The sequence below is a fragment of the Rhinolophus ferrumequinum genome, chromosome 3, assembly GCF_004115265.2.
Source record: "Rhinolophus ferrumequinum isolate MPI-CBG mRhiFer1 chromosome 3, mRhiFer1_v1.p, whole genome shotgun sequence".
NCBI lineage: Eukaryota > Metazoa > Chordata > Mammalia > Chiroptera > Rhinolophidae > Rhinolophus > Rhinolophus ferrumequinum.
In genome coordinates, this window is record NC_046286.1 from 68,901,847 (window position 1) to 69,046,025 (window position 144,179).

A 144,179-nucleotide genomic window follows, 5' to 3' on the forward strand; every position below is an offset into this window, starting at 1 on the left:
CTATGTTTTACCATAGTGTCCTCATTCTTGATTACTTCTGCCTGGAAAATTTTCAGACTACCTCTCTCCAGCGTTAAAAAACAACTGGAATATAGCCATAGCAAATGTGGATTCATTTGGCTCATTTTATGAATTACTACATCAAAGTTGAGATCGACAGCAATGTAAGTCTAACAATAATTTACTGCTTGATGACAATAAAACAGCTATTACATTTGAATAGTAAGTTCACAATTTACACGTCACAAAGTGAAGAAGGAGCAGGAAAGGGAATGTACCTCCAGTTCAACCCTTTACATGGGGTTAGGGGTCCACCTGGACTAAAATTCTTGCTATAGGTAACCTCCTCACCCCAGCACACTCACGCCCCAAGCAAAATTAAAAATACATTAGAAAGCATGTCTTTGGTATAGTTTAACTGTCAATTTCTGTTATCCCATTCTGACTACCTCAACAGTCAGTCTTCTCTAGCCTCGTCCCTTCTGTCAATAGATTTTGAATAATTCTGTTGTACTAAAATATTAATAACTTTCAACATGTTACCTTTTCCAGGGGCTTTGTTTTACAAGAGAATTGCAACCCACACATATCTAGTCAACTGATCTTTGACAAAGAGCAAAGGCAATTTAATGGAGAAAGGACAGTCCTTCTAGCAAATGGTGCTGGAACAAAGGGACAATCACATACAAAAAAATGAATCTAGATACAGACCTTAAAGCTTTCACACATTAATTAACTCAAAATGGATCGTAGACCTAAATGTAAAACACAAAACTATACAACTCCTAGAATAGGAGAAAATCTGAGTGACCTTGAGTTTGGTGATGACTTTTTAGATATCCCATTAAAAGCATAATCTATCAAAAAAAAATTGAAAAGTTGGACTTCATTATAATTAAAAACTTCTGTTTTGAGAAAGACACTGTTAAGAGAATGAAAAGATAAGCCACAGACTGGGAGAAAATATTTGCAAAACATATCTGGCAAAGGACTTGCATTCAAAATATACGAAGGACTCTTAAAACTCAACAATAAGAAACCAAACAACCCAATTAAAAAATAGGCAAAAGATACAAACACCTCATCAGAAAAGATATACAGATGGCAAGTACATGAAAAGATGCTCAACCTCATATATCATTATGAAAATGCATGTCAAAACAATGAGATGCTACTCAACACCTATTAGAATGTTTAAAATCCAAAATACTGACAACCCCAAATGCTGATAAGGATGTGGAGAAACAGGAACTCTCATTCACTGCTGGTGGAAATGCAAAATGGTACAGACACCTTGGAAGACAACTTGGCAGTGTTTTATAAAGGCGAATGTGGTCTTACCATCTAATCCAGCCATCACATTCCTTGATATTTACCCAAAGGAGTTGAACACTTATGTCCACACAAAAACCTGTACACGAATTTTTATAGCAGCTTTACTCATAAATGCCAAAAACTTGGAAATAACCAAGTATCCTTCAATAAGTGAATGGATAAACTGTGTTTATACCTATACAATAAAACAGTCAATGACAAGAAGAAATAAAACTATCAAGCCATGGGAAGATGAGCAGAAATCTTCCATACATATTGCTAAGTGACAGAAGCTAACCTGAAAAGGGTACATACTATATGATTCCAACTATATGACATTTGAGAACAGGCAGTACTGTAAAGACAGTAAAAAGATCAGTGGTTACCAAGGATTTGAGGGGAGGGAGGAGGTATAGGCCGGAGACAGAGGATTTTTAGGGCAAACTATTCTGTATAATACTGCAGCGTGAGTACCTGACAAAAACCCATAGAACTGTTCAAACGAAGATGAACCCTAATGTAAACTATGGACTTTAGTGAATGGCAATGTGTCAAGATTACTGCATCAATTGTAAGAAACATACCACACTAATGCAAGATGTTAGCAGGGGAAACTGTCTACAGAGGCAGAGGGAGAGGCCTACTTTGTGTGCCATTTTTCTGTAAACTTAAAAGTGCTCTAAAAACCAACTCTACATATTGAAAGAGAATTGCAGGGTAAGCAAAATGTTTACACAGAAGTGTGACTCACTCGTTGAGGAGTATTGACGGGTGTTTGGAATATGCAATCCCATCACCTCTCGTTCACATCAAAGAGAAGCGAGCATTCCTCCTTTCAGTCATGCAGAGTTCCGGAGTCCTGCACGGGCCTTTTGCTTTATTCTTTCTTCTCCTCCTGATCTGTTCTTCTTGTCCACTCTTGCCCCAGACTGACTGATGGACAAATAATAGCCCTCATTTCGCTGCACCCTTTGCTGTCTGCCTTGTTTCAGCTCAGTGTGACCCATTTTGAACTTCTAACCTCCAGAATTATAAGTAAATTGTGTTGTTATAAACTAGTAAGTCAGACAAACACAATGAGTAAGCAGGTTTGGGAAGTTTAATTATGAACACAAAACAGAAGCAAGTCTAGTGAGTGGTTCAGAGTCCGGCTTTAGAGGCCTGGTCGGTATTACAGCTCTGCCTCTACCAAGCTGTTCCGAACTAGTCAAGACATTAAACCTCTCTGTGCTCCGATCTGCATGAAATGAGGATAATCGCACCTACTTCATAGAGCATTATATAAAGGAAGAAATGGGATAATTTATGCAAGGTCCTTGTACTTAGTGGGCACCTGCTAGTGAAAACAGGTTGGCTAAGATGGAAAGATTTTCTTTTTGTCACATTGAATTTTTGTCAGGGACAGCAATTTTGTTTAAACATTTGAAAAACCTTTTATCATAACTGCAGTCTCCAAAGTGGAATGTCCCCTGAATCAAGGAGAGTATCTGCACAGACAAGTGACAGTGCCCTTCGTGTGTAAAGTGATCCACGCTCTGCCGTTTTGTCCACTAACAACGTATTTCACACTCTTTTTAACCAAGTCCTCTGCATTTCTACATAGAGTGGTTCTGTTTGGGGATTTGGCATAAAAAGCAGCTCAAACTACTGGCAGAATCACTGGGATGTACCCTATCAAAAGCTCTTTGCTGACTCTTCCATCAAAATATTTTTTTTAAACCAGATCAAAAATAATTCTATCGTTCATCCTGCAGAAGAAACCTCTTCACTAATTACTTTAGGATTTGAATCCATTCTGCTTTTATTGCTAAGATACTTACTTTCAACATGAGTCATCTGTGATGCATGATTTTTTTGTTAACTGAATTAGATGCCTCGTTAAAGGCTCTGACAGAGTAATGCCAAGTTAGCTGGACTGGAAGCAAATACTGCTCATCTAACTATTAACCAACTTCCTAGAGACATGGAGGCCATAGCCCGTATGTTAGAACAAGGACCCAGGGTGCCATCCACAGGGCATCTCTGGGCTGAGGATGGCAAACCATCAAAGCCAAGATGGCCAGGTCCTGCATAGCACCTTTTCACAAGGTCACATTTATACATGTTTCAATAAGGTTTCAACTTTTGATTAGAAGGAGGAAAACAAGGATTTGACTTCCCAACCCAACTTTTCAGCAATACGCAAAACTAAAACCAGATTTTGTCTCTTGGAAAGTAGAAAACACTCTTGATATAAATAGGGATTTTAGAAATTCAAAAGGGGGACATAGCACTACTAGCTTAAATGACTTCGTATTTACAGCACCTGTGATCAGAAAACCTCAGCACCCTTCATGGGAAGGCCTTGAGAAAAAGCTTTTCAGTAACCGAAAAGAAATTGTTAAGACAGACTTAAAGCAGAAGTCTTCATGTTCCAGTCAAACATTATCTTGTGTGTTTATACAAAGATTTTACTTAAAAGTCAAGTCAGCATATTCTTATTACTGAGAATTCAGGAGAGCTTGAAAATTTCAAATACATTCTTATATTAACTAGGCACTTGGAAGACATAAATCTTTTTATAAAAAATTTATTTCTCTGTAAATACAAATTCCAACATCAACAAACAATAATAGTCCAGTGGAAAAATACTTAGCCATTAACATTGAAAACTTTTTTTTTAATTTAATAAATAGAACTTTGGCATTCCAAATTCTAGCTGTAAACCCTACTGAAAAAACAAAAGCAAAAAACAACCCCTTTACAAAAAAAGAGGCAAGAATGAGATTAGAAGGCATAAGCCAACCAGTGGCTTCACATTGTTTTTACAATAACTGTATTTCAATTAAGTCATGACCACTGTATTTACACGTGAGGTATTTTGGGTGGTTCAAACTGAACCTAAGTTTACAAACCAGTCCGTCCCAATGACTGATTACACACTCCACTGTGCTTTTCATGGAACCACCTAGCACCTTAGTATTTCCTATCATCACACCAACGTGATGCTGAATTTTATATTTATGTATTTAAATAACTATTTATACATATATGTACACACATATACACACAAATGACATTTCAAAGCAGTTTCCTGTTCACTATACCGGGAAAAGGCTGGGCTCCACAGACATATCTGCTACCTCCTCTCATGTTTACTAAGTTATCTACCTAGTAATGAAAAACTGTTCCTTGCTTTAAAGAAATTCCTTAATCAGTCTATTTACAGAAGAACAAGGTGCAATAATCATCAACATTCTTATAGCACATGTAAAACAGAAATGAATGCTTACTGCAGGCAAAAAGGCACAAAGGTTCTCTCTGTATGCAGCTGCAATAGTGTTGTTAATTACTTAGGGATTTCAAACTACATTCTTCATATACTCAACACTTCTTTAAATAAGAAAAAAATCCAATCATCCAAAATCGCCCCCCCCTTCATGATTAAATGCATAATATTACCATACAGCAAAATACCACGATGGCATTTTGGGGTGAAACTGGAAATTATACTTTTTATAACATAGTTTTTCTTGTTTTGTGAACACTAAGAACTGTTAAAAATGGAAACGAAATTCAATTAACTTTGGCTCTGAGAGCTATAGCTACTGGCAGTTTCAAATGATGCTGTCTGAGTAAGCATGGTTACGAGAACTGCTTATTATCGTGATTACATATCTACAATGACAGAAATCTACATAAGAGAATGCCAATAATCCAAACTAAAGGTATGCCTGACATGAACTATGCTATGTAAAAATACAATCCAAGTTCTCAGCTGCTATGTTATTCACTGAACTATTAATGATAGTGAAAGCATGTTTTCCCAATAAAATACTTCCTTTAAAAACATCCTCTAAGAGACTCCTATTAATAAGTACTGAACTATAACAATATAATTTATAAGTTCATTAATAAGTCAGAAATGTACAATATCCATTTTAACACCACTTTCCAGCCCTTGAGATTATCTCTAATAAGCTACTGAAGAAATCTAAATCAGTTTAATAAACTGTCACAACCAAAATAAATTTCACTAAAATACTGTTAACATTAAATATTGAATCCTATTTATAATATAAAAAGGGGTCATACTTATTAAAAGAAAAATTCAGGCATGACTTACCTAGTCCATATTTAAGCTTTTTAAAATCAGAGGTCACTGAAAAATTTACTAAGTTTAACTAAAGTCATCCTTTTATTCTGACATAAAATGAGAAGATAACCACTGTGCCTTTGATCTGCACAATTTGGATCTTTCATTGAGACACTTGTTACTTTATCCCTGTTTTAATGTTACTGGGGCAGAATAAGCTCAACTTCAAAAACTAGAAGACTAATAATATATGTTAATACTGCATAAGATACTTCTTTAGAAGACAAACAGTTAATTCACAAAAGCATAATTTAAAAGTTTTCATATCTAAGGAAATTTTCAAATAGATTTACTTTAAAATTAGGTTAATTTTCATCTCAGACCTATATACCACTGTAATAACCCAAGAACATCCTAGTTCAAACTAACACAAAAGGTTATTTTGGGAGAGGGGAATTTTCTGAAAAATAAAAAGTAAATACTGATGAATTAGAATACTACTAGTTTAATTTCCCCAAAAAATATCCTCCAAGGCTATCTATTTATTATCTAGGTCCCTTCACAAACTCCAGACTCTTAAAAGTTTACATTTTGTAATTCAAGGTTATCCTTAAACTTTTACATCTAATTCCCTTTTTTATGGAGAGTATACATTTTAGAAACTGAAATACATTAGCAGTAGTTTGTTAATGTCCTACTAAGTTAAAAAAATTTTACCTCAAGATATGTCAAATTCTGTAAGTTTTAGAAAACTTATTTTAATAAACAAAATACTATTTTATCACAATTAAGCTACAAAACAAAAATGTATCTACAGTAGATTGACACACATGACCAAAAGTTTGTTTAAAACAACAATAACCATAAAACCTCAAAACATATACTAAAAACCTAGGAGACATTTAAGAAAGAACTTAGTGACCCAAATCAGTGATTTTTTTTGCCCATTAGTACTATATTTTAGGGAGCCTTTATTTCCAAAATGTGGAGGTTGGGCATCCTATTCAAAAAGAATGTAAAAACATGTGTTGCACTGGTGGCTTACCTCTTTTAGATGCTATTATCTTCTTTATTGTAAAGAGCTATTTTTACAGGCATTTTTACAGGCAGAATTCCTTGTAGCAGATTTTGAGTACAAATTTACTCCTCCCTGAATGTTTTCAAACCACCATAAAAGACAAATGACCACCTCAGAGAGCCAGATGCTTACCAGTGACTAAGTCCCTCCTTACTAGGCTAAGGACCTTGGGGCGCAGAATCACTACAGTGCATTGATTTCTTAGTGCCCAGATCCTAAGAAGTAAGAAGAGCAAGAAAGACTTAGGCACTAAACAGAAGAAAATCTGATGTCCTTACACTATATGGTATAACTGATTGTTGAAATATAACTATAAAATAACTTCTTAGTGCTGTATGCAAGCCAAATTCTGAACTGAATGTCTTCTTGGATAGTTTTCTTGAAGGCCTTACCCATGTTTTCACTGCTGAAAATATTTAAGAAAAACCTTTTCTCGGAGCAATCTTTTTATCAGTATGTAAGCCTGTCAAGAAAACAGATGTTGTTGCCCAAAACAATATTATCCTGTTTGATTCACACCCCTTATTCCTTCTACCTCTTATTTAATCTTGATTTAAATAAGACTTGGTTGCATCAAGAAAACAAACCAATTTGTAAAGGACAATATTTGCCATAATGAAGTATATTCAAAAGAATGTAATGAATGCTCTGAAGGCAGTAAAATATATAGTCCTTCCAAAATACCAATGAAAACAGGGAAATTTTCATTTGGAAGTTTAAATGATTGCATGTCTACTTATAACTTGGTTGCAGTTCATAGTGAAATCCTGTACTCCAGTAAAACTAACCTGCCAAATTTGTGTTCTACAAAAAAGCCCTGTTTTTAATGTAGTTTACCTAATAAAAGAAACTGAAGTATCACCTGATTCAGATTTTGTTTTATGCTAGTGATAATTCAGATATAAAGGAAACAGGTTGATTTTTTCTTAAAGTAGTTTCAACTTTAAAACAGATACAAAACTGTTAAAACGTAAACATTTGAGATTTGGATAAATAAGCTATTGTTCCAGAGTCACTGTTAATCTTTCTTTTACAATAATGAAAGGAGGCCTTAGAAGGTTTGCATTAATTATATATGGCTTTGTTTACATTAATATATATAAGTAAAAAACAGTAAATGATAAGGGACATGTTAAAATTAGTTCAAATTATGTTAACTGCCTTGTAATATATAAATTATATGTTAGTGAAAAAGATCACATCAAAATTTCATACCTTTAAGGCAATCCACAATCACTCCGGAAAAATAGCTGATATACATATATATATATATATATATATATATACACACACACACAGTACTAAAATCGACCCAACCCCACAACCTCATCATCTTAGCACAGTGGTTGTTCAAAATACAATGGTTTTGCCTTCTGTACTATTATTAGAACACTTGCCTGCTTTTGGAACTCTTGTTCAGCCAGCCTTTGAAAACCCTAAAGTACAACACAAGCTTCTACATGAAAGAAAAGAAATACAAGAATAAACAGTGTGTGCCTTTCTCAAAAGCTTTGCTTTGACCCTAGAAATCCTTATAATTTTGTGAATAAACACACAAGTGTATGCGCGCACACGCGCACAGACACACACACACAAAATCACAGAGGATAAAATGAAATCCTACCCCCTGTATCTGAAGGGCACTATTCACAGCTTGGTCCTACAATCAGTAGTTTGAGAATACAGAATTTTTTTTTTCTTATACACTTTATCACATTTTCAAATGGTAATTTGATTTTTGTCCTGATTAGGTTAAGCCCCTTCGAGACTGCCTCACATCTCCTTCCCCCCCAAAAAAAACAAATCCACACACACACACAAAAAAAAATCCTATGTGCAAGTCATGTCACTAGCAACTTTCCAATATGGCTCCTAAAAAGAAATACGAAGAACTATAACACAGCAGCATTTAACAAGGGTCATTATTGCTGTGGGACCAACACTTGATCATTGAGTAATGCAGCTGTCTCCCATGTCCTGAGCATAGCGGTCCGAGATTGTAGTCCTTAATTCATCTATGTCTCTCCGTAACTGGCATACGTCTGACAGTTTTTTAGTGAGTGTTTCTGGGCTGTGGTCATTCTCAGTCTCTTCAGCTGAACAGTTCAGTGCTGTGGAGATAAAATATGGAGAGAAAGTCTCACATTTTTTTGAACATTTTTAGGATTTTCAACTTAATCATCACTGGCAATATAATACTATACACTGAATACCAGGCAGGCTCAGGTTTAAATTATGCATCATCCTACAGGGAGCAAAATGATGGTTGCCTGGTGGGGGGGGGGCCTGAGGAGCTAGGTGAGAAGGTGAAGGGATTAAGAAGGACAGATTGGTAGATACGAAACAGTGAAGGAAATGTAAAGTACAGCACAGGGAAGACAGTCAATAATGTTGTAATAACTATGTACAGTGTCAGGTGGGTAACTAGACAAATTGGGGGGAGCACTTAGTAAAGTACATAAATGTCTAACCACTATGCTGTACACCTGAAACTAATATAAAATAATACTGAATGTCAATTTTAATTGAAAAAAACTTAAAAAAAAATATTGTAATAACTATGTATACTGTCAGATGGGTACTAGATTTATTGGGGTGATCATAAGTTATATAAACGTCTAATCACTATATGTTGTACATCTGAAACTCATATAATATTGTATGTCAACTATAACTGAAAAATAAAAAATATTAAAAAAGGAAAAAATTATGCATCATTTAATATTAAATATATCTTATCTACTTAGTCCTTTTAAATTTTGCTAATTAAAATGCATTAAATTCATACAGTAAAGCACAAATTCAACATATTTAATGGATGACAATATTCCAGAAGAAGAAAAGAGCATCCTTTAACAACTTTATTCAAGTTCAACTAGAACACTCAGTTTTTCCCATTTAACAAAAATCTGAAAATCATTTGTGTAGTGAGGAGTAATACCTTAAATTTTTATAGACTGCAAAGTGGGAGTATTGGCATAAAAATATAATTTTCAAAATATATGGTAAGTGTGTGTGGGACCCTTCAATCCCAAACAATTGAATCAGACTGATAGCTAGGTGCCCAATGGCTGAGTAACTGAGGGTGAGGCCCTGAGTCAGATAACTTTTATTTATATAACATAACTCCAGTTCCTCTCTTTGTCAGCATATTTCAACATAAAACAGGTGGAGCCAGTGATTGTAAAAGAAACCTTTCCTTACACTACAACTTGATTTGCCCTGGTAGCTTACTGGAGCCCTAAGAGTGAGACAACGTATTCGTTATTTTAACAAACACTAACTGAACACACACAATGATCCAAGTATCGTGTTTCCCCGAAATTAAGACCTAGCCGGACAATCAGCTCGAATGCGTCTTTTGGAGCAAAAATTAATATAAGTCCCGGTATTATATTATATTATATTATATTATATTATATTATATTATATCATATATTATACCCAGTCTTATACTATATAAAATAAGACCGGGTCATATATTAATTTTTTCCCCAAAAGACTCATTCAAGCTGATTGTCTGGCTAGGTCTTATTTTTGGGGAAACACGGTACTATGCTAAATGCTAAGGTCAGCAAAAATTATGGATATAGTGGCATATTCTTTCTTTGTATGAAATGTTTCAATTAATTATAAGCCATTGACTATTACAGACTTTAAACCTTAATATTTCTTTCCTATGTACAACCAGATATTAATAATTAGAACAGCTTATCTCAAGTGTGACAGAATATCATAGTATGAATGAGAGTAAGAGTAATTTTGCTTACACACCTGCATGCTTCACTAACAACCAAAGAGAATGCTCCCGATTTCTCAGGTCAACAAAGGAAATTCAATTACACATTTTTTTCTTGCTGAAAGTTTCAGCTGAAATACAACAAACACTACTTTGCCTTTCAATAGCACTTTTCATCCAATTATTTTCCTTACCCTCAATAATCTTGTGAGACAGTGAAGGGAGGGAGTAAGGAATAGTGGCTTAGTCTTAATAATTTACATTTACTTTCATAAACAAGCACAGTGAGGTATTGTTGATGGCCTTCTACTACACACAGGCTACAGAGGCAGAAGGAAGAGACCAAGTGGTTCTTTTTGGGATATATTGGGTCTGTGATGCCTATGATACAGCTGGTTCCAATGCACAGGTCAATATTATCAAGAGCCCAAAAGGGACATTCTAGGCAGAATAAGAGATAAATGTCTGTATGGGTCAAAGTTACAGTGCTAACAGAACACAACAGGACATGGATAACATCACTCAGAGAAAGTATATAAAAAGAGAAACAAAAAAACAACAGCAAAATGTTTCTGGGGGACACCGATATTTAAGTGGCAGAAAAGTCCACAGAAGATTGAGACTGAGCGGTCATAAAGGTAGAAGCAGAACCTAGAGAATGATGTCACGGAAACCATGGTAGCAGAGAGTTTTAAGAAGGAAGTGTGAACAGTGTCGACAGATAATCCATGGAATGATGAGATAAGGATTCAATTATCCAATTATTTTCCTTATCCTCAATAATCTTGTGAGACAGTGAAGGGAGGGAGCAAGGAATAGTGGCTTAGTCTTAATAATTTACATATACTTTCATAAACAGGCACAGTGAGGTATTGTTGATGGCCTTCTACTACACACAGGCTACAGAGGCAGAAGGAAGAGACCAAGTGGTTTTTGACAAATTAGCTGGCTGGCCTAATTCTGACAATGCCAAACCATAAGGTAAGAACTCTGGGATTAAATTTTAAAGACTGGAGTATATATATTGGGCGGTGAATGTGGCAGGGTTCTCAAGTCTCCCTTTTATTCCTATTAGGATAGCACTCTTATCCTATTACTGAAAAAGTTAACAAAATATTATATAAAAGAGTAAAAATGTAAAAGTTTACAAAACAATTGAAAGGATGACCAAAACTGTTGGGGAAAATGGATCTTCTGAGAGTGAGCTTTTGCTTCTTCTTCCAAGAGATCACTGCTAACTAAACCACCTCCTGTTCACCTGTCAAACTTCCCCTCCTCTAAGACTGAAGCCCACAGCACGACTCTGTGGGCCTTCCCAGCCGTGCCAGCTGGACTTCGGGGGCTTTCTTTTCTCTTGTGCTCCCACTGTCCTTGCCCACATCTCAACCACAGTACTTATCACAATGTTCTAATAATTTGGTTAATGTGTAAGCAAGGGCTGTGTTCAAATTACCTTAGTGCCTGGCCTATAAAAAGTATTTAATCAATATGTACTGAGAGAGCTAATATACTTGAAAGTGTTTTTGACATACCCATGCGCATATATGTGAACACACCTCTGAAGTAGAGGGGAAAATTCTGCAGAGATCTCCGAGCACAGTTACGTTTCATTTAACAAGCAATGTATTTTAATCAAGAGTATTACATATTTGGTTTGCCAAAATAACTATGATGATGCAAGATGGTGGGATCTTTTTTAAAAAATTGGAAACAGAACTAGTTCCCACACCAGTCACATTTTACTGTGTTATTAGGTAATTACTCAATACCACATGTTGGTGTATAAACCTTATGGTCTTACTTCATTCATACCTCCTAACTGAAGTCCATTTCTTCTGTATTAAAAAGAGACCAACAAGTCAATAATATAATAATTTAGAACCACATGCACAGATGAGCGTTCCTGCAATAGCAGCACAGAAAGGAAGGGACACTCAGTTATTTCTGTGGCAGCTCTCACAACTATGTGCAGAGAAAGGTAGAAATGAGGCAAAATGGGGGGGTGTCACACTGACAGGGACAAAGCCAGCAGGTATGCATGACAAGAGGGACAGGTCTGTAGGCCATGGAAACAGGCTCATGTGACAGCACTGGCATTTACATTAAGCAATTGCTGTAGAACATACACTACATAGGAAAGCTAGTGAGTATTTTTTTCCCCAATATTTTATCAGTGGACAGATGGCTGGGTCACTAATTTATACAATTGCCACATGAAAGCAAATAAAATTATTGTTTTTAAAAGAGAAAGCAGGAAGTCACACCTAACTAATATCACTCCAGTCACGTATTAACAGGTTCAGAATAGCTCATCCACACAGGCAGATGTGTAAGCATTCTGGCATGTGGCATTCCATATCAATTATGCCCCTGCTCATTTCTGTAAGTATAGTGAAGTAAGTTCTAGCAATGAAGTAATAACAAGTATTCAAAGACCCAGACTGATTCAGATTTATAAATCTAAGGAGGAAAGGAGATTAAAAACAGAGGAAATGCAGTCAGGAGTTCCTGATTCATGACGGCAGGTTTCTAACTGTTAAGCGATACCATAGGGACAAGTCATCACCCACTTACATCTGATTCCCAGTAATAATGAAAGATTAGGCTCCTTGCCCTGAGCACGCTGATTAAGAATACTACACAATGCCTTCAAGTCAAACAAACAGTAGGACATTTCCTTGAACAGCTGATCAATCACACTCAAATCAAACAATGGCCGTTTGGAAAGAACTGCCTGCTGCCTGGATTGGTCTGCTTCATGGCCCTGATCCAATAAAGAGCATGTGTCATCTGTTTGTCTTTGGTTCTGCAATGGATAGAGAAAACAAAAATCTGGTGGTTAGAACACAGGAAAGGTACTCAAAAGCCATGCAGGTTAACATTTTCCTCCAAGTCTATAAACAAAACAGTGGAGTCATATTATATGCATATTAACCAAATTTAATTGCATATATAAAGTAGGAAAAAAAAAGAAAAAATAGTAGATATGGTTCCTCTGTGCCATGGATTCCCTAGGGTAAACCTGAGAGAGGAAACAATCCAAATAGTCTTAGTTTCTAGAAGACTCATTCTCACATAATGAGAATCTCGGCTGTGTATGCATTTTTCTATAACGAGATTTATCCCAAGAACAAAAAGAACTACAAAGAAACTTTAAACCTCATCCTGTAGTTTTTATTGTTAGTAGCAACAGTGATTTAGTTACTGTGTGACCATTTTTTGTATATTGAGAAAAAAGTATATATGATATTATGTTAATAGGAAACAAAATTTTCAATGTAAGAGAAAAACAAATACAAGTAAAAACTCAAAAAAAGGAATTATCTCTGAACATCTCTGAGCTGTTAAATTTGAATTGGAAGTATCAATATGAACTCAAGATTTATTACATCCAAGAAAGTTACCCCACATTATCCCAAAAATTGTCACTACCGTGTTTCCCTGAAAATAAGAACTAGCCGGACAATCAGCTCTAATGTGTCTTTTGGAGCAAAAATTAATATAAGGTTCGGTCTTATTTTACTATAATATAAGACCCGGTCTTATATAATATAATAAAAGACTGGGTCTTATATTAATTTTTGCTCCAAAAGACGCATGAGAGCTGACTGTCTGGCTAGGTCTTATTTTCAGGGAACTAGGGTATCTACTCCTCATCCTGAAAATTGCTAATGAAAGGTAAGTTTAACTATATTTCTATTTAGGAATGCATTTCAGAATAACCAAAAAAGCTTGTATTGATGAGGAAAAGATTTGTTTTTTATAGATGAATGACAGCTAGTAAATATAATTAGAAAAAATACCATTCTTTTAATCATCTTAAGATTCAGACAATGATCACTGTTGGATACTAAAGCCACCAAGGAAAAGGGTGCTGGCAAAGTGCATATTCAACAGTTGCCCAAGTATCACCCACAGATTACGTGCTGTTTGCAGTCTCTCCTGTTAAAATGGAAAAAATCCGTCTGTCACCAGCTTAACCCAGTGAGATCAGTATTTGTGTAACTTACCGTGGGATAACCAAACATATATAATCTGATAATGTAAATACACCTAAAGTATTCATGCCAAAAAAAATGCTTGACCTGAATCTAATGATACCTTTAGCTCTTCTAACTTCTAACTTCTAGCTTGTAAGACATAGAGGGGGTAGAGAACAAGGTAAATGACACCATGAAGAAGCAATTAAAGGAATCTAGAAGATCTGACAATCTACAAGTCTGTAAGACAATAGGCCCAGTTTTCTCAACAAGTCACTAACATGGGAGAAGAAAGGGACCTTAGATTTATAAGACAAAATGAAGTGCAACTCATGGTCCTTACAGAATGTTGTTTTCAAGTCATTATAAAAACATTTGTGAAGTGGGGAAATTTTAATATAGACTAGATATTATCCAATATCAAGGAATGTTTTTCTTACTTGGGTGTGACAATGGTGATGTGGTTATGTAGGAAAATGTCCCTATTTTTGGAGATGCATTCTGAAGTACTTAAGAGGTAAAATGGCATGATGACAGTTAAAAAACTGAGTATTATTTGTATACCATGTCCTTGAATGCAAGCCAAGTATTTCATCTCATAATTAAATGAAAAAAATGTGATCTGCTCCAATGACAGTGTCAACACTGCACCTTCCTTAAATATTTCCAAGGGTAATTTTGTTTATATTCGATTTATGCCTCATTAGATGGCTTTGGGACCTAACCTCTATCTAACATTTGACTTTGCTGTAGTAAAGTCTATGAAATTGTATTCTAAAGACATAAAAAAATAAGTTTGCCTTTTTATTGTTAATTTTAGTAAGAAACCTAATGGATTTAATTAACTGACAAATCAAAATCAAATCTTCAACTAAAAATGTTATATGAATATGTACAAAATGAGCATTGCTTTAACTTAAATAGGTACTGAATCATCCTTTGAAAGTAATCTGAATTTCTTCTACTCACATCAAGTAATGTTTTTGTTAATCTCTGCAGGTTTCTTTCTTTCTTTTCCAGTTCTTCCATCATCTTTTGAGTGGTCAGTTTTTCTTTAGAAAGTTTCCCTTGCATAGACTGGAATACAGAGTTGGAAAGCAAAGCATGTTAACACTGAAAGCAAAATGCTGTCAGTTAGGCAAGCAGGAATACTGGCTCCGAACCCTTTAGATTCATTCTCCCCAGCCCCATGGAAGATGAAGCATTCACTTTTAAATCAACCCACATTACTTCTGGAGTGGATGACTACAAAGGGGGAAAAAAATACCATCCTTACCAAGAAATTTTTAAGCTGGGTAAAACATGTTAAATCTAAAGCTGCTGTATAATGCTATATTACAAGCAGTTCTTATTTTACTAATTCATCTTTGTTCATGTATTTGGAATGTATTAGCAAATCTGCATCTTTTTTTCCCATTTTTTTACATTATCTCAAGATATGAGATAGTAAGATAATAAGATCTTAAAGCTATCTCTATTTTCTATCATTTGAAACACAGCAAAACACCCTTCTCAGTGTATAGTATTCCAAGTGAATATGATGTTGAATTCAGGGCAAAGGACTATTATGGGATTTTGGTAAACTAATCTCTCTCTTAACTCCATTATAAAATTACAAATTAGTCAGACACAACTCTATTGTAAGGAAACCTTGAGTACACCAAAGTAGCATATAGGATATTTTAAGAGTACTTGGATCATTTCAGTTTATAAGTCTGATTTTCAGCTACACATCAAAGAAAAACTTGCCATAAATCTTGTAGTTATCAGTGATTTCTAGGTGTTTCTATCAACATTTTTCTTCTTGTTAAACTACGAGATCAATAAATAAATATATGACCTGAGAAGAGAATTCGTATTTTTGTCCTCAGCACCATACTTAGGTGGAATGCTGACCACCTAAATAGTGAACAATCCACTATGAAGGTTTTTTCCCCCTCACATTATCTCTGGATATCCTAAGAGAGGAGAGGTGTCACCATGGATTGAGACAAGAGTCTATAAATATGAAACAGTTTTCTCAATAACAGATATTCAACCTTGTTGTGTTTTACTTTCATTTGTCTGCTAAACTCAGCATAAAAGATTACATTTTATAACTCAAAAGTTGAATACAAATGAATTAAGCCCTATAGTAAGTACATTTCCTTCTAGAGAAAACCTGTTTTATATTCTACAAAAATGAATCTCACAGAACAAAGACACATGGGCTGAGCATTGTATTTTTGGATACTGAATGAAATTCCTTTGTAACTCCATTTGACTGCATCAAAACCTATTTGATTGAATGATTTATGAGGATTTACCTAGCTAAAGATCAATGCTTACTGGCATGACAAGATTATTGTGCTGGAATTCAAAATTCACCCTAAATTTGCTTAAGATTTGTGACTATTTTATTAGAAATGTAGAGGAAAGGCACCACAGATAAACTACTCTAAATCTCACATTTTAATAATGAAAACTGAACCGAAAAGGTATTTTGATAATGCTGTAATATAATTCTTTAGGAGATTATAATGTTTTATATTTTTACCAATTTAAACTCATGTTGAATGTGACTATTACCTAGTAAATCTGATTAATAATTTCCTATATAAGACTAAATTTAAATCAGTGAAGAAAGAGCCTTCATCAGAATAAATCACAAATGTTAGGCAATAGTGCTGTTTGTCATAAGAAGGAAACTGGATGTAGGAAATGTATTGAGCTCAGGATGTATGTTGGTTAGGTTTAAAGGCACTTATCAAGCAGCCCTTTATGGGGGAAAGAGTTCACAGATATGCTTATCCTAAAAGAAACAAATGCTCTACAATTTCTAGGATAATACTAGGTATGAATGCTATGGCTATCGGACAATAATATTTTACCTAAAAGATTAATTTTTCTCTATCCTACGTTGTATGAAAAAACATGGGGGAAAGGAAAATTTCTATTAAGCTTAGAATGGGATTACTTAAATTAGAAACTTAAATTTTAAAATGTCTACAATTTATCTTTAAATTTCTTAATTTAATAATTTAAAAGAAAAATTCTAAGTTAATAACCTACAGGTATTTATCACAATCATTCTTGAAGTTGAAAATGGTTTTAAACACATTTGTTGTTTTGATGTAAATATCCAGAAATGCTAACCCTTTTTTTGCCCCATATACAAATAAAGGAAAGCCAGATGTGCCTTAGCCAACAGATTCTATATGCTCCACAAACACAATTTAAGAATATTAAAAAAAAAAAATTGTTAACAGTTGTACTATGTAAACACACACACACACACACACACACACACACACAAAATAGTGCATGTGCATACACCCATGCCATGCAAGAGTTTTGCCAAAAAATTCCTTCATGCAGTCATTCATTATGAAAAAAATATAGCCAAGCACTATCTATGCACTGGATAATATATCAGTGAATAAGTCAAAATTCTTGGCCCCTGTGAAACTTTTGCTAGGAGGAAAAAGACCAAAGAAAATAAAACATACTAACTATATAAGTTACATACCACTGTACATTAGAATTTGACTAGTGCTTTGGAGAACAAATAGAGCATGGTGAGAAAGGAGGCTGGAATTTCAAAAGCATAGAGTAAGGGCTCATGAAAAAGGCGACAACTGAGCAAAAGCTTGCAGGAGGTGAAAGTCTGTCTCACAGATACCCAGAGAGTGGGTTTCAGTAAGTGCTAAGGTTCTAAGGCAGAAGGTAACTTCTGTGTTTGAGAAAAGTAAGAGAGTCAGGGTGGCAAAAATTAGTAAAAGATAAATTCAGAGAAGGAAGGCAGTGTGGGGAACAGACTGGGTAAGGCCTTGTAAGCCAGTGTAAGAACTTTGATGTTTTACTCTGGAGAAAATGAGGAACCAATGAAGGGTTCTGTGAAGACATATAACTTGATTTGATTTTTGTTTATAGGTCACTCAGGTTCATGAGACTAGATTGTAGGCAAGCAAGGGTGGATGCAAGAAGAAATAATCTAGATAAAGAATGAAGATAGCGTGGACCAGGGTGGCAACAGTAGATGTTGGGAGAAAGGGCCAGATGCTAGGTATATTTTGAAGGTAAAAGATTTGCTCAAAAATGGGAGGTATGAGAGAAGTCAAGAATAAGTCTAAGCTTTCTGACTGATTAAATGGAAAGGCAGATTTGCCATTTATAGAGACAGAAAATATGGAAGGTGTAACAGTGTTTATTATTTTTTGGTGACAGGGATAAGAAATTCAGTTTGGGACATTTTATGTCTGATATGTCAAGTCGTGATGTTAAGTAGGCAACTGGACATACATGTTGTAAGGTTGGGAGAATTACGAGCTGGAGATAAAAATTAAGGAGAAGTACATGCATTATTATTTAAAGCCATGAGACTGGGTAAGATCACAAGCGAAGCACAGATACAGAATTCAAGGAAAGAAACCCCCTTTTTTGAAATACGATACAATATTTTTGAAAATAATTTACATCTTTAAAATAAACTTTAACATAAAAATCACAATAAAACTAAACTTATCTCTAGGTTGTAAAATGGAAAAATGATTTCTATCTAATAAGGTATTTTGTCCAAAATTTTTATATACTAGTCTACTAACATGTCTATATCTTTAATAGGATTTATATTACAGGTCTTAAATTTATTGTGTCTAGTTAAGTAAATCAGATAACAATAATAACCTTAAAAAGCAAGTTCCTCTGAGATTTTTTTGGTTGAAATTTAGACACACTTCAATTATCTAGAAACAAGGCATAAGTCAATCATTTTAAATTTATTACTGAGAACAGCTGAAAGGTTTCATATTGCTATGATTCTATCAACACAAGCACACTATTTTTGCAATAGTGTATGTAACTATACATAAAAGGTAAGATCACAGTGTTACTATTATAAGAAATACCAATTAATAAGTAGCATGTTTAGTAAGATAATGATGGTATCTAGAAAGCATTAATAAGGAAGATGCATTCTTTGAATAATATTTTCTCACAATGCCTTTAAAAAAACGAATTAAGGGACAGTTCGTCTACTATATGAGGCCATTCCTTTAAGACTGGGAGAGGTGGCTCTTTTTAATCTAACACATAGAAACTAACACAGAGAGTCAAGGAAAATGAAGAAACAATGGAATATGTTCCAAAGAAAGAAACAAGATAAACCTCAAAAAAGACATTAATGAAACAGAGATAAGTGATTTACTTGATAGCGAGTTCAAAATAACAGTCATAAAGATCACCAAAGTCAGGAGAACAATGCATGAACAAAATGACAATTTCAGCAAAGAGAGAGAAAATATAAGAAAGTACCAAATAGAAGTTACAGACCTGAAGAATACAACAGCTGAACTGAAAAATACAATAAAGGCTCAACAGCAAACTAGATGAATCAAAGGAAAGGATAAGTAAACTCAAAGACAGGGCACTAGAATTTATCCAATCAGAGTAGCAAAAAGAAAAAAAGAATGCAAAAGAGTAAAGACAGCTTAAGAGACAATATCAAACAAACCAATATTTGCACAATAGAGGTCCCAGAAGGAGAAGAAAGAAGAGAAAGGGACAGAAAACTTACCTGAGGAAATAATGGCTGAAAACTACCCTTACCTGGGAAAGGAAGCAGATACCCAGATCCAAGAGATTTCCAAAAAAGAGGAACCCAAAGAGACCCACACCAAAGCACACTGGTAAAAGTTAAAGACAAGGAGAGACTCTTAAAATCAGCAAAAGACAAATAACTTGTTATATCCAAGGTAACCCGCATAAGACTATCAGAAAAATTTTAGCAGAAATTTTGCAGGCCAGAAAGGTGTGGCACGATATATTCAAAATGCTGAAAGAACTGCCAACCAAGAATATTCTACCCAGCAAAGCTGTCCTTTCTAATTGAAGAATAAAGTTTTCTAGACAAGCAAAACCTAAAGGAATACTTCAACACTAAACTGATCTTACAAGAAATGTTAAAGAGACTTCTTTAACCTGAAATGAAAGGGCACTCGTTGATAACATGAAAGTATAAATCTCACTGGTAAAGGTAAATATATAGTAAAATTCAAAATAATCTAATGTTGTAAAAGTGGTGGAAAGCTAGTATGAAGGCTAAAAGACAAAAATAGTAGAAATAACTATAACAATACTTTGTTAATGAATACACAAGAAATAAAGTGTGGCATCAAAAATACAAAAGTGGAGGATTGCATTAAATTAAAAAACTGCTACACAGCAAAGGAAACCATCAACAAAGTGAAAAGGCAATCTTCTGATGGGAGAAGATATCTGCAAATCATGTATCTGATAAGGGGTTAATATGCAAAATATATAAAGAACTCATACAGCTCAATAGCAATACAAATAATCTGATGAAAAAAATGGGCAGATGTTATGAATAGACATTTTTCAAAGAAAACATACAGATGGCCAACATATACTCAAAAAAGTGCTCAACATCCTTAATCAGCAGGAAAATGCAAATCAAAACCACACCTGTTAAGATGGCTATTATTAAAAACACAAGAAATACCAAATGTTGGTGAGAGTGTGGAGAAAAGGGAACCCAGGCACACTGTTGGTGGATATGCAAATGGGTGCAGTCCTATGGAAGGAGGTTCCCCAAAAAATTAAAAATAGAACCATCATATGATCCAGTAATTCCCATTCTGAGTATATATCTGAAGGAAAAAAAACCTTTCCCCCAAACAATATATGTACCCCCATGTTCACTGCAGCATTACTTACAATAGCCAAGACATGGAAACAACCTAAGTATCCACTGATGGATGAATGGATAAAGAAAATGTGGTATATATACAATGGAATATTACTCAGCCATAAAGAACATCGTGCCATTTGTGACAACATGGATAGACATTGAGGGCATTATGCAAAGTGAGATACTTATAGTATTACAGACACCTACCAGAGAACAGATTGTGGTTGCCAAAGGTAGGGGGTGGTGTGTAAAATAGGTGAAGGGGGTAAGAGGTATGAATTTCCAGTTATAATTCCTGGGGTTTTAATGTAAAACATGGTGACTGTAATTAATAATACTGTATTGTATATTTGAAAGTTGCTAAGAGTAGATCTTAAAAGTTCTCATCATAAGAAAAAAATCTGTAACTATGTAGTAATGAATGTAAACTAGATTTATTGTGGTGATCATTTTAGAATACATAAAAATAACAAATTATGTTTCACACCTAAAACTATTAATATAACGCCATGTCAATTAAATCTCAATAATAAATAAGTTAACAGTGGGAATAAAAGAGAGAGAAAGGAGAGTTAAACAGCGTAAGATTTTGGAGTCAGCTAAAACTAGGTTCTGGATCCACAGCTTACATGCGTGTGATCACAAGTAAGTTATTCAACCTTTCTAGGCTCCAAATTCATTAGAATTTCCAACCTTGTAAAGTACTGTAAAAATTACGCAGTGTGTATGCAGACAATACCTTAGCTGTCTGCCTATTAACAAAGCCCAAGAGTCATAGGTAGTCATATTTGTACAGCTCAAATTCCTTCAGTAAGTTAACTACCATCTTGCTACCAGATATAACTTTAAAAGCAACCTGACTGAGAGGTCTGCCTCCAGTATGACGGCATGTGGAGCTTCTCAGACTCTCCCTAGTGAAAGTTATTTAAAAAAGAAACACATTTAAAGTTTCTGGAAATGGTCCTAAGGGCATACAGCAAATGAAGAAACACATATATCCAAGAAAATCTACCAAAACTCTGTGAGAACAACTTAAATCTGTGATATCTGAAACAAAATCCACTCCATCCGCACTCTCACAGTTCAGTGAGATGGAAGTTCCACCCAACTTCCGGTTGGAGAACTATCTTCCCAGGAGGGGCAGAACATCAGCATTTCTCATCCTGCCCTCAGTACCTATAGCTGAGGCCAAGTTCCTGGCAAGTACTGCAAAAAGTGGGGGATCCCTCATGGGATGGGGTTTTACCTCAGGTGCAGCACCACTGAGAATCCTAGGGCCCTGACTGCCCTTTTGTTAGCTTTTGGGGCAGGGGTTCCACACTGGAAAGGCAACCCAAGATCCAGAACGACGACTGCTGCCAGGCTATAAGAAAGAACTGCCTAGGGAACTTGCTAAGAATACATATTTCAAGCTTTACACCAGAGATACTGATTCATTAGGTTCATAATGGGGCCCTGAAATTATATTTTAAAAACATCCCAAAGAATTTGAATATCCATACAGGTTTGCTGACCACTCATAACACAGGCTCAAGAATATTCTTTCATGATTCAATGAGCTGACTACCTTCCTGCAACTCCCTACCTTAGACACAAAGAACTGATTTTTCAAAAGTTATTTAAATCTACCTTTTACATATTTTTCTAACATTTTAATTAAGCAACAACTATGACGTGCATGCAACAGGCTTACATGTACATTAAAGATTATTCTCTGTATAAATACAAACTAGAGAAAGCTTATTTTTCAAAAAGCTATTTTTCCTTTGATAGAAGACATTTTTTTGGCTGTCAGGTTTTTCAAAAATTAGTACTAATTTCTGATAAGAATATTTTTAGTTTTTCATGCATTATAAAGCAATTTCATATAGGTAAAAATTTAAAAATTAAAAAAAAACTTTAGGAAGAAAGAAATATTTAGGATCACAAAAACTATTACAGGATAACATAAAAATAGGAGATAAAACATCAAATAATGAGAAGCATTAATCAATATATATTTAGGCTACATAAAAGTTATATTCTACCTGTAAGACATTCTATTGGCTTCTGACCCATATTCCCATCATTTCTATTGAAGAAACTTGCTACATGAAGGCTTTAAGACAGATCAACTAAAAACTGGAATAAAATCTTCTGAGGCTGTGGAAACATCTTCTCTTGAAGTGTTATAAATAGGACAGACTCTCACGGTTTTGAGATTCGTGTTTCCAACCCTTCTTTTAAGAGTGAACAGTCTTAATAAACTTTAAAGCATCATTCTGCCTTTTGTGATATTATGATCATTAATAGCTATCAATTCAGAAAGGCAATTTAAAATGCCTAAGTTCTTTCAATGAGGAAACGTTTTCACTTGTTAGAAAAAACAAGTAAACATAACAAACTTTTTTACTCTGTATTGCCTCTGCCAAAAGATTACAATGGTAACAGCTCACTGGAGACAGACAGGCTTATTACGTAGGTGAAATATGTTTTGAGGAATAAAAAGTAAGCAAATGCCCAAAGAATTCATTCACATTCTGACTGCAGCAACATTTACGGAAATGATGAGAAATGTTGTATGCAAAATGTCTTTTTATATGGTATACTGACAGAAAAACAGCCTATAGAAGAAGCCAGTTTAACTATGCTGGTTTCATGGATGTAAAGTCAGTATTTCTACAGGATCAATGAGAAAACAAGGTTTTCATGCCAGTTAACAATATCATCTTGGCAGTTGAACAAAATAGTAGATAAATCTTATTTTTATAGCGCTGAACTCAATTTCAAAATCAACATATACTTTTACATGAAGTACTCCTTTTTCTATATTCAACAATAAACACAATATAATGAGTAGAAGACTGATTTCTCCCCCATTTTCAAAGTTGTGAATTAATAAACTTTCCACTGACCTAAACCAGACAAGAATTTATTTGACTTTTGGTGCAAGGTCGTAAACTATAGTTGTATTTTAAATATAGCATTTTCACTCCCACTGCCTTATTATCATCTCCTATAAATTGGACATAAAATGAACATAGCAAGGGGTTTCATTTTTCTCTTTCGTGTCCAAATTTAAACTGTAAAAATAACCTGCCTGTACCCAAGGCCATGCAATATTCCAAATCAGCCAAATAAACTTTTAATAAATTTCACCTCCTCAACAGTTTGAAGGGACATAAAGTAGTAGTAAAACTTGAAATTCTGTGTACAATTCTGTAATACATCATCTATATCTCACATTATGTGTTCACCACCCAGAGTCACTTCTCCTTCCATCACCATATATTTGACCCTATTTACCCTCTTCTAGAACCTGAAATCTATGTAATTTTACTAACAACTGTCATCCCAATAAATTTTAATAAAAAAAAATCCCATGAAATTCTATAATACTAAGTTTGTTGGTCTACTAAACACTCTAAAATGAAACAACCACCCAGCACTATGGAGGAACAAAGAACATGCAAACCATAATGGCAGTGAAATTTTACAATAAATGTAATACTATACTGAGAGCTAAAATGCGTAACTCATGTTAAAAAATGGTTGGGAAGCTCTCTGCTATCCTTAAAGTATTTTGTGTTATTTTGGCTATGCAAAGAAATTGGAAGAAATTAAAAAACAGCTATAGCATATGAAAAGGACATCATAATCTATACAGGTTTAAGGTTGGCCATTCTTTATGTAAGCAGACGGGAGAAACATAGGAAGTTTTGAAAAATTAGTAATTGAAGGGAACTGCTCTAATTATATGTACCAACTTGATAATATGCCCATTAACTGTACTACAAAACAACAAGAATACTTTCCAATACAAAGTGTTCTCTTTAGGTTTCTCTCTGCAGTTTCTAATGTTAGGGAAATAATTAGTATTCATTTTTTTCAGAATGGGCAATATTTTCAGGTTTTTACAGGGTACACACACCTTTTATATTCATCACAAAGCACCAAATAACAAACTTATCTTTTTCAACTGTGAGAGGGTAAAAAATAAGTTTAAGCAAGTAATAGTAAGTCAAAAATGTTCACACTATCTGAGGCATATTTGTCTTCATCTATAGTTTTCTGTTCAAATAGTATCTTGATAAATACAAGTTGGATAGCTATCAACATTTGCTGTCTGTCTCTCTCTGCAAACGATATACTAGATCTATAGAACTAGATGGCCAGAATGGCAGAGAGAGAGAGAAAGAGAAAGAGAGAGAGAGGAAGCGCCATTGCTTCACAAAATAATAGAATTAATGAGCATATTGTATTGTCTGGGCCCAAACATTTTTGGAAATAAATGCATCTCATTAACTCTCATTCTCTAATTAGTTTGAAGAAATAAAAGAATGTTTACTCAAACATTTTAAGATCAAACAATGAAAGGGCATATAATTGCACATCCTTCTGTATATATAGTTACCACATACTTAATGTGACTAAAAGACCTGGTTAATGTGTTAAAATTGCATTAAGATGCCTCCGCAAATGGGGAAAATGCACATTTCAAATAATACAAATATATCCTGAACATCTATAATGTGAGAAATAGCATGTGATAAATAAAAATCTTACAAGTCTTATCCACCAAAATGTCAAAGCCAAAGGACAATATTGACTGCCCTTAATTTGGAATGAGATAACTTTTACTAGATTTACTTCTCAGAAAATGTTACCAAGTGAAACAGAAATTCCTTTCATTACGGTCTGTAAGTCAGGTATTAATGGTAAGGAAAGCTAACCATCCTGTGATTTGGTTTGTAGAACAACTGAAGTTAATTAAGTCTGTAGGAATACAAACTAAAGAATAATCTCTGTGAATCAATTCAGCAGACCTACACACTAGTTCAACTGGACTAGTGTTTGATTAAACTGACAAATCATTTAATATGGCCAAAAGACAATCAAAGTAGACTGTCCATAATTCTGACATGCAAACCATTTACCTTTCCCTTTTTAAAGATGAAATACTCCCATTTTACAGATGAAATATTAGAATCACGAGGTACAAAAATATTTATCCAGCAAAATGTGTCCAATAACTTTCCATCATACAAAGACACACACCCCTATTGTGATCTGGTCCCAGGCTGCTTTCCACCATCACCTCTCACCTCTCTACCTCAGTGACTGCTCTCCAGACCAGCAGCCATCTTGCCGGTCCGGAGTACACCAAGCTGTTCTCTCCACCTGGAATGCTTTCTCCCTGATTCTCTTCATTCACATCTCTGTTTAATTCATTTCCTCAGGAAAAACTTCATCACCACTGTATCTAATGCAACACTGTCATTACCTTTTACACTTTTTTTTTAATAGCATGTATCACTGATATATTTCCATTTTCTCCATCTCGCCCCACTAGATTGGCCAGGAACTTGCTTGTTCACTGATAAATCCCCAGTGCCAAGGACAATGCCTGGCACATAAGAAGGTACTCAGTAAATATGGCAACTCAATCAGAGAATGAAAATCTATTTAACCCACAAATTTTGGATTGTGTATTATGGGCCAGACACGCTAAAGTCTGGATATGCAGACAATCTACCATAGTCTCCACTTTCAAGAAACTAAGTAGGAGGTAAAGACACAAATATGTAAATAAAGTGTTAAGCTTTGATAGCACATAATAATACATAGAATTATTAGGAGAGAAAGGGTTCTTGCAGTCATAACGGGCTATAAACAGTCCACTGTCTTTAGTTAGATCATTGATAAGCTTAACCAAATGTGTTCTCAATAGTAGCTATACACTACAATCAATAAAAAAGAGGACAAGTAAGGAATAAAGGAAACCAATCTTTACAATTTTTTGAAGAACTGATTTACTGAATAGCATTTTCGTTCTAAAAAACTGAAAGATTAATATTAAAGAATTTGCAACTTCACCCCAAGTGCTATTAATGTTTTCATACAGATATAGCAAATACAAATGTATTAAAGCAAATACATATATGCTTTAATATTTGTAGGTTATTTAACCATTAAGAGTAAATTGGCATATAGCTAAGTTAAAATAAACACAAACATTCCTTACCTTAATTTCTAACATCATTCTGTCAATCTCATCTTGTTGGCTCTCTATTATCTAAAACACACAAAATATATCAGTCTGAATCAAATCATTTCTCTATTGATTTTTAAAAGTACTACTATTTGAAGAAAACAAGAAAATTGCAGGGAATTATGAATTTATTTTTTTAAAAATCAGGGTGTAATTTTTTTTTTTAAGTATTCACACCAAGTATCCTTTAAAAAGCCGTATGACTTGACTCACATATGCAAAATTGCAAAAGTCTTCCACTTCTTGATAAAAATGTTAAGTAATGCAATTTATAAAAAAAATTTTGAAACAGACTTTGAATAAGTTAGGAAGGAAAAGGTATACTTTTGTTTTTATTAAGTAATATAATTTTCTTAGTTTGGCTTTTATTTAAATTTACTTAAATTACTATTTTCTTGCTAAATAAAACATTTAAACTAAAAATTCCATAAGCTATTACATATTAGCAAAATATAAATAACTATAAATTATATGTTGATACACACATATCCACATAATACAGATTTCACGTTTATTATTAAAGACATGTACTGACCTTATTAGCATTCTCATTCTGTTCTCTCAGGTCATCATTTTCATTCTGAAGCTGTTTTGCATCTAACATTGGAAGGCGGATTCCATCTTCAAGGCATCGTTCTACTTTTTGCTGCAAACTGTTTTGTTTTAAAGACAATTATATGAAGAAAATAAGCTCGTGTGCTGACTTTGGTAGAAGACTTCAACAAAGAATGAAGCCCCTTCTTAGGGGTTATAGTATTTTTTAATCAAACAATAAAAAACCTACAGACAGTATATGAGTAAGTTCGCATACCTATATTTCATACAAATTAAGAAGTATAATGGAGGCTGATCATCTTTTCAGAAATGACAAATTTGACACCAGAGTCAAGAGTTGCTTAGTACGTGACACTCTTAGGCCCTAGTGAAATCCCTGAGCTCTGCAATCTAAGCCCTCTTCTTTCCCTCTCTCCTAAAAGCAGAGTTCCTTGGTTAAGATGATTGTGACAGGGAGCCTAAATACATGAATATACATCTTTGCCCTTCATTCTGAGCTCAGCAAAAGTCTGTTTGTAAAGATAGCTGCCTAAATCAGCAGAATTATATTTCTCTTTCATTAATAAGAGCAGCAATCTACTATATGTATTACTTGACCTAACAATTTCTCATGCTATCCGTGGCACGAAGTTGCATTTTAGAAGAGGAAACAACAAAAGGAAGCCCCTCTGGTACATTAAGATGGTAAAGGGGATCAAATATATGGTGTTGGAAAGAGAACTGACCCTGGGTGGTGAACACACGATGTGATATATAGATGATATATTACAGAATTGTACACCTGAAATATATGTAACTTCACTAACAACTGTCACCCCAATAAACTTTAATTAAAAAAAAAAAGGATAAAAGGATAAAGCAGGGGAAAGGTATTAGCTTGCGAAAGGAAGAATAGTCATGTTTGGGTTAAAAAGAACGGTATATGCCATTTATAATAATAACCAAAACCAAAATGTAACAGCAGGGCACACCTAGGAATAGCTCTGCTTTAGCCTGTGATCATACTCAGGAGTCGCAAAGTACTAAAAGAAAGGGATTCTGCCTTATTTGGGTTTTGATTATTTTCATTATTTTCCTTCTTCCAAGTATTATAGCTAACCTGTCATCCAAAAGAAAAGAAGAAATACAATATCTAGATTGTCGACAAAGAATTGACAGTTCTAAATGATACAATCAGGGCTTCAGATATGTTGATAAATAATGGCACGAGAGAAGTTTTTATATATTACAAATGTAATATACTGCTTTGTAATAAAACATTGTTTGTCATAAAAAAATTTGCTTTTTCAGTCTGAAAGTGAAAAACACATTATTTCTATTTCAGACTAAATTTTTTTCCCAATTCAGTGTCAAGACACTACTATATACCTGTAACATTCTAACAGAAATAAGTTACATTAAAACTATTAAGATTTTTCATATTTAATAAAAAGGAGCCAGCTATGAGGAGGGAAAAATGTACTGTCATAAAAAAATACCAAGTAAGTCTTCTTTCAGGTATCCATTTTCATTTTGTTTATGCTATGAAGCATGCTCATTTAGAAAAGTACAAATCTCTTGAACAGCAATGGTACCAACTATTGCATTATAGGGATCCCATCCATGTATTTACTTACATTTTCATTTCTAACAGAACACTTTTCTTATTTCATTTTTAAATCCCCCAAATTCTTATGTATTCATAAAGCAGGAAAAAAAATAGTATATAAAAACAGAAAACTGTAATACTATAATGCATTATATCGGAAGTTCTTCTGGAGCATAAGGAATACTATGTCGTATAGCTGAGGAAACTGCAATAACACCCCTACCCCCAAAGTCAAGTGACACCATACCCACACAAGTATTAAAGAATTATAGACCTTTGGTCCTTTACATCAATTTGAAATCAAGAGAAGTTTTCTGGGATAATATCCTCTCAGAGCGTGTGGAGACAAAGTTAAGAAGTGGAAAATATGTTCTGAAATGCACTATATTAAATCTTTCCAAATCAAGAATACTAGGCTCAATGTTGTCCAAAAACATAAAAGAGAAAATCTAAATAAAAGGGTAGGTATAAAATATATTAAATATGTAAAAACACAGAACAGAACAAAAACAAACACTCAAATTATTTTCAGGTGTTCCTAATTCTGTATTCATAAAAAAACACATATTGAGTTTATGATCATAATGCCCTATAAAACAGAATAGACACATCAATAAGATTAAAGAAAAAGATACATGGTTGAATTAACGTAGATCAGAAATGTTTTGAGACTAAAGAATACGAGGATATAAGGTGAGTTATAAAAGGGGAAATTAAGGAGCAAGAAAGCAGAAAATAATAAAGGTGGAGTCAAATACAAATTGGGGGGGGCTGACCTTAGAAATACTGAAGACTGAGTTGTCCCAGAAATTAGAATTATCTGCACTAAAATCCAAGGGGAAAAAAAGGGGATAAACCAGGCATATTTAAGACTTTGAAAGTAGTAGTAAAGCAATATTAACATGGAATTATCAGATGATTTTGATTAAACAGCTGAGAATACACTGAGCTATATATAATTGATACAAGTATAAAGAATGCATTTCTTCAATTTAGTTTTTTGGTGCTTTGCTGTCTTATTCTTCAGGATAGTTTGATGTATTTGTGGTTGATAATCTATTAAGTTTTATAAAACAGAGAGTACATGTATATATAACATAGTTCTCCAGGTTTTCTAGGAATCAGAGTAATTTCCTAGCTTACATATTTTAGCTAAATAAACTAAAAAATGATATTCACTATAATTCTAACTATTAATTTACTTCATTTTGACATATCTCATTGAGCAGTGCACTTTGAGTATTTGGGCCCTCTTTTTGTTTTTTAAATTTTTTACTTATATTTTAACAAAGCCATCAGATAGTTTCCAAATTTCTTCTTCTTTTTTTACTATTCTCATCTTAAACCTTTGGCAAGGTGTATGCTACATTGAAATGTGAAACTGAGACAACCTATTTCAATGGCACAATACTTCTGGTTGTTAATTGTACGTCTTTAAGCAGAATAATAGAGTAATAATTACAAATTATCTTAATTGAAATGCTTTAAAAAAAATAACATAAAAGAACTACTGAAGGTTTTCTTACCTTTGAACTGTAGTTACCAACTCCTTTTCTTTCTTTTTCTGGCATATTAACTGTGTCTCTTTCTCTTGACACTGTTTTTTTATCTCTTCAATCTGTTTTTCCATATCTATCAAAGTCTCTTGCAAATTCTTATTTTTTTCTTCTAGAACCTGCAGCTAAAGAAAAATTTTTTAAGGTTCATAAAACATGGACTATTAAATGTGTTTCTACTAGAAATTGTTCCTGTGTTCTCAAGGATTAATAGACTATGGTTAAAATCACACCATCTTAATTTCATCTACTTGATAATACTTTATCTCCTCCTCCGTGTAAAGGGAGGTGGGAGAATGGAATTGTGGAGAAGAGGAGAACGGGGTCAAAAATTTCTAGAAAACAGAGAGAAAGGCAAATGCTCTCAATTTGGGCTATTTTTTAAATTGTGATAAAATATACATAACATAAAATGACAACTTTAACATTTTAAGTGGACATTTCAGTAGTGTTAAGTACATTCACATTGTTGTAACTAATCACCAGAACTCTTTTCATCTTGCAAAACAAACTCCATACCATTAACAATTCCCCCTCCACCTCTTCCCCTCCACCCCTGGCAAACACCCTTTCACTTTTTGTCTCTAGGAATTTGAACTGCTATAGGTACCTCATACAGTATTTATCTGTTTGTGACTGGATTATTTCACTTGCATGTGCCAGAATTTCCTTCCTTTTTAAGACTGAATTGTATGTATAATCGTATGCCACATCATTTGTCAATGGACACTGGGTTGTCTCTACTTTTTCATTATTGCAAATAACGCTGTTGTGAACATGCATCATGCACAAACATCTGTTTGAAACCCTGATTTTAATTCTTTTGTGTATATACCCAGAAGTGGAATTGATAAATCATATGGTAATTCCATTCTTAATTTTTTGATGAACTGTCATATGGTTTCCCATAGTGGCTACACCATTTTACATTCCTACCAAGTGCATAAGGATTCTGATTTCTCCACATCATTTTGCCAACGCTTGTTACTTTCTGCTTTTTTGATATTAGCCATCCTAATGGGCATATGGTGGTATGAATGCATGTTTTTTAATCTATATTCCTTGCTGTTCTTACTCATGCAAACTCCTGTGCTCCTTCTTTAGTTCCTTCGTGATGTTACCCTCTCTTAGTTTTACAATTTATAAATTAAACAGAGAATGCGTTGTAGGTCTAGAGCTGCATAACAATGACACACCATGGATTAGACCAATGATCCTCAATTGGGAGCAGTATCTGCCCCAGGGGACATTTGACATTTGGAAATATCTGTAGACAATTTCTGGGGGGTGATGGGGAAGGGGCAGAGCAGTACGATTGGTATCAAGTAGACAGAGGCTAGAAGTGCTATAAGCATCCTTTAATGTACAGGACAGATTTCCATAACAAAAAATTATCCACCTCCAATGTCAATAGTAGTGCAGAGGCTGAAAATCCCATGACTAGAAAGACTTAGAGAAAAAAACTGAAGAGCAGGTTTAATGGGTTTATAAATAAGACTTCAAGAGGACAGGTCTCCAAGAGTTGGCAGAAAGACTTTGATGACGTTAAGAAAGGAAAATGGTCAGAAAAGAAGACTAAATGGAGGTCATAGAATACAACATAAGAAATGATTTACGGAAAAATTAAGAAGATGTAATATACAGTGTAGGGAATATATAGTCAATAATATTGTGATAGCATGGTACAGTGTCAGATGGTTGTTGAACTTATCATGGTGATCACTTCTTTAGGTATATAAATGTTGAGGAAGTATGGTGTATACCTTAAACTAATACAATATTGTATGTTAGCTATATTTTAATAAAAATCTTAAAAAATAAAGGCATGCCCATTAAACTCTAAAAAAAAAAAATTTCTAAAACATCAACTTAAAATGTTTTCACGTCATTTAAAAATGAGCATTTTGTTTCATGTTACCTGTAGACCCTGACTCTGTACATCATCTAGAGTTGGAAGATCAGCCAGATACTTTTCCAAGGTCTCGATTCTTCTCTGCTTTTCTTTGTTTTGTTCAGATTCCTTCTGGCATCTCTTTTTCAGGCTATTGATGTATCTATCTCTGGTTTTAAGCTTAAAAAAAAAAGGTTATGAATCTTCAATGGTTTTGTGTCATTAAAAACACAATAACAAAACAAACATTCTAATCTTAGGCATCACCAAATTCTCCAACAGTTAGGTCCTGGTCATAGTTAATACCACCACCAACTCAAGTAAGATTTCCCTTACTCCATCAACTCAAATAGTCACAGTTCTTCAAATTTTCATATCACTGAAATCAAGGTTTTGGAATTTTTATTTTCTTTCACAACTGATGGCATCCTATAAACTGCAGTCAGCCAGGTAACAGTACTGATATAGTTTATATTGCCTGCACATGTGTAAACTTGGTCAAGGCTATTCATATTGGTGACATTTCAACAGTGTTAGGTACATATATGTTGAAACTGTGTTGAGTTTAAATGATGTTTAAAATATCTTTTAAAATGTTACACTATAATTTGCACTGAAAAAAGTTACTGCATACCCAGAAAGACCCAGAAACAGAGCTGTGGGGTACAATTTCGAACTTAGTGAAGCAAGTCATTCTCTGGAGGAATGACTCAACTTTTCATTTCTTGCAAAGCTATATGCAATATTTTATGTGAATCAGGAATGCAAGATACGGGGCGCGGCCGGATGGTTCAATTGGTTAGAGCATGAGCTCTGAACAACAGGGTTGCCAGTTTGATTCCCACATGGGCCAGTGAGCTGCACCCTCCACAACTAGATTGAAGACAATGAGCTGCCACTGAGCTTCCAGATGGCTCAGTAGGTTAGAGCGTGAGCTCTCAACAACAAGGTTGCCGGTTCAATTCCCGCATGGGATGGTGGGCTGCGCCCCCTGCAACTAAGATTGAAAACGGTGACTGGACTGGACTTGGAGCCGAGCTGTACCCTCCACAACCAGATTGAAGGACAATGACTTGGAGCTGATGGGCCCTGGAGAAACACACTGTTCCCCAATATTCCCCAATAAAATCAAAAAATAAAAAAACAGAATTATACATATGTATGTAATTGTAAATATATATAGCATGTAGAGAAAAAAGATAAAAAGTCAAATTTTTATTTAAAAACAAAAGAATGGAAGATACCTACAAACAACTCATTTTGTTACTAACAAACTTGCAAAGGAATTGCTTATCATGTACCAAAGCAATGTAATCAAAGCTAGGAGGGCTTACTAAAATTATCAAAAACTTAGGAACTGATAAAGGGACTAGTGAGACCAATCCATACCTCAAGTAGGACTATTGTTAAGACATTGCATCATAATTAATCTTGCACCATTTTTTCTTTCTAAAAATAACGTAAAATTAAGGTGTGCTTTATCATTAATGTCATTTTAGGACTGATAAAATATGCGGAGCACCTATTATACAACACATACAGTGCATGATTCTATTAAATCCCAATTTGTGTAGGCTGAATCTCAGATTTTTATACACTAATTTTTTTCACCTTTCTACCTGTAATTTACTATCTTTAAATTTCATATCTTATATTCAAAGCTCTTCCATATTTAAGATGAATTAAAAACAATATATATACACAAACAGTTGCCAAAAAAGTAAATTACAGACTCATAGTCACCTTAAATTGCCAGTCTTCTACTTTAACATTCTTTTAGAAACTTACAGGGTTCTAAAATATTTTTACAGTCTTTTCCCATATTCACCAGGGAAATATATGCCAGGAATGTGTAGTATAATGGAGCACTCTTTCAAATTTCATTAAAACTAAAACTTGTCCACAATCTCGTTTCTTTCATGCCTTATCTAATTTCTTTCAAGACCAATGTATAACAACTTTTACTAAAACAACTTCAACTGGAAAATTGAATCACATCTCATTTCATCTATTTATTCTATCAATAACATTAGGATCCATTTATTACCTTGGATAAGAAGCAACACTCGTAAAACAGACAAATCCTATTATTTATTGGGGCCTTTTCAGGATTAAAGGCCAATGTGCGGGTGTGACAACTTAACTTGTGATTTATTAGAACTCACAGGCTGTTGGCAGTGGTGGTGACCTGTAAAACTGTAAGATACAATTCCTTTTGAATATGAGGCCCAGAGATCTTTAGTGACTTAACTACAAGTCACAGAGACAGAGTTCAATTTATGTATCGACTGCCTGACTAAACATTAGGGACAATTTTCTTTCAATTCTTCCACACTAATAACCAGATTTCCATAAATTCTCTAGTCACCAGCTGTGCCTGGACTGCCCACCAACAAAGCCTGCTCTTGCCTTAGCAAATGACTCTGTAAGTAAACATAACTAACCAACATATTTTTACTAAATGCTCCCTAATTTACACTTAATTATTAAATGTGACACAATGATGTCCTCAAAAAGCAGCCACTGGAACAGGTCAGGCATGTTGTCTCCTACTACGCAGAGACGTCCTAGTTTTCTTCTTTTCCTTCAATTGGTCAACTGCCTTCTCTGCTATCATGTTAAGCTTGCTGCCCTTGATCACAAATCTCTGCCAACACTCTCCTGTTGGATACCATCTGTTATTTGTTGACTACAAGTTGGTAACAAATAACCTCTGGGTTTTTGTTTTTTCAACCCTGCTCACTGATGAGAGGCTCTTTGTTTTGTTTTGTTTTAACTTCGAAGTTTTGTTTGTTTTAACTTCGAAGTTTTGTTTGTTTCAACTTCGAAGTTTTGTGTTGTTTCAGATTAATAGAGGTTACTGAAGTTTGAACTCCAGGAATTACCGCCAGGTAAATGAAGTATCACTAATAAATATTTCTTATTCTATGTATAAAAAGTTAAGTTTTTTCCTTTTAAAGAGGTATTATGCAAGCTGAGATCATTCCTAGAAGACAATAGGTGGGCCTTGTTTTACAAGAGGTTTACAAACAAATTATTTTTATTTTAAATACAATAATTAGAACAAAATAGATCAACGAGGAAATGTTTTCCTCTAAAGTTTTTATAAATCATTATAATTAGGACCCGAGCATCAATTGTAGAGTTAAACTGTCTAGAATTTCACTCCTAGGTTTTCAGCAATTTCTATCTATATGAGACTGGACAAATTACTCAAACTACTTTTCTCAAAGCTTCAGTCACCTCATTTTTTTAAAATGGGGCAATAGGTATAATATACTTAATAGTGTTTTCTGAAGATTAGGATTAAATAAGAAAACACATTTAATACACGTTAACAACAAGCTGTCTGGCACATACAAGAAAGAGCTCATTAAAGAGCAACTTCTGTTATTATTATTATCATTACATTAGATATTTTTCTTTCATAGAATCAGTCTTAATGAGGATTACAAAGTGCAGATGGAAACAATGCAATCCAATCTCATGTGGGCCCAAACGGCTGTGTAGTTGATGCATTATCAATGAGTTTATTTTCTAGCTTCTACACTCCCTTCAAGAACTTAAGTCATCTCCATGTCCTCTGAAACAAACTCTACCCTCTACATTCACCCACTTCCTTAAGTTTGCCTGGCATAGGCATTTCTATTCTTAATTGCTTCACTCCACAAAAAGGCTATTACTCTTCCTTTCTAAGAGTACCTCTTCCATCTCGATGTCTGTTATCAAACTTTCCCTACTTTTCTTAAGAACTTGATCCATCAGCCCCCTATCTCATATCTTTGACAGCTCTAATTAGTCTTTCCCCAGTACTTTGTTGGTGTTATCTCATTCCCTTTTCTTCTCTTTTGGCAAAAATCACTTGAAAGCATTTTCATTCATTCATTCATTCATTCATGCATTCATTCATTCAATATTCCAGACACCATGGCTGGTGCTACATATGCTATAGTGTGACACATTCAGGTACGTCCCAGCCTTTATGGAGCTTACAGAGAAATATAAAAAAAAAATTGTGTTAAGTACTGGGAAAAAAAGAACAAAATGCTCCAGGCATATAAAAGGAGGGGTTGAAAAGTAAAGATATCTAAGCGGAGACTTGACAACATAAATAGGTAACTGGTGAGTGGGAGGAGAGAGCCAAGCATTTACCAGGTAAAGAACCTGATACCAGAAACAAAGCCTGACTTGTTTAAGCAACTGTAAGACACTGTACCACACAGTGTACCAGAAGGAGATTGGTAGAGCATAGGCTATACAATTAGGAAGGATCTTTCAGGTCATGGGAAGAATTTGATTCTTATTTTGAAGACAATGAGACGGCATTGACGGGTTTTAACCAAGTACGTGAAATGACTGGTTCTTCTTTTAAAACGTTCAGTCTTCCACACTATCGATAATGGATTTGGGAGGCTATGGAGCAACTGGAATTCTCATACATTAATACTGGATGTGTTAAATGCTATAACGCTAAGAAGAACTTAGGGAGTTTCTTGTAAATTAAATATCTACCCTGTGAACTGTATGACCCAGAAATGCCATTCTTAGGAGTTTACCCAAGAGAAATGAAATCATATGTATACAAAGAATCTGGTATAAGAATGTTCACAGCAGCCTTATTTATAATTTCCCCAAACTGCAAACAATCCAGATATCCATGAGAGTAGGAGAGTAGATACACTGTGATCTATCTATATAATGAAATGTAACTCAACAATTGATAAGAACAAACTACCAATACATGCAACAATATAAATAAATCTCTAAAACATTGAGTGAAAGGAAACAGACACAAAAGAATGCATACTCCATTTATACGAAGTTTAATAAGACTCAAAACTATAGTGAGATAAAAAAGTGTTTTAGGGAAGAAAAGGAAACTTACGAGAAAGAAGCACAAGGGAACTTCTTGGTGATTGAAATGTTTTGTGTTTCATTTTAGATAGTAGTTATATGGGTACATACTATTAGCAATACTTGTCAAACTGAACACCCAAAATCTGTACATAAAACTGTATATAAATTATGCTTCAATTTAAAAAAATATAATACATAAAATACACAGAATTACAATACTACAAAAAAAGTGGAGGGAGGGAAACAGCAGATAGGGCAAGAGTAAATTCAGAGACACCAATGAAGAGTCTATTACAAGAGCTTTGCCAAAGTATGATAACTTGAACCACGCTGGTAGTGTTGGACAGAGTCTATAAATATTTAGGAGACAAGCTTGATTAGGCTTAGTAAACTTCCTAGCATGAGTAACTGAATATGTGGTAATGAACACTGAAGAAAATTTTGTTTTGTTTCATTTCAGAACAATAGGGCAGTCAGAGGCAAGCTAAGGATTGCATTTTGGACATGAAAAGTTTGAAATACTTTTGACATCCAAGTCGGAGCTGTCAAATATATAGTTAGTATATAAATCAATTTTATTAAGCACTGGACACCAAAAGTAATAAAAGAAAAAATTTAGATAGAACAAAAATAAATTTTAAAATTGTATCCACTGAATCATAATTTTGACACAATCTTTTAATTAGCAAGTCTTAGGTGAGAAAATATTTTAATCCCTCCTACATCTGTATGACCAATGAATATTTCCTTAGCTCTCCAAATTATGGTATTGTATGAAGCCCCCAAAATATAGAAAATAGGTATTTAAGTAACTTTGAAGTTAGCCAAGATAAATACATCTTACTGCTAGAAAGAGAAAAAATGTAAAATTTTTGTCAGTTTTTGGAAGATAAAAAATTTAACTCATACACACACACAGTGTCTGCTTTTAATTCTCTACTAATAGCTCCAAATCTCCCTGTAGAAATCATGGTGACCTGCTTCAAGATCACTTGAATAAAAGAAGGTTTATAGAATAATGAGCTGAGTATATCAAGAGAGAATCTACACAAGCTTAAGGATCTGTACCTCTTCAGTAAATTAGCGTTAGCAAGTATCCTACATTATCTTTAATAATATTATAAAGGAATGAGATGAAATATGTAAAGATACTTTAACACAGGCAGAAAAATCAAATAAATGCACAGATATATTGAGTATAAATAGGTATTTGGCTTTTAACTACTTATTCTGATTCAGGGCTTCAGCCTAAATAACTTTAAGTCATTTGCTTATGAAAGAAAGACCAACCTTATTTCATCTATCAATCCTTCATGCCCAACATGATAAACAGGGCCCAAAAAGGAAAAAGAGAACAATTTACTGGTATCACATGTCAGTGTAGGCAACTAACTTTTACCAAGTTTTCCCTATTAGTTATCAAAATGTAATTTCCGGTGGTATTTTTATCCCTCAAGAAAATCCCTGGATTTTTGTAGATAGGGTTTCTCAAAGATTACTATAAAACTAATCACTCAATACAAATTTACAGCCTGGTATGACACTTGGCATAGAGTAGATGACAAATAAATTATATGTTAAAGGAATGTTGTTGACCTAATTTAACTTTATTAAAAATACCTACCTTTTCCTCCAATTTCTTCTTCTCTTCAGTAAATTGACTTATTCTTTGCTTGAGAAACTGATTAAGCTGTAAAACCTCTTTCTCGGTAGATGCAAGCTTTTGTTCCAGTTCCTCTTGCTGGGAATTGCACACTGACTGATTTGAATATGGAGTCTGGAGTGAAGTGTTCTCATATTGTGGCTATTGGAAAAGAAAAAAAAAGTTAAGACTTTAAAAGCTTACTTGTTTAGAACACATGGAAAGAAACAGGAAATGAGGTGTAGTACAAAGAGTAAGTACATACAAGTTTTAGCAACAAACAGGCCTTGGCATAAATTCCAACTCAGCACCAGTTTAATAAATTGTCACACAAAAACCACAATGAAACTGGCAAAGTACTAAGATAGTTGAATGTGTAGTAGCTATGGTAAGGCTTTATAGATGTGTGTGTGTGTTTGTGTGTGTGTGTGTGTGTGTGTGTATACACATACACATATATACACATACATATACATGCATATATATCTAGATGCCTCTATATAACTTGAACTAGGTCTTGAAGAACACAGACTTAATCCCACTTCTGGGTATTTATCTGAAGAAATCCAAAATACTACTTTGAAGGGACATGTGCATACATATGTTCACTGCAGCTTTACAATACCGTGTCCCTGAAAATAAGACCTAGTCGGACAATCAGCTCTAATGTGTCTTTTGGAGCAAAAATTAATATAAAACCCGGTCTTATTTTACTATAATAGAAGACCAGGTCTATGGTATGGGTATGGGAATGGGTATGGTATGATATCATATGATATTAGACCAGGTCTCATATTAATTTTTGCTCCAAAAGATGCATTAGAGTTAATTGCCTGGCTAGGTCTTATTTTCGGGGAAACACTGTAGCCAAGATATGGAGGCAACCTGGGTGTCTATTTATGAATGAATGGATAGAGAAGAGGTGGTACATACACACAAGATACTACTACTCAGCCATAAAAAAGAATGAAACCTTGCTATCTGTACCAACATGGATGGACCTAGAGGGTATTATACTGAGTTGAGTAAGCCCAACAAAGAAAGATAGAAACAAACTCATAGATAGAGGTAACATTTTGAGGGTTGCCACATGGAAGGGTGTTGGGGGATGGGTGGAAAAGGGGGGGGATTAAGAAGTACAAATTGGTAGTTACAAAATAGTCATGGGGATGTAAAGTATAGCATAGGGAAGAGAGTCAATAATATTGTAATAAATATGTTATGGTGTCAAATTGGTACTAGATTTATCATGGTGATCAGCTCATAAGTTACATAAATGTCTAATTACTGTGTCGTACACCTGGAACTAATATAATATTGTACAAGGTATGATAAAAAATACAGTGAATATTTAAACTAAAAAAATTTATTACAGTAAAAAACACGCGGCCATTAATCCCCCTCAAAATACTCCCCCTCACTTTGAACACACTTATCCCATCATTCTTGCCCTTTCTGAAGCAGATCTGGAAGTCCTCTTTCGTGAGTGTCTTTAGTTGCACTGTCGTGGCTGCTTTGATGTCAAGTCATTTTCACTTGGGAAGATCTAGAAGTCGCATGGTATCAGACCCGGTGAAAAAGGTGGATGAGGACACACCATAATGTTTTTATTTGACAAAAATTGCCATATACCAGAAACGATGTATGACACAGAGCATTGTCATGATGGAGGATGATTTATGGCACAGTCTAAAACACACCTTCCCTCAACCATAGCTCACACCCAACTGACTGCATCGAACAAGTTGAAACTTGTCACACACTGTTACTAAGGTTTGATGTGCCGTTTCCCATACTGAAGATCCCTGCCTTTCCGTTGGATGGCACTCAGCAGCAGCATTCACCGCATTCTGTGATCACAATGGAAAGACACTGTGTCACACATCGCTTCTGGTACGGCAATTTCAGTCAAACAAAAACATGATGATGTGTCCTCATCCACCTTATTCAATGGATATGGCACGGTGCGACTTCTGGCTCTTTCCCAAAGTCAAAATGATTCAGGACATCAAGGCAGCCACGACAGTGCAACTAAAGACATTCATGAAAGAGGACTTCCAGAACTGCTTCAGAAAGTGGCAAGAATGACGGGATAAGTGTGTTCGAAGTGAGGAGGAGAATTATGAGGGGGATTAATGGCAATGTGTCTTTTACTGTAATAATTTTTTTATTTAAACATTCACTGTATTGTTCAATCACACCTCATGCCAACTGTAACTGAAAAATAAAAAAATGTATTTTTAAAAAGCCCATCTTAAATATAAAGACACATGTAGATTAAAAGGGATGGGAAAGATATATCATCCTAACACCAATCAAAAGAAAGCTGGAATAGCTGTATCAATTTCAGACAAAGCAGACGTTAGAGCAAGGAAAGTTATCAGGGATCAAGAGGAGCGTAACATAATGCTAAAAGGGTCAATACTCCAAGAAGATATAACAACCCTTAATGTGTATGTGCCTAATAATACAGCATCAAAATATGACCTTGGATATAGCAATGACTTTTGAAAGCACTGCCTAAGGCATGACCCATGAAAGAAAACAATTAAGCTGGACTTCATTTAAATTTTCTCCTCTGCCAAAGACAATTATCAGGTCACACAGTGGGGGAAAATATTTGCAAAAGACACATCTGATAAAGGACTTGCATACATACCACTAACAGAAGGGAGTGCACCTGTTAAGAAGGTACAGGGAACTCATAGTTTTCTTAAAATGAAGCTTATAGGGGCTTATGTTGCCAATGCAGTAGGTGAGCCTAGGTCTTTTCTGCAGTCTGCCATAGATTCTAATTTTACTCCCACTATTTTAATTCCCTTGCCTGGCAGAATGGGACCACTTATGAACCAATGAGACTTCAAAACTATACTGACATCATTCCCCTATTTACCATTTGTATATGAGCAAACTTGCACTACAGAAATGAGTTTTGTAGCAAGAAAAGCTGTAGTTGAACCTCTAGGAAAAAATCAAACAAATAAAAAGTCTGAAGCCAGAATGCTTCACTTTCTACATTTAATAAGATTTTTTTCAGCCTTTACCTACTTTGTCTGAGTATCACACAACCTACAAATGTGCATATACAAAATGCTGTGCATTAAAAATAACATTGCTCATAGATCAAAGGTAAAAATTCCCTTGCTAAAGAAACATTTTATTATCATATTTGTTGTTTCTTCTAACTGCTGCCATTTAATCAACTCTCTACAGCTATCTGATGAAAAAAGTTTATTTTATATATTAATCATATCCATTTAATACTTAGGATATTCCCTTTTATCAACTGCCTTTATCTTTTAAAATCAAATTTCTCAACAATATTTTAATTCTCCGCATAATTTAAAATCCTTCTAATATTTTTAGTAGCCCCCTTTTCCATATCCTTCCAGTTATTTCCATTTGTTCTTGCTGACTGACTTGGAGAGCCCTCTACTGGCCTGATGCTGTGTCAAAAAGTATTTTCTTTGCTTTCAGATAAACATTAAATTGTACTTGCTTTGGATAGTAACTGTATAATTCAAGTAACACCTATATTCAAAACAATAAAGTTATAAAGAGAAACTGCATTGTTCTGTTATCCTATTATCAAAATAAACCCTTGCATATGTGGTCAAATGATTCTGACAAGGTGCCAAGACTAGTCAATGAGGATGAGACAGTCTTTTCAACAACTGGTTCTGGGAAAACTGGATTATCCACATGCAAAAAATGAAATTGGACCGTTATCTAACATCACATACAAAAATGAACTTGAAATGGATCAAAAACCTAAACGTAAGATCTAAAAGTATAAAACTCTTAGAAGAAAACATATAGCAAAAGCTTCATGACACTGGAATTGGCAATGATTTCTTGAATATGACAACAAAGGCATAGGCAAAAAAAAAAAAGTAGACAAATTGGACTTATAAAAATGAAGGTATTTTGTACATGAAAAGACACTATCAAAAATTTTTTTCCATTCTGTGAGTTACCTTTTTACTCTTAAAAAGGTAACTCACAGAATGGAAAAAAATTTTTGCAAATCATATATCTGATAAGGGATTAATATCCAAAATACATAGAGAACTTCTAAAACTCAACAACAGTAAAACAAACGATGGGAATCAAAAATGGGCAGAGGACTTGAATAGACATTTCTCCAAAAAAGATACAGGCATATCTCATTTTATTGTGCTTCTCATTATTGTGCTTGGCAGATACTTCATTTTTGACAAATTGAAGGTTTGTGTCAATTCTAACGGCACTATTTTTCAATGAGGCTCAGAAGATGGTTAGTACTTTTTAGCAATGAAGTACTTTTTAATTGGGTTGGTGCACTGGTTTTTAGACATAATGCTATTGCACATTTAACAAAATACAGTAAAGTATAAACATAACTTGTATATGTACTGGGAAACCAAAAACTCATGTAACTTGCTTTATATGTGGTATTCGCTTTACTGCGATGGTCTGAAATGGAACCTGTAATATCTCCAAGGTGTGCCTATATATAAATAGCCAATAAGCACATGAAAAGATGTTCAATATCACTATCATTAGGGAGATGCAAATTAAAACTACAATGAGATACTACCTCATATCCATTGGGATTGCTACTATCAAAAAAACAGAAAATAACAAGTTTTGACAATAACGTAGAAAAATGGAGTACTTGTACACTGTTGGTGGGAATGTAATATGGTGCGGCCACTGTGGAAAACAGGATGGTAGTTCCTCAAAAAAATTAAAACTATAATTACCATATGATCTAGCAATTCCAATTCTGTATATACTCAAAAGAATTCAAAGTAGGGTCTCAAAGAGAGATTTGTACACCAATGTTCAAATAAAAAATACAAAATATGTTCATAGTAACATTATTCACTAAAACTAAAATATGGAAGCAACTCAAGTATCCACTGCCATGAATGGATTAGCAAAATGTGATACACATTATAATTTAGTATTATTCAGCCTTAAAAGTAAGGAAATTCTGACACATGCTTCAATGTGGATGAACTTTGAGAGCATTATGCTAAGTAAAATAATCCAGTCACAAAAACGCAAATACTGTATGATTCCACTTAACATGAGATACTTAAAGCAATCAAAATCATAGAGACAGAAAGTAGAATGGTAAATGTCAGGGGTTGGGTAAGAGAATGAGGGGGTACTGCTTGGTGGGTACAGAGTTTCAGTTTTTATAAAAGGAAAAGAGCCCTAGAGATGGATGGTAGTGCACAACAGAAATAATGTATTTACCACCACTGAACTGTATGCTTAAAAATGGTTAAGATAGTAAATTTTATGTTATATGTATTTTAACACAAAAGAAATGAAAAAAACAACATACAACGGTAACTCTTTCACTCTACCCTTTATATAAACTTACTAGAAGGGCAAAAAACTCAAAGTTTGATAACACACTCAGCCGGCTATGAGTTGAGAGGGGGTTGTCTTATAAACTGCTGGTAGGAACTAAAAATTAGAACAAGCTCTCCTAGATAGCAATTTGACAATATCATTAAAATTACCAACTCATACAATGCCTAGAAATTTCACTTACAAAAATATTTGCAATGAGTAAAAGAATGTTTAAAAAAGATTAATCTTCACAACATTATTTATATAGACTCAAACCAGAAAACTACCAAATTTTGATGAGTAAGAACAGGCTGAATAAATTATGCTATCTCCATAAAATGAGAAATCAAGCAGTTGTAAAAGCAAAAGAAAGGGAAATTGTCTATGTAATGATATGAAAATAATCATTGTATTTTATATAATTTTATATAATATAAAGGAAAAAAAAACACCAAGGTACCAGATAATGTATACATTTTGATGCTTTCTGTGAAAATAGGGGGATAAAATACATTTTTATCTGCTGGTGATATGTATCAACTCTGGAAGAATATACTAGAAATTGCTAACAGTAGTTCCTGTATGTATGTTTGAGGGGGTGTGAACTGGACAGACGAAAGACAGTAGTTGGATACCTTTTACTACACATATAAACATGAACCATGTGAATGTTATTAATTCAAAAAACATCCTAATATTACAAACTAAGTATAAAATTAACACATGCTTTACTAATAAAACAACTGCAAAATCTTCTATAATCTTACCTGCAAACTAGCCATATAAGAATCTTCACAATTTACATAGTGTCCTAACATGGCATGTTGTGCCCGTAATTCATTATCTCTTATCCTCTCGTGTAAGTGGGTAATTTGTTGCTTCTGCCTGCAAATCATAAATTGAGGTTACATTATAAAAAATATACTTTTCTAAGAGATAGTTAAAAGCAACAGTTTCAGTATTCTAATAATTTGACATAAGAGTTAAAAGTATTATTGATCTTAAAATTCATAAGAAACTGAACTTGACTGACTTTGAATTTTTTTTAATTAAATTTACTGGGGTGACCCTGGTCTTCCTTGGTATCCTACAATATGCAAAATTGAAGAATATATATTTCAATAGATTATGTCAATAATTGTCTACTGCCAAAGACTGAATGTGTCTCCCCAAATTTCATACAGTAAATCCTAATGCCCAATGTGATGGTTTTAGGAGGTAGGAACCTTTGGGAGATGATTAGGTCATGAGGGCAGAACCCTCACGTATGCAATTAGTGTCCTTATAAAAGATGCCCCAGGGTGCAGCGAGCAGCCCGCAGTGGCTGCCAGCCTCCGTGATGCTGCGGCTGCGGTCGGTGGGCGGTGATTGTGGCTGCCGCAGTCCGCTGGCGAGTTCACCCGCTTCTGGAGGAAACAGCCTGACTTCTCAGAGGTCAGTCTGTGGAACAAGTGGGACTCCAGGACCTTGTGTATGTTCAGCAAAGAGAGACTGCAGTGACTTCCCCATAGGATGGCTCCATCTCCATTCCAGGTTCTGCTGATTCTACACGTGTCACACTGTGGTGCTGAGGCACACAGGTAATGGGGCTACCTGCTTGACATACTTTGATGGAACCAACACCGAAGTGAGGTCCCCTTGATCACGAACTCCATAAAATCCTTTCCGACCATGCTCAATGTGGAAGGCTGGGAGTACACCTCAAGGGCAGCTTCAATGACAACAGGCAGTTGTCACAAAAACTTACTCATCAACTTCTTAGTGAATTTGACAGACAAGATGACATTCACTTAGTGACATTATATGTGACAGAACTAAATGACCAGGAAGAAAATGAAAACCACTTTCCAATAATTTACAGCACTGCTGTCAACATTAAAACTTATGCCAGAGATTTACAGAGCCTCCTTCTAACATCGAAGTCCAGAGGAGGCGCTGCGTGCTGCATGGGCTTTAACAGGAAGACCGATGATTATTAGTATTTACGACGCAAAGACAGAACAGCTCCGTACAGGACCGTATTCCTGGATGCCGTCTCCACATGGGGATTACTGGTCGCAGCAAGATGGTAAGGAAATACTAGAGAACCCTTCCACTTCACTTCTGGGGGAGTGCCCCGCCCCAGCCTCCACTTTGTTGAACATATTAGATCTACCTTGAAGTTTTTCTTAAAAATACCCATCTCCAACTAACACGCTGTTTCCTGGAAATAAAGCTCTACTCCACAAAATAAACAAACCAAAAATAAGTAGATGGTTTATGGGAAAAGATCTCCTCTCCAGGAAGCTGAAAATAGGAATTACTAAAGAAAGCAACTTTTTGGCACAACAGAGACCACTGGTGAGGGTTAGACAGAATATGAATAAGACTCTACATCCGTTGGATCTTAGGTGTTCTTCCTTACTCAGTGTCTTTCAAATGATTTGCAAAATAAAATCTCATTTTGTAAAAAAAAAAAAAAAGGAAAAAAAGAAAAGAAAGATGCCCCAGAGAGCTCGCTTGCCCCTCTCACCATGTAAGGTAAACGGCCCTCTATGGACCAAGAGGTTGGCTCTCACTGGACACTGAATCTGCGGGTGCCTTATCTTGGACTTCCCAGCCTCCACAACTGGGAGAAATAAAATTCTGTTGTTTATAAGCCACCCAGTCTATGGTATTTTGTTATAGCAGCACAAATGGACTAAGGCACCTACTGTACGTAATAAAATGGTAATTATAATGGTGTTCAAAAAAATAATAAAAGTCAATTCATTCTGACTGCTTGAGGGAAAGTACATTCATATTAACAAAAGTCTGAATTTTGGTCTGTTTAAAAAAAGTATAGTATAGGGAATATAGTCAATATTATAATAACTATGCATGGTGCCAGATGGGTACTCGACTTATTGGGGTAATCACTCTATAAGGTATATAAGCATATAATCACTAAGTTGTACACCTGAAACTAATATGCCACTGTATGTCAACTATAATGGAAAAACAATTTTTTAAAAAATAAAATAAAAAAGTATTAATTTCAAGAACATACAATGAATTAAATTATAAGTGTTCAAAATAAAATCCAGCTGGGTCTGTAATTATTCATATATAAAATTCACATGGATTAGAAATCTCAAATATTTTTAAATAGCTTTTTCATATAGTCAATTAAAACTCTCTTCTATGATCCTCATTCCTTTAAGAAGTATCAAGCATTAAGCATATACTATGTACCAGCCTCTGTTCAAGACAGTAGAGAACATAGTAGTGAATAAGAAAGTCCAGATGCCCATGCTCTAGTTTATGTTCCAGTAGGTCTTGCTTAATACGATACATTTGTAAGCAAAATCTTTTGAAATTTCAACTATTAAGTATACTTAAAGGTTTGAATTTGGTTTAATTTTAAAGCTAAAATGTTTACTACTTTATCCCATATTAGCACATGAAAATAAGTGGTAACCATAGATTAAGAAAAAAAATACCTCCTCAAACTATTTCTCAATTACTATGATACATAACATGTTTAATTATCTCAAAAGTATGTATAAATAATGTGGACCCAATATATAATATAGATAATATAATTAAGTAATATTAAGGTTTATTGCTCAAAATAATCAGGAGACTGTTAAGTACAACAGAATTTTTTTTCAGGGCTTTGGTTTTCAAACATGCAAAATTTTTAGAACGTCCCCCCAAATTTCCAAAATTCTTATCACTAATTCATTTAATTTTAAAGATTCATGATTTTCATAGTTCCTGTGCCTTCATATCTAACATACATTAGTTAAAGGAAATTAAAGTAGACTTGCAATTTGATAGTCCCAAGTGTAAAATACAAAGACACTATCTGGAAGCTTTGACAGTTAATTAGCATTGCAGCTAACTTGATACATACACAAAGAAGAAGAGGAGTTTTCAAATAATGACTCTCATGTAAATGGAAGGATGGTAGAAGACAGACAGACAGACCAACCAACCAACCCTCATTTCTGATAGTGGTTCTTAAAGGGACTGGGATCAGGGAAGCACAGACATGAGACATTAATGTATTTGTAAGGTTCTATTTTTTTAAACTCTACGTAGTGGATACAAAGGTATTTTTTTTCATCTACATTTCTGCATGCCTGAAATATATTTAGTAATTAAAAAATAGACTCACCGGTCAATTACAATTTCTTTCTGCCTTAGGAGTCCTTCTTTTATTTTCAGCATTGATTCCCACTTCGTGAAATCCTGATAGCCAGATGGTGAATAACTTGGACGAGATGATCCAGTCAAAATCTGCACAAATATGTTCATACTGTTAGTATACTGAAAGTGTCTAAAGGAAATATTTATATATTATCTAATATTTTCCCAATGATTTTCATTAGAAAAACAGAGAACTCTTTTGATTTTTTTAAAAAGATTACTTGAAATCACAATTGTGAATACAACATAACTTGAAAATTTTCAAGGAAGTTTCAAAGTAAATGTACAAGTCTAACGAAGAATCAGTGACAACAGAACATTTAATCTGGCTTATTATAATACTACATACAAGATCTTGTTCTCATTATCTTGTGGAAGCTTTCTGGAAATAAGAGATTAATCATTTCCTAAGGAAACAGTACAATAAAATAATGTACCATGGCTAGACTATACAAATATTACTGGGTTTCCACAAGGAAATACAATATCTGTAGCATTCAGACTTCAAACTGTCATTCACCACATCATCGATTAATTACATTGAAATTTCAAAAGTTAAAATATTTTTACAAAGTAGTAAATGTACCCATAGAAAATACGATTAAGCAGATAATCTAGATGATTACTAGTCTCCAGGGTAAATAGTATCATATTTAGAAAAAAAATCTGCTCAGAATTTTTTTTTATTAAAATTTAAGGGGGGTGGGGGGTGGGAGATGAGGGTAAGGGGGATCAAATACATGGTGATGGAAGGAGAACTGACTCCGGGTGGTGAACACCCAATGGGATTTATAGATGATGTAATGCAGAATTGTACACCTGAAATCTATGTAATGTTACTAACCATTGTCACCCCAATAAATTAAAAAAATAAATGAAATAAAAAAATTTATTGGGGTGACAATGGTTAGTAAAATTGCATAGGTTTCAAGTGTACAATTCTGTAATACATCATCTATATATCACATTGTATGTTCACCACCCAGAGTCAGCTATCCTTCCATCGCCATATATTTGACCCCATTTACCTTTATCTACCACCCCCGTCTCCCCTCTGGTAATCTGCTTAGAATTTAAGAAATATTTCAGATATTTAAAAGAAATCAACAACAATAAAAACCAATTTGACAGATATCCTCAAATGTCTATCACTGAAACAAAAACAAAATTTAATACTTGTGTTACGGGTTGGACTGTGTCCCCTCCTCAAAAAGATATGTTAAAGTCCTAACTCCCAATACCTCACTGTAAACTTATTTGGAAATAGGGTCTTTGTAGACATAGTCAAGATGAAGTAATTAGGGTGGGCCCTAATCCAATATGACTGGTGTCCCAGGAAATGGGGAAACCTGAAAATAGACACACACAGTGGGAAGACCATGTAAAGAGACAGAAAGAACATCATGTGAAAATGAAAGCAGAGATTACAGTGACGCATCTGCAAGCCAAGGAACACAAAAGATTGCCAGAAAACCACTAGACAGCCAGCCTGAAACAGAATCTTCTTCACAGCCCTCAGAAAGAACCAACTTCTGCTGACACCTTGATTTAGGACTTCCAGCCTCCAGAACTGTGAGACAATACATTTCTGTTGTTTAAGCTACCCAGTTTGTGTTTGTTATGGCAGCTCTAGGAAACTAATGACATTGGTAAATCAAATAAGAACATAAATTCCTTGGCAATCTAAATGATGCTATCTAAACACCACAAAGCAACTTTAGGAGAATTAAATGTGCAGCGGTATTTTTTTCCTTCGTTTTCCAAAGATGCTACTGACACGACCTAATTCTGAATAAACCACGAATTGTGTAACATCAACAAGTCCTAGATTAACCCTTTAAATTAAGATGATTATCAAGTAATACTAGGATGGGATGTTTCAGGGAGGAGAAAGATAGGACAAGATGAACAAACTAAGAAGAAAAGAAACTAGGTGATAACAGGGTACACAACTGTCAGAAAGGCAGATATTTGCAGTACAAGGGGCAGGTTAATCAGATGTCCTCTCTCGGAATTTCCTTCTTTCCCTTGCCCAGCATATAACCCAGGCTGATATTCAGCCAGTATGTACCAATAAGGATACGTTACGTGTTACAATACTGAAGTACTCTCACTGTGATTGATAACTAGCTGCCGCCCCCCCACCCACCCCGAATGTCCTCTCCACTACCAGGCCACTACTCAGAATTCTCCCCATCATCCAACAAAGTTACTTCCTGGCATAAAAGGGGGCCCTTTTAGGGTCGTGTTCCATCCATAAATGGTATTCTTTCTGGTTGGTTAGTTCCTGCATTAGTCAGCAACCCCCAAATTCTCCCATCTCAGTACTACCTACCAGCTTACATTTAGTTTACAGAGCTGGAATTCAACCCTGGCAGCCCAACCAAAAAGCATGTGCTCTTAGGTACCCCACTGCTACACTGTTACTGCTATGGCCTTCTTAACTAAGAAGGTGTTCCAAATTTCCTATCATCACAAAGGCTGGGGAAAAAAATTGAAACTAAATGCTCTCAGAAGCTAAAAGAATATTAAGCACCACAAATAATATTGTCACTATTAAGAGAAAGTATCTACTTATCGAATTCCATGTTAGTTAATGACTCAATTTACAGGTAAACAATCTCATGAAATTTATTTTATCAAACTGTAGCTCAAACAGGAATTAAAACTAGTAAAAGCTAAGCAAAAGAGCATATCAATAATTCCAAAATCTAACATAAAATTTGGAAATTATCAGAATGATTTGGCAAAAAATTTGCACTATTAATTTGTAGTACTAAATATTTCATTTATTTGGAGACTAAAGGTCAATGACATATTTTATTTATATATATTTTATTTATCCACTGAGTTATATAGTAATTAATATCCTGATACCAGATGACAAATATTTTAAATATTGGTTTTTGTATATTGTTATCATGTCTAACAAAAAACTTCTAAGGTAGCTAGCTTAAGGATCTGTGGTCTTCTCTTCCAAAGATCAAAAGCAGCTCACATCAGGAATGACCTACATCGTAATACCTGAAGCTATGTTTTGCCGTATACATCTTGCACCTATTTCAGTAAGACAAGTGCCAAAGATGATGATCTTCTCAAGGAGATATTAACTATGCTACTCTCACAAGTCATCTGCTAAAAAATTTTCCATGGTTGACAACTTCCCAAGGAAAAGTCTTTTCTTGTTGTGTGCACATCTTGGCATCAAGAGAGGGCATAAACTGAAGGAAAAAGTAGATCTGCAAGAGGAAAGCAAATGACAGTACGACCGTGTTCCCCCGAAAATAAGACCTAACCAGAAAATAAGCCCTCGCATGATTTTTCAGGATGGCATGTAATCCCCTGAACATAAGCCCTAATGCGTCTTTCAGAGCAAAAATGAATATAAGACCCGGTCTTATTTTCGGGGAAACATGGTACTTGGTTACAACACTTGCTCCACTGACAGGATGGACTGCTAAAGGACTTGTCAAATACTTCCATGAATACACATAAAACAAGTATGAGAATTTATTCTTCTGATCTGAGCTCCATTTAAACCCTTTAGAAAACAAACTAAAAATTAACCTATGAAATTGAGCAAATAGGAATAAAGAAAAAGGAACCCTTTCTTTGTAATGAAGATGCAATATACAAAGAATTACCAATCAGCAGTAAGGTAGTCTTCCTCACTAAACTTCACCCTGATTCCTAAAAGTAGTTGAAAAGGAGAACGAAACCTAACAAAAACCAAAAGCTGCAGGTAGACCTGAAAGTAATTTTAAACACCTGTTTATATCTGCCTATCACTAAAAATAACCATTATGGAGACATTTTACCTGCTAAGGCTTTTATAATGAATCCATAGTCTATGTATATTAAATGAAGTTATAGAAAGCAATTTGAAGTACCTAGCAAGATATTTTTCAAAAAAATCATATTATGAAGTCTCAAATAGCAAGACAGCCACGTACCTTTATGATTTGGCATACAATATAAATAATGCTACACTACTAAAAACATATATAAAAGGAACAATTGATGAAAATTTATCATTATAATGTACACCAGTTCAGAACCCAGTCTTGACAAGGCTAACCAAGAATCTGATAGAAACAGCACAGGATTCTTTTGTCTACACATGGGAGAAATCAGTTATCTACGCTGGTACTATTTATCTTTTGTAAGTTCTAACACAAGGGCTGAAGAGTGAAAAGGGAATTAGATTATGTTCAAATTGGTTCTTTCTCACATTTCCACATTACAATCTCACAGAGGTTAATCCAAAACTACCAATTTAATGTTTCATCAATTTAATGTTCCCCCCCTTTATTTATAAAACAGACACTGTCTTCTCTTAATTACACACCTGGCGAGCCGAAGAGAACTTACAGAATCTTATGCGTATCAATTATTTAGTAGGTTCCAATCATTGTACCCAAAAGCCTTTTCCCTGTGACAGTGACACAATAGGAATCGTAAGCACATGTTTAAGTGCACACTTTACACTCTAGATAGCACTATCGTAGATTTGGAACATTAACAAGTGGAGAAAGGAGGGCTGCCAAGTGCATCTGCCTTAACACCGTCACACTAAGTTATTGAAAATCAAGCCCAATATAAAAGTTAATGTTTTCTTCTGTTTTATTGTGGATCAGGAGTTATTATGATTTGCCCACTACACCCTTGCACAATACTGGCTAATATGAACAAAATAGAAGCGGGAATGGCAGTATCATTCTTGGATATCATAAAATTCATCCACCACCCCCCCCAAAAAAAATCATTAAAAAAAAATCAGAAAAGTTTATATTGGTAAAAGGTAAAATTCACCAAGAAGATAAAATAATCATACATGTTTATACATTTAATAATATATTTCATATGAAGAAAAACTATTAAAAACAAATGGAGAAACAAATGAATCCACAATCATAGTTGAAGACCTGAACTTGAGTATGTCTTTCTGAAGTAGAAAAAAATCAGGTGCGAGAGGGGTTGGCAAATCCAGTTCACCATCTATGTTTACATGGCATGCAAACCAAAAATGGATTTTATATTTTTAAATGGCTAAAAATCAAAAGAAAAAATATTTTATGATACATAAAAACTACATGCAATTTTAAAATCACAGTCCATAAATAAGGTTTTATTGGAACATAGCCAAGTTCATTCTTTTACATATCATCTATGGCTGCTTTCCCAACAACGAAGTTGAGAAGTTTGTAAAACAGTCAGTCTCTCACTCTCGCTCTCGCTCTCGCTCTGTATGTGTGAGTGTGTTGTCTTGTGTATGACTTGAAAAAAAGCAAATGCAGAGAGAGGCTTTTCTGAACTCCACTCATCTGCCTAAAGACAGATCGTTCAAAAGGAACTCCTCAACTGTCATAAATGCCCTCCCTGCAAGTTTCATCAATCAGGGAGGATTGACTCTTATCACAGGAGAGGAGACTAGAAGCAGACACCACACCAGACAAACTTTCTCACAGACTATCATATCTCCCATTTATTCTTCCCATTCACCTTTCCTAAAAATCATTTACTCTTCCCTTAGAGGCTCACCCCTTTCCTTATTAAAATGGTTTTTAATCCTGAATTCTAAAGACATCTCTTTGAGTTCCTCATTTCTCCCTGGGCATTTCACATGTGTAGTACATGAGGTATACATGTTAATAAACTTGGTTGTTTTTTCCCTTGTTAATCTGTCTTTTATGACAGGGGTCTCAGCTAAGAACTCAGAAGGGTAGAGGGAACTTATTTTTCCTTCCCTACAACAACCTACAAGCTGGTTCTTAAGACTTGTCAATACTCCAGGAGGACAAAGAAGGCTTCTATTAAGACAGAGGACAATCCTGCTTCCAAATACATAAAAGAGGAAAGTATTTTATATTCAATTTTTTATATACATATTTTTATCCCAAGTAGTTAGAAAACAAGGATTTCTATTAAATAAAATCATAACTGGTCATGAGAGGCATATAATTTTGTGGCAGTTACATATTGGTAGCAAAATATACATTTTGACAATACTCCAAAAAACATAGGCACTGTTTTGATAGAAGCTGAATAAGACACTGAAGAGATTTTTGAATATTTGTAGAAAAAACGTTTCAAAATTCACATATCAATAAAATAGAAAATTACTGTTGTTAATGCTGTTCTGCTCAGAATCTTAAGTAGTTAGTCAGAATCTCAAGTAATCATTTCTACTTGACTGTAGCCAATATAAGTAATCAAGGAGAAAATAATAGCCTAAACTTATGAATACATAATTTATATTTATAGCTTGTCAATAACAGGACATTAACTAGACATGAATATGAAACCTAAAAGATAATTATAAAGGCACGTAACTGGGTGATCTAATTTGAAGTATAGGATATCATAAAAGTAACAAAGACATTTTAAAATCTGTATAGGAGAAACAAAGATACTTTTTACAAGTAAACATTTTTCATATATAATTGTAGTTATCAATCTCAGGGAGGGAAAGAAATTCCTCATTTAAATATTTTACCTAAAAATGCATATAATACATTCTTGCAATGGTGGTTAAAAGAAGAAAACAGTAGTTTACTAGGCAAAGAAGAATCATAACTCTTCTGTATCAAGACCAAACCATCCAGATTCATAGACCCGTAACACATACACAGGCACTTCTCATTGTAAACAGCAAATTCCACTCTCATGATTGACTAGGGGCAGTGGGCATCTACAACAACCCCAATACATGTTACTTAGATGAGACCCAGATGATATGAAAAGTTGCCAAAATACGTCACTTAATGGTCAAACATGCTTCTAAAATAATCTTACTATTTGCAGCCCAAAATAGCTCAAAATTCTTTGCCCTCATCCTGGACAAATACTGTTAAATTTAGATAATCTAGTGCTACCACACTTAACTGGAATACAACCTCTGCAATTCTTCAAGTTTGTTATCTCTCCTTCATTTGCCTTTGTTCCTTAGCTCATTCATCACTCACAACATGTCAAATAACACAGCAAGTCTTCCTCTGTTTCCTGGAATAGTCTATCTGAAGAGTTACTCTACAAGTGCTTTTTGGTAAAAGATCATGATGCCTCACCAAAAATAAATTCACAAAGCTCAATAATAAAAATGAAAATAAACTACAAATTACATAGAATTTAAAGAACTTTTATTCAACAAGAGAAGGAAAAACATGTATTATATGATTCCTAAAAGAACTGCACATTTAATTTAAAAACTGTATTTTAAACTAAGTAATTATTTTGTTTCATTAACAAAATAAAAACAAAAAATTACATAAAAAACACCATTCATAATTTCTTTCTCAGAGGGACCTATTATGAACTGAAATCTACATCTTGATCTTAAAATTTAAATTATAGAAGAAATTGAGTTTTTAATGATATCATTGTCTTTAATTTGTCTTTATTACTAACTCTACACTGCTGTCCTTGCCATCTTAGTATGGTTTACTGAAATAACAATACAAATATATTGAGTTACTTCAAGGGTAAAAGACTCCAGAAAAAATTTTTTTTTAAAATGATGAGAGAAATATATACCTATATTTTATATCTTAAAAAATACATGTGCATGAAAATAAGGAGAACCCTAAAAGTATTACTGATTTTCTCCATGTAAACAACTAATTACTATTAATTTAACTTTTTTTTTTGAAGGAAGGAATCTTTCCTCTCAAAACTCAATCTGGATTGCATTTAATCTGTGTTAGCACTACCATGTTTTGTTGTTTTTAAATGCCAACAAAGGGATAATTCACGCGAGAAACATGATCTCATCACAGTCACAGTGCAAAAGTGAAGGGAGGAAATCGTATATCCGAGATTGAGGAGCAAGTCAATTGGAAGACTCAACAAAAGACAGGAAGGAAAGGAAGGAAAGGAAGGAAAGGAAGGAAAGGAAGGAAAGGAAGGAAAGGAAGGAAAGGAAGGAAAGGAAGGAAAGGAAGGAAAAGGAAGGAAAAGGAAGGAAGGAAAAGAAGGAAAGGAGGAAGGAAAAGGAAAGGAAAGAAAGGAAGGAAAGGAAGGAAAGGAAGGAAAGGAAGGAAAGGAAGGAAAGGAAGGAAAGGAAGGAAAGGAAAAGGAAAGGAAGAGGAAAGGAAGGAAAGGAAGGAAAGGAAAGGAAGGAAGGAAAGGAAGGAAAGGAAGGAAAGGAAGGGAAAGGAAGGAAAGGAAGGAAAGGAAGGAAGGAGGAAGGAGGAAGGAAGGAAGAAAGAAAGGAAGAAAGAAGGAAAAGGGAAAGGAAGAAGAAAGGAAAGAAGAAGAAAAGAAGAAGAAGAAAAAAGAAGAAAGAAGAAAGAAAGAAAGAAAGAAAGAAAGAAAGAAAAAAGAAAGAAAGAAGAAAGAAAGAAAGAAAGAAGAAAAGAAAGAAAGAAAAGCTTATGTCTTCCCATTTAAAATTAATCAGAATTTTACTTATACAACAAGCAGAATGTGAACTTATCCACCACGAACAGTCTACAAAATTAATCTCAGTAAAAATCATGCTTTCTAGCCCGTAAGTCTAGCTTCATTTCTTTCAGACCCAGTAAATCTCTGAGTAATCTACAAAACTTTTAATTTTAATATGCATTTTAGAGATAAATTTGAAAGACAGTCATTGGTGCCCATACTGTGTTCTATTTTGGAATGTGAAGTCTCCAGCACTTTTTGATTCTCTAACATTCGTTACACAGGTTTATAATTATACAAATATTGAATTTTTAGATATTTTATTTTTTCAAGTTTGATTTTCAAAAGTCAATATATTAAGGATGGAGCCAACAATCAACTCTTCAGCTATCCATAGTCCCAACTAAGCAATAAACCTATAAAAATGAATATATTCACAGGAAAACCTAACAAACAACTTTGCCAAAAGTATCATCCTGAGCCCAGTGTTATTTACGGCTGGTTCTCGAACCCATCCACCTCTGACCAACTCAGGGGGCAAATGAAAACAGCAGATGATGATGATATGTTCACATCCTTTTGCTATGCTTTATAAGCTTTTAAATTAGAGATGTGTTAAGGAGAAAGTACTGATTCACTGAGATATATCAAAATGATGTACAACTCTCAGTTCATTAAATTGCTGATAAAAGGTTACAAAGTCCACACATTACAAAATTAGGCTTATTAATCTTTTCCACTAAGACACTTTACATCTGTTGATTTATAAGATAAATATGAATTCTACATATCAAAATCCATTTTACATATCAAATTCTACAAATTCTACATATCAAATTCCAACCTTCTCAAGAATGTATCTATGCTGAAAAGTCAAGGGTCAATTGCACTTTTGTTCTGTAAACTTAAAAGAGGGCTAAATGTGTAACTGAAGGACAAAGCTATTGTGTTTTAGAAGGGCTCACCTGACACAATTTAGAATTTATCTTAATTGTTGATATCATCAGTTTTTATATAAAAGCTCAGACCCAAATTAAGGTAGAGTTATCTCCCCTATCCTTTCTGCATGAGCACAGTTCAAGAGGCCACCGGATCTAAACCACAAGCGTGACTCCTTTAGTTGCTAGGGTGACCCACTCACATCACTCTGAATGTTTACCAGGTTCAGTCTAATACTCCCAAAGAAAAACTCTATTCTTAGATCATCTTCTCAAAGAACTTTATTAATAAAGGAAATGCTGTCAACTAACTACCAAACCTTGGAAAACTATTAAATTGGAATTCAAATACAAATCAAATTATTAGATTGGTGTAAAAGTAATTGCAGTTTTTGCAATTTTTAACCTTTTAATTCGCAATTACTTTTGTACCAACCTAATAATTTAAGAGCTTGATCATCCATGAGTAAATAACAAGTTTACAGAGCCAAGAGACTAAAAAAGACAAAGGGAGATAGAATTATTTACACAAATGTTCATCACAGTGTTATTTTTTATGGTTTATAATGGCAAAAATTATAAATTACCTAATATCCATTAACACTACTTCAATAAATTAAGGCACATTTATATGCTGAAAATAAAGTCATTAAAATTTATAATATATTTTAATATATAAGCACATTAAAAATGACCAAAATATTAATTAGCAAAATTATTCTTCAATGAACATGTATTCATTTCTTGTTTTGTTTTTTTAAAGAGTTTTTAAAAATGTAAGATGCATAAAGCCAAGGACAATACTGTTTTATATTGTATCCCTTATCTAGTAAGGTGTCTGGCAACCAGTGAACCAGTAGGTTTTTTTGAACAATCAAGGTATTCCCCAGGAACAAGACACTAAAATAGATTTTGGTTAAGTTGTCATATCCATTATGGTGGGAACAGATGACAATGTCAGATCAGGAAAGACCTTTGTAGGTAATACTGTAAAGTTTGGGTTTTTAACCTTGAAGGAGATGTAGGTATAAAGAAAAGTCCTCAGCATTTGAGTAACAAATCTGCACTTATGAAAGCAACTTGGATATCAGGGTGAAGACTGAACAGGAGAGGGTCAGGACAGAAGGTAGAAAGACTGGTTAATAGGCTCTGTAAAGTTCAGAGGAGAGCTGCTGAGGCTAGGGGAACACAGACTTATATTTGCTAATCTGTACTTGATTTCTTAGTGAATGGGGAGTCTGGCCGAAGACAGAAACAAAGATGAGTCTCAAATTTCCATTTTGGATGACAAAATAAATGATGGTGCCACTGTAATGACTGGGAATGCCAGAGGCTCGGGTGCTGCCATGCCCAGCACAGAGAAAGGGAATTTAATGTGGGGGAGGACGAAAAATCATTGAACGGAATCAAAATCTTTCTAACAGTGGAATAACATCATGGTCTGCAGAGTTCTGAAGCAAGTATCTGGAGACCTGAGGGTTGTTTTTTGTTGTTGCTAAATTTTGGTGGTGGTATTGGTGATGCTGGGGGCGTGTGTGCATGCGTGTGTGTGTGTGTTATTCCATCTTTTGTGGCTTCAGTTCTGTCAGCTTCCTTTGTATAAAATACGCAGTTGTCTTAGAAATCATATTGCTTTTTACTATATGTGCTAATTTGACTCCCAATCCTGAATTTCCTTGTCTTCCTGTTATCTTGCACTAGTGGTTAACTTCCGAATGTTTCAGGTTTCATTTGCGTACTAGTTGTGCAGTGATAGACAAGTTCCTTGAAGCCACAGAGCATGCTCAGGCATTTCTTTCTATCACTCAGTGTGCTCTGTAAATTTTCCCAACATTGTACAAATCTGTATCAGCCCTTCCCTTAAACTATCTGGCCTCTCCTGATGTCTAACTCTTCCCCGTCGCTAACTGAGATTTTTAATAAGGACAGTCTGTCCAGAGATCAGACATTTGTGAGAAAATAAAACACTTGGGCCTTCAAATATCTGGCAAGTCAATCCTAAAAGTGAATCTCCCTCCCCAATGACCGTAAGTGTCACAGGTTACTTCAGTACCGGCCCCTCACCCCACACCTCCTACTCTCCCTTCTCTATTACCTTAGGCACTTCCCATCCCCTCAGGCTCAGACTACATTCTCATTCTCGCTCTTAGATGTTTTTCCAACTAATCCTTCCTTAGGTAGCTTTAAAAGTGATTCACAAACTTTTAATAATACAGTATCCTTAAGGGTTAGGTACGATCTTCCTCCTGGGTGTCTAGAAGGTCTAATTAAAAAAACTCCTATCTTTGAAGCACTGTGTGCATCACAAAAATTTATTCAAAGCCTGTATTTTACTGTAATATATTTGCCTAAGTATTAAAATGTTTTAATTTCACTACCACTTCAATTAGCTTTTTGTCAAAAAATTTCCAGAAAAACTTATCTATCTTGATGCTTCTTTTGCCTCCGACACAGCTACAAGTTGGAGTTTAAATACTCAGTGTAAAAAATTACATACATCATGATTTTCTTTATATAAAGTAAAATAAAAAATACTTTTAAGGAATACATTTTTTAAATGCCATAAAACTATACAAAAACAAATGGAAAGAAATAAACCCAGGATTCAGAATAATCATTTGCTTGGGTGGGGAGAATAGGACAAACAGGGCAAGAACATGTAGTTCGATATGTTATTACTAACATCCTGGCTTTTATTTTAGGTAATAATCTTAGAGATGCTTATTACTAAAATTTAAGGAAACTACTATTGCAATAAAATAAAAACTAAGTAACTACATAAATGAAGGCAGATAAGAGTAAATAAAGTACTATGAATTATTATGAATCCAATGAGGAAAGAAAAAATGTATTTTTAAGTTTTTAAAAGCTTGGTTTAGGGAATATGAGCTTTTGGTTTGGCCTTCCTCCACTCTTACCCCCCAAGGATATTTAAAATATTTTTAAAGGGCGAGAAATATTTTGACAGAATTTATTCTCATTCCACTTTTATCCCTAACCTCCCAAATTAGATGCACAGAACTAAAAAGAGAATGAATTACACTGAAATACTTATTTTAAAAAACAAATTTGTGATATAATATTTGTGCTTCTTTAATACATTAAATAACAATATTTACAGGCAGGTCTAATTATGGCAACTTCAAAGTAGTGATTAATGTAAACAGTATTTCAAACTATCAAAACAACGACTATATGAAATTATCCTTCCTCACTCCCCCCACAATGATCTTAAAATTGAGAAGGATTTTATAATTGTCCCTAAGACTTAATTCTGCAGGATCACTCATTCACTACCAATTCACTTGCAATCTTTCCTGGTCCCCACTTTATTCACTCATCTAATCATTCATTCAATCAATACTACAAAGAACAAACAGTGATATAAATACGAATTATTGGATCAGCTCTCAAGGAGCTTGCAATCTAGTCTAGGCACATACACTAATAAATACAATAAAAGAGAGATGATACCAAAGGTACATGCAAATTGTTTGATATAAGGCAGGGAGGGCTGCACAGCACATATAAATTGACAGCCCTTTGATGGGCACAAAGGTTGGTAAGAAGGACACTCCTACAAAAAGCAGGGAGGCTGAAAATAGAACAGCAGCCTGTTCAGAGAGTCCCTGGCAGCTAACTGTACAAGGCCAGAGACAGACTACAAAGGAATGTGATAAGAGACGAAGCTGCAAAGACAGGGCCTAAAAAAGCCAACTCAGAAGTCAGGATTTTAGCCTCTTTGGGAGCTCAGTCCTCCTCTTTCAAAAAGGCCGCCACACACAACTAAAAAACATCCTGTAACAAAGGAATTCTTCATTTTTTGTGTGTGCCATGGACTTTTCTGGCAGACTGCTGAAGCTTACTGATCTGTTCTCCAAATTTTTTTATATACATAAAATACACAGGATTCCAAATAATTTTTATAGACATTCTGAAACTCTTACGGTAGTGAAGCCTAAGCGTAGCTGCGCATGTGCCTTTCTTCTGGAGAGCACAGTAAGGAAGGAGTAAGAAAAGAGTAACTTTACATGGAGAAACCTGACGAACATTACACTTCAGCCAGGCGATCAAGGTTAACAACACTGATGTCACAGTGATAGTTTACACTTTGACAGGTGATGAAAACGGCACTTGAACTCTCTCGTCTTCCTTGCAAAAACACATCTAACTATAAGAAAAACATCAGACAAATCCCAACTGGAGGTCATTCCACAAAATATCTGACTAGAACTCTTCAAAATGGTTGGGGTTATCAAAAAAAAAGCAAACTCTGAGGAATGTCACAATCAAGGGGACCAAAGGAAGCATGTCTACTAAAGGCAATCTGGTGTCCTGGATAAGATCCTGGCAAAGAAAAGGAACACTGGGGAAAACTGAGGAAATCTGAATAAAGTATGGGTTTTGGTTAAAATAATCTATTACCATAGGTGTAACTGTTGTAACAAATGTACCATACTAATGCAGGATATTAACAATAGGGGAAACCAGGTGCAGGGTATACAGGAACCCTCTGCACTGTATTTGTAATAATTCTGTAAATTTAGGGTTGTTCCAAAATAAATTTTTTTAAAAAATTAAGATGCACAGAACTAGAAAGAAAATGAATTACACTGAAATACTTATTTTAAAAAACAAATTTGAGATGTAATATTTGGGCTTCTTTAACACAATAAATAATATTTACAGGCAGGTTTAATTATGGTAGTTTCAAACTAGTGATTAAAGTAAACAGTATTTCAAGCTATCTGCAACAACTGTAACATATTAAATTATCTGAAATTGCTACAGTGACAGTCAAATGTGCTACTAACACTTCTGCAGTTTGTGGTGCATAGTCAAAACTGAAGAAATGCTAAATCTCATTTAAAGGTTACTAAAGATGTAATTGTTTTCCTATCCAAGTTCAAAGACCATTGAACTCTACCCATGGACTGCAGGTTAAGAATCATCTTCTAAAGGCAAATAAAAACTAAATACTAACACTAAATGGACACTGTGTTGCAGGACCTCTGATAGTCACTACACATAATTCATCTCATTAAACCCTCACAACAAACCCAGTCCACAGACAAGGCAGCTTAGGGAAGTTGTACATGATCATGTGACCAAAAATTCAAATTCTATAGCTTGATGCAAAATGGAGTCTGACAAAGCACCTCTAAAAACAATTTCCAGCCCCTAGTTGTGGAATTTTGAGGAACACTACTGATTATACTGTAGTTCACCAATGCTCCTACTAAACAACTTTCTGTTTAGGCTAAATCAGGCTGAAACTGAAGTACGTATAACACTTCCTAGAGCTCTACTTGTACTAATAAACAGCAGCAGCTAACCAAAAGGAAAAAGGTAAACACAGAAGCTCCCCACCCTTGTACAAATCTAAAAAGTATATTTTTGTCTCCATTTACCAACTCTGACACACCCAGTTCATTAGTATCCTTCTAAGGTGTGTGTATGCGCGCACGCGCACATGCACACCTATGTAGGTTTTTAAAGCAAATATAGCAACATGTGAGATATCCATAGCATATTTTATTGAGTCTATGGCAGTTTCTTAGTTTATCCAACTGAGTATTACTAATTCTATTTTCTTAGAACTAGAGGTGCTGATACAATGATCTATTTTCAAATGAATGTGTAACTGGCAGACACTTAAAGCAGACTTTCTAAAAATAGTAAAAGTTTTCAATAATTCATTTATCTCCATCAAAATTTCTTAGTTTATGTATGCTACTCTATGAAATCTATATCCAAATTATGATTTCCACCCCCACAACATGCCATTCTATCAGTGAACTGTAACTAAACAGATCCGGATTTGAATCCTCAGTCTCTCTCTTAGCAGATGTGTCATCTTTGACAAATTACTGTAAACCATTTTATGCTTGCATTTCAAGCCTAGGTTTTATATTTCAGTCATCATTGGCAATTGATGATAATAAAAGATTCTTATTATGTAAGGAATGAAACAAAGAATGCTTGTAGAGCACTGAGCAAATGTCAAACATTATTCATGAAATATTTTTAATTTTGAGTTTTACTTTTAAGTTGTAAATTTTCCGTTAGCAATGTTCACAGAGGGTCATCACTGAAATATTTTTTCTGTTAGTTGTAGCTGATTCTTTAAATAATGAGAGATTTGCTCTAGAGAATGATTTTATCTTTCTTTGGAAGAAGCCAAAATCATCTCCATTTAAGGGCACATCAGCAGCTGCTGCACAACACATTTTAGTTACCCATAAGAAAGTGAAGCAGGCTGAGTTCATGTCTAATTATTGTCTTGCTAGAAGCTAACATTATGAAGCTGCAATGTCAAAGCACCTGCAGCAAGAGCAACTCAATACAACTTGTTTGGCTTAAACCAGTATTCTCATTCTATGAAAGTTCCTATTACTGTAACTATTTTAGTTCTTCAACATTATCACCATGAGAATACAATCATTTCTAAGCCCAAAGATGCACAAGTATTTAAAAAGAGCTTTCTACCACCCCAAACAGTTTTTTCATCTCTCTCATATACTTTTAAAAGTTAAAAATGAGGCACAAAGTGTTAATGACCTTTCCAAACCTAAAGTGAGATAAATGACATTCTAAAAAGTTTGGGTGTGGTAAGACTATGGCTAACCAATCACATCTGCAGAATTCCTCTGTGACATCATGAGACCTCCCTAGAACACTTTTTCTCCTCTCCCAACTTCAATTGTTCCCATAAATCTGGTAACAGAGAAAACTTTCCAGCTAAACGCCGATAAAGACTTCATACCACTCACAACACTCTATACATTGTGATCGTCACAACAGCTAAGGTAAGAAATAGATTTCACTGATTTGGGAAATTCTTAGTTTCTGTAATTCAAACTTACTGAACTCTTTAAAAAGAATTAATCATATATTGTAAATTATAGCTCAAAGTTAGACAATAAAATGTCTGATATGACAAAAAGCTTAATTTCTAAATAAATGCTTATAATTCAGTGACTAAGAATAAGACTTAGCTTTGAAATGAAAAGGGTTGCATTCATCTTTGATCTTGGTTATTGGTTTTTTCATTTTAATTTTCACGTTCATTTTGCTTTTCAAAGTGAATTTCTGCCAATTAAAATACCTTTCAAATTTGGTTGGTGATAGTGGTGATTTGATTTCTTCAGGCAAAAACAATGGCTTCATTTTGTTATTTGTTATTCTGCTGAGAAACAGGGTGGGCTGTCTACATCTGGAATACTATGAACAGTCCTGTGATTGTACAACATGCACATCATTGGCATAACTTTTCCAATATTATTATTATGATTCCTTACAGGGAATATTAACAAAGTAGAATTGAAGAATATATAATCAAAACTATTTAAAATGCTTTTGAAGACTTTTTTCCTTTCTATAAAGTCCAGTCAACTTTAACAAACACTGCTAAAAAGAAATCCAAGCTTTTAATAAATTGAGTTACTTACATTAATTTCAATACCATATCATAAATAACAAGTTTGAAAATTCCAAAACACTTGTCAAGAACACATGCAAAATTCTTTCTAAATGCACAGAATACAATGTGGCACTTTAAAAATAGATCTTATTTTAGCAGCACAAACATTCCTAAATATCCCATTTGAATGAATTTGATAAAATGAGTGTATATTCTACCTAGCAATGAAAATACTAAGTTACAATCTTCAGTTTCCTCTCTCACATTTAGAAGGGGGGGGGGAGGAAAAAAGAAAAATAACTTCTGGTTGAATTCTACTCTACTTTTTATGTTATAAATCTCAATTTACTATATGAAATGTGTCTTCATTCTTAAATCTCATAGTATAAAGAATATTACATCGATTTTATTTCATTCTTTTCATTTTCATATATATAGGTCAAAATAAAATTCATCTCTAAAATTCTGAATTCCTATGACAAATGTTAACTCTACTGCTAGTTATAGAAAGAACTCTGTAATTCCACAAGCAGCTTTCCTTAAGGCATGCAAAAACATTCCTGGTTTTTGCCTACCAATGAGGCACCCTCACTGCCTCTCAATATCTTTACATTCATAAAATGTTTTTCCTTTGATATTACAGGGAAGTCACTCAGTGTAGGTAGGTGTCTTATATGCATATTTATTTATTTTTACTCATATACCTATCAAATTACATTCTCACATTTCAACTGTTTGTGAGTCTTTATAGTACCAGACTATCACCACATCACCTATTGCTCCAAAAAATTGACAATATCTAGAAAGAGCAGAAATTCTATTAAAGATATCCTTAGATAATGTGTCCAGAAAAACAAAAATTAGTTACGGTGACTGTTGTTCAAATTTCAAACATTGTGTTAGTGTCAGATATTTTGTACCAACAAGTTCATCTCAAACACAGGGTGAAATTTAAGTATTGTCTTTGTTTATAAAGACGTGTGGTTTAAAATTAAGTGCTAAAAAGGAGTGTCAGATGAAATAAAATGGAAGAAATGTGCAAGATGTTTAAATTATGAAAACTGATTAAATTTTAAAGACACGTGAAAGAGCTAGAGTACCTTGCTTTATTAAAAGAAGTCACATCACTAGCATTTCCTAAGACTCAAATATCAAAAATTATTTTAATAGTATTTTAGTAGACATAAAGAAAAGTAATATTCCAGAAAAAAATTGCATTTGGTTACATACTTATCCATACTGTTTCTTAATTTCACTAATTAGAGATAGAAGAATACTGGTATAGATAAAACAGTTCAAAGAAAGAATGAAAATTTTAATTTACTAAATGTATTAAGCAATATTATTAATTATGTAATAAATTATGTAACATATTAAAATTTTAAGTAAAACTTAAATGTAAAGATTAGATTACCTCTCTAAGCAAGGCTGTTTATTTATTAACAATCCTAGAAATATAAAGTCAATTGAAACTGCTTTCTTTTTCCTTGAACAATTTTCTAAATGCACTAGTGTATATAAAAACTTCACTTGATCCTTTTAGCTCCCGATATGTTTGACACCACATCTCTGTTTTACAATTTAGAAAACAGATGTGAAAACGGTGAGTTGCCCAAGGTCACAGATGGGAAATGGTGGAACCTTGGCAGGGGCCAAGATTTTCTGACTCTAAACCACATGTACATCCCACCCACGGGTCAACATGGCTTAAAAATAAAACATGACATTGGCAAAGCAAAATAAATTGAAAGTCCTCAAATACTGTTAATGGTACTCTAAAAGGCAAAGTTAGAGGACACAAACTTCTATTTTATTTAGAACCTCTCCATTTCATTTCAAGTTAATTTATGTATAAGGCATTATGTCCTTAATAGCCTATGAGTATACTACTATCCTGTTTATTTTCAAAGCCAGGGATGTAAGCATGTTATAGATGATCTTAGTTATTAAGTAATACACCCTGGAAGGTAAAACTGAAAACAATTACCAAGACTTTAAAAAAATAACATGATCAATCAATCAAATTAAAGTTCCTTTTTAATGTGTTTCACTGTTAAACTACTCAATGCTTTTCATCTATTTAGCCTTGATTACCTAAAATCCAGGTTAATTTCTCCTCAAAACTTTTCACAAAGCCACATTTTCACACTTCATTCCAGTATTATATTAAATCTTTTGGCTTTCCTCAATTTCCTTTCTCACCTCCTCACATTCTACCATTTAAAATATTCAACCCCATATGTTCTGAAATGCTTGAACAGAGGAATCTTGTTTTTATGCGGTGGAAATCACTAACCTTCATCTCAACTGTGAATTAACAGTGCTGATCATACCAGCCAAGGAGCAAACCTAAAGGTTAGAAATCTGGGAAATAATCCTTCTAAATTACAGTGACCTAAATCAGAAAATATGTACTCTCTTTGAACATTTCTAGAAATAGTACATCAATGTTCTCACTCTACATAATTCTGAAGCATTTAGTACCAAATAAACACATGAAAATGAGGCCTAAGTATACCCATCTCCACCCCAGTATACTTGTAGGTAACTGAGGACCTCTAGTGCTTTTCAAAATGTACTCCACCTTCAGGTCTTTAAAAAACAACAAAAGCCAATTCACTCACATTAGTGGGGGTATATTTCACTGGCATTCATTTTTCCTTAAAAGTTTCCCTTCACTCCCGCCCCAGCTTATCTTCCCTAAAACAAGAATCTGAAGTCTCAGCTACTACAGGGTTAAAAAGAATATTTTATTTGCAAAGAAATTAATTTTAACATAATAACCATAATGAAGACAAGTCTACAGACAAAATAGCAATAGCAATGTGCCAATTTCAAAGACAAAAATCTCCATATGCTGTTGCTTAAGAAAGTCTGCTCAAGGCACAGCTTTAAAGCAATGGACGCATTTCATTATGAGGTCAATTTAGGGGCTGAGAATGTATTAATTTTTATGTTTACATAATTCTTTTTATAAACAGGCAGAAACAGCTTGAAAATTCTTTCAAATAGATTCTTTCAAATAGTGTGGTCCAACAAAGCTACAGAATGTTGCTGAGATAAAATAACTTCAATTAGAACTTCCAAGTTTAGCATTAGTCAATCTCAAAATAAAAATGGCTCTACCAAAGTAACTTTTGGTTGCTAACAGGTTGATGATAAATCTAATGATGAAATGGCCTGATTTAATTGAACAAGTGAAAAAAAAATGTATACACAATCACCTCTGGATTATCTGCAAAAATGGAAAAAAATAAATCCCCAAATAATTCTAATATAGACAAATCGTGTAAACTCAAATCTATAGAGAATTCGGATCTTGTGAACTAATAAAATGGAAAAAAATTCTAAAAAGTATCTATCTGTCATGCTGTAATCTCTGATGTATATTACTTAAGTTTACTAGCAAAATATGCCCACATTTACTAAAACAAATAGACAAAAAATAAAAGGGAAGCAAAATTCTAAATTCCACAAATACAAAAAAATCTCAGGAATTTATGATTTCAGCAGGAGTACCACCCAAAAACTGAAGTTCAGAAAGTTCTGCAAAGCGCTGAACGTGCCTAAATTATAGGTAGGACGACTCTCAGCATATATAACACCATTATGGTATTACTTGTCCAGCAACTCATAAAGCAGACTACCAAGTTTTAAAAGGCTACTGAGGTTCCTTTTGCACAAGAATGCTTTGCCATTATGTTAGGAAACAGGACTCTCTATTTCCTACCCTTGAGACAATGTGAGGACTCCTACAGAGCCGACATAGCACCTTTCCCCAAAATGTTGCGTAACATGGCACAAATTTGTTGACGGGTTAGAACTGCCAATGATTTGTCTCTCTCCTTCTTCCACTTCAAAGAACAGAAGATTAGCTTGAATTTTATTGCATTTACTTCTCAATTTCACGTGTTTGCAAAAACGATTAACAGTGGCCAACCAAAGGCTTTATAAATCTTACAAAGAATAGTCCGGAGTTAGTTATTCCCCCCACCACCACCAAATTACAATAATCATAGATCCCACTGACATACAAGATACTCTGTGGGCACATTTCTGCCTCTCAAATGCTAACTCGAGTGACAGCGATCTGGCATTTCTACAACCAAACTCCTATCAAAGCATCTTTCGTATTTTCAATATTCTGATTCTAGGGCCTGCATAATAAATTAATTTTTAAAGTGACCTCACTCCTCTTGTCCCAAACACCTAATTTACACATATTGGCATCTTTTAAAAGGGAGTAGAGGGAGGATAAGGGATAATTTCAGTCGCCCTGGCTGTTTAAGCCAAATGCAAATTCAGAACATCCCAACAAGATCTATTTATTTCTGATTATCCTAAAAGAATGCTCTAAAAAAAATCAGATAAAATGAAAAATAAAGTGAAACTATTTTTCTAGGCTCTACCAAATATTACTCTATTAACAGGCTGGCTCTAAGAAAGGAAGGGGGAAAAAACTGCAGGAGTTCTAAACTCATAGGATGGTTATTCAATACAGAGAAAAGAATGATCAATACCTGGTAACTATGCCATTAATTATTACGTTATGAAGGTCACAGACAACTCCAAAAGCAGGACTGTGCTTTTAGGAAGCTTCATCTTGTATGGGTGAATTTTGGTTTATCATCATCATACAGATTTTGGAAATTCATCAGAATTAGGACTCAACACATTTCAGATTATACCACTGTAAAATAAATTGGGCCCAATAAAATTAATGCCAACAGTTAACATTTTAGCATGTAAAGTAGGTTTGGTTTTGGTTTTAGCATAAGATTATAAAGTGACTACAAATCACTTTAGAATTATAACATTTCTAAGTTTGACAAGCAACAAGACACTATCTTTGGTTCTCTTTTATACTCAATTTGTTTCCAGGAACAAACTATCCTTTCTGAATAATAGTTGGATGTTGAAATATTATGAGATCATCTTTAAAGTATATTCATTATACTTCCATCAGGAGAGAACTCATTGCTTTAGGGCACACCACTTTGTATTTCACTAACACTAAATACCCATTTGTATAAATCATTACGAACAACTTATCTAAATTTTAATCCTCTAATGTAAATCCTCTAAAGCCTCATTTTCTTCATCTGTAACAGGAAGAGACTTGAGAAGGATACTGGAGATTACGTGTTCAACTATCATTCTGTTATTCTAATTGGTTAATTTGTTAATCACAGCACTATCTTTGCTCGTTATCAATTTTCTAAAAATATTAAAGTAAATCATAAAACTCCCTTATTCAACTTCATTGATTTAAATAGTACCAATTATGCACTACGTACCAGAATACAAAAATAAACAAACAGGTGCGTCCTTTTACTCAAAAAACTAGAAGTCTAGTTGGGGACACAGACATGTAAATCAAAATCACAATACCGCCCGATAGCTATCCTGACACTCACACGAACACCCTACTGAAAACTAGCAGAGGTGATAATCAATGCAGCCTTGAAGAGTCATGGAAGGTTTTATTAGGAAGTGCTATTTAAACTGGGCCTTAAGGATCAACTGAAGTTTGCCTGGCAAAGAATCAAAGGTGGTGGTGGGGAGACATTCCAGGCAGAGCTAGAACAACATGTGCAAAAGACAGAATCATAAAAGGGAATGAAGTATTTATGGCACGGTGACATGTTTCATGTGAGTGAGGCACTACTCATCAGTGTCAGAATAGAGGATGACTCTTGTAGACTCGTATACGATGTTTCATGATGAACAACTGGCCAGCTTCCTCTTTTTCCATGTTTTGTCTCAAAATAATTTTTAAATTCAGATCTTTTAGGCCATTTTGTGCACAAAAATGTAAGTTCAAATAGGAATTACCAATGCTAACTCTTATTCCTTTTTTAACTGTACTGTTATATATCCTTATATAAAGCAACTAATCAAATATATAAATGAATAAAGGAATTCTTCCCCATAATTAATAGTATATAAATTCACTATATCTACTATAAGCAAATAAAAACAGAAAACAACTTAAAAGATGTATTTTCTTAAAGAAAAAATAAAACCCCTTTATATCTATAGTACTTTATCTGAGGAATCCAGACAGAAATAATTATACCGTGTTTCAGCAAAAATAAGACCTAGCCGATTGTCTGATTAAAAATAAGACAATCAGCTCTATCTAACGCGTCTTTTGGAGCAAAAATTACTTTAAGACCCGGTCTCATATTATATTATATTATATCCAGTCCTATATTATAGTAAAATAATATATCATATAATGTAAGACCGGGTCTTACAGTAATTTTTGCTCCAAAAGACGCATTAGAGCTGATTGTCCGGCTAGGTCTTATTTTCAGGGAAACACGGTATTAAATATACACCAAGTTTAAGCTGCCATTTTTTAAGTAGGGAATGTAATAGATAACTTATGTAATAGCCACTTGTGTTGGACAATGAAGAATCTATGCTAGAGGCATATATACACATATACAGAGGGTGCCAAAAACATGTATACACATTTTAAGAAAGAAAAAATTGTATTAAAATTGTAATAGTCAATATATACCAATAACAAAACGCTGAATACAAGTCACGTTTGACTTCTGTAGTTACAAGAGGTGGTCAAAATGGTTACCATCAGCATAATTTGAACACAGCTTTTCCTTTCTTAAAATGTGTATACACTTTTTCATTTTTTTGGCACCCTTTGTACACACACACACACACACACACATATATGCTAGACAATATACACTAGAGAAACACAGGTTGTTACCAACTCTTTAAGAGAATGAAGTTTGATACAAGCTGGCTGTCGAGATATCCTCACTAAAGACCAACACTACTCGTATGAAGGAGGCCAGAGTCTCCAGCCAAATTCAAGTCCAGTCTAATAACACAGCCATGTGGAAATACTGAAAAGTACAGAATCTAACCACCATATATACCACGTGATTTCTGTGTAAAAAAGAATGCCAAGTTATCACTGATCGTGCCTGATGCATCTCTTCTCCTTTCCCATTCTTTCATTTCTCCCCTCTGCTTTCTTCATCACTAGTCTCTGTCAGAAACAGAGCTGACAGGCTGAGTTGAGTTTTCATGGGATGTATAGAGATGAAAGAAAATTAAATCTGGCAGCTGGGGTAAGGTAGTACTATCTAAACTAACAATGATGTATCAACAACTGTTAACAGCCATTATCTCTGGGCAGTTAGTTATGTTTTTATTCCATTTCTAATTTTTCTTACTTCAAAATTTATAAAGTAGAATCCTGATTGACAACAAAATATGCTAAAATCACAGTAGTTATTATCTCTGGACATTTACTTTACAGTTCATTTTTAATTTATATCTAATTTTTCTATAACAATGTATTGCTTTTTTGTTTGTTTTGTTTATTAATTAGTACAAATAATTAAGAAAGAAAGCAAATGGAAACCACCACTTGTAAGTACAGGTCATTTGTAAACAGGAACTGTTTGTGGTAGACAGTAAGATGATAATTTTATTACTATGACTTCTGAGCCCAACAGTCTTCAGTACTTAATATCAAGTCACGTTAAAAGGTTTTTTAAAATAGCTTATTCTACAAAGCTCTAAAATCATAAAAAGGAATTACATTTGAATCTACACAAGATAGGACAATTAAGTTTGCAAACTCATCCTAGAAAAAGTGCTACATACCTCATGGCTGAATATCACTATGGTCACTTTCGAAGTACTCCCCTTGGGAAGCTATGCACTGACGCCAGCACCTAGTCCACCCTTCAAAGCAATTTTGGAACTCTTTTTCTGGAATGGCCATCAGAGCTGGCGTCGTATTACCCTTGATGTCCTTAATGTCATCAAAATGTCTTCCTTTCAGTATTTCCTTCATCTTTGGGTAAAGAAAGAAGTCATTGGGGACCAGTTCAGGTGAGTAGGGAGGGTGTTCCAATACAGTTACTTACTTACTGGCTAAAAACTCCCTCACAGACAATGTCATGTGAGCTGGTGCATTGCCGTGATGCAAGAGCCATGAATTGTTGGCGAAAAGTTCAGGTCGTCTAACTTTTTCACACAGCCTTTCCAGCACTTCCAAATAGTGAACTTGATTAACTGTTTGTCCAGTTGGTACAAATTCATAATGAATAATCCCTCTGATATCAAAAAAGGTTAACAACATCGTTGCAACAAGTTCGCAAACTTAATTTAATTGTCCGACCTCATATAGTACTGGTAAAACACTTCTCATTTAACCATTTTATTTTGGACTAAAATCAACATCTGAAGAATAGTTCATTGCATGCATTTCCTTTTATGAGATTTGCTCTGGAGATATTAATACACTAATGTTCACAACAATTATGCTCACAGCGAAATAGTCTTAATAAAACTATATGTTCTATGAACAACTGCCCAAAGGAATAGCCCCAAACAAGCTGCACCCTAAATCAAACTATACTTCTAGTCATTTTGAGAGGAGGAGGAAAACACTGAAGTTACTCCACTCCAAACACAAGACAAATGAGTCATCACGGTGACTCTCACCAAAAAAGACAGAAAGGAAAACACTTGTGTGTGCACACACATATATACAGATTATAGAGACACTTATGCCACAAATACAATGTTGAGAAAGATGAATTCATACAAAATTGTGTTTTATCTGTTCAGAGACTAGGTCGTACATATGATCCTAATCTATTTACTATTTTTACGTTCTAGGCTACCTAAGAGAGAGATCTCACATTTGGCTGTCCGCTTTTTACCATTCTCTTGATCGTTTAAAACTTCAGACTGCCTTGCTTTCCTGTGTCATGGAGAAAGTCCAATACCTTACCCGTTCTGCTATAAGAAGAGCTTCAACCATTGAAATGCCTCAACAAGCACGTCAAAATCTCCAGAACCTGTTTATCAATTTCTGTCTCATCTTAATATGTCTCTTGTTGATCTGCATCATCGTGATGCTTCTCTGAAGTTCTGATGCAATCTCTAGTGCTGCAACTTACCACCATCAGCTTAAAATCTGTCATGCCATGAAGAGAGGAGAACACACCACTTCTTCAGCAGAAGAATTTCTTTGTGAAAAGGTCAAGATTCAGAACAAATTGTTAACAAATGTATTCATCTGCTGCATCTTGTAAAAATGTGAAAAGGGCTCTATTTTCAAACTTAACTTTAATATGACTATAAGTGTGCATAATGTAAATGCTGATTTCCACAGCAGAGCTTGTAAGTTTCCTATCCCAAATCATTTCAGAGGATGAACTAGGGATTTAGTTTTGAAACCTCACTGCTAAGAAGTTCACTTCATATATATAAGAATTAGTTTCACTATTTGGGGTAAATATAATTTATATTGTACAATAAAAGCCTCTGGTGTTTATTAGGTATTTTTCACGTCTTCGCCAATTACCAATCATTCAAATCAAATGTCCTCATTTGAAATAGTCCACTGATTCCTCACATCCGTTATCATTATCATAGTCTTTGTAGTAACTATCATAACCTACGTTCTAAATTAGAAATTGTATTCTTTTTCTATACTTAATATTTTTTGAAGTTTATGAGAATCAAGTAGAAAAAGACATGCCATACTCTCACATAAATAAAATTTCTCTTAACTCTATTTTTCAAAGAATTACAGAATTCTATCACATGTAGGTAACCAGAAATCTGTTCTCTGTAGGACATTTTGATCAATAGACGAGACCTATTGGTTAATTTAACAGCTGACATGTGATTAACCATAATTAATAACACACTAATAGAGTCTAACCTTAATTTATTGCACTATAGTTGATTATCTGAGTTACAGTACATAACTTGCCATACTATATCTGTGGAATCATGAAATCTTAACACTTTACAACGATTTGATAGGTTGTCTTCTATTCTACCCTCACACTCAATGTAGGCAAGGAAAATACAAGAAATAAAAGAAAAATGTAATATGTCAAGCATTAAAAAATAAAATTTTGAATTCTTTATCCAAAATAAATTCTTTGATTACATTTTGAAATAAATTTTTGTCCCACAATTGTTTATGACAGGATATAGCTACTTTCTCTAATCTGTCAACCAGGTGGTAAAGATGTATTGGTAGGCCACTAGACTACACTAAATTATACACCCAGAAATGCTAATTTACAATTATTTTCTTGCTGAATACATTTTCAGTTTGCCTTCTGTCATTTAAGAATACCTGCAAACAACACATAAAACAGAAGTCAAAATTGTTGATAGAAAATTCATTCGCCAAAATTGGGTAATTTAAGTTGACTTGGTTTAAAATTAAGTCTAAAATGGCTTACACCTTTACTGCATCATCCAATAATTTTAACCTCAGTTAAAGATACACACGTATTACTAATATAGCAATTATTAAAAGAACAGACAATGTGTAGTTTCCTATACGATTTGTTAAAATACAGTTACTAAAAGAACTTGAAAAGTCAGTATTGATTTTGGTTTGTAACACAAGTGCTGTTAGCAGAATAGTGAGGGGACACACTGCTTTAAAATGTTTCTGAATCTTGAGTGGCACTGGAGATGGGAGGGGGTTCACTAATATCTGAGGACAGAGAGAAAAGAGATCTTCAACTGACAGGGGGATTTCTTGAGCAAAGCCTCATTTATGGGTTGGAGACTCCTAATATCAACTAAAACGCTTATAAATAACAAGAGATACATTCACCTCAATGGTGTCAGTAATTACCCAGGCAAAAAGTAACCAAGTTCTATAATTAGCAGCATGATCTTAAAAAATAAGTGGAAAATTTGAAATAATACATTCTATTCCTTTCATTACATTGTTCATTACAACATTAACTTCAAACTATAAATTATAAAGATATGGGGTTTTTCCTAAATAAAACAGAAATATATTTTTCATTGTGCCTTTAATAGAAATAAAAACCTTATACTTGATTGCATTAACTCAGGTATAATGTAGAACAAAAACTAATTCTTTAAATGGAACTTATTTATTATGTTTATCATGATGTCTAAAAGGAAGTAATAAAACGATGTATTTAAAAATTTTTAAATACCCAATTTTCAAATACTTCCTACTGTAAACTCCAAACTTAATTTACAGTCCTAAAAATGAACTAGTTTTTAAATGTTTAATGTTGCCTTTTATATTTTAATTGGTTAAAAATGGTTATTTAATGTAAATCACCTGCATTAAAATGAACCTTCTTGAACTCAGTGAAACCACTCTTTAATATGCTCATGATTGATATGACCATAAAAAATCTAATATAAGCAGTTTTGATTTTATAGGTTGTGTACGGTGACATTCTCCAAAAAAATAAAATCAAGATTTCCTAGTACAGACACAAGAGGGCACACCTACATAAAATAATGAATTTCCTTCTACCCAGAAATTACTTACCCTGTGATTACTTTTGAGTCTTATGGCAAAGTGGAAAAATGATAAATTTCAAAAAAGGTCTGCTCTTCTAAGTAACAGAACACTTCAAAATGTCTAAAAATTATATGCCAATACTACACAGAAAAGTTAACAGATGAAAAAAGGTCAAATACATTAGTAATTTTATTTATTAAAGCATGTACGAGTGTACAAAAACCATTTACATGCTTTTTAGCTAATTAATGAATGTGTCGTAATTACTATCTATTTGGAGTTTCATAATGTCTACATCTTTGCACAGTTATGTTATCTTAAACATTAACAAATTTTAAGACAAAACAGGGTGCAAAAATAAAAAAAATAAAACTTTCTTTTCAGAGGATGTAACAGAATACATAAAATGCTCTCACGTTAAAACTTTTTCATTCTTATATCATGTTACACAAAAATCCAAGTCATTTAACTTTGTCATGTTTACCAAAATTTATTAATATTTTTTTATTTATATTTCAGTGAAAATTTTCAGTGAAACATGTTGAAATTATTAGGAGGAGCCTATATCTTTGCTGATCAAGCCCCTCCATGACTTAGATAGGTATAAAATTTTATCTTCCACTTTTTAATGACTATAACCCAGAACTTAGAAACTCGTAGAGAATGTAAGAAAAGAGGATAAATACCTTTGTCAACAAAAAGACCACTTCTTCACTACTGTTTGGAAGATCCACTGTAAACTTAGAGAAATCCAATGGATATTGTTGTGTGTGAAAGTACACACCCTCCATTCCTTTCCCATCCACTACCACCTCCCCACCAGAATGAAAGAAATGCAAGAGGGGCATGGAAAGGGATACATTCTTTCCAAAGAGAAAACAACACTTTGTTGTTTTTTTCTCTCTGTCATAGTCCTTGTAGGATCAGACAGCTTTGGGTAGAGTGGGAGGACAGAGGTTATGTATCACAGAGGAAAAGAATCAAAAGACCCTGGTGGACATTGCACATGGAGGCCTATGTCCATAGGAACCAAGGGAACGCAAAGATAGCCTCTCTTCATTCACAAAGGAACATGCTCCAGAGTATTGTATTACCTGCACTGTAGCTGATTTAGCAGGAAACCATAGGAATTGAGGAACACTGAACACATAAGACTGAAGCTGACTCAATACTTATTCTGGACTGAGTCCTAAGAGTAAAACTTTCATGTTACAATACAAACCTTCTGAGGGAGGAGGAGGCTATGAGGATCAAATGAGATGAAATGCTTGAGAGCTACGAAGTTCTGTATAAATCGATGAGGGTGTTAGACTGAGACTCTTGGCCAAATTCCTTTTCTTAGTTGTAAAAGAATTGTTTGTTTCATGGTGCGAGTTTAGCAATTGTGCTTAAAAATCATTCCCATTCACACATGGGAGAGAATGGGTTGATCCTTATTATGCCTCTCTCCTTTGTATTAAAAATTAGACTAAAAGGAAGTCAGTGTTTTAGGAGTCTTTTAAGAAACAACTAAGGTGAGAGCTTTTAAAATAAAGATAAATACTTGGAGACTCCAAGGAGAAGGTATTTAAGGATTTTTTTCTGTAATAGTCCAAGAAGGGAATTAGAAGAGAAGCAGTCATTTAAACACTGCAACTGAAGTGTCTAAGTTTTCTTTACCTAGTTTCATCTTTTTACTCCAAAACTTAAAAGCACTATAAAGAGACCATCCCAAATAGGGCTAATCAAAAAATACGACGCTCCAGGGTACATGCAAATGTTATCCCTCAGTAGCCTTCTTCTATTATATACTGGGAAGATTTATAAATAAGTTTTTCTCCACAAAGCACCTCCAAAATCCCTACCCTCGGCTGCACTGTAAGGTTGGGGGAAACTTTATTTACAGAACAGGTTCCTCTAAGCAGAATCAAAGGAGGAGTGAATTAATACATATTCCTTTAAATTCACCCAATTTTCTGTTACGTTTCTATCACACTTATTTGAGGTTGGAGTACAATACTCAGCCTCCCTGGACAACTCCAATTCTGTGTAAAGACACCAACTGGAAAAATGCCTGATCCCTGCTCTATAATCACTAGTATTTGAGAACTAAAATATAACAGTAGTTTTAAAATTAGGTTTCCTATCTTTCAATCACTTGAACTGATTAAGTCCCAAATAAATCTGGTTAAATTACTCTTTTCTGATTTGTAATTCAGATACTATAATGACGCTGCTGTTTGGTTATGTGCTTTAAATATACATAATCAAGATTATAAGAACCGTTTCCAAAACGAGTAAAGGCGGCACACGGGATGTGTTTAGGGTTCTCCTATGAATGCAGCACATTACGTTGTGTGTGTCTCAGGGTTGTACTCAGATTTGTGAGGTTCCTAGATAAGTGGTCTCCTTACCCTTTCATAAAATATATTCCTTAAATCTTTTTTTAATTGTTTTTTCAATTACAGGCGACATTCAATATTATTTTATATTAATTTCAGGTGTACCGCACAGTGATTAGACACGTATACAATTTATGTAATGATTCCTTTAATCTTTACTATTTTTAATTAGTAGCAACAATAAACAGTAATTTAAAATGTTTACTCTAGGGAAATTTTGCAATTTTTGACAGAATTAATTTGTTTATATGAAAAGGTGCTCAACATCACCAATCATCAGAGAACTGCACATCAAAACCACAATGAGGTATGACCTCACACCCGTGAAAATGGCTATTATCAAAAGGACAAGACATAAGTGTTGACAAGAATGTGGAGAAAAGGGAACCCCTGTGCACTGTTGGTGCAGCCACTATGGTAAACAGTATGGTGATTCCTCAAAAAATTAAAAAGAGAGCTACTGTGTGATCCAGCAATTCCCCTCCTGGGTATCCATCCAAAGGGAACAAAAACACTAACCTGAAAAGATATATACACTCCCATGTTCACTGAAGCATTATTTCAATATCCAAGACATGGAAGCAAACTAAGTTTCCATTAATGGATGAATGGATAAAGAAAATGTGGTATATATACAATGGAATATTATTCAGCCATAAAAAAGAAGAAAATCTTGCCATTTGTGACAACATGGTTGGACCTTGAGGACATTATGCTAAGTGAAATAAATGAGACAAACACAAATACCATATGATCTCACATACGTGGAGTCTTTAAAAAATTACTCATAGATACAGAGACCAGATTGGTGGTAGCTGCCAGAGGCTAGGGCAGGGGGCCTGTATTATTAGGTTGGTGCAAAAGTAATTGCAGTTTAAAAGGTTAAAAATTGCAAAAACCGCAATTACTTTTGCACCAGCCTAATATATGTCTGAAAGTTGCTAACAGTGTAAATCTTAAAAGTTCTCATCACAGGGGGAAAAAAAGAGAAAAAAAAAAAAAACCATTGTAACTATGTATGGTGATGGATATAAACTAGACTTAATACGGTGAACATTTTGCAATATATACATATATCAAATACTTATGTTGTACACCTGAAACTAATGTTATATGTCAATTATATCTCAAAAGAATAAGGAACTGAGGCCCAGAGATACTAAGTAGTAAGTGATAGGTAGAGGATCATCCAGGTTCTGAATTTGATAGAACCAGAAACCAAATCCAAGGCCTCATATTGCCAAGTGAATGTTCTATGATACCATGTCAGCTCCTTTCTTTGTTTCAAATGTCTTTAGAATGAATATGTTTTGTTTTATTTTTACAAATGAGAAGGAAAGTATAAGCCAAGTTAGATACCAAGTTTTTCCCCATGTAACAAATGAGAAGGAAAGTAAAAGCCAAGTTAGATACCAAGTTTTTCATGTTAATCAGCCTCAAATATTTTTTAAGTTTTGTTGAATCAATGCAACACTTTTGGAGTCTATAACACCTAAACAACACACTATATCGCATGCCTACTGCCAAGTGTGCTACTGTACTCATAACATCCACTAGAGGGAAGCAAACACTCGATTTTGGGCCTTACCTGCATTGGTGTTTCACTTTCTTGTCCAAACTCTTCAATTTGCTGCTGTTGCCAAGGAGATAAACTGTAACAGTCCTCTGGAGTTCTACCCTCCAAAGGGTTTGTCCGCAACTGCTCTGTAAGCCACATCTGCGTCCTCACAGAAGGCTGAATGGGAACTGAGCCTACTGCCTGTTGACCAAGCATTAAATATTTCAGAGGTTCAAAAGCCTCTGAGCTTGTCATATTGGGCTTGCTTTCCGGTAAGGCACTGTATGTCATGTCTAAAGTCTGCCTCCTAAGAGTGGAGGAAGAAGCTCTACAGTCCTCTTTGCTACAGCTCTCAAATTTATATTTGCAGTCCAGGGTTGATGATCGTTTTTTATTTATTTCCTTGTCCTCTAGCTTAAGCATCTCCATACTATCATGTAAGCAGCTGGGGCCAATTGTCCTTAATTGTGATGGCAAAGCCTTGCCTATCCCTGCCTTTTCCAAACCACTCCTTGACTCTTCAGTGGGAGCAATGTCACCTGTGCCGCAGTTATCCGGGGCAGTGAGTTTGGATAAAGATGACCATTTCCGGAGGGGCCGGAAGTCCTTCATGTCTAATGAAGAGTCCTGCTCCCCCCTACTGTGGTTTCCCAATGTTTGCAGGAGGCTTGCACTCCATTTTGAGCCATCTGATGTCAATGATTCTCTGTGTTTGGAAACTGAGGCGCTGGAGTTAGACGGCATGACATGGGCAGTAGGGAGAGTAACCAATGACCGACTAGGCTTAAAAGATAATGTGCCACTTGAAGTTGAGTGATCTGGAAAGAGAAAAGATGTCAAATTAGTTGTAATTAACAGGGGAAAAAATAAGGCAAAATGCCAAAACAAAAATTTGAATATGGTTTGCCAGTACAAGTTTTTCAGAGGCACTTTATCAAAATGAGGGAGTTATTATTATAACTATTATTCTTTTATCTGAAACAGATCAAACTTTTAAACATTTTCTGAAAATGTATACACAACAAAATACATGCCCATTTACTATCTACTGAGAGATGAAAAATAACTGGAAACAGGTTTGAATTCACCCTGTTTAAGTGCTGTGCCTTTAAAAGAAAAATACATCCCCCACTGAGAGGTGTTACTCACAACCCAGCATTAAAGACTCAGACACAGCTCTATCAGAAAATGGTATTTTTCAGAGTCTTTCCTAAACGGTGGAAAATCTATGCCAAAAACTGAACATTTTAGCACCTTCCCAAAACTCTATTCAAATCAGAAATATGGATAAAGGTGCTCCTGAAATACTGGAAAATACTCTGAAAAGGTTCTAGCAATATATCTGCAGATACAGAATAGTTCTTATGTTCCCAGTTTTCCTAATGGCATCATCAATGGCTTATTTCCCAAGCTACAATTCTTTTTGGAGTATACTTTGATTCCAGTTTTTCTCTGCACGTTCACTATATCCCCAAGTTGTAAGTTTCCACTTCCAAAATGACTCCACAGCTACTGCCTTAAGTCAGGTCTTCACATAATATTATTCTACACACAGGAACAGTTTTAGCAGGCTCTATGCAAGCCCAAAAGATAAATAAGGGACTCTGTACTCAATTAATGTACTATCATCAAGTGCCAAATTATTATCAAATGTGCCAAATTAAAAAGCAAAGATTATAATTTTTATCAGAGGATATCTAGAAAGGGGATAGCAATTTCAAGTGTGGGAGGAGAGGAGGTGAGTGGTAAAAAGCAACTTTCATAGATTACACACTATCTTTCTATACTGTTTGGCTAATACTAGTATACATTTAAATATTACTACTGGGCTTTTATATTGTTTTAAAGAAATAAAGTAATGGGAAAAGAAACATTGAGAAGGTCATAAGAAAATTCGGATGAGAAAAAAAAACAGGCGGACTAGTTCAAAAAATGGAATTCCAGCAGAACTTTGCAAAGAATTTATTCATTGGGAGATGAAGAGGGAAAAAAATATTACAGATGGAGGAATACAAGCAGAAGTATTATAGTGGACACTTATTATATTCAAGCTTCTCACCAACTTCAGCAGAATCCTTTTTATACTCAGGAAAATTCCCACATTGTAAGTCCAACCTCCCAAAATAAAATTCAGACCTCAAATTAGCAACATATATCCTGCCACTAAGATGCAGACATTCTGAAGCACCTGCACAAGATTTCAGTTTGGAAGTGAGTCCCATGAGGAAATGGACTTCTGTGCGAAGCCCATTTTTGGCTGGCAGAGGTGTCAGCATTCCACAATGGTAGCAGCAGAAGTGGCCAAATCAAGTTCCGGCCAGAGGTGGCAGCAGTGAGGCAGCACTAGTGGGTTCCTCCAGCACTCGGTCGGGCAGGGGAGTGACAGTTCTCAGGGGTGATGTGAGGCATGTTACCCGCAAGCATCGCCTTAAGCGTGGTTCTCCAGCCCTGCCCCAAAATTCTGGGAGGTACCAGACACGCTTAAATAAATTGCTCATCTGCTCAATCAGCCAGCCAGCTTCTTCTGCTGATTAAGAACAATAATTGATCTAAGTTTAAAGTGAGAAAATATGGTTCCAAAAGAAGGAAAACAAATTATATCATTTATCTGCAGTATGAAGTATCAAGAATAATTCTTGAAAGGTAAAAATGGGGCAGAGCTGTACAAGCCTTCAGAGACCCTGCTAAGGAAAGAGCCTGGCCTTCATTCAGCAAGAAATGTGGTATCACAAAGTTTCCAAACAAAGGAGAGAGTGACAGGATCAAAACTGCACTTATGATGATTATTCCGGTAGCACTGTTGAGGATGGATTAAGGCAAAATGATTGGCAACAGGAAGATTAATGGGCTAGTATGAAATCAGTACAAGAAGAAAACAGAGGGGAATATGCTCCTTCAGGTCAATTCTAAATAGAAACAGGGCAAATGTCCCCAAAAGTCTAAGGATTATTTGTGTTACTATATTATGGTATTATATCTATTTACTAGATAAATGTTTGTTAGAATTCCTAAAGGAATATTTGTATTAAAATCATCACAGCCTCTTAAAAATATCTTTAGTTTTTTAAAACAAAAATGAGATTCATTATCAAATTCGAAATTCTCAGTTTTTTACATTAGAAAGAATTGTAAATAAAGATATAGTGTAAAGGTTAGGTGTAATTTTCGAAATCAGCCTTTTTAGCTGCACATCACGACTCTCCTGTTTAGTAGTCATCTGTGTTCAAACCGGTTATTTAACCTCCTTGTATCATAGTCTCCTCATCCACAAAGTGGAGATGACAACAGTGAGGATTAAATGAAATATTACACATAAATGACTCAAAAGAACTCCTGGCACAAAGCAAATGTTAGTTATAATTACACATTGAAAAAGCTAAAAGAAATTGTTATTTTCAATGTAACAGACAAAAGGCTAAATGTCTATACGATACAAAGACTTCAAAATTGAAAAAAAAAAACAGCCTAATTTAAAAATAGGGAAAGGATATCAGCAAGCAAATTACCAAACAAGAAATGCAAAATAAAGACGACGTTAAAAAAAAATGTTCAAACTCACTAATAGTAAAGTGCAGTCCTTACCAGAGTCATAAAATTATTAAAGGCTATAATATCCTTCTATGATGGGAACACAAATTGTTATAGCCTTTGTTTAAAAGAAGAGGTGCAATCTGTTTGCACATATATCAATAATGAAAATATGCTAACATATAAGTGAGTATATGTAAAGACATATATTCATGAGCAGAGAAACGATCTGAAAGAATACACTCAAATCTTAATAAACATAGGTAACCCCTACATAGTAGAAACAGAAGAAAAGGAGAAAGATGCTTTCACATTTTACTTTATACATGTCTTGTTTTATTTTCAAGGAGCACAACTTCAGTATTTGGTCAAACTTCTGCAAAGATGTTTTGTTTTGTGACCTTGAAGAGTTTGAAATATCTCAAAGAACACTGTTACTAAAGTATGAATAATGTATCAGGTGACTGTCTCACTTTCCATGTCACAGCTGAAACCTCTGAGAGCAGAGATCACTTGTCTTGGCTGCTACTTATATCTGATAATGTGCTACTTTCTTGCCTACCTTTGCTAGCTCAGTATTTCCCAACAGCATAGAAAATCAGCAATTGGTGATAAAAACCAATTCCATAACAGACTAGTAGTATCTACTCCCAGAAATCTGAAAACAACTGATATATGGTGTTCATAGAATATTACATAGAGGGTAGAATTTACTCCTAAAAGTCACTTATCTGAAGTTTCAAACTTTAGCATACAAAAGAAGTTACCTGGGATGTGGAGCCCTACTCCAAGAGATTGTGATTCAGTCCAAATAAGAGAAGGGTCAGGAAATAACACTTTTTAGTAAGTGATTCTGTGGTTCTATTCACTAAAGCTTAAATACCCCAAGTTCAACCATCACCGACATCTGAGTTCTAGTGTAAATCTTGATTTCCTGTGACACTCAGAATTCATTACTGTAAAAGCTAAGGATTAAAGCTTAGTCTATTCACATACATATGCACATACATACAAATGCACACACGTGAACTAATGAACAAGGAATTAAATATTTGACAGTATGAATATCTGAAAAAAGGACTATTAGATTTTAGATATTAGTCCAGGAAATATTAATTTTAACAATTTTAACACTTTAAAAATGTCACTTTGTCCTAATGAAATAGCCAATTAGAGGTATATGCAATGCGATTCCTAATGTGTTTTATTATACTATCTAACTGTAGCCACAAATCCCAAATGCAAATTATTACAATGGCATCTAGCACACATCTAAGGTAAAACAATGAAATCTGAAACCAGCAGAGGGCAGTTCTCTTAAAAACCAAAGACAGGGTTTACAGCATTCACAGAGAGCACAGAAGAGCTAATGGTTTCAGACAGATTTCAGCTCATAAGGGAATAATATAAGGGCCCTGCTGTGACCTCATAATGCAAGTCAATTATATTTAAGATAATATACTCTGAATTCTGAACAAAATTCCAACGTTCTGTTTTACTGTCATGTTCTTCTTATCCGGTAATGGATGACTACATTGATTCTATCTTGTCTTATATATGGGGATAGTCTCTCTCTGCTCCTGCTCTACCCTTATTAAAGTAAAAAATAATTAAATTTAAAAAGACCACACCCTCCAAACATATATTATAACAACAAAGCATGAGTCTTTACAGTTAAAAAAAAAAAAAGGTAATCAGGAAGCTATACAAGCCTGTATCAAAATATTCTGATTTTAAATTAACAGCTTAATATACCTATCAGTCAATATTAAATGTTATATTTTACATTTTTAAACAAAAGTGTTAACTGAAATTCAAAGTCAATATTTCAGTTTTATACAACACAATGATACTTTTTCTCTTTGCTGCTAATGCCACAATCATATCATGAGAAAAAAACATTTTTAATGCTACATGTAACCCCATCCTTAAAAAAAAAAAAGAACATTTCTAAGCATTTATTATATTTTTAAATATTCTAAACTACAGTCTGGTAGGGAAAGTGCTATATACAGAATCTCAACAATAGATCAACTAAAGAATCTCCTAGGAATGTATTATGCACAAGGCACTGTGCTAAGTAGAAAAGACAATGCAAACTTATTTGCAATAAAAATATGAATATAGTCCTTCCCTTCGGCGTTTACAGTTTCACTATTACACACACAGCTGTAGAGCAGGACTAAAGTTTATCATAAGGAAACTACAAAATGCCAGCCAGACAATGAGAAGTGAGTCAGAGAAAAGACAGACTACTCATAAAAGAACTCTCAGAATGATAACTAACTTCTCATCACCAATAATGAAATCCAGAACACAGTGAAATAGTAGCTTCAAAAGTTTAAAAGTAAATAATTGGTACCCAAGTACTGTTTGGAAAAGTACACTATTTTTCAAGACTCAGGACAAAATATATTTTCAGCTAAACAAAAACAGAGCTTATTACCAACAGACTCATAAAAAGAACTACTAAAATTCCCTTAGTTTCTTTCAAGAAGAAGGAAAAAAAGCCCTGAATTGTAAAAGGAACAAATTTCTTTAAAAGTAAACTTATGATTAACTCTAAAAAAACAACCATAAGGACAATGATTGCATAAAACAATAAAACAGTATCTAATTTGTAGGTTAAAAAAGGACAAAACCATAATATTTGTCAACTATAACTCAAAACAGAGGTGGATCAGCATTCCAATGTTTAAAGGTCCTTATATTTGTGAAAGGAGGAAAAAGATTCTAACCACTATCACAGTCAAATTAGGGATGCATATTATAATTTATACATCAACAACTAAAAGAATAGGTAGAGCTGGTACAGCTACATTACCACCAGCCAAAGAATAAAATTGGATCCCTACCTTATACCATCCACAAATATTAACTAAAAATTAATCACAAGCCTAAATACAAAACTCTTAGAAGAAATCATAGGTGTAAATCTTCATGTCAGGCAGTGGTTTTTCAGCTATAACACCAAAAGCCCAAGCAACAAGAGAAAATAAAAATAAATTGGACATCATAAAAATTTTTTAAATTTTTGCTGCAAATGAGACTATCAAGAAAGTAAAAAGACAACCCACAAAATGGGAGAAAACATTTGCAAATCTTATATCTAATAGAGACTTGTATTTACATTATATAAAGAACCCTTAACAAATCAATAATAAAAACATAAATGATGCAATTTAAAAATGGGTGCAGAAATTGAACAGACATTTCTCCAAAGAAGATATAAAAATGGCCTTATTAAAGCCTATGAAAAGATGCTTGACATCATTTAGTCATGGGGAAATGCAAATTAAAACCACAAGGAGATACCATTTCATACCCATTCGGATGGCTATCATCAAAATGACAGATAATACGTGTTGGTATGTGGAGAAACTAAATTTCATACAATGCTGGGGGGTATGGTGTCGCTGCTTAGGAAACAATGGCAGTTCCTCAAAAAGGTTAAACACAGAGATACCATATGACCCAGCAATTCCACTCCTAAGTATAAACCCAAGAAAAAGAAAAATATATTCACAGAGGCATTATTCTTAATAATCAAAAGTCAAAACCACCCAAATGTCCATCAATTGATGAGTAAATAAAATGTATTCTAAATAATGTAGTATCATCCAAACAATGGAATAGTATATGGGGATAAAACAAAATGAAGTACTAATACATGCTACACCATGAATAAATCTTGAAAACATGTAAGTGAAAATCATTCACTAAGGTCAAATATTACATGATTCCATCTATATGAAATGTCCAGATCAAAGCAATCTAAAGACATGGAAAGATTAATAGTTACTTAGGGCTGGGAAGATGGGGAGTGACAGACAGCTAATAGATTTATTTGGGGTGGGGGCTAAAAATGTTCTAAAACTGGATTGTGATAATAGTTACACAATTCTGAGAATATATTAAACTGTATACTTTAAATGGGTGAATTGTATGGTATGTAAATTATATCCCAATAAGGCTATATTTTAGAAAGATAGGTAGAATACGTATATAACTCTAACAGACTAGAAAAATGGCATGAAGAGTCAATCAAAAGAAGACAAGAAAGATGGAAAAAAAGTTTGAGAAAGGCAGAAAAAGTATACCGTAGGATTTTTTAAATGCATCAAAATATAACAATTAACACAGTAAGTGAAAATTCTAGACTAGAATTTTCCAAATAATTTTTTTAATCCAAAAAAAGTTTACAAAAGATAAACCTAAAACATAAAAGATAAGCTCTATTTTGGCATTACGGTATCTGCATTGAGTCTGAGAATGATTACAAAAAGAGAATAATCATTCAAAAATAACTGTCAAGAACATTAGGAAAACTGTATGTCAGGTATCAATATCACGAAAAGTATGCTTTCCTGAACTGCTTGCTTTTATTCCTTGTATTTTTAAGGATAGTGAGAAACTTCTGTTTCCCTACAGCCAAATGTATGGGTTATTCTTTTAGCAATTGTACAGACAGCAATAGTACATAATTCTGTGCAAATCTTAGTTCTCGTTTTGTTATTGTCTAATCATTATTACCTATCACATTGTTTTCTATTTTATATTTTTTCTCAATTGTATTTTGTGAAGCCAACTTAAATCCTATTAAAACAGAAAATGAGTGAAAAGTTATAAAATTACTTGTTTAAAATAATTACATAAGTCTAGTATTTACAAATTAGGCAGTTCTCAAGTCTTTTTTGTCCATTCTCTTAGCAACCATTCACAACAAAGAAACTTCTTTCTCTAAGCTTATATAAAACAAGATAAAACCCTGTATTTTTTTTAAAGGGGTATGTCTGATCTCCAGCCAGATTGTTGGCTTGTTGGCAATTTAGTTAAAGGACAATCTGAGGTACAGTTTAAAGAGGTCAACAATTCAAAGCAAAAGCCATTTGAAAAGCTGGTCAGTAAAAACAGATATTTTTTTTAAACACAAAAACTTGAGTATTTTTTTCTTCAGTGCCTTTTAAAATTTAATCAAACTACCATTTTCTGGATGTCTTCCACTAGTTTCAATGTAAATCGCATCAGGCAGGCAGTTTACTTGCAAAGAGCCACATTTCTATAATTTTTTTTTTTACAAATTAAACTATAACTTAATCTCTTAAATTATGGGATGTGATTTTTGAAAATGCAAATTTTCTCAGAAACAAAATTACTACTTTGTGATAGAACAGACAAGACATTAATTTGGTCCTCTATCTATCTGCAAGTCTGGGGAGATGGAGAGTCTTCCCTAAAGCCAAGGCTGTGTGACGAAAGAGCCTTTCCAGGTCAGAAGTATATGGGTTCATCATAGGTCTCTAAAATGGACTCAATTCAGTTCCGCATGGTATTCACATTCTACTAGGACAGGAAGCAAAACGATAGAAAAAAATGAATGAATGAATGAATGAATGAATGAATAGGTGGCTGGATGGATAAATGAATAACACTGAAGGTAAAAATGAGGTCTATTAAAAAACAAAATATAGCTCCAACAATTTTAATTTCTGCAAAATTACTAGAGCTGTTAATGCCATTATATGCCATATTAAATAATTTAAAATTCAAATATTTCATTTTAAGCAATAATGTAAATTAACAAGAAAATTTAAGTAGAGATACAGGGCAAAGGAAAAGGGTTATTTGGTTGGCAAAAAAAAAAATTATTTCATTTCACAAGCAAAAGAGTGTTCTGTACATAACCTCTGACCTACTCCCATATGCAAATGAAGAACTAAAGTCCATAAAGGTTAAATTACTCGACCAAGTACAGATCTCAAAATAGAATCCTAGTCTCCTATTTCTCAGTGTAGTATTACCTAACCTATCCTACACTACACCTCTCAGGGCTTCTTTCCCTCTAGTTTATCCCTTCCAAGTACAGATATCTAACAAACATAGTGGGCCTCAGGGCAGGGTTTTAGAGTTAGACTTGAAGAATCTCAGTTCCAACGCTTGGAAAGCTGTAATCCTGGATATATTACTAGTGTCCTCTGAGTCTTAATTTTCCACCAGTAAAAAGATTATATTTTACCTCAGAAGGATTTCTAAAATTAAAAAAAAGTGTTAAATCAAGTATAAAGTATAAGACCTCATACTGCAAAAATTTATGGCATATTTTTATTAAATTAAAGCCGACTGACCAGTGAATTCATTGTAATGTCTAGAAGTCATGTTATTGGAATATGCATTATCAGAGTCCTGAAAGTTCCAAAGTTATGAAGTTGCAAAAACATAATATTATTCACCAATAAACTGACCACTAATAAAACAAGGATAAATGGTTAGAGAATGGTCTAAATACCACTTACTTTACCGATAAAGTGGGTATATAATTGTACCTAACATCTAATTTTTGAATTTACTGTAACAATCTGTACACCTCTTATCACAGTGCCTTGTACATAGTAAATGTTCAATAAATATTATTATTATTATAATTAAAAAGTTAAGAGGGAACTCTCAATTTACTTAAAAATATTACCAAGGTGTGGGGGTAAGCAGAGAATAACTGAAATGAGATTGTGTATTATAATTTGTAATTGTACAAATCTGATGTTGACTACATGTGTGTTCACCATTTTAGTTTATTTCCACTTTGGTGTATGTTTGAAATTTTCTATTAAAAAAAAGGATGAAGAGTAAGAATGAAAGGATATTTTACATTAAGATGAGGTGTTTTAAAGAAACAATTTGGCAAAGTACGCTAATAAAACCTAATCACTGTAGTAAAATATACAAGCAAAGAAAAGAGAAAGCCTTGGGAAATTTTTAAGACATCCTCCAGAATTAGTGGTTGCCTAGAATTTGGGGTAAAGGGGAGTTGGAGGATGATGGCTAAGGGGAGTGGGGTTTCTTTCCAGGGCAATGAAAATGTCCAAAAACTGACACTGGTAATACAACTATGTGACTACACTAAAAGCCACTGAATTGTACAGTTCAAATGGGTGAATTGTATGGTATGTGAATTCCATCTAAATAAAACTGTTCAAAAGAATGAATGCTAGATGGGCGGGGGGGGGGGGGCGGGTGAAGGGATTGAAGGGCAGTCGGTGACCACAGGATGACCACGGGGTTTGAAAATTAATCTGGGGAACGTAATTTAGTGGTTACCAGAGGGTAAAGGGGTTGGGGGGTGGGGGATGAGGGTGAGGGGGATCAAATATACGGTGATGGAAGGAGAACTGACTCTGGGTGGTGAACACACAATGTAATTTATAGATGATGTGATATAGAATTGCACACCTGAAATCTATGTAATTTTAATAACAATTGTCACCCCAATAAATTTAAATAAAAAAAAAAAGAATGAATGTATGATTTTCATCTCCTAAATATCTCCTGAATGATACCATTTTCTCCTTTCCCACTGTCTCTTTTTATGAACAAGTCACCATCAGCTCCTACTTGCAACTCATGTGGTCTCCTGGCATCGTTCACTCTCCTCTGAGGCAACCTCAGAATGTTCTTTCACCTCTGTCTTTGAGCACGCTGTCCTCAGCCTAGGCTGCTCTCCTGCCCCACCCGTGATGCTCTGCTAGTTCCTACTCACCTTTTGGGGCCTCAGCTTAAAAACCATCACTTCTGCCAGGAGTCCCTCCCCTAATCCAGTGCATTTAGGTATGCATCCCCCCCTACCCCCCCAGTACTTCGTATTTCCCCTATCACACCCTTCCATGCTTTAGGATCAGGCAGACAGGAAGTCGGCCTTCTCTACTAAACTGTATGTATACAGTGAATAGGGGAAATTCTATTTAATTCTAACCTCTAGCATAATAGACACATAATAGACACTCAATAAGCATTAGCTATGTGGATAAATGAATGATTGAACAAGTCTTTAACTTAAAAGGCCTTACTTTCTTCATAAGATAAAGGACAATGCACCAAATGGTAACTTCTGATTTTTTTCCTTTCTGATACATATTTGCAGGATGACCTCAAAATTTATATTATTTAACAGCCCTATTATTTTTAGTAAAAACAACTAACTAATGAAGATATGACTTAAGTCCATTTTTATCAGTCCCTCCTATTTGAAATAAATGAGGTTAATTAGATAAGAAAATTATCTTCAATACAAATTACCAGTTGGGAATTATTTTTTTTTAATTATTTAACTCTATCTGTACCTTTTTAAAGTAAAATATATAAAAATGCGTCAAAATTAGCCCAGACTGTCCTGAGCTATACACTTAAGAACTCAGATTTTAAAAGATAAACTGCCTGTGAGCCAGCCTGCCTCCAGGGCCATGTGACACAAGACGGGAAGACTGCCTGCCTGCAGAAGGTTACATAGCCAAGCCCAGGCAAAGATTAAGTTCTTTTTTTGTCTCAGGGTCCTAGACTCCCAGTTTTCTCTTGCTTCTCCCTTAATCACTCCGCTCTGGCACCACGTCTAGGTTATGTCCTACACAAGTGCTGCATATTTCAAAAACAACTCCCTCTCAAACTAATTTCTGTGGCAACAGCAGCTATTTACACGGACTCCAGGTCTCCGCAAAGAAAACCTAAGAAGAAACTAGTGATCTGCTGGTATGGCTTATGTTACGATTTAGTAATCTTGCAGATGCATCTAGCCTCATGTCACAGATCTATTTCCTACCAGCCGGAATTTGACACCTCATGTACAAATTACCACAGCTAAAAAGTGATGCTGCTAAGGTTAAATTAGTGCCTCAACTTCTTGTTAAATATAAAAATCTCACACCCTCAATTAGCATTATTTTAAATCTCAAAATACCATAGCTAAAAGCAAATCACTCAATGGCAATTTTAGAACACTGTTCTGTACAAGAGGCCCAGCCCTGTTGAGATTCTGATGTAATCCTCTCCTCCATTTTGATCTCTTTCCAATTCTGCAGTTCTTGAAACACAGTAAGTATTCAATAAGTATTTATTAAATGAAAAATGAACGAGCCTCTAAAAGCTGCAGGTTAGAGCGGAAAGAAAGGAAAGGTACCTTTATTTATATAATGGATACTTATAAAACTGGATATATGCCATTCATAGAGCATTTATATTACGTATGCAATATTCATGTATTGATTCTTAAAGAATCATGTATTCATGTACTCTATACTCATGTATTGATTCTTAAAGAATTAAAACACATTAAAATAAAAAAGAATGCAAGTTATTTTTCAATGATTCACAGGAGATTTTGAGGATTCAGCAGTGTCCAAAGAGCATCACTTGGAACATCAGGTAGAACCAAACAATACAAAGAACAGCGAGTAGGGTGGAAGAGTGGGGGGTCAAACCAGACAGTACCATTCCGTTTGTTTAAGGTTTGATACTTCACAGATGTACTTTTTACTTAAAGTCATGTGCCACAGACTTCATGCAAAAACTATTCCATGTACTTTGATCTATACTCCCAAAATTGAATTTACATTTAGTATATAGAGGTACACCTGTATTCAACTGTAACTGTCTTGTATCCAAAGAGAAATAGTTATTAAGGTCAATAAGAACTCATAATTTACTATTACAGATTAAATATTTGAAATATGTAGCATAAGCATAATCTTATTATTTGCAAAGAGCAAATTTTGGAAGCTGGTAGCAAGTAAATGGAAGCCTGATACAATCATACTCTTGGACCTGCTCACCTCCACGTGGGTACCTACTGGCCCAGCAGCAAACTGTGCTCTGAGACTCCAGAGGAATGTTCCCTCCTCCCTCCTAATTAAGTGTGAGGGCCTGCACTCCAGACCCCATAGGAAAATTCAAGCAGGAATTAGTGACATTATTCCTTTTTCCCATCACCAACTGAGCAACAGAACTCTTCAGAATTCCAAGAATTCTCCGATCTAAAATCTTCCCTAACTCAAAACTTGACATCCCACCATACCCACCTTAACTAACTCCCTTTGCCAAAGGAACCAGGGCAATCCCCATGCAGTGAAGCTCTTATCACTGTCAAATGATAATAACAGTTAAAGGCAGATAACTAAACTATTCTGCAGAACAAAGTCAAATTACATTTGGTAACATTGGTCCAAACTTCATATATATTATTTAGAAATTAATATAATTCTATGCCACGGTAATTTTCAGCTGGAGGTTATAGTACAAAGAAGATGAACACTTTTCAGGTTATTCTATAATATTATAATATAAAAGTAGATTTATTTAATTTAAAAATGATAAAAAATATTTTACAGATCTATGGCTAGTAGACGACAAAAAGATTTATATAATCAAGACCAAAGTATATAAAACACATCCACATGAGACTGCCATGAAATACTCGAAATGCATAGCATGTTTTAAATCTAGATTATATTACAAATATCAACCTCTTAGTTCTGTTCTAATGCAAGGCCATTTTCAACATTCAGTAACCTTCTACAAAGGTTATCTTCCTGAGTCCTTTACATGAAGCAAATCCAACAATGAAAAACAAAGATTATAAATTAGAAGACTCAGGACACTTACCAAAGAACAGAGAAGGTAGAAAACAAATGAATAGTTCCCACAAAGTGGATAACATAAGAACTTCTGAAAAGACATAAATTCAGGAGGAAAACTATATACTAATTGGCATCAATTAGTGTTACACAAGCAAAGACATCAAACTTTCCTCCTAAATAGTTTTCAATATTGCTGATAAAACTATTTCCTATATTCAGATAACATTTTTTAAATAGCTGACTTTTTTAACACGAGTATACACACTTCACTTCTCCAGTCAATAATAAATGTAACCAAAATCACTCATCACTACACCAATCACTCAAAACATACTTATGATTCATTTTTCCACAGAAGTCCCAAGTTTCTGTTATTTATTGTCAGTCTTCCAGAGTCCTGCTACTCTATCTTATTTTCATCCGCCCTTTCTTGTAACCCTTATCCTTTCCTAGAAGTCTTGCCCTATCTGTCCTTTGTCTTCAAACTTTGACAGTGCTTTATCCATAGAATAGCCTCTAAATAATACTACCTACTATGGTCATGCCTTCAACTCAATGGATTCTTTGTTCATTAAAATATGCCGTACATAAATTAAAAAAAAAAATATATGCCGTACAGTGCTGTGTGACATACCAGTAAAATCACTTGTTGTTTCACATATTAATAAAAAACTGGCAGGGAAAGGAGTTGGAGTTCAGTTTGGAGGTATTGGCAAGAACTAACGGAAGGCCAAAAAATACAACATTTTCATATCAGCCCACCTCAAGGAGAAAGTGGCATCATGTACTTTATCCCTAAAAGATTACAGGAACTTGTTTTTACTACTTTGTGAATTAGTCCATGAGAAAAGCAGTGATTTTTTGCTACTGTTAACACAAATAAACTCTTTTCAAAATAATTCAAAGAATGAAGAGAAAAGGCAGTTTTCTAAGTAACAACACAAAAGATGTTATACACAGCAAGATTAAAGACTTTCTAGAGATTATGAAAAAGATACTAGCATAGTCATATTCCCAATGGGATATTTTCAGTTCTTCAGCCAGTCATTATTAAAAGGCAGCAACCCAGTCCTGACATAGTGTGGCCCAGTCTGGCTCTCCCTGAACAGACAGGAAGGAAAATTCCCAGCTGGACCCAAATCAGTATCATAATATTCTATGGATGATGAAGTAACTGACTATAAAATAAAAGATTATTAATACTGTGTTTCTAAGTTTCAAAAAGCTAAAGAATTTATCTCTTGATAAATTCTTTTGAGAAGTAGTAAGACAGGAACAAAGTTAAAAAGTACAATTTGCTTAAAACAAACAGCTTTACAATAGCACCAAGAAAATCCCCGAACATCTACTCTGCAACTTTTAAATCCTCCGATCTGTAATCTTTCCCACATTATTCTCTCCTTTAAAAAAGTTATTTTTTTAAGTTCACTGATTAGACCAAATAGCGTATAACACGTTTTTAAAAACTCTCAAAGCAGTTCTCCTGCTTTATTTTCAATTCATTTCGAATTACTCTCCAGCAATTATTTTATGCCTTTCAGTTTACCACAAAGTCTAAAACAAAGAGTGTTGTGGACTGAATTGTGTCCATAAAAATACATAAAAATATTAAACACTGGTACCTGTGAATGTGATTTTATTTGGAAATAGGGTCTTTGCAGATATGATGGAAGTTAAGATAAGGTCATACTGGAATAGGATGGGCCCAAAATCCAATTCCCAGTGTACTTAGAGGGAAAGTGGGGAGTGGGGAGGGGGGAGAGAGACGTAACGAAATCTGAAGAGACAGAGGAGACCCAGAGAAGCAGGCCATGTAAAGAAGGCAGAGATTGAGAGAGTTGTGCGTACAACGCCACAAACCAAGGAATGCCAAGGACTGCCAGTAACCACCAGAAGCTAGAAGAGGCAGGGATGGTAGATTTGTCCCTAGAACCTTTGAAGGGAGCAGGCCCTGTCAACACCTCAATTTTGGACTTGTCGTCTCCAAAATTGTGAGAAAACATATTTCTGTTGTTTTCAGATACTCAGTTTGTGGTAATGTGCTATGGCAGCCCGAGGAAACTAATACAGGGGAGGATGGGTTAACAGTTCTAAACTGCTTTACTTGTATACTGAGGGCTTAGAGACTTGCTTCCAAAAAAAGAGTATGGAAAGAGAAAAATAATGGTGTTCTAGTGGGGAAATGTGGCGAACGCATCTTAACTAAGTAACCCAGGTTCCCGTCACCAGCGGTGCCGTATTATCATCATGCACCCGACAGGATACGAGCATCTTCATCTCTGTAGTCATCGTCCCCAAACACTACAGCCTCGGTCTAATCATGCGCAAACATCAGAAAGATTCAATTTGAGAAACATTCTATAAAATGCCTGACCAGTCCTCCTCCAAATTGTTAGGGTTATGAAAAACAAGGATACAGTGAAAACCTGTGACAGATCAGAGGAGATTAAGGAGACATTACAACTAAAAGTAATGTGGTCTCCTGGATAAGAACTAAGAACAGGAGGATTCAATGGAAAATTGGTGAAATTCTAATAATAGTCTAAAGTTTAATTTAAAAAAGGAAGCATGTCTACACATGAGCCCATATTGATACAAATAACTGAATAAGTAAACAAATGGGAGAGAAGGGATAACTATATCTTAAAGAATAATTCCAGATACTAAATTCAGATACTTCCTCTTCTAGAAGGTGGAGTTGAATCCTTCCCCTGACTTGCCTCCAAAGAATAGACTATAGAAAGTGGAAAAATGGTTACTATACAGTGGTCAAACCCGGCAAGCCTGGAGCTACCAATTCCTGAACCTTTTTGAGAACATTCAAGTGTTTTATTGTTCCGAACTAAGAAATTTAAAAACAGTGTTTGAATATTTAATAATGTTCAGTGTGATTTATGCCTCTGATCATATTGGTTTTTCCTTCATTCACTTTAACTAAACTTTCTATTTTCAGTAAACTATAAATTCACATGTAATTTTAAGAAATAGTCCAGATTCTATGCTCTCCCTTCCCCATGGTAATACCATACAAAACTACAGTGCAGTATCAAAACCAGGATAGTGACACTGATGCAGTCAAATAGAGAACATTTCTGTCACCACAGTACACCTCATGTTGCTCGTTCCCACGTTCCCCTCCCCTTTAACTCTTGGAAACCACTAATCTCCATTTCCATAATTTTGTCATTTCAAGAATGCTGTATGAATGCAACCATACGGAACGTAGCCCTTTGGAATTGCGTTTTTTCCGCATGTATCAATATGTTTACAGCAATGGTAGTATTGGACAGACCACATTTTGCTTAACCATTCGCCCATTGAAAGACATCTGAATTGTTTCCAGTTTTTGGCTATGAACAATAAAACAGTCCTTTGAATATTCTCAATCAGAACCATTCTCCAAATAATCATATCTACACACTAAGAATTTTAGCTCACCTTCCACGCTGTCAGAACAGGAAGTTCCAATGCCAGTGTCACCACTGTCAGAAGCTATACTATGTCTCCTGATATGGTTATTTCGATGGTTGGATGGAACAGTTGTGGCCTGCCACAATGGTTCATTACCAGGTAACCATGCTGATGAAGAATAATCTGTGCCTACAAAGAAAAATATGCAAAAATTAACACATTTATAATTTCTATGAGCAAGCAAAACTGAACGAACCTCATATCTGCATCTAGGTATTTGAACTTTTAAACACATACTGCTGTCTTATTCCAAACGCCAAATCTATCATCTATCTGGAAATGTCAACACTCTGCTCTGGAATATTTGACATGTAAGCATGTGTGATTCTATACATAGGCATTAACTGAGAACTGTGGCTCAGGTACACTCAAACTGCATTATATTGTATGGCAATATAAATAGAATATGCTCATGGAAGGTCAAAAAAACTATGTTTTTTCTACTATATTCTAACCACTTAAAATTTTAAATTACTTTGCATTATTTTTTGTTTGTTTGTTTTTATTGGGGAATATTGGGGGACAGTGTGTTTCTCCAGGGCCCATCAGCTCCAAGTAGTTGTCCTTCAATCTAGTTGTGGAGGGCACAGCTCTCCAAGTCCAGTTGCCATTTTCAATCTTAGGTGCAGGGGGGCACAGACCACCATCCCATGCAGGAATTGAACAAGCAACCTTGCTGTTGAGAGCTTGCGCTCTAACCAACTAAGCCAACCGGCCGCCCCTGCATTATTTTAATTTTTATTTCTTCAGTTATCTTTTGATAAAAGTTTAACATCACAGCATCCTCCTGGCTCTCTGCTCCATTTTCCCTTTTGAAATACGTTAAATCATTATTTTTCAGCTAATTTACTCACTTTTCAATGTTCTCTTGAACATTATTTTCATTTATGTTGTCCATTTTACTTAATTTTTATTTGCCTTTTTCTGATTTATTGATCATTTTACATTTTTGCTCATTTCATTCTTTTATTGTCTATTACAATGCCAATCAAAGTATATCCATAGGCCAGTGCCAGTCTGTGAACTATCTTTATTCCACTTTTAATACCAATATTAAAATCAAAACACATAAACAGATTAATAATAAAACAAGACCTGATGCTATTTTCTACTATATTAATCCCAACATTAAAGATTTAATTTTTTTTTGTTTGCTTTTGTTTTTTGTTTTTTAAACGTCTGCCCATGTGAGGTTTATTAGTTTTTTTTTTTAATTTTATTTTTTAAATTTATTGGGGTGACAATTGTTAGTATAATTACATAGATTTCAGGTGTGCAATTCTGTATCACATCATCCATAAATCACACTGTGTGTTCACCACCCAGAGTCAGCTCCCCTTCCATCACCATACATTTGATCCCCCTCACCCTCATCCCCCACCCCCCAACCCCCTTACCCTCTGGTAACCACCAAATTACGTTCCCCAGATTAATTTTCAAACCCGTGGCCATCCTGTGGTCACCGACTGCCCTTCAATCCCTCCCCCCACCCCCCACCCCTCCCGCCCATCTAGCAACCCTCAGTTTTTCCTCTTTGTCTCCAAAACTGTTTCTGATTAGTTCATTCACTTATTCTTTTCTTTAGATTCCGCAAATAAGTGAGATCATATGGTACTTATCTTTCTCTGTCTGACTTATTTCACTTAACATAATGTTCTCTAGGTTAAAGATTTAGTTTTAATAAAATATTATGCAACATTAATATTATTTTGAGTTGTTATTAATGTATAATCTATAAATTAAATTTGTTTGGGTTTTATAGATATATGAAGTATATAAGTAGCCTTAAAAACTATATACATTTAAAACCTTGCTTAAAAAATACTAGACACTCCTCCTAGCTTTGAGGTCTAGAACAACCACTTAAAACTTTGTAGATTCTAGACCTCTCTCAGAATGGGATTTACCTTAATTCATCTGATTAAACACTCACACATTAAAGCACCAGGTGAAGATAATCTGATACCAGCCCTACCGTAACTCTGATCTGTCCACATACCAACATGTTTTCTTCTATGAGCTCTGCAGGTAATATCCCATCTAGATGAACTCTATGAACTTTTACCAAAAAGGGCAACCAGCCCACTACTTTCTCTCCCAAGTGCAAATCTACTAGTTGGAGAAATATTTTTTTTTTTACAAATACCCAGCAAACAGCATAAATAGTATGGGAGTACATGTAAATAGCAACCAAAAACATGAAAAGATGCACAATCTTATTAATAACAAGAAAAATAAAAAAGATAACGAAGTTTTTAGGTTTTTAATTTTAAAAAATCTGTAAAATTATCTATACTATTATATATTGACAAATATTTCAAAAATTGATGTCCAACATAGTACAGGAAATGTTCATATACTTTTGTGAATATATAAACTGATACCCACTTCTGGGTATATATCCAAAGATAACAAAATCACTATCTCAAAGAGATATCTGAATTCCCATGTTCGCTGAAGCATTATTCACAATAGCCAAGGTATGGAAACAACGTAAGTGTCCATCAACAGATGAATGAATGCAGAACATGTGAGATGTATATGTATAATAGAATATTATTCATCCATATAATAGAAGGAAACCCTGCCATTTTTGGTAACATATGTGAACCTGGAGGGCATTATGCTAAGTGAAATAAGCCAGACAAAGAAAGACAAATACTGCATAGTATAACATACGAGGAATTAAAAAACAAAAGTTAAATTCATAGAGTAAAAGGTGGTCACCATGGTCTGGGGTGTGGGGAAACAGGAAGAGACTGGTAGTATACAAACTTAAAGTTATAAGATGACTAAGTCTGAGAATCTAATGCAGAATATGACTACAGCTAACAACACTGCCATGTATATTTGAAATTTGCTAGGAGAGTAGAACTTAAGCATTCTCAGCATTTAAAAAAAAGATAAATATATATGAAGTGATAAATGTGTTAATTAACTCAGGTGAGAATTCTTTCACTATGTATATTTATACCAAATCATCACGTTTACACTTTAATGTGTTATTATTGTATTCGCCTATACCTTAATAAAGCTATGGGAATAAAAGAAATAATCCAACATTTGGGGGAGTGGAGTTACAGACAAAAGAATGTCCCTTAACAGTATTTCTAATAAGAACCAATTACAAATTAATCCAAAAGAGACAAAGGAAGAGAATTTTGGCCATTTAAATAATGAAAAATATCTAAAAGTATAAAATGCTTATGTGCCAATCTAAATAATAAGATTTAATGGGAAATTCACAAATAACCTCGGATTTTATCTTGTCCAGGAATTAATTCTCTGAACTCTTTTCACCTGTCTTTAGCTTAGCACCCACTACATGAAACTGCAGTTCATGTATCTGTTCTCCTTTTAGACTCTAGTAATACTCACTGAGGGCAAAGACTTTATATTCCAGATCTTATTCAGTGCTGCAACCAGCAGATTAAATAAAGATTCAAACAAACAAAGAATGCACAGAGCAACTGGGAAGAAATACAACAAAATACTATGAGCAGTTTCGTCTAGATGGTTGGATTACCAATATCTTTGACCTTTATGCTTTCATTTTTCTGGTAATTATTACTGTTTATTTTGATAATCAGGAGGAAAAGCTTTATTTTTTGAAAATGCTGAACCCCTATCACTAATGTACCAAATAATTTACTTATCATTTAAGTACCTCTTAATAATTCCATACCTGTGCTAAGTAACTGTCAATGAAAGTCTTTGGAGATACCTTTCCTAGAATGGGTACACAACTTTATTTGGTCTAGTTAAAAAAATTATGAAGCTTTTGAAAGCTGTAGGAGAGTCTACCAGGAAAACACAGCAACTCCCAAACTTTGACAAAGACCAGTATGGCCTTTTTTCCAGGAAGCTATCTTCATCAAAAGAGCTCTAGAGGAAGGAAGCAGATAACATGTCCAATCACAGCAGACAAATCACTGGATCAACCAATGGGGAAAATAGATCTCCTATTCAGAACATCTTACTCTTCTAAATCAGTAACATATTTTAATTTGTTTATGAGGGTATCACAATCATCTTATTTTTGCTATTTTGCTAAACTTTTCCTTTTAAAGAAAGCAAAGCAATTAATTCAGGTTTCCCAAAATGACAATAACATAAGAAAGTGACAGAATTACCTATATAAGTTGATCTCCTCCAGCCAGAACTCAGATTTGTCTTAACCTTTAAATATGCTTTTTTTTAAAAAAAAAAAAAGGCCCAATATATTTATATGCCTAGACCACTGAAGACAACAAATGTCGTGAATAAGATAACATTCTAATCTTTCATTTAGATGGAATGAATTCAATCTGAGAATGATGTCTTGTCTCTCTATTCAAGTCAATCCAGAATCACAAAGCAGTAAGAACTAGCCATGAAATATGCCCACCAGGTGATATAATAAAGAAAATATTCTCACATAATAGTAATGACTATGCTAATGAAATGGGAGCTACTTCATTTCTAGACATGTGCACTTAAAAAAAAGGATCTCTGACAATAAAGTCTTACCTAGGTCCTATCATATTAAAGCAATTCAATGATTGGGTAAAATCAGTTTCTCTAGAACAAAGACAAAAGCACTTCTGAAAAAATAGTAAAGATCCCATGACACCATACACTGGAACTTTTCTATGGAAGATAGTATGTTACATTTTTTTAGTATCAATTTCAATTCTTTCACACAGAATACTGAATGCCCAGAATAACCTAGTTTAAAAATTATTACTATAACTCACATTGAAAATATAGGAAGATTAGCATCAAATAAAGAAGTAACCTGTTATATTTTATTTTCTTAAGCTTTTTTAAACTTGGAAGCAAAAATGCATACAATATCAAGTCTTCTACAATACTTTTAATATATCTGTAACTGCACTTATGATAATAACTAATCTTATTTTTAATGACAACTCTAAGCCAGAAGAAAATAAAAATAAGACCAGTGACAAAGCAAATTTACAATTTTACATAAAAAGCTGAATACATACTACAAATCATGAATAAAAATTGCAGTGTTTTTCAAAATGCAGGTTATCACCCATTCAGTAGATTGAGACCAACTTTTTTAAATAAAATAGAACAGAACAAAACAGAAAATATCAAAACACATTAACCCTTATATGACACAAGATGCACGGATCTCACATTTTAACATCTCTGAAACGCTAGCACGCACACAGTACTTTTTCACAAAGTTCAGAACAGTGGCCTTCAACTGCCCCAGTTCTACTACCAATAGAAATTAATGCACAACTAAGTTAAAAGGGAATAAATCCAGGGAACACAACAACAAAAAACTGCTTTCCTTAACCCATACATTTAATCAGTTTCTGAATCAGTCCATTTCAAAAGTATTAATTAGATCTCTCTCCTCTGTCTCCACTGTCACAGATCTTATCGTTGAGCTGGACTGCTGCAAGGATCTCCTGCTGGAGTAACTCCACTGGAGCCAGCTTCTACCCTACTATCAGACCTAGCTTCTTAAATATATTTATGTCGTTCTCCTGCTTTATAGGTCTGTGGGTTCCTTACTGCATATTAAACTCAAACTCACTAAGTTTGCAAAAGTTCTTCACCAATCGGCAGCCTCCCTTTCTAATACTTTGCAGCCCCTGCTTCCCCCGTTCCAGCTCCCCTACAAACACTCTCTAGCCACACATACCGAATCACTGCCTCCGAACAGATCAGGTTCTTTCGTAACTCCAAGCTACTTCCCTTCTCAACCTTCTTTAAGAGTCCCAGTACAGATTTAATTTACTCTAAATGTTTTCTCTGATTCCTCCAGATGGCGTTAAATAACTACTACTTTGTGCTCTTTCCCAATATATCATTCAAAATTCCATAGGAGCATTTACTAAATTAAATTAACCCATATGTATATGACTTTCTTCTCCCTCACCAAACTAGAAACAGTGAAAGAAAACTTTTTCTTTTTTTAGTCTCTAGCACAAAGCTGCACAGTTAGGTAGGATCTCAATAAATGTAGTCTTTATTACCACTGAGTACCCCATAAATGTTTGTGGTATAAAATTAAAATTTTGGAAACTTTATAATTAGATCTAAAAAATATTCTTCCCTTTAGAAGGAGTAAAACAGTTTGGTTTTTTTTTTGGCTGTTGCTGTGTTTATTTTTAAATCCAGGAGATTGTAAACTATTCCTTGAGTTAGTTTGCATCTAAGTATCTATTTAAAGATCAGTAAACATTTTCTAAAGCAGCTAAAATTATAAATGGTTTGAGAAGCTTATGGCCAAAATTCCTAATAAATACGGGAAAATAATCTCCAACAGGGTCAAAAGACAAAAAAACGTAAAAAAAAAAAAACTAAAATAGAACATTAAAACAAATTTTAAAATATCCATATTAATAGTAACCCGAGGGGGAGGGGGGACAGAAAAATCTTGTACTACACTGGAGAATATCTAGCTAACATGGAAGAAACTTAATAAGGTAATATTTATTTTCTTCATCTCAGTCCATTCCATTTCAATATTGTGTATCTCTAGGGTAAGTGACTCCAATAGTCTTATTTTTTTTCTTTTATTATAAAATGAATAGCACAGTTTAATGGAAAAGAATGTGGGCTGTGATATCTGGCTTTCTGGGTTCAAGTTCTGTACCACCACTCTTGAGCATTGAGACCTTGAGTGAGTCACTTAGACAATCTGTACCTCAGCTTCTTCACATGCAAAAGGAGAAAAAAATTATAGTACCTATTTTATAAAGTTATTGTGATAATTAAATGAATATGTAAGGACATAAAAAAGTGCCAGGAATAAAAACAGACCAATAGATCAATGGAACAAGATAAAAGGCCCAGAAATAAACCCACATAATGGTCAATTTATTACAAAGGAGCCAAAAATATACAATGGGGAAAGAATAGTCTGTTCAATAAAAGGTGTAAGAAAAAATGAACAGCCATAAGCAAAAGCATGAAACTGGATCCCTATCTTATACCATGCAAAAAATCAACTCAAATGGATTAAAGACTTGAACATAAAACTCCTGGAAGATAAAACACAGGGCGTAAGCTCCATGACATCGGTTTTGGCAGTGATTTTTTTTTTTGGATTTAACACCAAAGCAAAGGCAACAACAGCAAAAATAAACAAGCAGAACTCCATCAAACTAAAAAGTTTCTGCACAGCAAAGGAAACTATTAGAAAAAAGAAAAGGCAACCTACGGATTGGGAGAAAATATTTGCAAATCACGTATCTGATAGGGGGTTAATATCCAAAATATATAAGGAACTCATACTCGATAGTCAAAAAAACAAACAATCTGATTTAAAAATGGGCAGAGGTTCTGAATAGATATTTTCCCAAAGATAAAGAAATGTCCATCAGGTACAGGGAAAGGTGCTCGACATCACTAATCATCAGAGAAATGCAAATCAAAACTACAATGAGATATCAGCTCACACCTGTCAGAATGACTATTATCAAAAAGACAAGAAATAACAAGTACTGGCAAGGATGTGGAGAAAAAGAAATCCTTGAAAACTACTGGTGCGCATATAAACTGGTACAGCCACTGCGGAAAACAGTATAAAGGTTCCTCAAGAAACTAAAACTAGAACTACCATGTGATCCAGCAATCCCATTTCTAGGTATATATCCAAAGGAAACAAAATCACTATCTCGAAGAGATATCCCACCTTCCCATTTTTGCTGCATTATTTACAACAGCCAAGACATGGAAATAATCTTAAGTGTCCATTCACAGATGAATGGATAAAGAAAATGTGGTGCTTATATACAATGGAGTAGTATCCAATAGCCTTAGAAAACGAAAATCCTGGCATTTTTGACAGTATGGATAGACCTTAAGAGCATTATGCTACGTGAAATATGCCATACAGAGAAAGACAACTACTGTATGAGCATACCTAAAGGTGGAATCTAAAAACACCAACTCATGGAAAGAGAACAGATTGGTGGTTGCCAGGCACGGGGGTGGAGGAAATGGGTAAACGTGGTCAAAAAGTACAAACTTCCAGTTGTAAGTAATTTATAACTGGGGATGTAATTTACAGCATAGTGATAATAGTTAACAATATTGTATAGTTAACAATACTGACTATAGTTAACAATACTGTAGCATATTTGAAAGCTACTAAGAGAGTAAATCCTAAAGTTCCCATCATAAGGAAAGAACTGTAACTGTCTGGCAATGCATGCTAACTAAACTTACTGTAGCAATCATTTTGCAATATATACATATATCAAACTATTGTATTGTACACCTTAAACTAATAGTGTTGTATGTAAATTACATCTCAATCAAACTGGAATTGTCCCAGAGTTTGATCCTCTTCTGTCTTATCTGTAGTCTCTGCTGTCTTCTCTATACTCTCTCCATGTGATTACCTTTAAATGCCATATATTTATATACATGTAACTGTCAAAATTCATACTCCACCTCTCCCATCTCCCTACTGAGTTCCACATTTCTATACCCAACTTCCTACTCAACATCTCATCTGCACCTCTCTAAAATGCATCTCAAACTTGACATGGCCAAAAGAGAACTCGATTACACTTATCTTCTTCACACTCTTCCCCAACTCAGGAAATGACAACCACCATCCATTATAATTACTGAAGCCAAAACTAAGATATCATCTTTGATTCCTCTTTCCCTCATCTGCCACCTCCAAACTATCAGTAAACCTGTCAGCTTTATTTCTCAAGTATATTCTAAACTCCTTTTCTCTCCAAATCCAATCTTAACACTTTAATCAAAGCCATCATCTCTCACCTAGTAATTACTGCAATGATTTATTAACCGGCTTCTCTACTGCTATTTTTCCCCTACCCGTCCACAGTTTCTTCCCCAACAAAAAAAGCCAGGAGAGACCTATAAAGACTAAAGACAAGAATTGTCTGCTTCATTCCCCCAGTGCATAGAACAATGTCTGTCTCATAGTAGACACTCAATGGGCTGAATGGAAGAACAAGCATCTCCCTTACCCTTTCACAGGTAGCTTCTCCTCATGTAGAACAGAATCCAAACTTCTTACAGTGCCTTCCATTATCAGGTCTCCCTCACCTCACATACCTGCTCACTATGCTCCAGACTTTCTGGCTTTTGATATTCCTTAAACAATCCAAACCCACTTCTACCATGGAGCTGTTTCTGTATCCTCCACCTGAACACTCTTCCCCTCGTGTGTGGCTCCTTCTCACCATTCAGGGCTCAGTACAGTGTCACCTCCTCAGAGAGCCCTTCCCTGACCAGCCTGCACCAAGTAGGCTTCTCCTCCCATCCTCTACCATTTCACTCAGTTTCCTTTCGTTCGTAGTACTTAACACTGGCTGAGTTACTAACACTTGCTGCTAACACTTGCTGTTAGCTTACTTATAGACTGTTTATCCCCACTATAACGTAAGCTCCCTTGGAGATGGGACCGTATCTTTCAGATTCAATGATGTATACCTAGAGCCCAATGGTACAATGCCTACCACTCATAAACATTTACCAAACACTTAGGTGCCAAACACTATGCTAGGTAACAAAAAATGGATTTTTTTAATCAAAGAAAAATAGATAATGGAAGTAAAATATTGGTATAATGAGCAATTTGATGTTCTTTTTATGTAGATCATTCCCATTCTTAAAATGAATAACCTTATGCAATAAATTCCACTTTGGGGGCGGCCAGTTGGCTCAGTTGGTTAGAGCACAGTGCTCGTAACACCAATGTCGCTGGTTCGATTCCCACATAGGCCAATGATCTGTGCCCGCCACAACTAGACTGAAAACAACAACTTGATTTGGAACTGATGCGTCCTGGAAAAACACACTGTTCTCCAATATTCCCCAACAACAACAAAAAATGTTTATACATAAATAAATTCCACTTTGTAGAATATTATTTTGCTAGTGTGAAATATGAATATCCTTAAAGTAGAAATAATAATTAGTATCTAATTGTAGCTTTAGAAATTATCTAGAATAATCACGTGCTTCATTTTTCAATGCACAATTTGAGGGAACTAATTAAGCTTCCACTCAATAAATAAAATACTACCTAGGAGACTTCACATCTTCACCTTTTACTTAATATATATATATTATATATATATACACACACACACACACACACACATATATAAAAAACACATTTTATCCAGTCAGAAAAATCATGACTCTATAAAGCCTTTCTGTGCTCAAAATGCAGAAATATTTTTCACAATATGAAAAAAGAGGTTGTCAACTCACCATTTATTGCCTGGCCTCAAACTAATTTACCAGATTCATTCAAGCCAAGAAGTGATTGAATTTCAATTACTAATCAAGTTCATTTTACGAAACTCATCACTGAAGTTGAGATTCACTCCTCACCCCCCCCAATTCCTATTATAAAAGAACATGTCCAACTGAGTTTAAGCGAAAGAGTTATGTTTCACTGTTACCACAGTACTTTTAGGTCCATCTAATTCAGAACCACAGCAGCAAACCTTAGTATTTGATGTAATCATACCAGTTATTGCTACTACCATTATGACATCACTAAACACCTTACAGTAATGCATCAACGAGGAAGAGGTAGATTTAAAGCTCCAGGCACTGAACAAATAACATTTCTTCAGATCATGTGTCTTCCGTAAACATTTTATTTTTAGCACATTTTAAAAACAGTCATATCCTACCTTTAAATGTTCATGGTGAATATATTAGTATTTCATGTATAACGAATAAACAGGAACAATTCGGTATAACTAGATATAAGTACTCAAAATATCACTTATACCATACTAGATTTTTGAAGCCTAAAGGAAATTCATCCATTCTTCACCCAACTTGAAATTATTATACATTTGAATACAGGATATTCTCAAACACACTCAACCAAATGCATAAAAGACGTAACACATGTTCTATTTAAAATTAGCTTTCTAACCACACTTGCCAATAGAAAAAAGGGGGGGGGGTGTTTGATTGTACGGAAATAAAATATTCATCTAATTTTCACTTATAATATAGTTACTCTATAAAGCTGAAAACTTGTTGATAAAGTCATAATAAAATTAAATCCTAAAGCAAAGTTTAAAAGTTCAGTATTTTCCAAACCACATGTTGTTATTCCTATTTGTTTTTATTGTTATTACCTTAAAAAGAAAGTTTCCTCCAATCTTTTAGAATATTAGTTCTATGTTACCTGTGGTTTTCGCTTTAGTTACATATTTGTATAAACAAACCAGTTTTAGGACACCTAAAATATCCCTGTTTTTACACTGGCTCTCAGGACTAAAATGATTGCTGATAAATTCAATCAGAAGTCTGGTTTCCTTTTTTTCAGAAAAGCCCTAAAATCACTTAACTTAGTCAAAAGGCATACTGGACAATATTTCAAAAATATAAATTTTCTTCAAACTTTCAGAAAGGAAAAAAAAATCCCTACATGAATCAACTGAGAGGTCATTATCTTGACCTTTACCATCTGTTCATTTGCTAAAGAAACCACACTTAAAAGTTTTTCATCTAATGTATAACTTTTTAAAACTAAATTTTAAATAGAGAATAAACATAACAAATAATTACGTCATTATTACTGTGGAAGTAATCAATTATCAGCATAGAGCTGAAAAAAATTCCTGACTTACAGTTTGTCACTGTCAAAGCTGAAATAAAATACATGCTTTGTAAAGATATACTGTCCAAATTCCTTAAACTGGGGTAGTATTTATAAAATACCTTCTTTCATTATATTCTTTGCCACAGCAAAGGTTTAGAGACTACAATATAACCTGTCTTCAGTTACTTAACGTCTAAGCACTGTTTTCTTTCTCACAGAAAACAATGGAAAAATTGATACAATGCTTTAGTGATAGTATATCTCCAAACATATTATTACAAATAAATTTTTAGAGGTTAAGTTACAAAGGCATTACAGAGGACTTTTGACATGTATGAATAATTGAAACCACTCCCTCTAGCCCCTTAGGGATAAAGAAATATCTTCTCACTCACTGAAGTTACTTTGATTTCAGAATTTATAACTACACAGTAAGTACCTCTGAACTGCTGTCTCCTCTTCTTAGGACAAATATTATACATTTTAGAGAAAATAATTCCCTACTTATATTGTTTCCATGAAACTCATGCCTACGTTAAATTCTATTATTTCTAAAAGTGTTGCATGACCAAATTTAACAGAATGATTTCAAATCTAACCCTGGATTGCTAAAAAGGTGGATCTTAAGTGTTCTCACCAAACACACACACACACACAGCAACTATGTGAGGTGATGAATATTGTAACTACTTTGATTATGGAGATCATTTCGGAATGTATACATAAAAAACATTAAGTTGTACAACTTGAAATTATATAAAATTTCTATTTGTCATAGAATTGCATTATTTGACACTTTAAGTAGCAATCTGAGTTTGTAGCTGATATCTATAAATAGCAAAAAATATTACCAGCAAAAAATCACTTCTAAATGCTGCTTGTTTTGTTTTGTAGTCTTGAAAATGTTTACAATAATGTCAGTTACACAATTACAGAGCAAACATTTTGTGGAACAACGTTGCTTAATAGTTGAGTTCCAGAACCATCTAATATTGTAGAAAAAATGTATATATGTAAATATGGTGGGGTTTTTTCTGGATAAAATGTTCATATAACTTTCAGCTTCTCAAAGAGGTCCAAAACTCAAATTAAAATTAAAATGCCTGGAGGAAATGTCAACGTTAGACTGCTTGTCACAGGCAACCCAAGCCTATTTTTTTTTTTTATCCCCTATCAGGGGAAGATTTATCCTAATTTGGAGGCTCCTACACAACTTCTGAGCGATGCAGGCATGAAATAAATGGCTGTCCGACACAAACAGATCCCTTTGCACAGCCAAGGCGGCAAACCCCAAATTTTGCTTGAAGGGGAAACGGGGAGGCAAACGGATTAACACCCTCGTTGCTCAAACATCGGTTGGCTCTTGCAGGACGTGTCATCCCTTTACTCCGAAGAGGGCTGCGGGGCGGTGACCAGATTTCAGTGAGGGGCTGAAGTCCCCTTGGGAATCACTTGCAGCGACGGCATCACAGCAGCCGCCCCCGACCCCCAACGCCCCTAAAGTAGAGGCTGCGGGCGTGGGCGCAGCAGACCCTGGCCCCCCGGAGGCGCACTCTAAACCGCTGCCGCAGCACGGTCGCAGCGACCTTCCCGCAGGGGCTCCCCGGAGCCCCGTTATCCATGTCCGCCACACACCCCACGAGGGAAAAGGAGAAGGACAAAGCCCAAACCAAGGCCCCGGAGAGCTTCAGATTGGGGCGTGGGAGCCGTGATGCCGGGCGGACGGAGGCCCGCCAGATGTCAGCCGGCGCGGCCGCGGGGCCGGCAGCTGGGAGCAAACACGCCGCGCGGGCGGTCGCGCGGCGGCGTCGGGGCGGCGGCCGGGGGCAGCCAGGCCTGAGGAGGGAGGGGAGCGGCGGCGGGGTCCCGAGGCGCGCGGCGGCGGCCGCGACCCCCACCCTAGCCCGGGGGACTGTCCCGTTACTTACCCGCTGGGAAGCTGCGGGCTCCGCCCGGGCTGTCTCGGCCGCCGGCCTCAGGGGCCAGGAAGCGCCCCCACATCGCGGGCGGTGGGGCCGGGGGCGCCCGACTCCCCACGTCCGTTCTCCCCCGCCTTCGCCTCCTGCTTCTTCGGGCGGCGGAAACTTGTTGCGGAGCCTGGGCCGCGGCGGCACCGGCGGAGGGCGGGTTGGCTAACGGCTGCTCAAAGACCGGCGGGGAGCACAAGGGCCAGATTCGCCGCGACTGCGGCGGCGCGGCGGCTGCCATGGCCGAACCTGCTGGACTGAGGCCGGGCCGGGGAAGCGGCGGGCTCCACGGGGACGGCTGCTCGGTTCCAGCTGAGCTCCGGCTCAGCGGCTCCAGGCGAAGTTGCAGCTGCGGCTTCTCTCTGCCCCCTCCGCCCGCGGAGTCGGAGCCCGAGCTGGGCCGGGGGCGGGGCCTGGAGGGGGCGGGGCCTCGGGCGCTTACATAAGGCGTGCGCTGCGCGGGGCGGAGACTGCGGGCGGGTCGCCGTGGGTACCCTAACCAGCTTTTGCTCTGCCAGTGGCGGCTAGTTTGGCCCGACCACCAGCTGCATCCCTCTTTCCCCATCCGGCGCCCTGCGAGATGAGAAGAGGGGCAATAACGTGGCCCGGGGCCCTTTCTTTCAGTACCCCCACTCCTTTTGGTAATCTGTCATGCCCTCCGGGACACCTCTTGGAAAGACACCTGGAAGACCTGCCTTCTAGCACTAGTGCTGAGATAAAGAGACCAATCCGGGAAGGGTTGGGGACCTCCCAGTCTCATTTGGAATTAGGATTAAATCATCATAATGAGTTACATAAGAATCGTTTATAAATCATTGCGGGGGGGCGGGGATAGAAAAGAGGTCGTTTTCCTTAACTCGCATATTCAATGGAGGGGGAGAGAGGTAAAAATAGCTGCAACACATGAGATGTGCACAGTTAAAAGCAGAGGCAAAAAAAATACCCAAAGGTGATTAGTACCAAGGGGTTCAGGGAAGAGCCGTGAATTTTAATCCAGTAGCCCAGTTGTGGGGACAGAGTCCCAGAGAGCAGCTTCCAGGCTCTTGGCCTCACATGGAAAAGTGTTGGGACAGGTAGTAGATGGCCATCATCTGTAACTCATTGGCCATCAGATGTTACCAGTTAGCCATTAGCCACTATATAACTGCCGTGGCTTTGTTAGGAGGTTGGTTGGTAGAGAAGCAGACGGCAGATTGCGGATCTTGTGGCTCTTGCTTCCTATGTCTCCAACCAGCCACCAGCGAGACTATAGCAGTATGACGCCCCTATCTATGGATCTGTTGGTGTTCCTGTTTGGCCTCTCCATATCCTGCGTTCTTGTGTGGACGCTGCATTACACCAATGTTTCAGATACCAGAAAGGAGTCAAATGGCAGCAAAGTCTGTAATGGGAGTGTAACTCCTTTTACCACCCACACTGTCGTGTTCCTCCCCCTGCCTGGTCAGTTCTCACATTTCATCCTGAACCCAGAGAGCATGAGCAAGTATCCGAGGAAGGACAAAAGGGTGTGGCATCCACTATTATAAATCTTACTTCTCTTTGGCAATATTATAATCCTTCAAACATTTAGATACAAAATAATTCATTTAATAAATATTGGTCGAGCACTGCTAGGAGGAATAGTCTACTCTTGGCGGATGAATCAGAAGTAAACCACAAAAAAGTCCCTACGCTCAATAGGCTTTGAGTCCAGTGATGTTTTTACCTGTTTTTGAAGTTTGCTAACAAGTTTCCTATTAACTGGGAAGTACTCCTTCGAATTTTAGAGGTTAAATTTAGAGGTGTGTAGTCTATCACTTACCACATTTGTGTTGTAATTCATCTGATTCCAGTTTTTACATTTAGTCTCCCTCTGGTAGAATTCCACTTACTTTCTCCAAATTTTAAGCAGTTGGCCAAGGTTCAACTGTATCTGAGAACAGAAATTAACAGAAACATCAAAGAAAAATGTGATTGTTTTCTCTTCCTGATTTAAATGTGCATTAACTCATTTAATAGGACACTTGAATAGGTTCAAAAAGAAACCTAGAAATATAAATTCCAAAAAGAATTATCAGAAGCTATAAAACTACAGTTGCCTGTGAACAACATGGGTTTGAACTATGCAGGTCCACTTATATGCATATTTTTTCCATATACATACAGTCAGCCCTCTGTATCCCCAGGGCTTCAAATCTACAAATTCAACCAACTGCAGATGGAAAACAGTATCTTCCATCCGCATTTGGAAATCCTTGGATGTGAAGGCTGACTGTATACATTGTCCTACGCCATTTTGTGTAAGGGTCTCAGTGGATTTGGGTATTCTGCAGGTTCCTGAAACCAATCCCCCGTGGATTCCGAGGGACCCAGGGAGTCAAAAGTTATACCCTGATTGCCACTGGGTAGGAGTCCATGCCCCTAATCCCCACATTGTGCAAGGGTCAACTGTATAGCAGTTTCCTTTTTTTCATGATTTATAGTTACCATAACCTCATATTAGTTACATTTATTAAATATCAATCATTTTTATACAGTTCTAAAAAATGTATGAACTATTACTGCCATATCTTGGTCCTCTGTGATTTAAAAATATACTTATTTGTTATTCCAAAACTCTGATAACTTCCACTCAATTCAAAGCAGTATTTTTAAAAAATTATTTACTCAGGTTTTTCTACATGATTTTATCCATGTGAAAGGCATGCTATTACACACCAAAAAAAAAAAAGTTTATATGAAGTTGATACTATATAAGATATTTCAACGTGTTTTTCAGTTTTTCAGCATATAGTAAAAACATGTTGCTATTTTTGGCAGTTGGCATCAAAGATAAAATATTTTTGTGTTCCCACTATTTAAACTTGGAAGGACAGAACTCTAAACCAATTAAAATAATTGAAATATTAAGTGAAAATTTATATGAAGTAATAGTATACGAAGTAAACTGTAACCATCCATTTTTCAATGATATGGATTCTGATTATATACTGAACTAACATTTCCCCACACATCCATGACACACCCAGTATCCATAGTTCTCAGAATGATTAAATTTATCATAGCACAAGATTGTAAGCAGAAATAATACAGTAAGTTATGAAAATAGTGACTGTGTATGTGTGTGAATATATATAAATTTGTTGCTTACATGAAATTCAGATACTTAATGTTTTGTGAGGGACTTTTAAAAATATAAACTAGATCACAAAGAGGAAAATAGTACCTAAAGCACCATATTTAGTATCAAACCATATTAAACTCTTCATTTAAAATATTGCATTCAAAAAAAGGTTATTTAAAAATGAAAGATAAATGTTGCATTCATAAATCTTAAATTCTTTGGATATGAATCTCTAAACAGATTAAGTTGAACTATCTTACATGTAGTTTTCTTACATAAATTTATCACACTTGGCAAATTACCAGAGAAATAAAGAGTGATATAACAATGGATAAAAGTAATATTTTAAAAATAAAAGAAAATCTTGTACATAATACGGGGAAACCTCAAGAGAGGTTCATGTTTACAAAAATGTAAAATAGCAAAACCAAAAAAATGTAGAAAAATTAAACCAATCAATAATAATTGAAATAGTTCCTAAAGAACAATTGCTATTTAGTAGAAATAGATTTGTACATAAAGTCTAAAATTCCAAGGAACAGTTCATTCTGGTGTATCAAGGGTGTAACAAGGACCACAGCATATGAGTATAACCTCTTCCAGACCATAAAAATGACAAGTTAATGAATTTATTACGGGTTGTTATAATTTCAAATAATCATTTATAATAACAAAAAAAAAGGAAAAGAAAACTAAGAAACTGTCTTTTGATGATGGATTTGAAAATTTTAACGAGATTCCTGGCAGATACATTCAACTATACAAAGGTGAATAGGAAATATATAGGTTACTTAACCTGTCTGTGCTTCAGTTTCCTCATTTGCAATTTGGGGGTTATAATAGTAACTACCTTGTAGGATTATTGTGGGGATGAAATGAGTTAATATATGTAAAGTGCTTAGAACATGTAAGTGTGCAACTACATTGGTAATATAGGTATGCAGTCTAGAAATGGAGCTCTGAGAAAAAATAGCATCCATTGGTATATCCAGGTCAGTTACAGATGATGCTTTGTATACATGTATCATAATGGAGTAAACTACTGATTGACATCTTTTCCTGATGCTTTGACATTACTATTATACAAATTAGTCCAGGGATTATGATGAAATGGTACACTCTTGAGAAATATTTACCAAATTCTTTGGGGCCAAGTTTATTGATGCCTTCATTCTAGGCTGTGATTCCCTGAACTTCCCCTGTGGATGTCTGCTCAGCTACTGGGTTTCCTGCCCTACCTGGCACTACCAAAATAGAGGAAGGAAGCTGTGGAGAGGTGGCCAGATGGTTTGTCCAAGCCAAGGAGGCAAGGACACCTTATCTCAAGTCCCTGATTCCTGGGAGATACAGAAAATGAATTCCACCTGCACCTATGACTCCAGAGTTAGGTTGCAATGGCCAATGAGAAAATAGGTAAGATATGTACCACTGAATCACTGAGTAGTCCTTTGGCTGGGAGGAGAGGCTGGGAGGGATGGAATTCAGCCAAAAGATGAATCTTCCAAGGGACCATCAATGTTTACTGGAACTGCTTAGGACTGATGTCTTTGTCAATGGAACTTATTATGGTCACTATCTGGTCATACCGTGTTTCCCTGAAAATCAGACCTACCCTGAAAATAAGCCCCAATTAAGATCATCAGCCAGAGGGACGCATTTAGTACATTATGACTATGTTCCAGAAGATGACATGACTGTATTTGAATAAATGTAGATTGTTGTACATGAAAAAATAAGACATCCCATGAAAATACGCCTTAATGCATCTTTTGGAGCAAAAATTAATATAAGACCTGGTCTTATTTTCAAGGAAATACAGTATAAGACCCGGTCTTATTTTCGGGGAAACACAGTACTAAACCTATAGAAAAGATGCAAGGCCATTCACAATGAAAGACAGCAGTCTTGACAATGTATAAAGAGACAAATTCTTCTCTGCCTGTCTTCCTTTTTAGACACCAGAGGGATAAATGGAAGGGGGGAAGTGTGGAGTTCAAGAAAGCAGATCATGCCTTCACGAACACACACACACACACACACACACACACACACACACACAGCCTCCTATCTAACCTGCACTGTAGAGAAAAGGACAGTTTAAATAACTTCAAATGTCCAAAACATTAGGGCATTGGATTGAGATGTACTCAGTAGGAAGGGGGGGTTTTCAAAAGAGTACAGTTGGAAACAGTTAGTGGGGAAAAAAACTTAGAATATATACTTTCAATGGTTTGAGACATCTGACTAAACCAGTTACACATTTTCTGTAATCTGCAAAACAATCTGTAATCAACAGTTAATAGTAGCTCCATTTTAAAGACTGAGAAAGAAGATCCAGAGAAGTAAGGCCTATATGCAGTAAAGATCTCTAGAATTCAAATTTAATTTATATGACCCAAACCTCATGCTTTTCCCATCATGCTCTTCAACATGTTGCAAAACAAAAATTATAAGATGTTTCTTCAGATGCCATGTGAGAAGGAAGTACTTAACTATAGGATTTCTGTACAGTGTTTAGGGTTCAGCTAAGATTGGAAACCATGGAACATTAATCTGTGGTGTATGATTTTCTTTAGCTGCAGCCAGCAATCTGAGTATAGGAATAAAGAAGGCAGATAGATAAACAGGGTTTTGCAGGGTGGGCACTTGAGGACAAAGAGACAAGGATTTTAAGGATATTGGCTGGAGAACTGATGAGGTGATAGGGAACTGAGGCTAGCCTATCTGGAGAAAAGAGTGAAATCAAGAGAGGGCTGAAATGTTGAAAGAAGGTTAGTGGAAAAAGGGAGTGGAAGTTTCACATGAAATCGAAGAGCAGATATGAGAGTAAGGGAGTGAATGATGGAAAGATAGGGCATGAGGATGAGTGGGTAGGATGTTGGAGTTTAAGATTATAGAGGTGGGGCAGCATTAATCTGTGAGGCCAGCATAGTTGCAGCTCTCTGGTCTCAGAATGATCTTGATGTTCAGCTGCAAGTAGTGCAGTTGGCTGATAGCCTCCAGCTATCAGCACCTTTGGGATCTGCCTCAGCTCTTCAGTGGATGCCACACTTTTCCTGGATAGTCCCAGCCAACGACTGAGCACCATGGAGACACTGGGGCCTGCCGTTCCTTCCCATGCAGAACCTTCTAATCATCAGCCTGGTCTCTAGCTCTCCACTGGGTTGACGGAGACCTCGTCAGGTCTGTGTTGTTGTCTGAGCCTTTCATTTCCAATCTCATTCCCTTTTTATCTTTTACAGGTGTTACCCTCCAGTAAACCTCTTGCACTCCTAACTCCATGTTAGCATCTATTTCCCAGAGAAACCAGCTAAAACAATCTGTGAAGGTAAAGATATAAAGGAGTTGGGTTTTCATCTATTTATTTAGTTTAAATAGTAAAGTGAGGGTTCCATAGAGCATGATGAAAAGATTTCTGAGGACAGTAAACCATAGCTGGGTCACCAGGAAGGTGGCACATAGCAACATGGACTGAAACCATCCAATAGTACAGATAAATAGCGCCTTACATTTTGAACAGCAGAGGAAGGCAGGATTGAGAGGAACAACAGGTTTAAATGAACTCAGAATACACTTGGGCACACATGAAATTCAGGATAGAAAGTTCTCAATAGTCCTGACTGGGCTGGTCCTGGCAACTAATGTCCCAGTTAGAAAAGTTTGCCACTCTCCAAAGTACTTCCAGGAGCAAAGTATAAATGTGTAAAACTTATTGAATTCGTTGATGTCAACAGGATTTTAATTAGTTAAGAGTAATTAATTGTTTACAACTTCACTATCCAAATAATTTTAAAACATTAAGACAGTTTTCATAATAACTTCCTTACTTTTAGGTAGTAGAAGAGAATTCAATGCAATAACTCTGTTAAGTTTAGTACATTTTCATTCCAAATAATTTTCCCCATATTGCTTACACAATGGAAGAATGATGGGATCTCTGAAACTGCAAACAGAGTTAATTGCACTAAAACAATACCTAAAGTGATCTAGGCTAGTTTAAGAGTTGGAACTTTTGCTAAAATTTCAATGGAGATCTGGAATTTTAACAAGTATAATATATTCAGAAAATGAAACACAAGTCCAGCTACAATTTTCAGTTTTGGGGGGGAACAAATTACTTATCTTTATGCTTTTTCTGATTGTAAAAATAATACATATTAACAGACAGAAAGAAGATAGCATAAAAATATTCATTACTGATTTATTTAGTAAATATTTGTTGAGCGCCTAAGTTGGGCCACTATAACCCCTTATAGCTTTTGAATATCCTATTGTGTAAACATACATATATATTTATTAGGCAATAGTGGTTTGGGTTTGTTGTTTTTTGTGGGTTTTTTTAACCCCAATTACCTCTCAGAAAAGATAGAGTCACTTTGTACTTCAGTTCTTACAGTTTTTCATATTATGGGTCACTCTCTGAAGTACTTAATTTTGAACAGCATACTGATTGGAAAAGTCACTTAGCCTAACATAAATTCAATCTGTAAAATATGGAATGTGCATTTTTAAAAAAAAGATAAATGAGCTTTTAAAATGACTTTAAAATGTAGTGCAATATAATTATTCTGTTGTAGTGGAGATAAATATATTTTAAATATGACAGTGGAAAAAGCAACATATGTAAATTAGTATATTTTATAAACATAAGTAAACTAATATTCTGTGGACATTTATTTCCCTTACATCTCAAAATTTTAACATATCAAGCTGTTCCAATCACATTTTTGAAAATGCATCTGAAAACAAATGGGATCACCTCATATTTGGATATATCTAGGCTAAACTAATTAAAATTAATTAATTAAAATTGGTCTTTTTTCCCTCTCTAGTTTGAGGCATAGACAAGGTATTTTTTAAACATTTCTAATATTTTGTAATGCTGTGTTCAAGGAATCTATATTTAACACACTACTCAAAGCTGAATTCAGAAAGAATAACATCTTACAGACTTTTCTTACAACTAGTAAGACTTAATTTTTTTTTAAAACCTAGCAGAATAACTAATTTGTACTTTCATTCTGTAATTGAGATGTTTTGCTCTTTCATGTTCTATGCACCTCAAGTCACCAATTACTGAACTGCAAATGAAAGTACAAAAAAACTACCCAAATATCAAATACATTCATTATCATAAGTTCTCACAGAGAATATGAGGTGAATTAACCATGAACAAAGCATCTACAATTAAATTTTCACTCTTCACACATATACTGTGAATGACGACAAAATACGTATATTTGATATACATGAAGTAATATGATGTTTTCCTAATTGGGATGCAAATCTTTATATTAATTGGTCTTGATATTAATTAACTAGGTCCTTTTTTCTTCTGTTACAGATAATTTTCTAATGAAGTTATGGAGCAAAGTGTAGCCTGAGTAAAATTGGGCAAGTTACTTATACTGTGAAAGATTGATAAAGGATAACTGTTTTCAACTGAGGCCAAAAGATAGCGGTTAGCATTTATTTTCCAGGGGACGCGGGGCATTTGATCAGCATTGGGGGAGAATAGAGCGAAAAGGCATTATCTAGAGCATGCTGTGCAGCAGTTGCCTGAACACTGCTGCCTTCTTTGCTCACCCTTGGACATCAGTCTGGTTCTGGCCTAGGCCCAAGAGCTAAGTTTCAGATCATGGCAGGCTTAGGAGAACAGTGCAGACTGGAACATCTAATCCCACCCTGGCTTGCCCTAAAATGGCCCCTGAATTTATCCAGCTCCTGAACCAGCTGCCCGAAACTGGTTCTAGAAAATCGAAGCATAGAAGAGCATGGCCACGTTTGCCCCAGTTTCGAGTTTGGGTTTTACCATATTATTTTTTTAAAGAATTTTCATCTTCCCATATACCATCTTTTAGAACAGATTGCTTAAAATTTCTTGGAGGAAATGAATCATAGTCAGCAAGCAGATGAGAGTGTGCATATCCGTGTTTCCAGGGCAGAGGTAGTTACTACCCTTTAAGTACCTACCTGCTATGCCGGTACGAGGCACTGTAGAGTTTCTGTTGCCTTTTCATGCAGAGGGTCATGATGAATGTCGTTAAAATGTTTTGGGACATGTGGGCATTCTCCTGCTGATATAACCTCTATTAGGAGGTAACCCTGTAGGCTGTGAGGGGTCTTTCTGCTGCTGTGGCGACTGCTGGCCTCCTGGAGAAGGTGTCCACTGAAGGAGGCCTCCAGTGAGAGCCAGGGAAGCTCATATGTCTCGATCCCTTTTCAGATACTGGCAAAGGGCCAGACCCAGAGTACTGCTACAGTGAGTAGCTGGGTAAATTGGCAGATAGCCAGGTGAGGGGCAGACTGTCATTTATAAAGTGATGGTTTTCATAGACTCCCAGTAACCATACTGCCACTTACGTGAACCCTGTGGTTTCTGGAAGAAAAAATGAACTAGATTATTCTCCTATTGGAATAAAACCAAAACGAACACTGGATGTAGGTTAGCAGGATCTATACTGGTCTTTTTAAAATACTTCAGCATTTATTTCACTAAATAGCCTTTGCAATATCTTGTGTCCGTTAACTGACACTTTTCCTGACTCCTGAGATGTTCTCTGCTCCCTCCTTTCCCCAGGCCCCCAGGGCTTTGTGATGTCTGTAACTGCCTCATTAACCCTCTGAATCTGGTTTTCTTATATATGATAAGGAGAATGTCACTTAATGTGAGAGATGTCAGAATATTCAAAGAAAAAAATGAGTATTGATAAACTGAGAAAAATATGATTACAATAATGTGACATCGTAAAACTGTAGTTTAAGATTTGTATAAATAAAACTGATACTTATTAATGTTTCCTATGATGCACACAAGAGTACATTATAATCTATACCCAGAGTACTTTTTTCTTGTGTCTTGAAGAAAATTAAAAATAAGATTTGTGAAACAGTTTCAAGTATTTTAATAAAGTTTATTATTTTTTAATTAATTTTGATGAATCATAAAATTTTAATCCTACTCCAGCTAACTATTAGTAAATATTCAGGTTCATTATGGGATGATTTTAGTTAAAATGTTTATGATTAATACATTAAAATGGACTGGAATTTGGATGCAGGAATTGCTAAAGATCTTTATTTTGTCTTATTAATCAGAAAAAAATAGCAAGCCTAGAGATCTCAAATAATGTATCTATAATTATATTATAATTGGCAACATTATTTGTTGAACTTAAGAGTATATCTTGTTTTATAAAAGCAATAAATATTTCATACAGAATATTCATGAAAAATAGAGAAGGAAAACAATTACAAATTAGAGAGAAACTGGGATCTATGTATGATTAAATTAAAGAACAGTGCTAAAACTACTTCCTAGACCTCCTGTATCATGAAATAACTTGTTAGGTTTCAGAGGTGATGGAGCTGCAGCAAATACATGCAAAATGTGAGGTGTTGGCACCAAAAACCCAGGTTCAGACATAGCTCTGCTGCCCATTGGCTGTGGACCTCTTGGGCTCCTTTGCTCATTTATCAAGGGGAATTGTGGTAGTACTATTTCATAAAGCTGTTGTAAGGAGCAAACATGATCATGTTTGATAAAGTATTTCACAAGTTTTAGGTGATCTAATCTTTTTAGGAAAGACAAGGAGAAAATAATTCAAAAGAAAAACTGGAGTAATAATGAAAGGTATTATTGAGTGCCGAGCACTGTGCCAAGAATTTTACTTGCACTGTCTCATTTCATCTGTATAACAACATGATAAAGAATAGTAGGCATGGTTATTATCTCCATTTTATAGATGAGGAAACTGAGGCACAGAGAGGTCCAAGAAGACATGTTTAGCAAGTGGCAGAGCAGAAATTCAAAGTCAGTTCTAACTGATTCTAGAACCTGAAGTTGATTACTAACTTCATTAGTAATCAAAGATTTAATAATTAAAAGATACAGAAATGGGGCGGCTGAATGGCTCAGTTGGTTAGAGCGCAAGCTCTGAACAACAGGGTTGCTGGTTCAATTCTCACATGGGCCAGTGGGCTGCACCCTCCACAACTGGATTGAAGACAACAAGCTACCACTGAGATGCAAGAGGGGCGATGGCCAGATAGCTCAGTTGGTTAGAGCACGAGCTCTCAACAACAAGGTTGCGGGTTCAATTCCCACATGGGATGGTGGGCTGTGCCCCTGCAACTAAGATTGAAATTGGCAACTGGACTTGGAGCTGAGCTGCGCCCCTCCACAACTAGATTGAAGGACAACAACTTGTAGCTGATGGGCCCTGGAGAAACACACTGTTCCCCAATATTCCCCAATAAAAAAATTTTTTTTTTAAGATATAGAAATGGAAATGCAAAGGAATGATAAACATTCAATTCTAGCTGTCTGTGGAGAGGAAGGGAAAAAGTGGAATTGAGAAGGGGTTATACAAAGACTTCAAAACCACAAAAATAATCATACTCTTTGGTTTAGTAATTGTCTTTTTGGGACACTGTCATAGGAAAAAATATCAAAATATGCATACATAGACACATATTAATACATACACTGAGAAAAACTATATGCATAAAGATGTCAACTACAGTATTATTTATTATAGTGGAATATAATAAACAATCTGAAATTTTAAGAATAGTCAATATTATGTACCCTTTAAAGGAATATACTCATATTTATGAAGGCTATATAGCAATTCGCAAAACGGCTGCGATGTAACATTGGATGAAAAAAGTCAAAATATAAAATTATGTATCCACTGGAATTAAATCAACGAAAAAAAAGCATAGAAAAAAGTTCAGAAAGAAACATTCTGAAATGGTGCCTACAGAACTAGTGTTAGGATGACGAGATTGTGAATCCTTTCCTTTCCTCTCCCAAATTTTTGAGAACACTGGTTTCTGGCATATTGTTTTTGTAATGTAACATTATTACATAGTACAAACCCAGCTTTGGAAATAATGAGATATATAAAAAAATAATCTAGAGTTCAAGGGAGAGGATGAAGAGTTCCAGGAAGGTCGTAGACAATGCACAATCAATGTAGGAGTTCAGAAGAAGGGGAGATGCATCAGGCTGGGGTCTACCCGAATGCTTCCTGAAGGAGGGGCAGTCAGTGGGCTTCAATGATCGGTAGAGTAGGTGAGAGCTGGGGACTAGGAGAGGGCCTAAAGGAAGGCGGCGTCCAAGCTGCAAAATTAGAAAGATGGAGATGATTGCAAGAAACAGCTCTTCATGTCATGGAAACTGTTATTTTCAGGTTTTATCTGCTGATTTTTTTATTTTCCAGAAAATGTGGTGACTTTAAAATTGTCACAGTTGAATTAATTCCTCAAAACAACTGGTTGTAGAATCATAGCAACATAATTGTGAGTTGTGCTTCTGGCTCCAAATCTTTCATCTAAAAATAATCGCAATGACTACATCTTGGGAAAACAAAGCCATTACCTATTCTTGTGCTCCAGCTATCTTGGTCGTCACTTACTGGAAAATGGATTATGGGTAAAATAACTGCATGTTTTTAGAACACTGTTTGTCACTCTTACCTTAACTGAGTTGATTAATGAAGTAATTTTAAAACTCTTAGTCTACAGGCATTCTCTGAAGCATGAACATGACTTAGGAACAATCTTTTATAATCACACAAGCGTGCCTGTGCTCCCCAATTGTCCCAGCCCTGGCAATCCTGAAAGCCGGTGTTGTTCGTTCAGGGAGTGTATTTTCTTGCGCAGAATGGAGACATGGGAAGTAGGAGGAGGGATGTAGGTAAGTCTCCCACACCGGAAAGATGAATGAACCTGTATGCTCCACTGCCCCCACATTCACCAGCTGCTCTTTGCCCGGCTTCCTTTGGTTAGAAAAACATTCATTGAATAATATATGAATCAACAGGATAAAAGATAGTTATCATTTGTAGAATAATTACGTTGTGCTAGAAGTTTATGTCCATTAACTCTAATTGTTGTAAGAATCCTGCTCAGTGTATAACTCAGATGCCAAGGTCCTTAGGTTCTTCAGCTGACCCTAGTTTTGTTTTGTTTTGTTTTGTTTATCCTTTAAGATCCGTGTAAAATAAAAGTGCTTGATGGCCACCTCCCATATTGGTGAGAAATTTGCTGCTCCTCCCCCATGTCTCCAGGTTTCTCTTCCTCACTGCACATTCTGTTTTCCTACCTGAGCCAAATTCTCCACCTCTCCTCTACATGCGCCCTCTGTTTGCTTTCTCTTCTGCTGTATCAGCTTACCCAATACTATAACACATCACTCCCAATTTCTTCACTCCCCAAAGTATCACCCACATATGATTGCTTGTGTAAGAAACATCTATTTATGTTCTGGTGAAAGGTAAGAATCGTGCACTACGGTGCCAAGGAACAAACAACTCCACATTGGACATTAAGACTGTTGCCCCACATAGAGCCCAGGACTGTTGGCTATTTTGCTGGACTTCTTTAATTTCTGGGCTTGGTGCTTTCATCTCAAGCTCTGGGATGCTCAAAATTCGTACTTTATCATGCAAATCCATTTAGTTCTCTGCCTTGGTCTTCCTCCTTCATATCCAAAGCAGGCCCATCAGGTTGTTTCCCTAAACATAAAATTATAGGGATCAGAAGTCCTGTGTTTTCTGTAGTTTTAAGTAGCATCCTCTCCCCACCCCCAAGGCTACATCATTACCCACATTTTACACAAGATGAAACAAGTTTAGTGAAATTAAATGATTATCCAAGAAAAAGGGCCAGAGCATGAATTAAAAGCCTGGCTTGCCTGACTCAAAGCTTATGTTCCTTCCATTAAAGCAGGATGACTGCATGAGAGTCAGTACTTACTGAATGTTTACAACATGCCTGGTTCTGTTCTCCTAAGAGCTTTAGGGGTATCAACTCATTCAATCCTCACATTAGCTAATATCCATTTGATAGATACAGAGATAGTAAGTAATTTGCCTACAGTCATATAGGGAAGACCAGGATTAGAACCCAGGTGGTCAGTCTCTGGTTCCCATCATTAGCTGCCATCCTCTACCAGCCTCACGTTCTACCAGCCTCATGCTCTAGCTCCCCTCAGTTCTTTCAGTGACTGAAAATGAAAGCAGATACTGGGTGACAGATCAATCTGCACCCTGAAAATAACCCCAGTGTGGTTTGGAAACTCAAGTTTTCTGAAGTCATGAGAATTCAGGGGCATTATTAGGGTCTGAGGATATAAAGTAGATTTGCTCAGTGACAAACTGAGTTATAAACTTTGTTACTGCTGCCTTCAAAAATAATAACGTAATCCATTCTTTTTTCTTGCTTAATGAGTTGCTACAAATCCATTTAATTCATGTAGTCAGCCATTCAAGGTTTATAGAGTGTCCTCTGCAAGTCAAGTACTGTTAGATGCTGAGCAAACAAATATGAATCCTTCCAATTCAGGCTCAGTCCTGACGTAGCTCAGAATCTTGTGGGGACTTTGCAGACTAGAGCAGGATGTAATATGACTCATTCATCAGATAGCTCCACATTTAATGATATTTGAAGCTATGGAGAGTCCTATTTTAGATCAACATATGAAAGAAATGTACAAGAATTACTCTTTGGAGGAAAGAAAAGGCTCTGTCACCAGTGGTAGCAAACCCTGCAACATAGGAAGTGGGCAAGCAGAGCCTGCATGGCCACCTGCATGACTGCATGTCCAGGATTCTGTAAAGAGCATTCAAACATGATGACCCGAAATATTCTCACGCTGGAGTCCATGATCTATATTCTGAATGTTAGGAGGACAGCCATATCAATAGGAGCATGGAGATCTACATAGAGGTATAGAAACATGAAGGGTAAGGTTATGGTGAATGTTTCTTCCGATACTGGTCTACAGGGGGTGGTGATAAGATTCTAGATTTCCCTGTCCAATTTGTCAGAGAAAAAAAATAAATGGAACTAGTTCTCAAGAATATAGAACTTACTTTGATTTATTTTATGCTCAAAGTTCTGATCTAAGGTTTGCCATGACCATCAGGGCAAAATGTCCCAAGAAGATGACCAATGGAAATTCTTTGGGCAGGAATATCTCTCACTTTAAATTAATAAGTGAACATCTTCATTTAAAGCTTTTATCTTAAATATGAATTCAACCCGTGGTTTTCAAGCTGTACTCCTAGGGCCTCATTTGCAAACAATGCAAGTTTTAAACTGCATGTGAAAATTACACATTGTTTCATATCATGTTTATATGTTGAAGTTTCACAGTAAGACTTCATTTAGAAAAGAAAAAGAAAAAGAGCCCTGTTGCACAAAGTGAATACCTCTGAGATTTTGGTCCATTTCTATATTCACAAGGAACTGAGGCCCAGAGAGTTGAAATGATTCACTGACATGGCAGAGGTAAATCTTAAAACTAGGTTACCACTCCTGGCCCAGTCCATTGCACAGACCTACTTCCTGTCCCTGAAGCCACTGAGAATCTGGAGAACATGGCAGTCACGTAGGCCAATGTAACTCTGGGTGAACTATATATTTCTAGTAATGTAACAGCTAAGAATTAGGCTCTAAATGGGAAGATTCCACTAAAATAGTGGCCAGCTACCATTTAATGTTTCTAGAATTAGGTGTTACAATTATTACACTTTGTTTTTATGTTTGAATGGGCTGCTTCTTATCTGACTTTTTTTGTTAGTGTGGTCAGATCAACTGATTCTCAGAAAACTACCTCTAGCCTAGCCCTACCTTCCTCACAATACTCTGTTGAGTTGGGCAAAGCAAGCATCTCTCTCCAGCCTTATCCTTAATTTTGCAGACGGTAAAATAATCTCAAAGATATTGATTTCATCAAAGAAACATAGTAATAGGATTTAAAAAGAAAGATGCCAAATTCCAGTCTTCTAACTTTTAGAAAGGACTTGGCTCAGTTCATTATTTTATATACTGTTCGATCCAACTAGTAAGAATATGCAGTACCTGTGTAGACCGTAAACCAATGATGTCATTAAATAGGATAGCTCCCAAAACTGATAGGCTCAAGATGAGGACAAAAGTTTAAGTCCCAACCTACGAGTCATGCACATCAGCTGAGCTTTAAAATCATTACAAGGGGACCTACATTTCCATGAAGTAAGAATACACTTATCTGTATCCTGAATAAGTCGGCTTGCATTGATATGTATGCCTATTCTTCAAATGAAGGTAAATGCTCTTTTGTTTAATAAAGTATGACTTTAATTAAAAGCATTACTGAACTCATAACAGTGTGTTTTGTCTATCTGTATTTTCTAAAATTCTAAAAATTACAATTACTATTATAATAGTATAAGGCTCTGTGAAATTCCTTTCTTTGTTGTTAAAATGGAAAATTGGGGTTTCATCTGTTTTCAGGCTAACATAAGGGAACAGGATATTATTAAGATAGTATATAATTATTTTAAAACATATTTTATATCTTTTCCTGTGTTTCTATTTTTAAATTGTATAGCTAAATTATTATTTGTTTTTAATGTTGAATGGCTTCTTCTTATTTGACTTTGTTTATTATGTGTGGTCAGATCACTGATTCTCAGAAAAACTACCCTCTGGCCTAGCCCTACATTCCTCCAAGATAATATCATCTACCGGGGTCAAGTTTCTTGCTGGGGAGCCGATTCACAGCAGTAAACAAAGCGCAAGTAAAACCATGAAATGTTAAAGAAACTGTCAAACCGGACAGGACGTTACAAATACTATCTTAGTTATTAAGTGTCTCTAAAAAAAAAAAAAGTAGTATCCGGTCAAACTGACCTACAAAATTGGAAACAGTAAACAAAATACAAAAAGGGTTGTAAGCAACACCATCTAGGAACACTGAGGTAATAGATAGGCTCCATGTCTGCTGAGGACTCCGGGAGGAACAGCTGTTCTCGTCTCTCAAAACAAACCCTACTTCAGTGCATTTCAGTTTGCTTACCAGCTCAAATCTGCTTTTGAGGAGTAAGCCAAACACATAGCAACTAGTGATTTACATTAGGAAAACTTAAAAAACAAAAGTCAACTTGAAAAGGCTCTGTTTTATATCTGTCCTCCATCTCTGGCAATTTTCCATCCTTAGTCCACCTACCCACCCCCTTGCCCTTCCTTACATTTGATTCTTTGTCAGATGAAACAGGAGTACAATGGAAAGCAACTGAGAAACAAACTAAATATTTCCTTCTGGAAATTACCTATTTTTAGATAACAACCTAGAATCTGTAAATATTTTCATTAGAAAAGCTCTATAAAAAAACGATTTCCCCAAGTCAGACTCTAGAATTTAAGGTCTCCCTTCAGTGCACTACCAAAACTCTACCCCTGCAGCCAATCTAGGCTTTTATGTCTGAAGACTGATGTTTAGGTCTTTGATCATGTTTTTATTTCATGAACTAAACTCATAAAATTCCATGAAGTTCTGGGGTTTGGAAGTGGAATATAGAAAGTTGGAGTTACAACATTTAGTTCTAAGTAGCAGAACTTTGAATTGACTTATAGGCAAGTCCCATAATCTCGCTGGTCCCCAGACAACTCATCTGTAAAATAAAAGTATCATAATAGATAACCTTTAAGCTTCCTTACAAATCCAACATCGTATGATTCTTAGAGGTACAAAATGGGCAGTGAAACATGAAGGGGTATAGCAAATAGGGGTATGGTTATAGTAATTGGATTATTCCTAATTCTTCACTCCCTGCCAGATACAGAATTACACAGCATTTGTCAAGTAGCTTCACAGCACCTTGCACTACAGTAGGCCGAGTATATTTCCCCACATACTTTATACTGAGCTTGGCCATGTAAATTGCTTTGGCCAGCTGAGGTTAGCAGATGTGATGCAAGCAGAGGCTTCAAATGTGTTGGTCTTTGGCTTTACTTCCTTTGCCCCTAAAATCTACTGGCAAGCCACTGACTCAAGAACGAGAAGATGTGGAACTGACCAACACCTTGAGCAAGAGAAACAAGCATTTGTTGTTTTGAGCTTCTAAAATGTGTAGTTGTTTGTTATGCAGCACTATTGCAGCAGAAAGCTTACTGATACCATAGACCTCTTGCTCTTTTACTTTTTTGGTGCCTTTTATCTAACAATATACCCACTGATCTGAAAATGTCTTCAAAGCTATTGAGCTGTATTAGAGGCATCCAGGCATTTCAAGTTGACCACGGGAAAATGTTTTCCTCATCTTGACTACTAGCATGGTCATTGTGAGTGTCAAAAACACTGCACAACATAAAATAAGTTTACTGAAATTTCTGGGTAAAGAACTGTTTGTTCTTAGCCTATACTGAGAAATCACTTCTCAGTAAATGAAACTGTGCTGTGTTGGCTATAAGGATGGTGGTCATTATAACTTATAGTCTAGCCTTTGTGACAAACTTTTGGAAAAACTTCTCCCTGGTTTCAGTAACTGGAGAAATTGTGTTCATCCCAAGTAATTGGTTTGACTCGATTGACACTGGTTGTATAACTGGTTGTGAGCCCTCTGGAAATTTCTTGGAGAAGTCAAGAGCCAAATACATGGCTTTCCACAAGCAAGTGCATACAGGTGACCGCGCAGCATACACTTTGTTTATCATCTTCTCTCCTGCTGGTGTTTCCTCTTTTTTCCTGCACCCATTTTCTCTGTTTTGTTTTCCTTATAACTTATTCTTGTTATTACATTAAATATTGTTGTACTGTATATGTTCATGTCAGCCATTTTAAATCCTTTTTGAAACAGAACTGAGAATATATAAAACACTACTGTTAATAAGAAAAAATACTAAGTTCAATTAGTATAATGAAGACAAAAGCATAATTTCATCACAGGTCTATCACTGTTTTGTTAAAATTTACTGAGAATATGGTATTTCTCTACTCTAAATTATCTCCATGAAGACATTGTGAAACAGCACTGAAATCCATTTGTACCATTTCAAATCCATCATCAAAATAAATATAAGGATGAAAAACTATCTTCTAGCTGTTTAAAATAAGGAGGAAGTTTTTTGTTTTTTTTTTTAATTTTCTAGGGAGGAAGTTTTTTATTTACTAAGAATTTGCTATATTAATCTTTCATTATTCAAGTGCATTCTTTAATATTTGTAGAGTAGCGACTATGTACATACATGGTGCTAAGTGCTATGGGCAATATAAAGATGAATAAGGTACTTCAATACATTTAAGAATGTATTGTGTGTGTGTTAGGCATTTCTACTCTACAAAGACTTGATTAATTTAGGTGTAATTGGGCTTCACTATAAAAATGAAGAAAAGTGAGGCAATGTGGAAATACTAAAGACCTCCAGCAGAAGCACAGTCCAGCCTCGGATTCTTGTTTAGTGCTCTAAAACATAAAGAAATAAATCAGTCACCAAGGTTGGTGTGGGGGTTAAGGATGGAGCAGGCCAAGTATAGGAAACACCAGCAAAAACAGAAAATAATCATTCAGGTTAAGGAGTATAGGAAGCAGAACTAACCTGGGTCAGCAGATGGAAGACAAGAATAATCAGTATTAAACAGAGCCAAGTCAGAAGCTGAAAGAAGGGTTCCGATTCAAGACACTGATCTAAGTTTATATGTTTTAACTACTGTTGAATATCCAAAGGGATATAAAAATGGGGGGAATGTGAATTGACACTTGCTACAAACATTAGGGGGTTTCTATTAAAGTGTTCTGTATCTAGAGGCCAATGTGAGATACAAGGCAGTCAAGCAGCAACAAATGTCAATCCTACCAGCATCTGTGGGAAGTCCATTAAATGCTGGAGTCCACATAGAGCAATATCCCACGCCATCCTAGTTTATCCTTCATATACTAAGTAGAGTCACAACAAAACAAGTAGGAATTCTGTGGCACAGTGGTAAAGCCTGTTGCCCTACCCTCTGTGGATGTAACTCTTTCCTTACTCCAATAGACAGCTGAAATCCAATTTATTAAAGTAGGCATGCGGTAAATTTAATTTTTCCTTTCACCCACTGTCTGCACCTAATATTGGAACAGAACCTTCAAACAATTCTGAAACCTGTGAACTTCATCAATGGAGATGAACAAAATCACAAAAATGAACAAGCAGAAGAAATATCTTCTAGATTAAAAGAGTAAATTTTAATCTATAATTGGAGATTAACCAGAAGAATAAATTTAAATAACCCCACCCTGAAACAGTTAATACAAACAACAACAACAAAAAAAGTTTTAGAAAAATCTCTGAATGCCAGGTACTGGAAAGATGGAAAGATGCTGAGTTATCAACAAGATTCAAAAGAACATTACATCATATACACACCATATGCAAAATTTAATACAAAATTGGATGGTAGACCTCATTGTAAGAGCTAAAAGTATAAAACTATTAAAACATAGGCAAAAACATTTGTGATCTTGGATTAGGCAATGTTTTCTTAGATCTGACACCAAAAGCACACACAAAAAGCCAAAAACAAATAAATTGGACTTCATCAAAATTAAAAACTTTTGTGCTTAAAAGGAAGCCTGGAGAAACTGAAGAGATGACATACAGAATGAGAGAACATATTTGCAAATAATATAACTTATAAGGGAGTTACATTCAGAACATTCAGAACTCTTACAAGTCAACAATAAAAAGACAATCGATTTTTAAATAATCTGAATAGACATTTATCCAAATAAGATAGACAAATGACCAATAAGCATATGAAAAGATGCTCAACTTTATTAGTCATTAGGAATATGAAATCATGATGAGATACTAGTTCATACCCAATAGAATGGCTATAATAAAAAAGACAGATAATAAAAAGTATTGGTGAGGATGTGGAAAAACTAGAATGCTCATACATTGCTGAAGGGAATGTAAAATGGTGCAGTCACTTTGGAAAACAATTTGGCAGTTCTTCAAAAAGTTAAATGTAGGGTTATCTATGACCCAGCAATTCCACTCCTAGGTAGATGTACCCAAGAGAAATGATATATGCCCAAGAGAAATGAAAACATATGTTTACACAATACCCTATACACAAATGTTCGTACCAGCGTTATGTATCATATAAAAATAGAAATCGAACAAATAACCATCAACTAATGAATGGATAAACACAATTATACACACATGGGAATATTATTCAGCAATGAAAAGGAATGAAATACTGATACATGCTACAATATTGATAAACCTTGAAAACATGCTAAGTGAAAGAATCCAGACACAAAAGACCACATACTTTGTGATTCTATTTATATGAAATGTTCAGTATAGGCAAATACATAGAAACAGGTTAATGGTTGCCAGGGGCTGGGCAGGTGGAAGAGGGATTGTTAATAAGTTAATGTGGTTCCTTTGGGGGATGAGGAGAATATTCTGAAATTAGATAGTGGTGATTATTGCACAACTTTATGAATATGCTAAAACCCACTGGATTGTATGCTTTAAAGAGTGAATTTTATGGTATGTGAATTTTTTCTCAATAAAGCTATCACTTTAAAAAATAACATTATATATTTAAGATGGGAACAATTTGAGATTAGGAAAGATTGATATAGAAATAAGAATAGGATTGTTAGAAGGTTTTTTATTTTTTTTAAGAATGCAATGGAAGCATCAAAAAGCAAAATTATAGAATACTGAAAACCAGATCAATGAATTTGAAGATGAACTCAAAAAATCTTCCAGAAATCAGAGGGAAATGATACAGCAATGAATAAGATGGGAGAAAAGAAGATGTGTTGGGAGCAGATCTAGGATATCTAATACTGAATTTCAAAAAAGGGAGGATAAAATAATCAAAGAAATAATGTGTAAAAACTTTCCCAGGTCAGTTGACCAGAGAACCAGGTAAGAAGTTTTTTTGTATTTATTTTATTTCTATTATTTTTATTATTATTATTTTACTTATTTATTTTTTTACTACTATTAGCTTGAAACTTGTCGCTAGGAAAATTGTGGAGTCTCTCTCCCATGTTGTATGATAATAGAACATTAAGCCATGATCGTGGAGATCTGGGTCCCAGCTTTGTCACTAACCAGAAATGCTACTTCAAGCAAATAATTTAGCTTCTTTGGGCCTCAGGTTGTCATCTGATAAAAACAATGAAAAACTTAAACTAGATGACTTGAACACAGCTGACTCAAGTATATAGTATGCGCTAGGGGAGTGGTAGGAGTTAAAGCAAGAAAGCTAGATATGGGGAGATAATGATGTCCTGATGTAACAGAACTAAAATATGGGGTGAAGGTGGGGGGATGCAAGCAATCCTGCCACTGTCCATAGTGCTGAACCATCATTGTTTTGTCTGAACGCCAGCTGGAGGAGTTAAGAATTACTTTGATAGGCAATTCTGGAGATGTGATTATTTTAGAAAAGAGCAATGACACTGTGAGCTCATGTACATCTGTTTTTAACTGCCACATGTATACTAATAGTCCCCAAACCTATGTGTAGCACTAACCTCTCTTTATCTCTCAGTGAATATTTTCAATTATCTGCCAAGCATCACCTGCAGCTTACTGCATTGAGTTTACTTCACTCAACAGGTCCACAGAACACAGTTCCTACCAACTATGACAGTCTTGTTACTTTTAATTTGCACATCTGATCCCCTTCAAAGTACATGAGGTTGTAAGCTTCGTATCCATTTTTACTTTCTTAACAACCTAAAGGGGCCTGGCACACAGTAAAGAACCGAAGAATGGATGAATAAACAATAAGCATATGAATAAAGTCAGGTTCTATGAATATTAGAAAGGAAGTGTGTACAGAATGAACAAAAAGTGAGGAAAATATACGGGAGGAAATTATAAAGTTATATAAGAGGGATGTGTTCATGGACACTGAATTTGCTATAATTCCTTATTTCTGAAGTTAGTTTTTCCCATGAACCAAATGAGAACAGATGATGACTTTGCCTAACATACCTTAGTTATATCATCTCTCAGTCCATCTTTTACTAAATGCTAGCCCAAGAGTGTCAAATTTAAACGACTTCAGGTGCCAAGCAGTTTACCTACAGGTGTAGTGAGCCTGTGGAGAACTAAATGTTAATGTGAGGGGCATTCAATTTCAAGTTTTAAATCATGTGGTTACCAAACAGAACAGGTCTGGGGCCTGATGTGTTCTGCAAGGTGCTGGTTTACCTCCTTTTCTACACATTTTGAAATCAAACATTTTCTAAACTGCAATGAAACTGAATGGGAAAAGATATGGCCAACCTTTCCACCTTGTAGAAAAAGAGGATGTTTCTATATTTCTAGTAAGAAATAAAATTCTTTCCAAAGTGGCTTCATAGTCTGCCAAAATATTAGATCAGAAATTTCACTGGAGGCCAAAACAAAAACAAAACATAAAAAAACGAATCTTTTCCTTCTATACAAAATATCTTAATATCTACCCTTGGCATTGCTTTTGGGTTTTTTCTAGCAAACAAACAAACAAAAATATTCTTCTTATTAGAAAACCAACATAAGCTCCTTGTAAAATTTTGGAAAATATAGGGAAAAGGTTAGAAAATAATTTCTCACACTTATACCACTAGTGAGCAACCTCTGTTGGCATTTTAGTTTATGCATGAGCTATTTCACGGAATTGTGTCATTGATGTGCATACTCAGAGCTAGGTAGCAGGTAAGCAGGAAAATAATGTTGTTCTAAACAGCTGGGTGTCTCTAAGAACTTGTGACCCACCGGGAGATAATAAAAGCATTCCGAGGTAACTCTAAAGTGCCCGCCTGAAACCAGATGTCTGCAGAACAGGGCCTGATGAGGAGGAGTGCAGTGTTGTTGAAAGGGAACTTGGTTCTGAATCTACAACAGGACCATTGTGCATATGACATTTGCTTTGAGAACTGAATGCTGCACTGACAGTAAACAAGAGCTTGCGAGTCCAGTCCATAAAGGACCTTCATGCAGTTGCCAAGTAATTCAACATAGAAAACTTACCAGTAACTCAACATAGAAAAGTACAGTTTTTGACCTTACAACATTGAATGCAGTCCTGAAAAATTTTTAAATGTGGATTTATGCAAGCCAAATGACAGAAGACAATTACAATAAACAGAAACACATTTTTTTAAACAATGAACTGTGCTGTGTTTTTGTTTAGAGTGTATTGTGTCCAGGTAGGCTTGGGTTCATCTATAGAATTATAAGAGGGAGAAGGGTTGGGAAAGAGGAATTGGACAACTCTGCATACCAACTATAAGGGATCTGGAATGAAAAAACCCAATCTATCCATTACTAATAATAAGCAGATCTAATGTTAGTATTTTCAAGAAAACTTAAAAGATTTCAAAATATCTGTAGTAGTGCTATTTTTTCCCACTGCATTTTAAAAGTTTTGCAATTTTCTTTTAATAGTATTTGTACCCTTGTGAAATTTTTCTGCAATGCCACTAGTATATTAGGGGATAGAGCTTTAAGAATATTTTATATGAGGGATTAGGAAAATTATTATAGGTACCTTTGAAATTCAGATCTATTTACTTTATCATTTTACTATAATTAAACCTGTGGTGTACTTAAATATCATCATACAGTTCTAACAATGTTTTCACCTACATTAATATTCATTTCAAAATTATTAATTTCAGAAAAAACAAAAACAATCAAGGAAAAATAAAGTATGGTAGCTTTCAAAAGCCAAACAGCTGTTCATTTAAGCTGAATATCATAAATTGATTTTACTAAATAAGGCCTTACATTTCATAGTCACAGCAGTTTGTAAATACTAATTCATTGATTCCTTTTATTCATCAATTATGTTTTTAGTACATTGTGTACTTGGATTACACTAGATGCTGGGGTTCAGAAACACAGGCTGTCTGCGTGTGAAACATGGGCCTCACCTCCAGGAGCCCACAGTTTAATTCCGTAAAGAAGTGTTAAAGGAACGGTGCCTTTACCATGTATTAAGAAAATGAAAGAGTTTTGGCACCCAAATGGCATAAGGAACATAAGTGTCCCCTCCGCTCCTAATTTGTTTATATTTCCTTGGTTCCTGCTTCAGGTCAAGTAAGTAAAGCTTCAAATAACGTTATGCCTTAAAGTTAAATCCTCGTATGCCCAAAATACACACACACACACACACACACACACACACACACACACACACTCAGGTTGCTCTAAATCTTTCCCCTTGAATATCAAGTACATAGTACTAAAACATTAATTTTAGAGTTCATAGATCCAATGTGAAAATGTTTCTAGAGCTTGGATCTATCAGTAAAGTCTTTCTTGAATTTCCAGAGAGGTGATAATAAACCCAGTGAGGACAAGGGACCAGAACAATGTCAAATGGGAGATATGGCTCGAGTTTGAAAAAGTATGACGTTACACAGGCATAAAGATTAAGGCACTTGGAATGCTGTAGTTGTTACTAAGAGAAGTGGAGTTCCTGGAGTTCTCCGTAGAGGGATCCTTCCTAAATCATAAAGGTATGTATTTTTCTGACAATTGCAGGCAAGATGATGTTGAGGGTTCTTATACTATGATGAGAAAAATCTGATAGCTACATTTAAATATAGTGCACTGTGTTTTTACCACTGAAGATTGCAGCAATTTGATCAGACAGCTTTCTTTTGGGAATACTTCCAAACCAACATTTGGAGGAGAATCTAATCTTTTTCATGTAAAAGTGGATTTCCCCGTCCTTTCAATGTTTATATAGAAAGACATGAACCATAAACATTTTGATATGAAAACGTAACTTTTTAATCTTTTATTGGCTGCATTGCAAGGAGTGATTTGGCCCAAAGGGCAAGGGAAGTAGTAGTCTTTAAAGTCAATCTTCCATTTCCTTAGCAACTCCAGGGGTAATGTCGGAAAGTCAATGCAGCATCTGGGTGCCTTTGCAGTGTGGTTTGACAAAGATCATATAGTGACAGACCAACGTTCATTCATTCGTAAATTCCAAAGCTTTTCTTACTGAAGTAAGTGATTAGCACCAGGGCGGAACTACGTCTACTTCAGCTACCTAGTTTTGTAAAGTATATAGTTAATTAAAGGGCAAGATTCAAAAGCATGGCCAACTCTGCAAAAGCTCTAAACTTAATCTTCTGTTTCCTGCAGACTTCAACCTGTGGGGTGAAGAGCATTTGCTGGCTCTTGGCCTGCTCCTGTCTAGAAAGGATCTTTCAAAAGACTGGGACCTTTTTTCAGGGTGACTAAACTCTGGACCACTTGTTTTGCCAAAGTCCTTTCTGCCTTGCCAAACTGACTTACCTTTCAAAAAACTATGTGGAAAATTAATGTTTAATTTTTAATAATAATCTTTTCTCTTTGTTGTTGTTTTTCCCCAGTGGTTCCATATCTATACTTAACATCCATCCCAAAGGACTTATGCAGGAAATGGAGACCAAAGATAAAAGAAACTCACACCCTTTTCTATAGCAGCCTATTTTAAAATTAACAGTTAAAAATCAAAACATAAAACAAAACTCTGCTGAGATATTCTCCCCCTAGGTTACACTGAAAAAATTCTACCCTACATTTAAATGGAGTTTTGCTGTTTACAGACTTATTTTTCATTATTTGTGGCTTAACAAGAATGTGTAAAGCTTAAAGATTTTTAAAGCTACAAAGAAATCTCATAAATTATGAGCACCATACAGGAAATGAAAGCTTAACATTGTTTCCTCCTACACTTCTTCCAATAGGGCTAAACAATTTCTTTACACCTGAATGTAGTTTGCTGTGGCATGTCTGAATATATCCATCTCCCTTAAGTCAAGACATAATAGTAACCCTGATTTCACAATCTCACATAACAGGGAATGATGATCTACAGTCCTTATTGTTTCTCTTAAGCTGAATATTAAAGGAATTTAGAATCTCATTCCTTTACATTCTTGTTACCAAGAAATGAACTGACAGTAAAGACTATTAATATGTTAATTATTCCCAGCATTATATATGTATCTTGTGTGAACGGAACACCAGAAAATCTGTTCACTGCCAGAGAAATGTAGTTTTGCTTTGTTATATCTACAATTGTCCTTTTGTTTTTAAGAATATAACAGAAAAAAAACTGAAACAAGATAGAAGTTGGCCAATGGAACAATTACAATATAGTACTTAAAAATATATAAAGGTCCTTAAAATCAGTTAAGCAATGGCAAGCTCCGATTAATAAACCAACATAAACTCTAAATGGTTGCTTGGATTTAAGACATCATTTTTTCTATAGAAATAATGTGATAAGTAGTTTTCCTTTTACTGAATGAGCCCACAAAAGTACAGTGATATCAAAATATTTTTTGCAATAAAATACTTTTGTTGATAATAAAAAACGATTTTAAAATACAGTTATATACTAATATGTAAAACTTTAAAATATGGTTTACAAACAACATTTTTATTTCCTGTGAATGTCCTACAGAGAGAGCAGGTTAGTTGTACAACAGTGAGATAGAAAGAAATTCTGAGGATAGTCTTGAAAGGGACATTTGGGTACTTTCAAGTTTAGAAGTTGATGTGGCAAAGTACTGCTTAGTCTTTCCTTTCTCTTGATAGTAAAATGTCCCCAGTACTGTTCTCCCACATGTAGGCCATGATTTTTATGGTCATTTTTGAGGGAATCACAAATGGAGCAAATACAGAGTAAGAGTGATATGTGACACTGAAGGAAGTAGAGGTAGAAAAGGGAGGAAGAGAGAAGGAAAAAAAAAGAAAGTAGAAGAAATTTTCTTAAAGCAGTTAACCAAACATTAGAAAGGTGACAGAAAAAAGTGAGTGGACTAAAGATGATAAAGAGATTTCTTACCGAGGAACCAACCTGAGTGTTCTGAAAATAGGAGGAAAGGGGAAAGCTTGGAATGTGTATGATATCCCAACAGGAAGTTAGGAAAGGAAGAAAAATTAACTCAGCTGTTTCCCAATGTGAGCTACTGGTGATTGTAAAAGACTGGGGCAGCTTAGTGCTGTCTAGAGCAAGGGAAATGGGGGGAAATCTCATGTCAGGCTAAGGTCTGTGGAGACCACGGGGCCGTATCATCTGAAGCTACTGTGTTTCCCCGAAAATAAGACCTAGCCGGACAATCAGTGCTAATGCGTCTTTTGGAGCAAAAATTAATATAAGACCCAGTCTTATTTTATTATATTGTATTATATAAGACTGGGTATAATAATATAATATAATATAATATAATATAATATAATATAATATAATATAATATAATATAATATAATATAATATAATATAATATAATATATACCGGGTCTTATATTAATTTTTGCTCCAAAAGATGCATTAAAGCTGATTGTCCAGCTAGGTCTTATTTTGGGGGAAACACAGTATGTGTTCTAAATTTAGAAATACCTACATATTTTTAGGGGAAAAAAACATAATTTATATGCCTTAAAATTCATCTGTTTTTTAAGCATGCAATTTGATGATTTTCGGTAGATTTACCATGTGGTCCAACCATCACCACCATACAGGTTTAGAATATTTTCATCACTCCAATAAGACCCCTCTTGCTCCTTTACAGTTCATCTGTTTCAACTCCCAGGCCCAGGCAACCAGTAATCTGCTTTCTCTATTTATAGATCTCCTTTTTCTGGACATTTCATATAAACAGAATCATGCAATATGATTCTTCTGAGTCTGGATTCTTTGACTTAGAGTGATGATATTGACGTTCATGTTGTAGCATGTATCAATATTTATTTTTATTGTTAAATAGTTTTTATTGTATGGATATATACTTGAGGATAAACACATTTTATTTTCCACTCACCAGTTAATGGACATTTGAATTGTTCTCACTTTTTGGTTATTATAAGTAATGTTACTGAACACTTGCATGCAAGTCTGTATGTGTTTTAGGCAAAACGTGACTGAGACATTCACTTCTTCATGGAAAATACAGATACTCAGGTCTGTTGTGTTCCACAACTCCACGAGCCACAATTGCCCATAGACACTCTCCACACAGCAACTAGACTAAACTTTCTAAAATAGATAATCACATCACGTCCCTCCATGATTTCAGTTTTTCAGTGGCTTCTCATCTCAGTAAGAATGAAGCCTAACTTCCTTGCCGTAGCCTGCAGGACCCTGTCTGACTTGACATCTGCAGACATGTTTCACTGCATCTCTTCTCACTTCTCTCACTCTCAACTTCATGGGTGTTGATCTTGTTGCTCCTCAAACGTAAGAGGTTATTCTGCTCCCTTTGCCCAGAATACTCTTCCCTGATCTTCATTTGTCTCCCTCCTTCTTATTCAGTTCTCTCCTTAAATGACATTCATGTAAAGAAGCCTTCCAGGGCCTAGCATGTGGTAAATGTTCATTAAATTTGTTGAATTAATGCATAAGTAAAAAGCAGAAATTGGCCCTCTTTTTACCATTCTATGCTTTACACGTATCTCTAGAATCTTTGAGAAGTCAGTTAGACCATGCTATGATTTCTCTGGTAAATTTCTAAACCAATAGACCAATACTGGCAAATCATGTACTGTATTTGGCCTTCACATATGTTTGGTTTATGTAGCAGATACTTTGGAGGCTCATTACCACCCCTTTGGCCCATCTGTGTGTCAGCTGCTGAAAGTTCAGGTTAACCTCCTGTTGACCTCATGCAGATACAGAATTATTCTGCTTTCTGCCTTCAGCTTCTCCCATGTCCTGGAGCCAGTAGGTATATGTGTAAACATGGTCCTGAAGTGGGCTATGTAAATGTTCTGTAGGGCAAATGTCAGTCATCATTCATCCTCACTTCTCTCAGATGGAAAATTACGGAAAAAAGTTTACACTTCCCAAAAGTCCCAGCCAAAACAGAGTTCCCATGCATTCAGCAGAGACTTGAATAACACACCCTCACATTGACTTTTCCTCTTCTCTTGTCTTGTCCTCCCTGCATCCTTTCTCCCGTTTCTGGAATCACCTCCTTAACACATGACCTGCAGCCAAGTTTTTGTCTCAGCCTCTGCTTTCAGGGAAGTCAAATTAGGTCTATGACTTACATAGTTTTTCTTTTCTTTTTTTTTTTAATTGTAAATTAATTGTCCAACGTTAAAGCTCAAAGTATTTCAGGCTAAATTCTGGGTTTTCAACTTCTTAGGTTGCTGGAGATACACCAACAAACAAGATAAACAAAGTACCTGTCTCTTTGAGCTTGCATTTTGTTGGAGGAACAGTCAACAAACAATGAGTAAGCCAATTGCAGATTATTCAATTATAGGTGCTAGTGGAAATGAAACAGGGTAAGCTAATAGTGAGAACAGCATGGCGCTATGTTAGATAGGATGGCCATGTGGCTTAGTATGCTGCATGTGGCTTCAAAGGCAGTACTTTTTATGGTTCTTGTTTAGTAAGGGAAGTTACAATTCATATGGACATTAGCTTGTTTTCAAATCTTCAACCTCTCAGTTGTTAGTAGGTCATCTCAGCTGTTCTGTGAGGACAATGGTCTTAAAACTGTGATTCCATTAGGAATTAGAGGAGACAGAAAACTCTTTCTATTACAGAATGTAGCAGAAAAAAAAATTTAAAGAGCTCTTGGCTGCATTAGATTTCCTGTGGAATGGGAAATCAAGAAATTAATGACTAAGGTATTCAAATGTATAGTTTATCAGTGTTTGTGAATATGATCATTTCATTACTAAAGCAGCTCAGCCTTATAGTTTCTAGGCTAAGACAACTGTAACATAGCTAACATGTTTTGAAGTCCCATAGACACCACTCATTTATTCAACCATTCAGTAATAAAAAGAGATTAATTGTAATAGTGGTAAATTCTTCGTCTATGCATACCATGTTTTGCTTGTAAGAGTACACCCTTTATCTTCTTACCTTCAATAAAGTCAATTATGTGTGGTTCTTGTCCCAGGAATAGTTTACATCCTGGTCGGTCCCTTTCGATTTGCTCGGTTCACTTAAAAGCAATTTGTATGCCTGAATTAATCCTAGCATTTGATTTTATACGGGATTAGGCTTGTCTAGTATTTTGGAGACCACTTCCCACACCTCTGGTGATACAATGTCTCAGATTGCTTATAACTGAACAAGTCTTAAAATTTATAATTCCTAATTCTTCTGTGTCTGACTTGTAGACCATATCAAATTTATCATGTCTAAGTATAACTCTAATTATCCCCAGCTCTCGTATAAATATATCTCTAGAATGAATATTAGGAATACCATATTGTATCCAGATCTGTTAGTTTTTGAATGCCTTGAAGTGTTTCCTTTTGGGAAATACCTCTCTATTCCCTGGCAGAACTGCCAATCACAGGACACAATCTCCCCTTCCACAGGAATGGGTAGAGTATCCAGGCTGACCAATCAGAGTACTCTATCTTTCAGTTACAATATTGGTTCAGGGAGCCATTCTGGGCCAATCATAGTCATCTTTTGAAATTTTGCTGGAACCATTCAGAAAGAGGTTACTTTTTTTTTTCATTGAGATTGATGTAGCTTAATGTAAATTCAAAGCTGCTAGTGGCCATTCTTGCCAAAACGTGGGGAATTTTCCTTGAAGATGGACTCAATAGAAAGGGAAACAAAGAAGAAGAATGGAAAGAAAGAGGGAGGGGCAGAGAAAAAGAGACAGAGAGCAAAAACTTTATTAAATGGTAACAGACAAATGAAGCATTTGAACCTCCATGTCTAGCCTTGCCTGAAGCAAGATAACTGATCGTTTCAGTTGTCTTAGCCAAAGAATTATATATTTTTCTTAAGCAAGTTCAAAATAAATTTTCGTCACCTGCAATTGGAAGAGGCCCGGCTAATGATTGATATGTCTGCTCAGGGTAGGACTAGCAGGATTACGCTATGCCACAGTAGATGTTTTTCAATTCTCCATGAAGCTTGTGGTTATTACCAGGATCAGTGATCTAGACAGGAAGGAGGTCCTCAGGTAGAAACCAGAGCAAAGGGGATGGGACTCAGGTGGATGGAAGCTTCCACCCCTTTCTGGATCTTGGTGGTGACAAAGCCAGATATTTGGTGATATGTACTTGCTGAAACAGAATTGAGGGAGAACAGAAAGAGTCCTGTAGTGGGTTAAAAGCTGATGATGAATAAATTAAGCAATGTATGTTACATTATTTACTTTTATGGTGTTTCTCTTAGTGCCTATTGCCATTTTGTTATAGTCTAGCCTTTAATAAAGCTTAATTTGGGCATTAAGGCTGTCTCAAATGAGCTGAATGGTGTACCAAAGAAAAGCCACGTGCTCATATCAGGACAAAGCATTGAAAGCAGGGTATCAGTCTCTGACCCCAAGGCCAGCAGGTGATACTCACAACCATTAAAATAATCTCTGAGTGTTCAGAGCTAAGAGTCGAGACAATAGAGTACAACCTTCCCTACAAGGAAAAGACTCTGTCTCATTGCCTTTGGAACATCTGGGTTTTATTTCATTAAGAAAGTCATAAATGTATTATACCAATTATAAAAAAGCATAAAAATTATACATCTGAAGTAAATAAAGAATCACCCAATTAGCAAAACAATAACGCCCAACTTCTTTTAACCTAACAGATCAATTAATACTTTCCACTACACTTCCAGATTTGGGGCACAGATGGCAGTGAGCTAGGCCAGTGCAGAGGAATCAAGTCAAAGTGTAGACATATGGATAGAAGGGGCATCGAAGATATTGCTGCCAGGCAGGGAGAGAAACCATTAGGAAGGAAGTTCCACTAAAGCTTGAAATTTGTCTCTTTTGGCTGCTGAGCATGCTCAGTACCAAGAAGCATGCCCAGCATATCATAAGCCAAAATGTGAAACTGGGGTATT

The 144,179-nt window shown here is 35.2% G+C and overlaps 2 protein-coding genes and 1 pseudogene across 3 annotated transcripts; 2 read left to right on the plus strand and 1 right to left on the minus strand.

The window, feature by feature from the left end:
* Positions 1 to 8,296: 8,296 nt before the first annotated feature.
* CEP85L (centrosomal protein 85 like) lies at positions 8,297 to 113,375 on the minus strand. Of its 2 annotated transcripts, none has more exons than XM_033103002.1 (13): positions 113,267 to 113,375; positions 97,882 to 98,043; positions 80,546 to 81,333; positions 48,485 to 48,606; positions 45,111 to 45,228; positions 38,977 to 39,156; positions 32,523 to 32,675; positions 30,575 to 30,729; positions 27,441 to 27,558; positions 26,879 to 26,929; positions 15,156 to 15,263; positions 12,781 to 13,012; positions 8,297 to 8,578 (listed from the first exon to the last, which is right to left on the minus strand). In XM_033103002.1, exons 3-13 carry the CDS (start codon positions 81,257 to 81,259, stop codon positions 8,415 to 8,417), a joined length of 2,115 nt encoding a protein of 704 aa, XP_032958893.1. In that variant the 5' UTR covers positions 81,260 to 81,333; positions 97,882 to 98,043; positions 113,267 to 113,375; the 3' UTR covers positions 8,297 to 8,414. The 2 variants fall into 2 exon arrangements, with proteins under 2 accessions (XP_032958893.1, XP_032958892.1); XM_033103001.1 differs by lacking the exon at positions 113,267 to 113,375 and adding an exon at positions 111,427 to 111,840.
* On the plus strand, positions 45,537 to 46,633 carry LOC117018285 (protein N-terminal asparagine amidohydrolase-like; annotated as a pseudogene).
* PLN (phospholamban) lies at positions 64,532 to 76,053 on the plus strand. The gene is made up of 2 exons (XM_033103003.1): positions 64,532 to 64,645; positions 73,930 to 76,053. Exon 2 carries the CDS (start codon positions 74,022 to 74,024, stop codon positions 74,178 to 74,180), a length of 159 nt encoding a protein of 52 aa, XP_032958894.1. The 5' UTR covers positions 64,532 to 64,645; positions 73,930 to 74,021; the 3' UTR covers positions 74,181 to 76,053.
* Positions 113,376 to 144,179: the final 30,804 nt, after the last annotated feature.

Bases quoted from the DNA above. Each gene is read 5' to 3' on its own strand.
- PLN (XM_033103003.1), top strand. From the start codon at position 74,022: ATGGAGAAAGTCCAATACCTTACCCGTTCTGCTATAAGAAGAGCTTCA.
- CEP85L (XM_033103001.1), bottom strand. From the start codon at position 111,706: ATGGCAGCCGCCGCGCCGCCGCAGTCGCGGCGAATCTGGCCCTTGTGC. The intron at 98,044-111,426 runs GTAAGTAACGGG...TTTTCTTTGTAG, and splicing joins AGCCCGCAGCTTCCCAGCGG to GCACAGATTATTCTTCATCA. The intron at 30,730-32,522 runs GTAACATGAAAC...ATTTTTCTTTAG, and splicing joins TACAGAGTCAGGGTCTACAG to CTGCAGGTTCTAGAAGAAAA.